This window comes from Larus michahellis, chromosome 5, assembly GCF_964199755.1.
Source record: "Larus michahellis chromosome 5, bLarMic1.1, whole genome shotgun sequence".
Taxonomy (NCBI): Eukaryota; Metazoa; Chordata; class Aves; order Charadriiformes; family Laridae; genus Larus; species Larus michahellis.
This window is the reverse complement of record NC_133900.1, coordinates 6,590,249-6,734,427: the sequence shown is the minus strand read 5'-3', so window position 1 is coordinate 6,734,427 and position 144,179 is coordinate 6,590,249. Positions and strand designations below refer to the sequence as shown.

Below are 144,179 nucleotides of genomic sequence, written 5' to 3'. Positions count from 1 at the left end.
CAAAGAAATCACACGGAATAACCTCATCCTACTCGCACAGCATTGCTGTCTCTCTTCGGTTCTCTCCCCCACCCCAAATATTTCCTTTTGATGTCCCAGGACACAGAAGAATACAAGCTTAGAAAAGCGCTCTGCCCCCTGCAACCATTAGAAGAAACTTACTCCGAAAAGGGAGGGGGGGGAAATACCACCAGGCAGAAAAAAGCTTGTACATAACTTGGCACGCGCAGCAAAATAGGTACTTACCAGTTTCTTGGTGTCCTTGTTTCATACCCAGAGCTGGATGAAGGCGGGCACGTGTCCTGGTTCCAAGTTGTACAGAGGTCTCCTCCTCGTACTCATGGCTGTCCTGAGACCCCGTAACAACAACTTCTTCCTGATAAGCAAACTACTGGTTTGCTTTCCACAAAACATTTCTAACTGCTGCTTTTCCTTATTTGCACGATTGCGAGAAGAGCTAGACTGCTGGGGCTTGGAGGAGACAAGCTCTTTCTCTGCCATACTGAAATACAGAGTATATATATGGGCATTTGACATGACTTTATACAAACTTTACTTTGGAATAATGTGGTGCTGCTGTTCATTTTGTGAACACATGCATTAACCCTGGAAACAGAAAGGTGATTAAAAAAAGAAGTCTTCAGTTGCAGTGTTGATATAAGAATTTGAGGGTCCCAAGTCTGTCTTGAATACCTGGTGGTAACGTCGCCTGTGCGCTACCAGGAAGATGACCAGATGCACAAGTCTGTTTCTCTTTCTGGCAGAGGCCACCAGTGACTTTGAGAGCACAAATTTGAAGTAAAACACTGAGATTAGCCTCAGGTTGAAGAAAAGCCTCAAGAAACAACACAATACTTCTTACACAAGCACATCATCATAAAAATACTATCTTTAGAGTCCACTTAATTTAATTTCTCTTCATTCCCCAGTGGATGACCAGATCTGGCAAGAGAGAAAGAGAGAGGCTCAGAGCTATTTGCAGTAAGAAGGAAATTAGCTATCATTGAACAAATGCCTTATATGCAGGAGGTGACTTATGCCAGTGGCCAGACCGGTACATCCATATGGATAAAACAGAACGTCTGTATGATTTAACTGGATTTCAAGGGACATAGTTTTTCACATAGTATATTTCCTTTTCTGTTAAAAATATTAGGAGTAGAAAACTTAATCGGAAATCAGTAATAACTATGTAGGCAACGGCAGCCATAAGATTTCATCCAGTTTGCAGGAACAAAAAGTCAGACCACTAGAGAACCATAAAAAAAAATAAAACCCGACGGTGTCACATCACGTATCCAAGAGATATTTACCGATGCTTTCTTTCTTTAGAGAAGCATGTAAGAAAACAAACTTCCGAAGACACATTTACTTTCTCTTGTTTAACTGTGATTCGCTTTTTAAGCCTTAGCTACGCTACCATAATCTGTATCTGCCAGCTACAGATTGTTGCTTTAGAAGACAAATGGGGCATTGAAAAGTTATTAGCATACAAACTAAATTACTTTTAGAAACAACTGACTCTTCAGGTGCTGTGTTTTCATATTTATATATAGATACCCATACACATAGTTTTAATTCCTTCGCTCTCTCATTGCTAGCTAACAAAAAAAAAAAAACACTTTTGGATGTTTCTTTCCTTTTGTCTTGGGGGAGTGGGGGGGAACACAACAAAAAAAACCAACACCGAACACCACATTGTTGGTTACTTCCACACTTTAAGCCCCGGCTACTGGATTAGCAATAATTATGAGGGACAAAAGGTCAAATGAGTGGGAGCAGCACCACTAATATCAAGGAACTGTGAATCAGGCAATGAAGCCAGTTTTTGCATCTTTTAGAAACTCTGAATTAATACACAGTCCATTAACGCTGCATACAAAGAGCCAAAACCAGACCTGCACTCCCGATATTTACCCCGAGTACAAACAATGGGAATGGCGTCGTTTTTATTTTCTGATTGAATCCCGTATTAAAACAAAATAATATTATTCAACATCACTAGAGTTTCCCTAGTTGAAAACAACCAGAAGGGAGATCAGAGTCAAATCCAGAATTTACTGGAGAAAAGGGAGAAGACTTGAGAAAAAAAAAAAACAAAACAAAAAAGAAAAAACCTTAAGACCTGTTTTTCCCCTCGAAAACATTGCCAGATCAGACAGTCTCATCAATCCTACAACACAGTCCGATGCGTTAACAGTTAGGAGAACAAGGAGTATAAATTTACTGTCCCTGCACTTTCTCTTGAAACCAGCCGAATTTTATCTATCATTTCCCCTAGGAACTGCATTTTATTCTTAATGAGGGCTTACTTTCCCCTACGTGCTCTCAGAACAAGTGCAAAGCAAATTAGCAAAGAAAAGCAACCTAAAGAATACAAAAAATATACTTAATTCCAATCACTTGAACTATTTCACCGCCCACATAGTCATCTGAAGACCAAATCTTGCGTTGTTATTGGAGGGGAAAAAGTGACAAGATCTGGCCTCAAAAAATATTGAAAAATAACGTGCCGTACCAAACTCTGACGCAAGATCTGCGTGCATACAGTTGTCCGACCTCAAGTCAGCACCATATATAAGCCTGACCCTGTTCTCTGCTCCTGAGTCGTCAAAGTCCTAATTCCCCCAAAGACAGAGATTTTTGTCTCAAAAAAAAAAAAAACAAAACCAAAAAAAGAAGGTAAGTTATTTCAACGGCATTTATGAACTACCAGCAAGCATACACTTAACTGACCTGCTGAATCACGCCAACGCTTAGTCTGAAGTAAAGAAACACTACCTAATTTCCGTTACCATGCGGAAGGCAACATTTACAAAACATTACGTTGATGGCTGATCAGGGGGGGCTTTTCACTGGATACGAGTCTCTGTAGCTCCCTGCAAATCCCTGTGAACAAAAGAGAAATCAGTGGCTGACTATCAAAGTAAAGAAAAATACTTTTCAATTTGAAGAATAAGCTTTTATCTCATCCCTAGCGTAGAAGATGAACTTTTGCGAGGCATCTTGAGAAAACACAGATCGCGCACACCATTTTTATTCAGAGATTCTGTTTTCTGTGGTATTTTCAGTAAAATCACCCCATCTTCCCACTACATATACATAAATCAGACACACACGTCCTTAGTTATTCTAGGGAGTGGCATTATAAATCTCTCCTTTCCCAAGATCTACAACCTCATAAAATTAGAATAACGTGCATCATCTCTCTTGTGGAGCTTCTGGCATGTCGTTTTCACCCTCCTTCCAGCATAATTGAATACTCTGTGGGATATTTGTAGTAATAGTCATCAGTCTCTGTAAGGAAAGCAGCCTGGAAAAAATATGGCAGTTTAATTATCAGATGCTATTTCATAAAAATAAATCCTAATCTTTTCCAAATACGTACGATTTTCTCAATATCACTGAATTTGGCTATGTTGAGGAAAGCATTTGTATATTGGGCCACCAGTACTGAGGCTAAAACTATTTGCGGAAAATAGGTGCAATTTACAGTTATTTTTATGAAATTTCTCTATCACCAAATACCTTAAAGAGAAAACTCTATTTCCCATCAGGCCACTGTCACTCATCTCTCAGAAGAGGGATGATGGAAGGTCTTTAGACCTTGATGATTGCCCTACTGAGTGAAAGCATTTTAGGGCAATACTCCTGCTGGTGACTCAGACAGGCATAGGGGTTAAGTGGCCCAAACAGGGGACATTAGGGAGCAGGACTGCTCTCAGGGGAGTTACCTGTGCCCTTTCTGTTCTTGGGCATGCCCAGAAATAACTGGTTGGGCAAGCAGGCAAGTATAAGCCCTCAGGATCATAGTTCAGATGAGCATTGCCTGAATTTGCTTCAGATGTAAGTGCTGGGAGTGACGACGCGCCCACCCTTCAAATAACCAGAACTAAATGCTATGGGCACAGTTCCAGAAGTCCCCATTTTGCCAGGATCTGATCTCTTCTTCACAGTTTAAAAGGGAGTAAAAGTTGCAGGAGAAATCAGCGGGAAGGTGCTTTGTTTGTCAGCATTCAAGTCACAAATTACTGGGAGTGACATCAGGCAAAACTGGTGCAATTCGGGCAGCCGCGGGCCAAGTCCCCAGCAGCAACACACCCCAGATAACAGACCACGCTTACAGCCAGCGTCAAGGGTCAAACAAAAGGACATGGGCTGACAGATCTGCAGCTTTGAGGAAGAGATCCAGGCTCCTACCACCAACATCAGCTTCCAGGATTATGCAGGTCAGCTCACGAGGTCATATATCAGGAAAAGGATACGCACGGAGACCCTAAACCAAAGGACCTTTGCGCCTCTGCCTGAACTAAAAAAAAAATAAAAATAAAAATAATCAGGCTACGCTACTGCCAGCACCTCACCACCGGCACAGTATTTTATCAGCACGCAGAATATTGACTACTCCGTTAAATCGATATGAGCAGGACCTTGAAAATCAGCTGGTTTTAAAGGAATCTGGTAGCACGCAGGGCCACTCAATGAACCTTTATCAAACTCCTAGATGGGATCTCTTCTTGTGTGCCCAAGGCTCCTACAAGACCTTCTGCAAAAAAAGAAGATACATTTATTATAATCTTCTATCGCAAACGCATTGGACACCGTTCTTTTGTCCACTTATGTTTCCCAGTGCTACCGCTACTCTCATCCTGGCTTTAGAACACAGCCTATTTTAACACAGTAATGATCCTAACTGCAGTGCAGGAGACATGCAAGTGGAGTCTTACTTGTCAACAAATGCTAACAGAAGCCCACAAGAGGCCCATCCGGAGTTTTCAGGGATTTACTGTCTTCTTTTCATCACCCCCACCTGCTTTTTTTAGGGGTTTTTTTATTTGTTTATTTTTAATCTACAGCAAATTTCTCAACTCTTACAGGTATCAGTCACCAGGCAGACTTTATCCACAGTTGAAAAGCTTCAGTCTAATATTGTTTCCTTTCTCCCCATTGCTCTTTTCACGATTCTGCAATTCTATTCTTGTTTCTGAACTTCAGCCATTCTCGCGCACTGATTTATTCGCATCCTTTGCTAACCCATTCAGTTAAGACTTATACCGAGTTTGAAGGCCAAATTCTGTTCTCCTTTTCACGCAACTCCAGTTCTAGAATAAAAACAAAAGGTAATAAGTATTGCCTAATAAACCTACACTGTAAATCAACAGGCACATAAACTCCTAATGCTAGGTGATGTTTTAATTACACGAGCAACTCTACTGATTTAAGTCATATTTAACACGGATAAGAGTAGTATCATGTAGTTTCTGATTAACAAGCATTTTATTGACTTGCGCGTTGCTTTACCGTAATAATTCCAGATGCGTTGTGTTTCAGCTCCATCCGAGAGCTACTATCAGCTCAGTTTAAGTTTCTATTTGAGTACGCACTGCCACTTTTATAGAGTTGTTCCTATTACAGAAACTGTAGAAAAAATGCTATGTACCAAATGTGGTAGAAAGCAATCGAGATAAATCTTGAGCATGAAGACAAACACAGTGTAATATAAGTTTGATCGCAACTGACTGGAGATGTTGCCACATCAGAACTCCTCTAGATTCTGCAGAGTAATTTATCTTTAGCTAAAGAACAAAGAAACACAAGCCCCCCTCCTTCGCATAGTTAATTGACTTTGTAAGGTCAGTTTTAACAACAGTGCTCACTGGGACAGTAAGGTGCCAAAATACCCACGGCTCTGAAGTTTCTAAAACCCAGATCCAAGCCACGCTTTAGAAATACATTGTTAGTAAACCTGTTTCTTTGTATAACTCAGCTTCAATTTCCATCAAAAGCCTTATTATTTTAGAAGCCTCCTTTCTTACTCCTACTTTCACCTGCAGCTACTCATCGTATTCGTTAGCCAGGATATTTGATCGCACAGAACCCCACATTCAGTAGAGGCGCAGTAGAAATTAAGGTAACAGCAAACTCATTCTTCCAAGTTTCTCCATGACAAATACGGTATTCAATAAAATGATTCCACTGCCCGACCTGGAATTTTATGCTCCCTCTGAGCATGACATATTTTGCACCTCTGAAGTCAATCAAATGCCAGTGTTATTTTTTTTCTTTTATTACCCAGGACTGGTAGAGCAGTTTCAGTAAAAATAATTTATACCAACTGTTTCCGGTTAATGGCAATTCAAAGCCTTCAGACAGTGTTTTTTATTTCTGGTGCTTGAATTCGCAGAGAAATAGTGAAGCATAATTGATACCATACGCTTTTTATTGTTTTCCACATGAAAGAATCACGATTTTCAGCGGATCGTCGAATTATGCTGTGGCACTGCACCAAATCATCAAACAAGCAAGGTCACGTGCGGTGAAGGTACGGTTTCAAAACAGGAATAGCATGTATCATATCTTTGAATTGAAGGTTTATTTCAGTTTGGCTGAGTAAACCCGGCCAAGACATTTTTCTGGGGTTTTCCACAGCCTACAAGAGCACCTCCTTGTAAATGGCTGGACCAAGTCCAAGAAAACGTGCAAATATTCATCCCCAAACAACAGGTTGACAACACACTATCATTTCAAAGTGCACGTTACACTAAAGCCGAGCCCGTCGCTTCAACCACTTCAGAAGTGTTAATAACTACCAAACACGAAAATAACTGCACCTACTGTATTTCAGGAATATCGCAGTCATAAAAAAACCAGTCTCTTTCTCCCACAGTCGCGCTCGCTGAAGCATTATGTTCGCTAATTGTTTCCAGTATTAATTTATCTCCTTTACGCATCTGCTTCACAAAATCGCAACTAAAGAAATATTTTTAGAAAATCTTCTCAGCTCTGGGGAAAAAAAAACAAACCAAAAACTTTTCACTTTGCATGCAAGTCTACATCAGATTCGGTAACAGAATCTTTTTATCATTCTTTGACTCATTTTGTGATGCTATTTCACACCTCCGCTTCTGCCCTATCATTTGAAGCTGCAAACTTGCCGGAAGGCGAACATCACCTTCACGACACGCGTCTTACACAACGGAGCAATTCGGCACACAGCCAAGAATTACAATTCCAGCGCGAAAAGTCAAAAACTCTCCAGTTTGCGACTAATTACAGAGTCATTGCAGTGCATCTACTTTGGACAGGGCTTTAATACAGGGGAGACATCTTCCATTCTCAGAAAGCTTGTTCGTCACATCAGCCAAGGAAGAACACGGGGAACGACAAGGCAACAGGAGCATGCCTGGAGTTAGAAAGTCGGAATCCCTTATTGCACATGCATTTCTCGTCATTGCAACAACTTTTCTTTTTAATCTGATATACAATGCTGTTTCTAAAATAACATCCAGAGCACCAAAAGAATTCATCAGAGGCTGATGAATTAAAACTTTCGCTTAACAGTTCATGCTGCAAGTATTACTAAAATGCAGTTGGCATATTTTATCCGATGCTAGGATTATTTATTTTTTTAAGAGAAACAGGAAACAAGGCAGATTTTATCTTTTAGTACTTCTCAGGCAGGAAATTTAATTTTTCGCCTTCTGGAAGGGTTTCAGTTGTGAAGACTTTTGAAGGAACACAACGGCAGTATGACCTAAATTGACGGTTTTAAAGAGAGGAAACGCTAAATTTATGGCAGCGACTATGTTATAATCCAATATCTCAGCCTTTGTTAGAGACAGAACAAACACTGCCCTGGGGTTTGAATGACTTTCGAGATGACCTTAGAATCTTTGTCGCCATGGCTCTTCAAGGTTACAGACAAATTGATGAAAAAATCAACCCTCCCTCAAAACCTGGACAGACAAACAAGACTGAGGAAGACCCTCATTAGCTCTTTCTGTGCACAAAATGGCGATCTTGGCATTTTAAAGTTTTCCCTACTTTTTACCTCTGTGGATACTCTCTCGTTCATAAATAAACTAGCTATGGGAAGAGATTCATTTATATCAGATCAATACCAAAACTCTTAATGGCAGGTTTCTCCGTGGCTTATTAAGCCTCTTTATCTGCCGCTTAGACCAGAGGTAGAAAGCACAAATAACGTGATGAAAAACCAACGACAAAACCGATTTTTGCTGATGTCATCCCACAAGATTTTTGGATTTGATTGTTTGACCTTGAAAACTGGGACAAATTATGATCAATGACCAGCTGCATCCCCATCAGGATAACATCCGATGTCTGCCCAGGCTGGCAATCCTCACTAGAAATGGTGTGAACTATTTTTGGTCCATCTTGAACCAACCCTGGCACACCCTGGGTGTGCTGTTTGAAGTGTTCTGGACACATGGGCACAGGATATCTGCACAGCTGCGCTTCTGGCAGCCCTTCTTCCCTACCTAAACACCCATCCTGCAGCCGTCTGACCTCCAGAGGGAAACGTGGGAGGGCAGGCCACAAGGTTAATTTCTGCAAGCATTTAAGGGAGGTTCTGGGATTTGCTAGCAGAACAGACATAGCTACAGAAGAGAGCAAGGCCCCCAGTGTTTTCCATAACAAAATGAGAACTTACACACCCTAGAAACATTACCCCTTTTCCTTTCACAGGATATTCAAGGCAGGAATGAGAATGCCTCCTTTTTTCTTGAGGGAGCAGAAAAATATCCAAGAATTCTCTTTCTGATGAGAGAATCTGAGATTTATTCATTCGCCATCTCCGTAGAGCAGTATCTGTTGCAAGACAAGATGGAAAAATACCTGTTTTTTTTTTTTTTACAGTATGCATATATGAGGTGCAAACCAAAGGTTTACCCATCAAATATATACAGGTGCAAATCCCTACCCTACTGACTAAGTTTTTACACTCAGAGGACATTTTATATTTGCCTCTAATTTCCCGAACTGGTTACGAATGCAGGATTACCCTTGCAGCTATCTTATTTTTCGTTATGCATTCCTGGGTCTGCCTAAGGCAATTTGGATGTCCTCAAAGAACGGGAAATGCTTGGGTCTGTCTCAGCAAGGGGAAATAAGATGTGTTTTTGCTGGATATTGCTACAGGGGAAAAAAAAGGATTGGGAAGGAATCTGAGGTATTAAAACCCGTGTAAGTCCAACTCCCCGTTGCGAATTCAGCAGCAGTTTACAGCCAGTTTTGATCTGTGCGTCTTGCCCTCATTTTCTGAAATAATTTGCACGTAGTTCAACCTCTAAAAATGTTAAAACCTCTCACAAACGAGCTTCTGTGTAAATACCGTTGGATAAACAATACTCAAAAAAGTCAAGACACTATAGTAAATAATAGGAGATGATGTCTACAGCCAGGAAATGCTTTTGCCAGGGGCGAATAAATTAATACTCTTGCTGTTGTACCGTAGCATTTCTTACGCAAAATCATTGTCTTTAATATTTATTTAGATGTGTGCAATGAGATATGAAGCTATGGTGTCTGTAAAATCCCCTAGAGGAAGCTTGTAGAGCCAACACATCAGGGTTTTCTTTTGATGCTGTGTTCTCTAACACCCTTTATATGTGTTTCCCAGCTCCACATATATAAGATTAGAAGCAAAACAGATCAGTTCTCCCGCAGAAATCTTGCCACGTGGCTTGAGAGGCGGCAAGACCTGCCTCTGTACTGTCACTCCGCATTCCCTGCCTCCTCGAAAATTTTATTTGGAGGGAGGCACCAGCAGTAATGATACGTGACAGTGACGAAGCATCACTTTCAGAGCGCATCCCACTCCTGCAGGTATATTCTGCGCATTTACGGTGAGCGCCTGCGCTAACTGGACTTTCAAGGCACAGGTATGCTCTTTATTTCCCTATATTGGGACATATCCCTTCTCACAAACAGCCCACAGGGCCTATTCCCACTAGGAACACAGAACCCCCACCTGGAAATGCTTCCAATTGCACACAGTTCCTATTTCTTTCTTCAATATATTCAACAACAAAGTGACCAAAACAAACGAGAGGAAGCATAAACTTTTAAACGTAACCAAATAAAGTACAGACAGTCTTTCCCAGATTCGTGCGGCTGGTTCAATCCCAGCTAAGCAGTTGAATTAACAACATTTTTAGCGGACTTTTAAAGGACTCTCTGACTTTTCGTTTACTCCTAAGCACACGATTTAGAGTGGAAAACACTCTCTTGTCAATTCTGCGAAGGGCAGTGCAGCTTCACCTCGTTACTGCCACATATCCACTGCAGTCAGCTATTTTCTTTGCACCGCTTCGCAGCCCGTAACAACTCTGGACTTCGAGACCAAGAGCATGAACGCAATTATCCGACTCCCTTTTTACTTCATGCTCTCCTGAGAGTATTCTGAGCCACCTGTGGTCAGCACCAGTAGGTCTGCAGTCCCTGGAAGTGTGCAAATTAGGTCAGGGTCAAAGAATGCCAAAAAACTCTTTTCCCAAATGTTGGTCACTCTGTTGCCTTGCAAGTCACACTTGTCACAACAATCCCATCCCAAATATGCTTTACGCCCACAACTCATCACGAGAGCCATGACTTGCACGGTTCTAAGATATGAGGATTTTTAATTGAACTTTTTCAAAAGAGTTCTCACAGTGGCTCATTACAAATAACGAGCGAATGTTCTGTTCATTTTTAAAAGGCGTGCGTTTCCTTGCTGAGCTCTGCTTTAGTACTTAATTCGCTTCACCGCGATTAACTGCAAGGAAGAAACAGCCCTCGTGAGCACAACGGCATGATTCCCAGAGACCGCCACCACTGCTAACAGACAGAGCTTTCACCACAACAAGTAAGCTTCGAATCCCAGGTGGGACCCCAGGGACTCCCCAGAGCAAGCCATCCAGGAGACAGGCGACGAGAGAAGATGGAGAACCAGTTCTCCACTTCCCAGCTTAGCCACATTACGGTGAGGACGATCCCGACAGCTTTTGCGTTAAACAGCTCCAGGTTTCAGTCAGATACGACAGGTTTTGGAAACCTAAGCAAGGACCTATAGCTGGGGCTGGAGGTGGTCAGATGTGGATCCCAACCTGTCCCCAACAGAGCTAATATTTTACTGCCATAAAGCCTAATGAAAAAAAAGACCCAGGTGCCAGGGCATGCCTTGTTCACTTTTGTAAGCAGAAGAGCAGTCTGGGACCTGGGAACAACGTCCTCCCCCAAGGACCTTGCATCCCTCCCCAGAAACTCTGCTTAGCTTAGGGAAATGTAGATTGTGTACCAAAAATAAATCAAAACGCCACAGTTCTCTCTGAAATGAGACAGGATTAGAATACTCTACCAGAATACCAATGGGGAAGATCAAATTCAATTTTGGCATCCAGAACCAAACTCTGCAGCATTAGCACATTTTTTCTGGCTCCCTTTTGGCTTATTTAGCCAGTAGCACTGACTCTGCAGTTACATTTTTCATTATTGCAAAGTAGTAATTATCTCTCCCACTTTTATTCGCATTTGTCACAGCGACGTCCAATCAAGTGCAGAAACTTTTTACAAGATAAACGTGACCGAGCAAAGTCTCAAATTCAGCATCACTTCTCCCTCCCTTGCAAGGCAGCAGATAAAGAAAAAAAAAAAGCATTCCTGCAAGAGTAACTTGATTAATAAAAACATCTGTAGACCCAGTGCTGACAAAAGCAAAACTCCTCCCCTTCTCCTTTTACTAGGAAATCTACCTATACAGACTGATATATATCCCATTTTCCTAACAAAATAATAGGAATGAAACAGATGAGATATATATTGTTGCATATATAGAGAGGCTCGGGAAAAAGCCCAGATAAGCTAGAAATGTAATATTGTGTCAAAGAGAAACTGTCACTGACAAATGCTGATGATACCAGAATAGCTGCGGGAGAAATACTTCTATATTGGCACCATCCGAGACAATTTGAAAATTCCTCTGATTACACTAATCCCAAAACAGATAAAACAGGAAGCCATAACCAGGGATTTCCAGCTATAGCTTTCCTAACTAAATTTCAGTTGCGCTGCGCTGATATAACAGATGGATAGAAACCCCGTCCCTTTCAGCAAAACCCGTGTGTGCTTCAAGGACGTCGACGTCCTCTCCTTTTAACTTCTCCTTGGGGACAGGCGCTACTTACGCATAATATACCCACGTTATGTTTTACGCTACGGATAAAACATTGCTAGCGTGATCTTCAGGCAACCAGAACAGCTACCATCAACGTCATAGCTATTACGATGCAACTGAGAGGAAACACAAAAATCCATTTTCCGATCTTTTCTGTACTTTACCTGTTCTAGATGACTTAGGCGGACATCCCCCACCAACGCCCTTTATTCCTGTATTGTGTACGTTTTCAATATTCAATATTTTTCAAACATGCACGATACTCCTTTAAGCATCCCGTGGAATAAGTCATAGCAAAATCTGGGAGGGTTATAATAGGATAATGACAAGAGAAAACTGAAAATCAAGAATACCTGTAGATACGTAAACAAAACAAAGAGTAATTTTAATCTGTTTTTAATCTACGTTCTCAGCATCTGTTCTACTCTTGGTTTCCCTTTTCCCTCCATTCTTGCCCAGCAACAAGAATTGTCAAGCAATCCTTTTGGTCAGCACACACCAGTACCTACATTTCTCAGTGCAGAATTCAGGCACGCCTGTTTTCTCAGCAGCTACTGACAGGCTACGTCTATACCAACGTTTCCTTTCAACTACCCTGCAGCACGCTGTCTAAAAACAATTACGGACTGTGAGATTTTTAAAAAGACTGATTATTATTGTCCAATCTCAACCTTCCGTTACACCCAGGAGAGCCCCCCCCCGATGTCTTCAATAGGAACAGAGTCTGGGCAACAGAGTGCTTTTGAAAATCCCCTCCTCAGCGACAGGGGGGAAGCACGAGCCACCATAACCACATTAAGAGATATCAGAAACGTACAAGCTGTCTGTTACCCAGATCTTTTCAAAAATTAATACCCTCACCCAGCAAAAACGATAGACAGACAGACCTCGGCCCCCAGGCGGAGACGATCACAGGAGCGAGGGCTGCATTTCTAAACGAATCCTTATGCACTCTCCACAAAGATTGCACGAGGCAAGGCAGAGAACAAAAAGGAAGGGCCAGAACAGCAACCGCATTCTTCCAGGAATATATTCTCTTTTGTTTTAAAACATTCAAGTCGTCTTTACCTCCTTGTGACTTGCTCTAAGATCACTAAGAAAACAAGACGCAATTATTCAATTTCCAGATGAACTCCTATTGTAACAATTCGGGTTCATGATAGGAAGACAAAACATTCCCGCTATTGCTTGCTATTCTGCTAATTGTTCCCACTTTGGGGTTTTTTTTCTGGCAAAAAGTAGGATTCACAAGCAGTGGAAACCACCCTCCAAACAGCACGTTATTCCCTTATAAGTGCAAGGCTTCACAAGTGGCGATAACGCACAACAGAGCACGGGAGTCGCCGGTATTCGGTGCTGCTGCGAAAGCGGTTGGGAAAAATGTTTCTTCCCCCTCCGGCAGGGTGGGTGCGTGCCATGAGCTGAACCACCGAGCTTTCGTCGGGAATTCTGCCCACAGGAAAGGCACACGCCACACACAAGAGTCGATAAACCCCCAGTTTTCTGCCAAGAAAACTCGTCGGGAAACTTCCTCTCAACCTTGGCGCAGGGCGCGACGCCTCACTGCGGGTGAGATGCAGTTGCGTAAACATGGGCGTCCAGCGGCGTTTCGGCTGCCTGGGGGCATGTGAAAACGTCTCCACCAGGCTGACAAATGAGACAGGAGCTTGTGCCCTTCTGGGCAAACGCGGGCCCAAGCGAGTTGCCCCAGGGCATCTTCCAGAGCCCGGCAGGGCTTAGGCAACTGCATCCCACCCACGGTGTATGCCTCACCAGTATCAGAGTCTGCACCTTCAGATCTGTTACAATTAATTCAATTTGTTGTTTGTTTGGTGGGTTTTGGTTTTTCGGTATGAAAACAATTTGAAAACGAGAGGGAAAAAAAAAGCTTAGCGAGGCACAGAGAGATGAGAAAAGCTACAGAAAGATGAAGGGGGAAAAATAAACAGTGGAAGAACACGGACTGAAGTGTAGAGTCCCGAGATATCCGGACAGGGATCCCGAGGCAGGAAACCTGACCTGCAAGGCTCCCTTCTTGCAGCAGCCGCTCCCGCCGCTGTCATTCACATTTGCATTTATTTTCTATCTTGCCTCACAAGAGTGGAACAGCATCCGAGTGCTGCACAGCGGTAACAGGTGGTGATAATCCCACGGATTTCCTGGAAGATATTATGGGAAATGAAGTTTTCACTGCCCGGCCCGTGCTACTAATGTAAGAACAGGAGCGAGAGTACAGGGGACAGCCGGGAGGTGAGGATCTGCTTCTCATTAGGGGGGGGAGGAACATTGTCCACTTTGCATAAAGGCTCCAGGACCAGAGATCATTCTACGCCAACGTTGGCATCCCCCTCTGAATTTTAACGTTACTGACTCCTTAGCCACTTAATTCCAGCTGATGTGTTCAGGGACAGCTGACAAGCTCTGCTCTCCAAGCACATATTCCGCACGCGGTGACGCTTAGCCATTTTGGAGGCACTGTGCTCTTCCTTCACTTAAAAAAAAAAAGAAAGAAAGTGACCCCCGTGAACGTAAAGTTATTTCTTTGTTCATCCTGAGCACGGAGAATAACACTGATGCCTTGAAGATATCAAAAGACTTATTTCCTGAGAAATACTTTCTGAGTTACTTCAGAGTGATTTTCTAAGAGACCACCACGGCTGACAGTCAAAATAAATCAAATTACAAACTATACTGTACAAAGGTCCTCAGTTAAACTGCCAATTACATCTGAAGAGACAGGCATAACACATATATATGCTCCTAAAACTGTTCAATTTTAAGCAAGGGCAGAATATTACCGTCTCCATTCACCATTTCTGCCCATACGCGTACAGTGCGCACCGTGACTAGATACTGGGGTACAGGGCAAGGCAGCAAGGATCCCAGTCCACCCACTACCCAGACCGGGCGGCTTTTCCGGGCTGCATGCCAGAGCTTTGGCATTGGAAGCTCTGCTAAGCTCAGATACGTAGGCAGAGCCATAAATACAGAAGCGAAGCACGTAAACCATGGGGCTTACACTCATTTTGCAGCGGTATAAAATAGTTACCATCCAGCACAGGCAAGCAACGAATCAGTCATTCCATGCTGCGTACGCACTCAAACAACGGGACCCATCTCTACAGTCGTTGTAATCTCATTTTATTTCTAGGAGCAGACAATGCTTTGTCCCTCCCTCCAGGGAAATCACAGAGGAGTTTACATTGCAGAAAAGACTGCAAAGCAAACACCCAAAGCTAGGATGCACTGAGCCACCTTCAAACCTGGAATCCACATCCTTGAGACCGCCCAGCCCTTTCCCAAATTAAGCAGACCTGAAAAGTGGGTTTGCTAACCCAGGCCAAGAGCTAGACTCCGCTGCTTCGAGTATCAATGCTAGTTTATCTACAGGGTATTAAGTGGCACCTTACGGCCCCTCCAAAGCAGAGCTAACTTAGAGGCCTTTGCACTCCTTTTCGAGTTATTTTCATCCTAATTACGAGCTCAGGTTTACGGAGAAAACTTACAAGCAGCAAAGGTAAAGGGTTGAACGTCACGAAGCACCAGGCTCAACGGGTACGCGTTCCGCTTCGTTCAAGAAAAAAAAAGATGACAGATTCCTAGCATGCTGATTCGTAGCAGAGTTAACTAACGCAGAACGAGTTTGCGCATTATAGTACAACTGCAGCAAGCATCAGAATTTTTGCATGCGACCTCTCAGCCCATTCAGGAGAAAAAAAAAAAAGAAAAACGTTGAATGGTATTGAATACATGAGATTTCGTTAAACGCATGTTCACCAGATCCGCAACTGTAATAAATTTGATCACAGGCAAGCAAGCAAAATACCCCCAATTATTTGCAACCCTGCCATTAATGCTAAATCTCCTCAAGCCTGAGCACGTTTTAAGAGGCTCAAGTTCAGACCGTGGGAATACAACGCATTCATGTTTGATGCTACAGCCAGAAAGAGAGAGACATTACCAGCTCCATGTCCTTGCCTCAAATGCCTTCCGTCCAGACCTTTGATGTGGATACAGAATACATGCGCTCGATCTCACGTCAGTGTTTCAGTTGACTTTGCTTCTTGCTTTACATGCAACATATGTTCAGTTATTAGAGGTTTTCTGCATATTACATCACTTTTACAAGTGACCTCATGAACTTGCACCACTCATTCAAAAGGATTAGCGACATTTGCTCGACATTTCTTTGAACTTACTTCTCCTAAAGGGTGGGCTGTCGAACAGCAGTTCATCCGACCTGCAAAAATAATAGAAATTAGGCTTCGGTATCTGGTAAAAACATGTGTATCAGCAGGGAATCTCCTGTTACAACAGGGAATTACTTTTGATAACGCACAGAACTTTGATCAAACCCTTATACTCTGTCAAAATACATTCACCCCTATTGTCTTATGCAGTTCCAGTGGCTAAGCTCCTTCAGCTTCAATTACTGCAGCCCGGCTCTGACAGATCCCAGAATAAAGTAGCCACAGTAAGTTATTGAGAGTTCTAGATTACAGCTGTTTCCCCCAGTATTCCTGCTGAACTTGAGGAAATAAGGCATTCGATGGTTCACAGTTCTCAACCAGCATTTTGCACTAAAAATACCTTTTTTAAAAAAAAAGGAATTTTTCGTACTCTAGTGGAAAATCCACCTTTAATAAAGGGGATAAACAAACCATGCAGCCATTTTTTGTTTTAGATTTCTAACGTGTCACTTCCCAGTGTGGCAAACATTTAGAGTTTTGTTTTCTTGCTGAGATTTGCAAATGGAGAAACATGAGGAGAAGGAACTGAGGAGTAGACAAAAAATAAACAAACAGAGCACGGTGCAAAAACAACATGGTTTTTAACTGAAAATAGTCTCTGTCCCATCTGGCTTTTAAGACACAGTCTTTGCTGTAGTGTTAGAGGCAAAGGTTCATAAAGAAACTCAGGGGTCATTCCTTTGCCACTTCGGGATTCAGAGCCTTGGGTCACAAAACCAGTTTTTCCAGGTATAAAGACAGCTGCAAAAGCACCTTTTCAGGACAGTGACACACCTGCCTCCCTCCCTGCTCTAAGTGACACGTCTCAAACTGTAACAAACTCTTCTATTCCAGGCCATTGCTCTGCAAAATAGAAAAACCAGAAGGCAAAACTCAATCTGAGTTTGCCAAGGTCAGCGTGCGCGCGCTCCAGTCACTGAAATACTGGATAAAAGGAACAGACGCCAACTCCTTGGACCCGTTCTAAGCGAAAGTGGCAACCGCTGTTGTGCTGAATGTAGAGCATTCTTCTGTTAGCTGTACTGCCAGGACTCCTCCCAATACGAGCCTTCAAGAGATGCAGGACGTTACGTGCCTAATACGCACACCCTACAGGCTGCAAGAACCAGAGAAAAAGATGGATCTTGTCAAGAGTAAGGTACCTTCGGCAACAAAAGTGTTGAAAGACTTTACTCATCTCTGGAACTGTATTACTAGCAGCTAACATTCTTCCAGGTTTAGGAAGCAATTAAACGGGGCTTCAGTAACCAACACGTTTTGGGCCCACATTGAAGCATGAAAGACCCTTTCATTAGTTAGTATTTTCTAGAAAATCACAGTAAACCTAACAGTTCTTTTTAAAAAAAAATACATGGAATCAAAACAAATCTTCTGCATTTATTCACTTTTTTTTTAACTTTCCCTTTGATTTACAACTTATCTCACAGAGCCGTACCCACATTTTCAATAATTTTTGGATGCACCCATAAGTACGTAGGATGTACATCCTGAACACACGTACAACCAAATAATCTTTAGGATACTTAGTACCCAAATAGTTTTTGACACACACACATTCAATGAGGACTTGCTCAGATTTATATAAGGTCTTTATATCAGGACATGGGTGCAGAAGGAATAAAACTTGAGACACATTTTTGCTTCTTGGCATACTTGAAAAAGACTTGATTTAGAGCTCTTCCCAGCTGCATCGCTGCAAAAGCAACGGCACACCAAAAAAAAAGCCTTTGGCCTGAATGGGGTCAGATTTTCACCGAGGCAAAGTCACACCACCTCCGTTGTCACGTCTGGTTTCCCACTTGAGTTCATGAAACCTTTAATTCACTACATCTTGTTTACTTGATACAGACAGAAGCATTAATGGCAGGAAGAGAGAACTGTAACTCAAGAGAGAAATAAGAAACGAAGCAACGAGAACAGGAAAGTTTTCATGTGTACGTTATAAAGGTAAAAAAACCAGGAAACATACGTTCACAAAGCACACGCCATGCTTTCTGCAACTGTTCTTCACATCCAGCTCTTGTTTCTCCCTTCTTCAATGGCAGGGAAGACTGCTTTTCTTATCCGGTCCGTACAGCGCTTAGCACAACTGTCAAGGACCTCTGGGCTTTACCGAAATAGAGAGGACAAATAGGTCAAGGGAACACACACAGTTTAAACTCAACAATTCTCTAGCTAGACTGTTTTCCCCGAAACAATCAGCCCATTAAAGCAGCATGCATCTTTCACCTATTTGCTGTGTTTCACACAGCTTGCTTTATATACAGAAAAGACAGGGAGGTGGCGTTAAAATTAACCAAGTGTCATATCAGTCCACGAACTTGACACAAAACAATACGATATACTGTTGTCCTATAAATCTAACCCAGGTTGGAAATTAGCCAGCGCTGCGCCATTTGAAATACAGTTTGCATATTGTCACATAGTTTACATACATGGGTAATAATATATATCAAAAGCAGATTTTTTTTTCACAAGGGGAAAATAAAATAAAGGAAAAAATAATTATAAAAACATAGCCAGATTTTAAATTAATCCAAATGCAAAGGATAATCCCCAGGCAGCCATAAATTTTGTGGTGTCCTCACTCAATTGAAAAGCCACTGCTGCATCTGTGGCTTGGGGGGCAGGGACGGGAGAGACGGGAGAGTTCTGTTGAGCACATAAACCACGATCCTTAGCGCACGCTTAACATCGCATAGTTTATTTGAGCAGATAATAGAGGCTGAGAACGGTTACTTTAGCCCCATGGTACACAGCAGTTATATCTATTGTCAAGTGCTTTCCTCATCATCTTAGCCTTAGATCCTGCTGCCAGAAAACACCCCACGCCAGGCAACGTCTGAGAAGACACAGATCCTCCGCACCTCTCACCCACCCGCCGAAGGCTGGCCAAACTAAAGGACATCCCTACTGAAGCTGATACTCACCAGATGGCTGTTAATTTTAACGATAACAAAAGAAACTAGAACAAGCGCGCGCCTTGCAATTCTGTTCAGTACGTAAGAAATTTTAAGTTTACAACTCCCCACTATTTACTAAAATAAGCCAGCAGAGCACCCTCCCCTCAATAAGAGGCAAAATACAATTCACAATCTGCCTGTCCTACGCATTAGTAACTCACACCTAGGTCAGTATCGCTCTGTTGGTCAATGCTGAGCCATCTTTTTGGTCAGTGGTGTCTTGTGTCCCTTCGGCTGGGTCACAGAAACAGATCTCCAGCTACTGAAGAGTCAACAGAAGTCTCCTGCACCCTGTGCGCACGTTAGTTTACACACCACCCACAACAAGAGCTGACAGCTTCATTTTGCAGTTCAGTCTTCTGATTTTTTCCATCCTTAAATTAAATTTTTACTCTTTTTTTTTCCTGGATGCAATTTCCTTCAAAAAGCTTTATAACGAGATAAACTTCCCCAGACTCTAAGTCATGCTAAAGAAATCTCTGATCTGGGAAGTTCGAAAATATCAGGGGAGGACTTTTAAAGCTATTAAAAAAAAGCGTTTCGGACTTGAATGACAAAACGTAGGTTCAGATCCCTGTTTACACACTTGATCCTCATGGGAATTTCACCCTTTGGAAAATGGTAGACCTTACAAGAAATAGCTGCAGAGTTTCTTGATCGACCGCCACCTCCTAAAATCTTGCCGAGTTTTTTTGCAACTTTGCCTTTCTGCAAGTGAGATACAACTGAAGAACAGTAGTTGAGGGAAATGAGCTTGTCTCGAATGTGCCGGCATTGCAAAATATTGAAGTATAGCTAGATAAAAAAATATCAGGCAGGTTCCGCAAATTATTACGTTTCCATGAGTTTATCAGAACATGGGTTTGCCTATCCCAACGCGTGACTTACTGCTTTTACCTTTCAAGACACTAACTGCTAAGCAAATTTCCAAGTTACATGCCCGACTGCGTAAGGAAGATGAATTCTGAATCACCTCCACATCCCGACCACGGAGGACTCCTACCCTTCTCCCACAGGGAACAGAAACGGCGCCCCACGACTTATCTAAAAGTCAACGCTATTTGAATTTCAAGCCATAGATTACCACGCTGAAAAATGCGACCACAAGTAGCAGCACCGGCCAGGCAAAAAAAGAACATATTCAGCCTCATAGATATTCCTTCAGAGGATATATAGGTTCAGTTGCTCAAAAAGCTGTTCACTGTAGACTTTTCATTCGGATCTAGTTAAAACATTAACAACCCTTGAAAACTTAGTTTGTTTTTCCACTTCCTGTGTTATGCAACATACTCGAGTTACACAAGGCTGTTTTTTCAGCTGGATCACAACATGGTAGCATTTGCAGACCAGCCCTGATGTTTCATTAATGATCTCCATAACAAGAAGATCATTGTTTTCTTTTATGTAAATGCTGGCTAAGTTACAATCGCATTAAAATTTACTACATTCTTTTTGGCGGCCCGGTATCAGAGAGAAGGTCACGCTTCCTACCAGTAAGGACACTCCAACAAGTTGTAGGCTATTTTGGGCGAGTGCCTGGTGATTAAAAAAGCCACACAGTTAATGAAGTCTGCCAGCAAACGAGGAAATCTCCGTTGTTCACATCAAAACAAGAAGAGAACTTGGTTTGTTAGGTGACATTCAAACTACTCTGTCTCAAAAAAGAAAAAAAAAAAAAGGTTTTGTACAGCTGAAACTCTCCCCAGTAAAGAAGTACGATCTAATAGCTGACTCAGAATACAGTTTCAAATTCTAGCTTTGCCACAGACTTCAGAGCACAGCCAGGCCAATTCATAATTTCATTCCTCGTTTATCAACCCCAAACCAGAAACAGTATTTTTCTTCCTTTTTGTGAACGATTGATAAACCGTAAGCACTCTACTTAGGAATAACTAACTAGGAAGGGTACAAACCAGTACGAAGTAAAATAGCGTCCCAGGTCAAAGACCATAGCGCACACATCAACTGAAACTGTAATTCTCAGATTAACATTTTCAGTTGGCAGTAAGGTTTCAGTTCACAAATCACTCAAACATCGTTTCCCAAATCAAATCCTTTTAGCACAGTAATGAAATATTATCATATTAAGAAATAAAAAACAATAAAGAAAGAATAATCACGCTGTAGAGTCACACTTAGTTTCAGGTATAAGGTGGCAGGAAAATGCCGACTGTTCACATAACACCAGAACACTATTCCAAGCAGAAAACAAGGTCTTCAGAACAAACATTCTTTTACAGTGTTAGCACCAACTTTACTGAACAGAAAAACACGCACAAAAATACACCCAACGTCCTCCACACATGCAGGCTCTGACCCACACTTAGAAAAGCAGCATTTATGCAAACTGGAGATGCGTTAAGAGAAAAACGAGATATCATGAATAAAATACCTGCAACAAACAAATAAGATCTTAATAAAAATAAACCACAGCATTACTAACAAATGCTTTCAATAAATATGGCATGTTTAACCTTGTAGTTGCCTTTTGCTAGCGTCCTGAGGCGGTAAGTCACGATACGAACACGCTGCCTCTCGCTCACTGCAGGCGACGCCGCGCAATGGGCTCCTCATCCCTCTGGAAGGGGGGCAGCAGAGAAGCACTCCCGGAGGGCACATGGCACCTAAGTATCCAACTGCTTGTCAGCATGATTTTCTGACTTCTTCTCTCAGGAACACTTGTCGTGGGTCTCACTTGGCTTCTTTTGGAAATACCGAAGTGTTAGGTAAGTACAAATGTAGTAAGGAACTAAGTACCTCGGTATCTATGCTCCCACGTAACCACAAGGAGCCAGTCTCAAGCGCTCTTCTGAACGAACCTGACAATGCCGACTGCCTCTATTCGTGCAGCTCTGAAAGCGCTAGAACGCGGTTTAAAAAAAAGAACAGTACTTTAGCAGTTCAGCAAAATAGCTACAGCGTGCAAGAAATAGTGACAGCTACCTTGCATCGAAGTTAAAAATACATTGTAAGGTGTATCACAGAGACCAGAACATAGTTTTCTAGGGACCTTGAACTCTGCGTAATTACTTACATTATAACAAACTCAGATGCAAAGGAAGCATTAACTTTTCTCTACAGAAAAACATTCCTGCTTTTACCACTTGCAGTCACATTTTCCTAGGTCACATCTTATCCTAGTAATCCACAGCAGTGAGAGTCTGAGCAGGGATCAAGATCTGGCAGGTGCCTCTGGAGGAAAGCTGCGAAAGCACTGTGAAAAATTTGGTTCGAGTTGTGAAATCAGCAGGGAATACACCACTCGTTCTGCACTTTTGTTCTTCTGCTTGGAAGGAAAAATAGATGAGTGCATCTTTCCAGATTTCTTGGAGAAAGATCTAAACACAGAGAAAGACAGCCAGGAAAGGAAGGGTCGAGAAGTTGACATGTGTAACAGCAGCAATAACCTGAAGGGAAAAGGCAAAGCGGGGGGGGGGGGGGGGGGGGGGAACAAACAAAGAAACTTAGAGGGAAACAGATTTTGTATCCTATACCTAATCTACTCCAAGGATCCTACTAAAGTAAGAGAAAAGGTTCAGCGGAATTCAGAACACAACAATAAAGTCTTCCAGGGAAACACTTCTGCAACAGCTGAAATTCCAGTTCCCTCTATTTCACATGCAAAACCATCTCAACTTCAGCCATCAAATGATGAGTTCCTTCTGCATCTCATTTACCCTATCCCTAGTCTCTAGGATATGCTCTCATAAATTTACATACAAAGCCTACCCACAGTTCTACCAACGCCTTTCCTGCAGCCTTTCTGCTCGTAGCCTACAGCTTAGAGTCCTTCACCATATACACACGAAGAGGTACTTTTACTAAGAGTAAGCACACCAAATCCAAAATGTCCCCCACAAATCGTGAATTGCTGCTCTTCTCCCTCCAGGAACAACCACGTAAACACTTGAGATCTCTTTGGTACCAGACAGCAAAAGCTGTTTCAATACAGTCAGCAATTTTCAGCAGGTAATGCAGTAACGACAGCAGATGGTGCAAATCACCTGAGCTGCAAGAAGAAAAGTCATTCCGTTATTTTACATGTTTACTTCTACTAACCGCAGTGTAAACTGCGGAGTCAGAAGGATCTTGGTGGCAGACTGCATTAAACTTCATTAAGATGCACTGGAACACCACCGGCCTTTCACTTAAGATAATTTTATAAAGCCATTAAAACGGCTTTAGAGAGTCAAACCGATGAAACGTTACGTACACTTTTACGTGAAGCAAAACCGCACGCAAAGCCACCTCAGAACCTGAGCTACGCAGGTGGAGACGTTTCACTGGATACTTTTTTGGTAGGGCTGCATACCTGTGCCTCTGAAATGAGAAGGCAAGGCAGGACAGACAAGAGAAAAGAAAACCAAAGCCAGTCAGGAAGTCAGAGCAAGAATCTCACATACCTAAAAAAAAAATAAAAAAATCTTTGATGGAAGGAGAGCATTTTATATTGACCACTGCCAAAAAATTCTTGGAACTGGACTAAAAGACTTTTTAGACTTTTTCTGTATTCAGAAAAACGGAGTTTTGTACCTTCCTTGTTTATACGTAAGATTTCACTGAAGATTTCCTTTACATTACCCTCAGTGTCCTCCCTTACTGGAAATTCCCTGCAAATCACTACATTTTTACTATTTCTGCTAGAGAAGAATAACATTCTTGTAGTCTGTTGCTAGAACATTCTTCTCACTAGATATTCTAGCCACAGCACTGCAACATCAGAGCAACAAGAACGATGCGAGGAAAAAATTCAGGCTCCGAAGAGATAAATTTGTCTTCAAAAAACAAATACGGCCAAACTGAAATAAGAAAAAAAAATTGCTGCCAGTCACCAATGCCTACAGCACTTCAAAGCTCTGGAGAGACACAAAAAAGGAAAAATCGTCAAGCTGGAGGGGGGAAGGCAAAAAAAAAAATAAAAAAAATCAAGAGTTGGAGATCTCACAAAAGGCAGTGAGGCATCACTTAGTATTTCCAGAGGAAAAGGCCGGCCGGTGAGTTGCATGGAAAAACAAAGCACGGTTCATTCGCTTTTGTGCTTAGGTGATATGATGCACGCTAAAAAGACGCAATGTCTTCAGAATGCTCTCTGCCAACCTGAAGCTAAATGGAGCAAAGTTGGTAGCGTGCCCAGAAGAGATCACCTGCCTTTCACACACCACCAGCGAGACAGGAATTACCACTGGACAACCCCCACAACGCTGCATTGAACAGCCCTTCTCCCCAGGCCCTCCCAGACGTGCAACTCTGTACATCGCTGCTTTAAATACGGGTTTATTTGTGGGTACGCCGATAGTATAAGCCCACTATTCAACAGAATGAGTTAAGATTTTTTTCAAGGCTGAAAAAGGCCCCCCGTGACTGTGCTCCTTTCTCGAAGCATGCCCCATGCTTCGAAACCCTTCCGACCGGACGCAGATGAGAGTCCTTACGGACCAATGGCGGCGTCAGCCAAAAATCATGAAGTATTTTAAGTCATGGACATTTATTACCAAAATCCTTGTTCTAAAAAGGAGATTGGTGCATCACCTGGGAAGAACTTGTGGGAGGGGCTGAATCTATAGCGTATTTTCACCGATGCTGCCAACTTGTCAAGCATCCAGAAATACCGGCCGCAAACCTGGTGACGAGGATGCAAATGGTCAGGTTGGTGCAGGCAATCTTTCGAGTGCGTGCTCATTTATACCTGCGTGAAGTCTGCATTATGCTCCAACATGTGGCATGGCTCCGGTGAATTAGACTGGAGGTAGGCGCAGCCCCCCCCGACAACACGGGAGCTGCCTTTTCTTTCTGGGTCACTTCACATGCAGGCGACTACGTCTGCATTTCTCAGCTCTGTGCGGCATTTCCACTTCTCTGCGGCTCTTCCTCATCAGTCATTTGTGGCCACAGAGGCCTTGCGGTGTTTGGCTGGGAAGATCTAAATTGCCAGTGCCACTGCAAGAGATTTTAGTGTAAGGAAACCCAGGATGCGTTAGCAGCTTTCCTGTTTTCCCCCCTCCTTACATCTGTGCCTAGACCTCCATTCTGTTCTGTTGATGCATCCCTACAGAAGTTGGGCAAAACCAGACGTAACCAACTTGGTTCACAGAGGTCATAAGTTTCTGCAGCTCTTGTTCCAGCCAATGGAAGATACAAGTGTTTAGAGCATCAGCAAATAGGGCAGTTAACTGCCTTATGCTTCAGTTCCCACATCCGTAAAATGGGAGCGATTATTCCTTTATTTCTAAAGCACCAGTAGAATCTTAGATTAAAACTGCCGAAGAGTTCCCCTTTCCTATAGGCCGCGGTGGTCCGTCATTATACCAGTTCCTTTATCCAGTGTTACCGCCTGACGAGCTGCCCTTCTCTTTAATGAAACCACCAGAGCAACAAGCTGGAAGTCCTCACCGCTCTTTCTTCCTACTTGCCCATCTTCCCACGTAGCTATTTATGCCACCCCTATTTGGCTACCTCTTCCTTTCCCCCGAGCCGGGGACACCTGTTCTGCTGCAGCAGAAGAGAGGTAAGAAGGTAAAAAAGGAAACTGTCGAAGATGTTATTTTCAGGAGTAACAGGGATTTGAATACTATCTTACCCAGCTTGATAATTACAAGGAAACAGCAGCAGATCTAAATAACGACCGGGGTGGGGGGTGGCCCTGCCAACAAATATGATAGTCCTAGCAGGCTCCGTTCAGCAGCTCTTTTGCTGTAAAAATATTATTGCATTGAAGTGAAATATTTTGGCCCTGCTCCATTAACAACCAAGGCAGGCTATTGTTGCTCTGGAAGGAAATTTTGTTCCATGTGATGGAAGCAGCCACTGCCTACCGGAGAGAAAATTCAGCAGAACTCTCTCTTTGTTCTAATATTCCACACTGAGCCTTGATTTCTCCTCCCTCCTGTCAAAAAAAAGGAATACCCTGCAAAGGGGACCTTAGCAGCAGACAGTGGTTCGCATATATGTTGCCTTGGTCTGGCATACTGCCTGCGAAAACAGTTAGACATTTTCTTACAGCCGTAAGACGTTCTGGCTTTACTCTGAGTCACACAAGTTCACCTAAAAGAAAGCACAGTGGGCAAGTCAGATCTAGTCCGAGTGCACGTGTTTTATTGCGGGAATCTACTGGGCATCTTAGAAATCCTGACACTACAGCCTAAGAGTAGAAGATGAATAGAAATAATGAAAAAAAACCCTATCGATAATTAGGCTGTCAAGCAGAAAAACCTAAGGGAACGCATTTAGATGTTGAAATGCATTTTAGGTGCCCGTGCGTCAGCCCTTTGGCAGCCCATATACTGACAAGCGAACATCAATAGCTTGCAGAAACAGAAGGCAGACAAGACTCAGGCAGATAGTGCGCTACCTGCTAGACTCTCTTACTTCCTGACCTGTCACTGACACCGTTACCTTATACAGCAACACCGGGCAGCAATTCAATAGGGCTGTTATTCACTTTGCAAAGGAAAAGAAATGAATGAGCTTCCCCAGGTTGCAGTAGGTTCAGATTGTCTCTCAAAGGGCTGCATCAATTACTGTCACTTATTTGTCAGCAGTGTGCCATGATTAATTGGCAAGATCCGCATTTTTGCGTGCCTTACGTCATAGGCGGCTCCGCTCCCCCATCTGTTTTTATTGGTGTTTAGACCAAAATGTTCCACACCATGTACCTTGTCAAAGCTATATTAATGTCTCACAATGGACCCAAGCTAAAACAACTTAAAAACCCTACAGATTACCTAAATGTGCTGAAAATAAAGACGTAAAGAGAAGCGACTGAAAGATTTAGTGGAATTGAAAGTTGAGATGCAAAAAAAGAGCAGACTTTAGGCTTCCTGCAGCAAAATGAGAACGTTATGTTGGCAGAATAAGGGAATTTGTTGTCAGTACTAAAAACGTGGAAAAGTTTTTATCGCTAATTCAGATTAAGTAGCACTTTACAAACATCCCCCCAAGAAATTTACAAAGTAAATTTTTACTTAGTAAGAAGTATGTCAAAATCAGCCTTAAATTTCAGTTCCTTACACCCTTATGTTCCTATTTAGGACAGTGTTTGAATGCCTCTTCCTTATTTTCTAAACCACATTTATGTCCCATGGACTTTCACAGAAGTCCAACATGCATTTAAATGTTTCCTTCGAGTCCTACTGAACACATACACACATATATGCGCTTGGCAGTGAGTAAAAAAACCCATACGTATGCTTAAGAGCAGCACAGACGGACAACATACGACAACACACAAACTTAACGGTTATAGCTATAGTAAAGGCTTAATTATCAAAACACCATTTAACATTTACGTGGTCATTTTCATGTGCAGAAACAAATATGCCTTGAAAAAAACATAGTAATTAAACATTGTTTCCATTCTAGCCTCAACGGTCATCAGGACTTCTTATATATCTTGTGATACCTGTCATCTTTCTGAGAGCTTTTACTCAGAAATTGGGCCATTTTGAGATTCCAACTTTAGTTCTTTTAAAATACGCTTCTGGAGAAATATCTGAAATCTTCACGTTCAGCCTCCAGAACCCATCCATTTCTAGAATCCACCGCCTTAGAGCCACAAGAGCCAATTCAGAAGATGCTACGAGGGACGGTATTGCACTTACATGGAAATTATGCTTTCCCTTCCCTTCCTTCCTGCCTTTCTGATCATCTGAAGCACTCAGCAAATATTTGCACTGCTGTCATCTTCTGGCTTTTTGGCAGCGTTTGCTTCCATGTTCAGAATCATGAAAACAGTACAGTGGGCAATTAGAAGTCTCGATTATTGGACCATCCATTAGTAACTCCGCAAGGATGGCACTTGTCCATAGTACAATGGGAAACAGCAGCTGGCAAGACCCCCTAAATTTCCATGTTTTCACTCTCAATATATACAAAAAGCAAATGCATTTTTTTTTCTTCATTCAAAGGAACTACATTTTAACACACATTGTTGCTTACCCTTTAGCTAGCAGAAGTGATTTGACATTCCAGGTCAAACGTTAAAACACCTGTATATCCTTCCTTTGGTTTCCCCACTGCTCTGGAACATTCTCTCCTATCTTGAATCAGAGCCCTTTTGAGTGAGCTAGAAGATCAAATACTCCTCTTCTCCTGAAAAGTCTTATTTTCTATTCCTGTGACAAGGAAATAACGCAGGGGGAGAAGGGAAAATGAGATGACCTTTTAGGAAACTGAATATTCCACATCAGGCATTCCCCCAACGATGTTGTCAGGTATTTGAAGTTTCCCACTGGGAGAGCCACTGCTCCATTATGAGCTGGGATAAACAAACTCCTCCCCGTAACAACTCTTCCCTTAACACGCCAGTGCTTTTGTAGAAGCAGAGCCTTCCGATAACCTTCACCTCGTAATTCTGGTGCGAAACAGAGAACAAGCCACGCCTGCAGAGAGGTTACCACAATATCGATGCTGTTAGAACGCTCTGACAGTTACTCATCCCATGCCGTTGTGCAGAACAGAACAAAGCCTGGCTCAGAGAGATCTGTCCTTTATCCAGGGGGGGATTACCGGTCCCAGAAGGCAGCTCCCCACAGCTGCAGAGGTTGGCCGCGTCCCCCGGGTGCCATCAGCACATCTTGGACCGTGTGAGCCTCGGCCCAACGGGTGGCACACGCCGCTGACCCGACACGTGAACCGCACTGCCTCCGTGGTCACCCGCTCACCCCCCGCGACAGCTTAGCGACATCTCTGCTATGACTTTTTTTTGCCCGAATTTTCATGGCTTGTACCAGAAATACGTTGCAGTTTTCCAGCGGACCAGTTTGCGCGCAGCCAGAGGAGAGCAGGACTCCAATAAAATAGTGCAATCAATGCAAGCTCTTGCCAGAGACGGTTTTCCGGTACCACTGGCTGCTGTGCCAGTTGAGCTGCTGACAGCAACAGCAGCAGGAAACTGAAAAAAAAAAAAAAAAAGGCAGGCTCAGACCAGGCTTTTGTCTTTACCTCCATTTTGCTATAAACCCCTTGAGACTGCTCATCCAGACTGCTCCTCCAGAAGGCTCCCTGGTGCTAGAATACCTCCCCCTTCTAGGAAACCAGCAGCCCAGTTCAAATTTCTATCCAAGAATTCCCTTTTCACACTCCTTTTTAAATTCCCAACTTCGTCCCCCTGCTATTTTTTTTTCCTCCTTTCTTGTCCTTGGACTGTCATATCTCACAAGATATAAGCCAAGAGGCTAAATTATTTTGCGTTGACCTTCATATTGCCACAACGATACTGTCTAATAGGTCACTTCACATTAGCTGAGTTTGTCTGGCCCCACCTGCACACTACGAACATAACACGCACCTTTCTCTTAGTTCTGTAGCAAAACTCAAAACTGCATTGGCTTAAAAACCAGAAACGCCATGAAAGTGACAGATAATTTGAATGACTCAGAAAACCACAGAATGTATACATCTTTTTTTTAATATCTGGTCCCGGATTTCCATTTTTATGGAGTATTTACTCTATTCTACCTTGCAGGCTTAGATACGCTAATCCTCCTGGATGTATTCAGCGCAGGGAGTGATCCCTGGCCTCCAGCTTTGAAGCAATTTACTACTACTGCACACACAGCAATATTTTAGACAGAAAGTGCAGGTACCATTGGCAGAGTGTTATGCCGTAGAAGGCTCCGATCCGTTCACCTTAAGACCTCAGAAAAAGTTCTCAAAGCTTTGAATAAATCCATGGTATTTCCTATGCCTTGTCATTATCTTTCAATTCCTTGTTTCCCAAGAAAGTCCAATTTGAAGAGCAGTTGTGCGACAGCGGGAGGATGAGAAACGATAACAACTTGTAAGAGATCTGGCAGCTACGCCAGTTTGACAAACACGGTTTAAAAACAGAACAAAAGAACTTCCCAAACCAGAGGGTAGACAGAACGATTCTTTTAGTCAAACAATGCACTCAGAAGAAATGTGGATCCTAGAACATGTACTCCCGTGTTAAGTTTTTTTTTTTCTAGATAATTACTCCTAGATCATTACAGAGACCTGTAGTCTTAAAACCTGGATAGTAATATAAATCTACACACTACTTAATACATTTAAAATCCACAAGAGGGCAGAAGCATAGGTAAACTGATGAACATAAGAGGCACACACGGACACTAGATAAAAAGAAGCCCAAGACCCTACTGTTCTGCAGTACCTGGGGGTGGAGGGGTGTTGGGTTTTTTTATTTTGGAGTGTTTTTTTTAATAGGACCATTTGACCATTTACTAGGGGAAATTAAATTCATAATTGCCTTTAGAGTCCTGATTGCATTTACTTAAACGTATAACCTTGTCGTATGGTGACAATATGAATCCTATCAACCAGGTTCAGACAATTCCTCGTTTGTACTGAAACTGGCCTGCTTTGGTTCCGCAGATAATCAAAACGACCACAATTTAGTCATTCGTATTTGTTCACTGATTTCAGCTAGAAAGTCGTGAATCCCTGCCAATGATATAGTAACTTCCGAAAACACCCAGAGGAAGCCTGAATCCTCAGCTTGGCAGCGACATGATCAGTTTGCACAACAGCTAGCCCAACTCCAATAGAGCTGCAAATAGAGAGTTTGGCTTCTCACATACAGTATCTCATGCTGCTTGCTGACAGGACAACATTGTCACAAGTTGGAAGTCTACAACCAATTTTCAAAAGACATTGAAGTATTCGGGGCTACAGCCATAAACAGATTTACTCCCAGACGTTCTTTCGCCCAGCAGAATCTACAGGCCCAAAACAGACGCCAAGATCCATCTCATAAAACACGTGGAAAGTATATGAAAACAAAGTGCAAGAGGGAAGCTGTCTCATGTAATCAGTACAAAGTCAGAAGAACGATTGGGCGCTTCATTTCAAAGCAGGTAAGCAACTACCTGATTAGGGATTCTCTGCCCTAAATCCTGTTCTCCATGGTGCTCAGGTAAGGACACAATTAGATATCAGAGAAACCTGCCCACTGCAGCCTCTCTACTACTGTTATAATCATCTAGAAGCCGAAAAACGCGCTTTCAGTTTTCACTCTTCTCCATTAGAGTAAGGACTCCAACGTAGCTATTTTGGGAATCCCAGCCACAGGGTCGATGTAACTTAGATGCGTAACTCACACTTTGGAGAAGTCTGTTCCTACACACGGATGCCTCTGTTGGTCTGTGGACATGGAAATAAACGTCTGAAACACACATCCTGCGTTTCATTAACAGATTGTTCAATGAACCTCATCAATGAAAGGCCTTCGTCAGCATTTCCTCACAGACACAAGACTGTTCTCAGCCTTAGACGCGGAGCAGGTTTTCATCCTTTCCGATATAAAGGTGGACTCGATTTGTCTTGTTCGATCATCATGTGAAACTTGAGTCCTATTCATAACATCCCCTTCCTACCTTTTTGATCTGCGTATGTGCATGCATACATACAGACGTAAACTTTTAAACTTAAGTATATTGCTTGTGCCTGTTGTAACCAGTCGACTTCACAACCATCCACTCGCATACCTATTGACTCCAGCGAATTATTTTTCTTACACCAGAATAAACCAACTTCCCAAGGCACAATTAAGGAAGCACGAGAGGAGAACAACAAAACATTTTCTGTTTTCTCAGACTACACATTGCTAAAATCCGCAGCAGCTGTGGATTCACCTAAGTCTGCAACGGCATACGGACTGAAGGATTCCTCCGCAATCTATTTTGGTTGGTTTCTAGAAAATGTTATTCTTTCTGTCTGGGTCTTCTCAAAACACGTCGGGAGGGATACCGAGCGGAAAAGGAGATGGTAAAAACAGTCGTTTTATCCAGCCAGGATCTGCTTGTAGAAAAAGCAAAGGCAAATACCACAGCCATTTTGAGCACACAGCAAATATGGAGCTCTAAGTTCTTTCAGGGTGTTTTCATAAGTTGTTTTTGTCTTTCTGAAAATATCTTTTGAAGCAAAACATTTAAGTATTTATCCTCTATTGATAAAGAGAGGAACTATGGCTAAAATGAACAACCACCTTGTGGACACGACAGTAGCCCATAACCTGAGCAGACCTTGCTGGACTCTAATTTAGGAAAGAGCCCGATTAACCGTAGGAAACTTGCAGTTACGGAACCGACTACTGACTGGGCTTTTATATTCACAAGGGAAGCTGCCAGCAATTACGAAAGAAGTCTGCTAGCAAACACGTCATAACTTGATCAAGTGACCAGTACTATGCTCAGGGCTAACAATTTACAATCACGATTACAGACTCCACAATTGGACTATTCATTTCCTACTTCTGGAAAAATCTTGCCTGGTAACATTTAACTGGAAACTAGTTGCTTTACTGGCTAGGAGCCGTATTTCTGCTTACTTACGGCATTTTAATATCGATGAAGGGGACACGGTTGAATGGGAAAATACCGTCTTCTACTGTTAGTCTTTTATAAAGAAATTGAGTCATGAGCTCATCCAAAAAGGTAAAGATATACCAATATATATAATGAAGTTTTTATACTAATACGATTCGGAAAACAGACCCTTGTTCACTGCAAGCAATCACATAGCTGGTAGGTACTGGACTGAAATTTAAGTACAATGACTCTTTGTCATACTTGTCAATTTAAAAAAAAAATTAAAAAAAATTAGACAACCTCAGCCGAAAGAGTAGATCTCCGAAATATACAGCAGAAAGGTACGATTCCAGTACAAAGCAAATGCACTGATTTATACCATGGAAAAACAACACTTTTTTTTTATCTTCCTTCTGACAGGCCGTTAATTCTTTAAGTTTAAAAAGAAATCATTAAACTTGCATATCAGTCACAGTAGTTTTTCCATCTGACCGAGAACAGCAAACTCTTAACAAACAGGCAGCCCCTTTGCCATCTCTCCAGTGACTAGCTGAGTGACACTCAGCGTTGCGGTGGCAGAGCAGACCTGCTTTCTACAGGCTGATTCTTAGAATCAGGGAAACAAAAATCAAGTCCAAATCACTAACTTCATAGCTTTCTCCACTCCAATTCGCATTTGAGTTCTGAGGCCACGTTCAAACCTTACTTAACTTACTGTAATTGCCAGGCTGATGAAACGTACCAAAGCAAGGAGAAGAAATCGCTGCTTCCAGCCACCCTTGCTGCACGGTAAAGGAGTGGGCAAAAGAATGGATAGCAGCTTTATTATGCAGGTCAACACAGCTGGCCTCATTCATAGCTCTAGTGGAGGCCTTGTTGATCTTAGGGTCTTTTTCTATACGGAAGAGCACTCGAAGAGCCCTGGCATCCCACACAAACATTCCAGTATAGGAAGAGATTTAACAGAAGGCGTTCTTACACGACGCAAGGCTGCCCAAATCGCAAGAGAGAATATGAAAGCTCAGGCCTTGGCACCCTTTGCCCAGAATAACTGAGTAATTCAACAACCTTTTCTTTCTGGAAAAGCAAAACAGTAGAAAAGATCCTCTAGGTAAGCTGTTAGTGTCATCTGGCAAGATTTAGTTATCATAAACTAAACTCTGTGCTTAAAACCAGGAAGGAAAGGCAGCATGTAGCCCTGGTTAGAAATAGCACGCTGCAATAAACAAACACAAAAAAATGTGTATCTTGTCTTTTTGTAAAGATGACCGTAGTTTTAATTTAATAATTCAACCTCCTCTTGCATTTTCTAGATTGAATTTGATTAAATACATATTTTCAACCTTAGTTCTACTATTCTAAGTTTCTAATCATTTAGCTCTAAGTGATAAAAGAAGAAAATAAAGCAGAAGTGAGATCTGTAATTACGTTTTTTTTTTTTCTTCTGTGCCCAAAGGGCTTTTATTATTTCATCTCAGCAGATTCAAACCCCGGCCTACCTACTATGAAACTGAAGAAACTGCATACAGATGTAGAAGGTAATCTAGAGAAGAATTCTTCTGAGTTTTACCATGGTATAAATAACCTGTTAACTAAGTCAGCACGTACGAGACAAATGGACTTCCACGTTACAGCATTTAGAAAAATGACGACATTTTGTGAAATAATTTTGGTGCTTCTTGACTGGCCGAGAGGATTCGTGATCCACCTTGAATTTGGCAGATAAAGTTTGTGAAAGAATGTTTTAGAAAGACTATTTTAAAGGGTGAGGCATGGCACAGAAAATGACCGCAATATTAGTACCAAAGAGTTAACCCTGGATGATGCCGCGGTGAAGGTCTCTAATCCAGCGCAACGTTACCTGTTGTAGCACTTCCTCCCAGTTTTGTTTGAACAGCTGTTAAACTGAACTTGGGGATTTAAGGGCTTACAACCTTTTCCTTGTAGAAGGATAACCAAAAAAAAAAAAAGAAAAACAAACCAACAAACCCACCCAAAACCCAATAAGCCCCAAACCCAAAGTAACTTTTATTCGTGGTTCCTTTTTGCTGAATGCCTTTCTCCAAGAAAAAGAGAAGTGAAAACAGCCTCTCTTCGATCGTCACTCAGCAAACAACGGGGTTGCTTTGCCATGCAACAAACGGAACGAGAAAGTCGTGAACCAGTTGTTCACAGTTTACTGCTTGCCAGATCTACCCGATACTAGCTGCCGTACACAAACACGCCGAGAGACACTTTCATTACTTCAAGGATTTTATAGCTAAAGGGTACGAACGCAGGACCGATGACGGTTGAAGTATGGCTGTGTAAGTTAACTGTACCGCTCAACGGCTGAAACTCCAAAGTTAACCACGTATTTGCTCCTGATGCAAGACGGGTACGTCTCAGGGGAAATTAATCTTACACAGAACCAACATGATGTAATTAATAAAAGGTTATAATTTTGTCTGATTTATTTGTTTTGTTGTTTGTTGGTTTGGTTGGTTTTCATTTTTGGCTTGTGGGGGTTTTTTGTTGTTTTTTTTGTTTGTGTTTTTTTTTTCTTTACACAAAAGAAATATTGAATTAAAGCTGGGACATTTTCTGGTTATTTGTAGCCACATTAAATTCACAGTCCTCAATGTCCCCATCAGGTCCTACTACCCTGTCAGTAATTATCAAGCAATGCTCCCATTATTAGTATTCCATTCCGTACAGTAACTAAGCAAAGGCAAGCGGCTATATAAGCAGAAGTGAGATATATTGTCTTTAAGATCTCAGGGCTAATCAGGAAGAAAGCAGTGACGAGACAGAACGAGAACAGCAATACAGTAGTTTTTCCAAGCGGCAACAGTTAAGAAGCAGATCCTGGAATATAATACCCGCATGCTTCGGAGTTCCTCAGGCACCTTCTATCCTAGGCCTCATGCTTGTTCCAGAAAGCAAACAGGTCTCAGAAGCCATAGCTCTAGTTAAAGTGTCTTCTCAGCCGAGTGTAATGTGTTCTATTTTTAAAGATAAAGATTTCAATTCTCTTCTCACTTGCACTCAAATCACTCTATTGGCCCAAAGACCAACCATTTCCCATCCAGGCTTGTATTTGGACAGAACTGAGTTTCCTGCTTACAAGGACACCCTGTCAAGAAAGTCCTTTGCATTCAATCAAATTCCAAGTTACTTAAATTCCACTGATTGCCAGGAGCACACAGAGAAACAGGCTTCAGAGCTCTACAAAACTGTGATCTCACCTTTTCAGGCTAGATGTCTTTTATATATCTGCCCTATATAACAGTTTATGCGTACGTGTATGTCTGAAACACTTGTGAGATAACACTGTTTCAAAAACCCAGGTGCCAATTCTTACTACTTTTCTCTTTATTAAAGAGCAATGCCTAACTCCAGGTTCTCTTTGGGATAGTTGTTGGAAGGGCCTCACCGTCTTACAGACTAATACCAGGATGTTTGGTTTTCTTCCTTTGAAAAAAACCTATCTGAGATTTCAGTGGATGTAACAGAAAGATGGTAGGCATCTAAGTCTAAATATATACATATATATCTCTATCTCTATTTTCTTGCCTACCTCAGATGGAGTCCACAGAGACAAAAGGACCATCAAAAGTCTTCTCCTCCACTTGTGAACGGGCCGTTTTTCCCCCCTGGTTTCTTTTGTCACTGGAGGGTGATGACAGTTTTGTGTCACGCTCAGCCTCTGATCACATTCCTGTTATAACACGAAAGGTAGCCGAGGTCAGCAAACTCAAAGACGCATGCTACTTGAACGTGCACCTGTTGGACTGGGTCCAGAGGAGGGCCACAACAACGATCAGAGGGATGGAACGCTTCTCCTATGAAGACAGGCTAGGAGAGTCGGGGTCGTTCAGCCTGGAGAAGAGAAGGCTCCAGGGCGACCACGCAGCGGCCTTCCAGTACATAAAGGGGCATCACAAAGAAGATGGAGACAGACTATTCAGCAGGGCCTGTTGCAATAGGACAAGGGGTAATGGTCTTAAACAAAAAGAGGGTAGATTTAGACTAGATAGAAGGAAGAACTTTTTTTACGGTGAGGGTGGTGAGACACTGGCCCAGGTTGCCCGGAGACGTGGTAGATGCCCCATCCCAGGAAACATTCCAGGTCAGGTTGGACGGGGCTGTGAGCAACCTGAGGGGGGTTGGACTTAGGTGGCCTTTAAAGGTCCCTTCCAACCCAAACTACTCTATGTTCTAGAACCAACAGGGCTCAGTGAAAGTGACACAGCGTGGCAGGAAATGCTTCGCAAACACTGAGCTTGCCAACTTACTGCCTGCCCTTCTTCACAGGAAATTCCGGATTCAGTACCAGCTCACAAGGGAACACGGATGGGAGATAAAATAGACTAAAAAAACCCAGACAATAGCTATTAAATACAATTAAGACTGGCAGTCCCAGGTTGAAATGTTCAACAAATAATTTTCCCGGTCAAGGAAACTGTTCATCTGTGACAACTTTTACAGCTGTTACTGTGCTTCCTTAAACTACTCCATCTCCTTGGTGTGCCACAGGACGTCCAAGAGACAAAAAGAAGCTGTCAGAATTCAAAGGTGGTCAAGAATACAGCTTTACAGCTGTAACTGCTATTGTCTTCTGAGCTAGCACTAGCCTAACAAACCAAATAGGCAGATTTCAAATCTCACTGTGAAGGGAATCCCTATACTTTTGTGCAACGAGTATTTGTGTAACTGAACTCAAAAGGTTTTATTATAACCTGGTAGTACACTCAAAACAGCACACTGAGCTCCTCCACCTCTAAAAATTGTGCTTTAGGAGGATTATTAGGTTATGTCTTTTAAACTGAAAAATTAAAATAAACTATAGTTAGAGTTCTTTGAAGAATCATGGTATTGGTACATATTAACAGAAATGCAGAGCATTAAACGTTGCAATTTAAAACACAGAACAGAAACATATTATTTTCACAACATCACAAATTAACTCGCAGAACATGCAAATTGCTTTGACTACACTACATCCGTACCTTCAAACGTAACAACATAAAAAGTCAGGAACACACGTTCGTTCACATCACTTCCTCCTTTGTCCAACTTCTAACTCGCTAGCGGAAACTAAAGGATGCATCAAGTCCTTCACAATCATATAATACGAAACAGAATTATAAATACCCTTTGCACGTGCTAGTGCTATCCTACTGATGATTTGTCTCAGCTTTTGGCTGTAAACCTGATACGAACGGCAAGCAAAAGCAACAGGTGAGTTTGCGGCTGTTCCTCAAATCAGAGATGGAGTTCTCTCCCAGAGGGGTTAACTGTAACGGAAAAATAAAGAGAAGAAATTGAATGTTACGATCTGCAGAAAATTATACGGCAGGTGGGGGCGGTAGAGAAATAACAGCCTTCTAAAATTTCAGTGACTACACGTTATTTCAGGAATATCTCCAACTTTTCACGTTACTCTGCATGGCACAACTTACCATGGAAAACTCAGTATTTTAACGAACGATGAATTTTGTCAGTTTATCATAGCAGACAGTAGAACAAACCAAACATACTAACACACACACACAAAATAACAATTACCTTTAAACCAACAGGCTTCAATTTCTCATTTCGCAAAGTCAGCTGAAGGGAATGCTCTGTCTTTTCCAGAGGCAATACCAAATGGGAGACTGTCAATGGAAATTTTAACTCAAAGGAGAAGGGCTTGTTGGTTTAGTTTTTCCTCTTTGTTTTTGCGTTGTTTGTTGTATTTATTTTTTAAGAAAGCTATGACCAAACAGAAATATCACATAACGGTAAGTCTGCATTGCATATAAACTCAATCGTACAGTTTACCACCGTGAATTCAGTAATCCGAATCGTATTACCTCCAACTGCCAGCAATTCCAGCACCTCATGGAAAGGGCAGAGAGGTTCTTGCCAGGGCAACACGTGCAGCTGCCAAGCCAGCTGCTGGCTCTGTAGGAGCTCCGGCAGATCTGCGGTCACCTTAGCTCCACCAGGAAAGTTCCTGATGGAGAGGGTGGAAGAGTCCATCACCTGGAGCTGGGCTTCAACCTCCTGCAACTACTTCCTGCAATTCCCATGAAGGTCTTTCACACGCACATTGATCCCGTCTATTCCTTCTTCTGTTGAAGCCATTAACAAGATCAAAGCTTCAGTCAGTTAATTGCTGCTATTGGTTACGTACAGCACGACTGATCTTAATAAGCGTATTTTAATTTATCCAGCAATAATTAAAACCAAAAAAAGTACATTCTCCTCTTCCTGTACTGACTTTCTGCAACTAGCTATTTTTCTCAAATACAGTTATTAATTCTAAACATATAACACAACTCCGCAAAGATCTCTCAAAAATCCTATGCAAAATATGTAATACATATTATCCCTTTTTATTTCCGAAAAAGGATTGTCTTCTTTGTGCCTTAATAGCATTGTCCCTTAAGAACTGCTTAGAAAATCTTCACTTGTGAACGACTGATTGATTTTGCTGCCTGAACACCTAAATTATATTCATTTTTATTTTAACCGTAGCAATAAGTCAAAGTTCTCTGAAACAAGAAATATGCTAGGCTGATAAACTCTCTGACAAAGGCTCTCCAAACAAAGAGAGGAAGTATTCTTCACTCTATTTCATAGTGCGTATTTCTACTACATTTGTCTCACACACGTACAACAAATATATCTGATTTATGTGAACAAGTGACTTGGATGGAGCTGGCAGAGACTCCAAGTTTCACATACCTCTCAGGAAACAAAAAGAGCACGAAGATAATTAGCTTTTACCCATAGGTGGTCGTCACAAACAAGTGAAATACTCATAATTGGACTTCTCCTTCAAGATCTGCAGGAATCCTAAACAGTTTACAAACAATTAAGTATATTCATTTTAACAGGCAAACTGAACGCAATAGAACAGTCAAGTGTTACTGAATAATTGTAATTCATGAAGCATCAACCATGTAGTTTGCCTTCAAAACTAATACTGCGAAAACCTACTAAAAATATAGGAAAATAGGTTCAATATTTAACTAAAATTAAAGAGAGCACAGAGGCTGTTACAAAACCCCATAGAGGTTGTAACGTAACACGTACACGTAGCGATAGGCTTTTTGTCACACACCAGTTAACGCCGAAGTCACTCCGCTCCACACTGAACCGATTCATTAGAGAACATTATCTGAAATGGAGTTCTCCGTATGCAGGTCTTCTCCGGGATCCTATTCCCATGAATTTACATCAGCGTTAACCGCTGTCGTCTATTTTATAGAACTACGTTACGGTCCAGACCATACCTCTATTGCTTTACTATGCTTTATTCTTTCCTCCATTCAGATCGGCCAAGGGGACACTGGATTCCAATTTCAAATCTGCAGGTACAGCTGAAGGTTACCCCTTTGCCTGCAGGCGGTTCATTCAAGCCTAACCAGTCACAGGTAAACCTGAGCCAAGGACCTTTGAAATAAACGCGAAGACATCACTTCAAGTTTTTCTGTAATGCTGAAAACAGCAACAGTTCCTGCTTGTCCCGGTTAGAATTGCTAGCAGTAAGTGACCTGGTTTCGTTAGGAAAGGCAACCTGTAAACTTGAGCGTACAACTTCCTTGTAAATCAGAAGGACACCTGTAAACTTGTCAGGTTGTTGTCATGGAGCATTACAGGCTTCCACAAGAAAAAAAAAAAGGAAGTTGGAGACAAACACTCTCATAACAAAAATGGGGGCTTCCTAAAAAGAACTAATACCCTCCGATACAGAGCCTCGTGATTATAATTACCCCTAGTAGTGGCATGCCTTCTTCAGCTTCTGAGAAAAACCACAAAGCATCTCTTCCGCTTATTTTTTGGAGAAAAGTAATGGCTTTGGAAAAAGATTACTAGTGGGATCCAGTGCTGGGTGGCAAAACTGAACGTGTAAACGTACAGATGTCCGTGCAGAACGGGATCCCAACTATTAGTAGAGAAAGAAGGAAGCGTTCATCGCTAAATATTTCGACATCCTATATTGCTAGCTATTTCCATCACTAGCAACACTACTATTGCTATTTATTTTTTGCTCTTCTGAGTAGAAAATCTACCATGCGATAAAGAGATTTGAGTAGAGATTCTGCTGTGAGATAAAGAATTATGCTGTTCGTTTCAGCATAACTGTCCCCGCAGCAGTTCAGAAAGAAGCTGAATTCCTTTCCCAAGAAAACTAGAAGCAAGATGTCCCAATGCAAGTTCCTTTTACCAAACACTGACAGGTCCAAAATGAATATGAACGGTTTACTAATGACACAGCCTTAATATTAACTGCTGATAGCTCAGGAATTTCACATGCAAGTTACAGTTCTACCGTCCTTGTAGATAAAAATTTCTTGGTTATCTAGCTGTGGTGCAAGAGGGCCTGTGGGAACTCTTTTCAGGAGTCACACCGCAGCGAACAGCTCAACCTGATAACGTGAATAATTTGACTGTTACTTAGTCGTAAAGCGGTATTTTTCCCAGTGCTCATTACTAGAATTAAGACAACAAAGGTAGTTAAGCGGGGTGAAAAAAATCCAGGGCATCCGATTCAGCAGGAAGAAACACTCTGGGAACCAGCTGTTCACCAGGAAATCAAACACACTTTAACCAGCCAACAGTAGCTGCTCACACCACTCTGTTAAGATGTCTTTTCACTTGCCTTGCTAGTCACAACGATGAGCGTGAATATAGTTCTGAAACTAAATGGCTCAAAGTTCTCACTTTAGTCTTGTTTCACATAACCAGAAGAAATACATCCTCCTCAACGCCCATACAGGCATGGTGACAGATTTCCACAGCTTCTGTACCCATACATTTTGGCATCTCAAGAACCAATTCAAGTTAACGAGTTTCATCTAGTAATGAGAAAGCTGTAAATAAAATGAGACAAAAATCATGTTATAACAAAATGGAGAGTTAAGATTGAGTAAAATATGCCTGGATGCAATCAGCAGTCAATCAGAATGACAACATTCTGCACAGTTTCAAATTGAAGAATTTTAATGGAGTCTTGAAGCTTAGATACAGAAATACAGTTGCAGACAGCCGAGGGTTCAGTTCTAAACACCCAGGTAACGCTACCAGTATCTAAGTTTCTGAGGCTGTAACTGAGAATGTGAAGTTTGCATAAAGCTTTCCCCCCACCCCTTTTTTTTTTTTTAATGAGGATAAAATTTTCCCAAAGTTCTTTTATCTTCAACTTCTGTATTTTCAAGCCATGATTTACATTCGGTGAGTGTCCTGCTTTGATTTTTATCCCACTGTAAGATTTTTTTAAAAAAAGTAGGAAAAAGAACACGTGAACACACTACAGTTGTTTCCGCTGACTACGCTTACAAGTCAGGTGAGAAGTCTGGAGTTCGTACACGCACAAAGGGAGCGCACGGGAACGCGAGACCCATTCTCACACAGGCCGTAACTAGCTGTCGGTTTCACCATGGACATTTTCCATGTGCACTTTGAGGTAGTCGTTTCTCGTAAACTTCTTGTGGCAAAGCTGGCATTCTGCCATCGGCCGATTGGGGTTGTGAGTCAGCTTGTGTCGGATCAGCATTTTCTTCAGGCTGAAGGACAGATCGCAAACCTGAGGCAGCGAAGACAAGACAAAGACACAAGAAGTCTTAAAATTTCAAGCATTTATAATGCTCCTTATGTTACACGACTAAGGCCACAGCCACACATACCTGCAATACTTAATAAAAGAGCTGGTCTTTGGAAGAATAACTCCTTCAGAGAGCACCTTAAAGATGATTTTACTCTGTATTCATAATTTCTGTCATACGTTCACAGTGATACCGTGGGCACAGGGACAAAATAAGGGAAAACACACCCCATCTTCAAAGTATCAACACGCTGAGCCTTCCCAGTTACATTGTGTTTTTTCTTTTAAAACCTATTATTCTACCTGGGAGGCAGCAAAAATTATGACAAAACATCACAAGCCTCCGTCAATTCGACCTACAGTGAAATATTTCCTTCCTGACCTCCAGAATGACATCTGCAGGTTCCTAAAAAAAAATCAGTTCAAATTGCTCAGTTAAAAGGAGGGAGGAGTTGCGGGGGGGGGAAGGCTCTGAAGACTGCAAGAAAGTTTAATAATTATTGAGGAGGAAACCTCTTTGTTCCAGTCTTCCTCTGCCTGGCCAAGAAAACAGAAGGCGTCTGCCAAGTGAAGGTGCGATTCCTCTGCTGTATGATGTGGTGCGCTGCCTCCCTTCCTCCACCCTACTCCAAGTGGTCCGGTCCCTTCTGCCATTTGAATAAGCAGGTAGAGGGATGAGGGACTCTGCCAGGCTAAAACCATCACTTCTTATAGAAATTCCTATCCTGAAGTCAAAATGAAAGGTTAAGAACAAGTTCAGCCAAGAGAAGTGAGAATGAAAAGTTAAGAGTCTGTAGGCGAGACATGAAGTCAATTGAAATCGTGCAGATATATTGCCACGTTCGCCTTCCATCCAGGCACATGTTGCACGTGTGCATTTCCCAGAGACAAAAATAAAAGCAAGCATGCTCCTGGATTTGAGAAGAGAACTAGGCGAGAGTCATACGATTAAATAAGAACGAACACCCACAAGAAGCTCGCAATCCTAGAATTCCAGGTTCATTCCAGACAAAGACGTCTTCCCTGCGGAGGAAACTAAGGGAATCCAGCACAATCTCTCTTTAGGAAAATTAAGTTTTAAATTCATTTTGATGTCAAACTAGTAACAAAAATGCTGAATGATTACCGACTCCTTTTGAAACCAAGACAGACAAATAGAGCTGACTATCCGAGTAGATAATCTTGACCTGCCGTATATGTATTTTATGCCAATTAAGGCAAAACCATACAACAACCATAAAAAGGGCAACGGCCAGAGGCAAGTTTTGTACCCAAAATAATTCGTTCCCCAGACAAGAACACCGAACGTCCTGTTGCGATGGAACATTTTTGGATTTAGGACATGACATAATACCAAGAACTTTTACACAGCAACTGTAACTTTCCAACTTCCCCCCCCTCCCCCCAAAATGTATAATTACCTCTTTCAAACCTAAGCAACAGTCACCCTTCTGTTACACGACACTGAACGTCACTTACTGCATCCACCGGTCAGGTTGTAGTATCACTTTTGCCAAGTGCCATTTTCTAGTCCTCTTCCACAGAGCACCACAGAGTGAAGTCCTAACATTTACCTAACCGTAACCACCGTGCTCGCTCACAAGTCTCAAGGTGCTAAAAGTATCATATACTTGTAAACACAACACATTTCTTGGAAGCTGATATATACATGTACAAGATACATACGTGTTCTCTGTATCTTACACACGCCTCCTCATTTTTAAAGTAAACAGCTTATAATACAGTCTTAAAGTATGTTTTTTTCATTTAAAATGCTCGCGTAACAACTGGTGTAATGTCCTGCTGTTCCTTCAAGGATCTAGCATGTTCCACTACCGTACTTCTTCAAAAAGAAGATGGAATGCACAGGATCATTCCTTAAAGATACGATACATCTTGTGCTGTGCTTACACATAAAAGTTTTGGGGAGTTTTTAAGAGTTTGCTTCATATTTCAATTTTATAAGCAAGACAGATCTTTTATAGATTTACAAGCATGCTTGCTAATGTGCACCTGAACTCTCATCAATCTCTTCAAAACGATCAAAGTTTTGATTGATTAGGGAGGATGGAAAAGAGTGACATTTGAAAATAAGCGTAGGGTCAATGAAAGGCAGAGTGGAGGGAAATACTGTACTCGAAAGAAACCAGGACAGACAGTACCTGACCTTCCTGCCCCCAAAGAATAATCTGTTGTCTCCGAGACAACTGACGTTCAATCGGCCTCCCAGTAAAACACGGGCTGCTCTTCAGAGGACAGAAATCTAATCCGCTAGGAAAAAACCACGTCTTGTATTTCCGTATTTCAGTTATTTTCACTTTCCTATGTGATATACACGAGAATTTTCACCTTAGAACGGGAATATTCAATTTGCACTGCTATCAGTAGTTCGTGAGAGCTTTGAGTCATTGACAGCAAGTTCTGAACGCGCTTTTGTTGACTTACAGACACAGAAACAGCCACGTGAATAAACTGTAGCACCTTCATCAAACAGGCTACAAAAGTATTACTTTTATGCGTCGCACAATCCTGTACTGTAATGTCTGTTCCAAATGCCTAAGAGGATGAGAAGACGTGGCTTTTATTTCCGATTCTGGAAAAAATTCTACTTAAAGCAAAAACACAGTTTAAAAAAAAAAATAGGTGGGGAATAGTTTATATCTGACAAGGAAAGGTGCGCTGTCAAGTGAAGCCTGTTCTTGAGCTTTTTTTTTTCCCCCAATAGCCAAAAGTTTTCTGTCTTTAGTTCTTTGGCACTGAAAGCAATTCCTGTTTGTAAATGCTAATGGTACTAAGAAACAAAGATTCTGACAGGAAATATTAATATGTTATTTAGAAGAAAAAGCTGAACAGTTGCTATGACTGCTTCTAATGCCAGGTAGGAAACGAGACCAAACCCCTCAATCCTCTTACGACTTTTGTCTTTCAGTGTGGCTTCAAGTCTGATTATGTTTATGAATATGCTAATCATTGAAAAATGGTTTTCACCTTTAAAGGATTCTTAGTAGGTCTGGGCATTAGACTCACAGACTTTTCCCATGACTTCAATGAGTAAGGGCACACCAATAGTATGCCTTCACCCCCTAAGAACTGGCAACGGAAACGGGGGAGAAAAATACAGAAAACAGTAACAAAACCAATTATGAATATGGGAAGTCGTCATGCAGTGTTGGAAAGAGAAACAATTTCAGAGAAGTTAACTGAGAAGGAACATGGCGCGTGTATAGAAAGCAATGAATGGACTAGCTATTAACACTCTGTTACCAACGGAACTAAAAGACAGTTCTTGAAATCCCATTGCAATAACAACCCGACACTCTCCTCTCCCCAGAATCTCCTTCCACAGTTAAGAATTTGTGGAAGTTGTTGCCATAAATGACCACTCAATGCATTCTAAGAGAAATAACGAGTACATCTACAGCCATCCTTAGCAGGATAAACATTGTAGGTCAGGATATTTTTGTGTGTAAAAAGCATCTTTAGCATTGGGAACAAAACACTAAATGTCTCCCAGAGGTAAACTCTTCTGTTCAGTGTCCACTACTAGTTTTCCTGTAACTTCTGCTGAAACACCTGGTAACAGACAACGTGCGAGACAGCTCTAGAGGCACGGTCTGCTCTCTGTGATGTTTACTATGTCCCCAGCATTGGCAGAAGTGGAGTCTAGATGACGTAAGGAAAGCAAAACTTTCAAAACTCTCCCAAGTGGGCATCTAGAAGCAGACCATGGTAGACACCTGGGCAACAGAAGAGTGACTCAAGTGAACAGTAGAGGCAACTATTGTTTATGTCCAAACCCTGAAGAGTCAGCAATCTCACTGTGCCGCTGGCAAAAGACTAGCACTGAAGAATAATTTTGGTGGAATTATAAAAAAAAATCTCCACATAAAAATTCTCAGAGAAGGACTAAGACTAGACAGAGATTACACCTGTTTTTAGAAGTACTGTGTATTTGGAAAAATGCAGTTCTAACTAATTAACGAGGAAAACTGAAGGAGGAAAGTAGGTTTTCATACAGCTCCTCTTTTCAAGTAAAGAAAAGAAAAAAGTATAACCACCACCCCAAATAGGTCTGAAAAAGCAGACTGCAAATCCAAGACCAGCGAATCTTGGATGCACAGTGTGGGAAAAATCGCATTTACGCTGCAAGCTAGCCAACAGCTGATGACCAATAGAGCAATCCGAAAGCTGAAAGAGTTCTTGACAACGATTTGGAATGAGAGAAATCCTCAAGGTACTATCTACAGCCAGGCTGAGATTATCCCAACAGTATACAGCAAATCTCCTGACTTGTAGCTATCAGCAAAATGTTGAGGCTGATTTTTTTTCCCCACTAAGTTATTACATTTTATTGTCGATGAAGTGTCACCAGATTATTTATTAAAAGCCGGGTCAATTAACAGACCCTTGCAACTATCACGCCAAGCGGTTATTCTAATTTCGCATCTAATTTTAGAAGTTTGTGAACAAATTTACAACTGTTCGGACCGAGCCACCTAGGATATAACGGAAAGCTAGCGGCTCCCTTGTGACTAGTTCATTAAGAGCTAGTACCACAAAACAAAGCACTTACGCTAATCCTATACCCTCTTCTGATGCCCCTCCTAAATCATTGAGCAACAACTTAAATTCTGAAAGCCATTATTTTCCAACAGTTTCTGCACATTCAGCTTCCCCCCCCACCTTCCAAAAGCTGTGAGATACATTGTATGCAGGATAGGGTAAACTGACTGCAAGGTATTTGACGGCGATCTACGAACTGTAAGATGATGCGCTGCATTTCAGCCCTGCGAGCATACAAAGCATACGCGATTTCTTCGTTGAACGATAAAAAACCCCAACTATGAGCAGATGTTGAAAATATCAGACCAAATTTCACCAAACAGAAATTGGAGATTCTGAATTCTTATTTGCGTCATTCAACGACATCGGAAGCATTCAGATCCCATGTAATGAATTAAATGCCTTTTCCTGTATCCCAAACAGCATGAATTTGTAACTTGCAACATCCAAATTGCATTAATAATGGTGAAAATAACTCTTAAGGGATCCAAAAATCATAAAATAAAAGGGCGAGCAATGCTTTTGGCAACTGAAGAGGGTACACGAAATTCCCTGGACGGTCTTTTCATTAGTTTGGCAATCAAAGACCACATGAAGCGTAACTTTATACCGCAGCCAATAGGTGCGAGGCCGTAGTCTCGCTGCGATTACGTCCTGCTGCCACACTGAGAAGTCAAGACGACAAAGGGACAGATCAACTCACATCACACTGAAACGGCTTCTCTCCGGTGTGGGTTCTCATGTGCTCATCCAGGCCTCGCTTTTGACTGAAAGCCTTGTTACACTCTGAACATTGGTACGGCTTTTCCTGTATGGAATGACAACAGTGAGTGAAAGTGAGTGAAAGTGAGCCAACGCAGAGCCCCGGTCATTAAAGGAGTGGAATTCCATGCTGGATGGTGCAAGTTTTATATTCTCTCTAAGGGATTACAGTCAGTGAAAACAACAGAAAACGACTTTCAAATGATTAAGTGAAAGCTGGGAAAGCTGTGTCCTGACAGTTTCCACTTCAACACCCACTTATGAATTAATTATCTGTTCCAGTCTTTCAATCCCAGCCATTTTGGGAGTCTGGTTTTCGTAATGTGAAAGGTACAGAAACATAAAATTCCAATGTACTTTCCTTTATGCTCCACAAAAGTTTAAAGCATAAAGACAAGTAAGATGTCTGTAAAAAACCTCAGGTTTGCTAGCAGGTTTCCAAGCAGAGGCGAGGGGAGGAAGTCGAGTACAAGAAAAGCTTGTGGTAGAAAGAACCCTTCTTTTGAGAAGCGGTGACAGCAGGTTAATCACATATTCATCGCAGAATCTCAAAAGAGGTGCGGATGGCAACCAAGCCATCTGTGTTTTTATTAAAACTATCGATTAGCAGCTACTGTAACACATGATGTTATAAAAGCTGCAAGCTGACATCAAATAAATAATTAGGTATATGTACGGAAAACCACTTCGATAAAGAATTTCTTCTTTGAAGTTCTCCCTTAATACAGGAACTGTTATATAAGGCGTTCCACTAAAGTTACAAAAGCACTGTATGGAAAAAAACCATTTAAATAAATTAATTAAATGTATTATGACATTACATATTACCTCACTAAAAATTTGATGCTATAGAGGCACCTTCATTTTGAATCAAATAATTACACTTATTTCGCTCTTATCCCACTTTTTACTACAGTCCCAAATTCCGTATTGCTTAAGTTCTAAAGATGGGTGTTTTAGGCAACAAAGTAAACATTTTTTACTAAATTAAATTGAAAACAAAGACTGAAAATCAACAGGCAATAAAAATGCTAAGTCCATAAGTTAACAAATAATAGGCAATAATCTTAACGGTCTTTTGGGAAATAACGTGGGATCCAAGGGTAAGTGAGAGGGAACAATGCGGGTTAAGTGTCGAAGCTACAAAGCGAAGAAATTCTCTGGTTATCGAATTCCTGTTCTGAGTACGTAGGGGACGATCAGGTCTCCATATATCGCTGAATCCTGCCAGGTCCTCAGCATAAACCAGACAAGTCGTACAAGGGACCACGTCAGGCTTGTGCTGGGTAAGTCCCAAGCTCCCTCTTTGCAGGGACAGAGATCTTGGCGGGGGCGAAGGACGGACTGGGTTTTTCATTTTGCTCGAGTTGTGACGGACTCGCCTCCCCTGAGGTCTCCTCGAAAGGCAGCGTCATAGACAGAAACATCTCAGCTTTTAACGGCACGAATCCTCTAGCTCACCATAAACGGGTCATAAGCCGCATACACGGGGAAAAGCCCTTCAATTTCAGACACGAGTAAATCATGAGATAAATCAAGCACGTTTCAGTATGGTGCAAGACAAATCTTCCTACTGACACAGGCTGAGTACATGGTGCCCAGCTGCATCTAATTAAACCGGCCTAAAGGGAAGTCACTAATGAGCATTTTTGCCCGCAAGATTCTCCTTACATGTTTATCATTTGTGGTTTTTCGTCGTTATCTTAATTTCGTAATGTCCATGGTTCTTCAGTATAGAGGAAAACAGAACAAGTTACCTAAAAAAGATCTGAGCTGATCTTAAAAAAAAATTAAAAATAAAAATCATTACTTAGACTAAAAACTTCACAGGGAATTTTGCTAGACTGACTAAAGACTTCATGAAGCAGGTCTGTAATTTTTAAAGAAATGTACGAATAAGCCATATGAAAAGCAGGTTTCTGCAATGCCCCCTTAATTGGTTTTGCATTGCGGTTAACATAAACCACATTTGCTGCGAGTTCTCTGAAAACGGCCTTTCTCTGCATAGGTTGTTCCGCAGAAAGCGCAAAGTAAAGTATCTGACACGTACATCTTCAACACCTATGAAAACATTCCTTATTGCAAACTATTCCAGGTGCACTTGCTCCCTTTTTATCATCTTGTTCTTCAGGTATCTGAAGAGTTAACTCGGTTACGATTATCTTTCTCATTTCAGAGCTAAAAGGACTTCAGGATACCATTTTTGAGAAAGAGCCGTTATAAACTCTGGGAAGCTGAAGTCACAAACGTGGGCTGTAATATCTTCCCCAGGGTTATGTTTGGCTATTTGTATTATTCTCTATGGCAAAAAAGGGTATATCTAACCATTCCCTTGGCATTTGCATTCAAATTCACATATGTAGTGCATGAAACACATCCAAAGCTGTCTTTGATCTAATTTTAGATTCCTTACATCTGTATATTCCAGTGACTTCAGCAGATGCAATTCTGCTTCACACCAGCCCCCTCTCCCCGCTAAGCCAAGCTGCCCCTTGTTCACGTTTGAGTCTGTTTCCGTAAAATCAGTGGTGGTGTCCAGAGCCAAACTTGGCCCCAAGTTTCTCTCCAGAGAAAGACTTGTTTGTCGGTTTCGAAGACGACATCATTCTCAGAGACCAATTTCTTCAAAACAAAACACACTGTGCTTTTCTTTTCTCTCTCTCTCTCCCCCTTCTTCCCCTCGTATCAAATTTCCACTGCACAGTTCTTGGAGAAGGCAACACATTTAGAACATGGAAAAGATGATGGTGACTTGTCATAACCACCACGGCTCTAAACGTGAACAGGAAAAAAAAGATAGATAGAAAGCACAGCAGTAAGTCTGAAAGACGGTTAACGCCACCACAAAAGGACAACAGGGACCAACGACGAGACTGGAAAAGAGCTGGACAAATTTAAATCACCAAGCAAAAGGGAAAAAACCTGCTAACTGTCAACAAAACAGGAGGTCAGTGGGAAGATCACATAAGTCTGACTTCAGAGGAGTCAGCAACTGCTAGTACTGTAAATCTACCCTCTGTTCAAAAAGCATCTGCCAGGCCACGACTATGGTGCCAGCAAAGCCAAAGGATTCCACGTGTTTTCTTTTATTGCTGATATAAATGAGGAAGGGAGGAGGAAGAGTGAGAGAGACAGGATGTAGCTGATACTGCAGTGATTTAATATTACATTTTAAAGTATACCAGGTATAAACAGAAATACGTAGATCAGGATTTATAACCTTCCTGCCTCTAAACAAAGAAAAGGCCAAGGAGGGCCCAAATGGGACTTGGTATTCTGCAAGGTGCTTCCCTGTAAGACTGAAACTCCCATCTCTGGTGATTTTCACTTCCCTATGGTAAAACTGAGAGGAATTCAACATTTTAACAACTATGACAAACAAAACAGAGCCTGCAATACACATGTCACCTGTCTGTGGCTAGCCAGATCATAAACGACTACCTTGGATTCTACGCAAGTTGTGCTTTGCGTTAGGAAAGCCATCGGAACACAACCAATTCTCAAGGCCATTGGACAGATTTGATAGAACATGTGTACAGAGTATCCCGCAACCGCCACAGATGGAAATACTTAAGCGCAGAATATCTGAACTCCTAACTGCTGCTGTAGTTGACTGTATCTCCCTTAAGAAATATAAATATATTATGTATATTAGTGCACATGGTTGTTTCTGTAAACCCGGTCACATCGATCACACAGGTAAAACAGCAGTGACTTTGATATGAATATCTCCAAATAACTTTTAAAATCTGAATTTAGAACTATTTCATGAGCTCAACAGCAAGACAGACATAATCTAGACATTACTGTATTCAAATAAATCATAGCTCATGATTCAAATAAATGAGAGTTAAGAACATTTCTAGTAACTCTTTCCAAGGTGGCACAAGCAAGTTAAACCTGGGCTGAATCCACACTCAGGAGACCTTATTCTTCACTTTTTTGTTTAAATTAATTTACTGAAGTGATTGCAGAATATACTTTAGTTCATCTAACTTTCTATTTTCTTGTTTTTAATTGCTTTCATTATTCTAAAACAAAGAGCTTTCCTTTGCTCCCAAAAAGAAAGTCTTACAATGTCTATGCAAGATGTAGAAACAGTAACATTATCTCCATTCAAACCTTTTGTGGAGAATTTGAAAATATTTGTATTACTCAATAGATATGATTGGCTGCTACGTGTATTTGCATTATCACTTCAACACAGGGTAAGTAAAAAAAAAATTGTTGTGAAAAAAAAATCAGCAAGAATAGAAATATGTGGCCTAGAAGGAACAAACATGACCAGCCAGACATTAAAATATCCCAGTCGGGCTTACAGCTACCAAGAGCTCAAACAGAATCCTGAAAATCCTATAGCTTTGCCAACCTGAAAACGCAGAAGACAGTGGTGTTATCGCAAGAGGACAGGGACAAATACAGACTTCAGGAAGCATTATCTAAAGGGTACCTTAGGCGTGGAGGGAAGGGCATTGAGTTTAAGACACCTACATATTTCACACAACCTCTTTGCTCTGTGTGTTTTAAGCCTTGCCCTAACACCAGTAACACTTTGTTTCAATTATTACTAGTTATTAATGTTGACATGTCCCTCAAACCACACTCAAGAGCTCTTCAGGTAGTTGCACACGGCATGTATCAAAGATGGTGACCAGAAGAGGTATCAGCCTGTCAAAACCCCCACCTGAATGTGCCATGAAGGTTCAGGGCTACAACAGCCTGAAAAGCACGACCTCAGCCTCAGGAGACTGGAAAAGATTCCACCCTAACCCAGGGTTCACGACGCATGCCCACAAGCAACCCGCAACCTACCTCGCGGCCTCACTAACAGCAAACTTCTACCAAAAGCTAAGCAGAAGAGCGATGAATGAATAACAGAAGTCCTAGAGAATCGGACAGATTCTTTCTGCTCGGTGTAGAAACCCCCCACAGAGAGTGTCAGACCACGCTGAGGGCCAGGCCAAGCGAGTCGTTCTTTACAAGAAAACCTGTTACGAGAACAGCTGTGGTAATAGACCTTTGAGCCTCAGCAAATTCCAGTGTCAATGCACAGCGTTTTTTCTATGTTTAAGAAGAGTGATGGGTGGTTTCCACTGTCAATGAAGTGGTGACATGCAATGTATTGCTCAATTCTTTTTAAAAGACCAGCTTTCATCTTAATCAAAGGGCTGGGGATTGAGGTACAATGAAGTAAGAAAGACAGTAGAGTGTCTACTGAAACAAGGGGGGCTTATGTAGCTGATGTTTAGCTACATTTCAGCCCCCCCAAAAAAAAGACTAAGCTGATTAATGTCAGGAAAAAACCATCACAGTGATACTTTCTGCTAGGTCATCGCCACTAGCAACACATCCCCCGTCGAGAAGAGGGGCTGAGGCTCTTAAGAACACAGATGGTGAGAGTTAACGGAGTCCAGTTCTGAATTTAAGTGTGAAAAATGTGCAAGAACTAACGAGATGCTCTCTTAGTAACTGGAAGGTTTTGGAAACTATAGCAAGTGGCTCACCCACAGACAGAGGCCTACTTGAACTATCAGACTTGCATTAAATTACTCAAGTAATGTTGAGACAGGAAGACAAAGGCCGATGAGAATTTACAACTGTACAGAAGTAGTAAGGATTTTAATCTCATAGTGATTAAAACTCAATAAACAATCACTTAACAAGTACACGTTTCCTCAGTTGAGATGTAAAATCCTTAAAAAAATACTTCCAATAACTAGAGCAGGCACAGAAAATTTCCTCTTGAAACAACTGCGAAGGGATTTTGGCAAATTTAAACTAAAGCAGTCCTTTTTATTAGAAGTGACTGATGTTTTGTTCGAGAAGTTCTCAATTCAGTTTTGGGGGTTTTGAAAAAAAAAATCTGAAATTCTTGCAATAAAGTTTGTCATGAAAATAAAAACAGGCATCTTCACTGAAATGTCTGCCAAAGAAAAAAAAGGTATATCTACTCAAAAACTTTAGTATATGAAATTAGTCAGACTTTACCATTAACTAACCACTTTCCAGAGTAGTTCTGCCTATTTGCTACCTACAGTCTGTAAGGTTTGTGTTTCTTTGTTGTTTGTTTTTGTGGGTTTTTTTTTGTTTGGGTTTTTTTTTTTTTTTTGAACTGCTGAAGTCATTTTCTGCCCCTAAGATTTAGTGAAGGAGGGTTCATTTAATCATCCACGATGAAAATTCAATAGATGTTGATCTGCTCTTGGAAAAAGAACAGTATCAATATAAAAATGCACATTTTCACTCTACGAGGAAACGATGATAATCAGTCAACATTACATAAAAAAAAGAGCGTGAAACTATAGGTGCAGTGGGATTCAAACCTTCTAGATCGTGTATACAAACACGGATTCCACAGGCAAGGAGACCACAGCACTGGCAAAGTCATCATGCTCAGACAGATGTTTGGGAACTCACTCATGTCTCACCAAGAGGGAAATATAGAGAAAATCTAATATTGAAAAAAACCTCAAAATTCAATCAACACCTCATTATTTCATTACACACTGTCATGTGCATAGAAGACTATATTTAGTACCCAATGCAATATTTTAATTGTTTTTGGCAATGCAAGATATGCTGTTTCTAGAATTCATGGCTGCTTTTTTTTAGAACTTTAAGCCCAAATACTTCCTAAGAAACAAAGAACAAGTGGCATTATGTCACAATTGTCAATTTGTTCTTGCATTTCATATTTTTTTAAAAAGTTATTTTACTTTAATATTCTTCTGAGTTACAAAAAAAGCATAGAGGAGGTTGTGTAAAAGTAAAGTTCCAAACGAATGCTTTGGAAAGACTGTTTAACTCAGGGCCTGGATGAGGACAGTTTTCTTCTTCTGCTGTTCCAGCAGCAAGCTGAAACACTAACTTGAAAAGAAAACCTCAACAGGAGGCTGTCTAGCTTCCATACTTACAATGGTCTACACCTATTCCCATGAAATTAATGAATAAAACTCAAAATTAACTCAAGGTTGGCTAACCGTGTCAAGCCCCGAGTCCTTAGCTTCTACTGATATCATTACACTGATGTCACTCACGTGACCGCAACCCACGCAGATGTATTCGTAAGAGCTTCAGACGAATACCCTCAGCCACCACCACCCAAATTAACCATGAGATTAAGGAGTTCAAGAGTTGACTTCAAAACATACCCAATGCTCAGGCCACTTGATCCCACCAATCCTTGCAATTTTGAGGCTACGCTGCTAACAGCATCCAAGCTGCCCAGCTTCAAAAGAACACGGAAGGCAGGAGACAAAGATTCCTCGACAGTATGGTGAGTACCAACAGCTTAAACGTCCAGAAGCTACGTAACATCAACGCCAATCTATTGGCCAGTTCCATGCAACCTGTATATATACGTTACGTATATGTGCGTATACACATATCTATATTTAAAAAAAAGCAAACCACACTGGCCAAGTATTTCAAATGCGGACAAGTGAAGTCACTTGCAGAGTTACAAAAATATGCTTATCACTTAATTTTCTCCATTTCTTACAACATAATCTCTGAACACCAGATGCTTTTTTAAACGTACTTAAAGATTAATGCATTTTTAAATAGTAGCTACTTACGCATGAAACAAAGAAATGTACCTACCTAGCATACCTACCACTATAATTTCTCTAATTTTTAAGTATTACCTCAGAAACGTACAATTTGAGCACTAGAGCGAGCAGCCTTCCAGCCATCAGAAATCAGATTTTTAAACAAGCTATAAAAGTGACATGTATCTGTTATACCTTCAAAGTATAAACATGAAATAGTCAAACCAAGTGATGAAAGAGCATCTGCAAATGGCTTCTACTCTTTTCTGTTTTCCATCACTGCCTTGTATTTAACCGAAACAAACTGTAATAGAACTACCATTTTCAGAAGTAAGGAAACCATCAATTTGACATGACAGTAACTCTGAGCACCTATCAATGACCGTTTTTCCAAACTTTAACAATTATATTGCAGTAACATACAATAATTTTTCTACGTGTTTAAGCTCCAACTATGTAGTATTATGCCAGGCACTGCATAAAGCCTCAGGAAAGAGCTGACGTTTACTGCGCTGCAAAGGTGGGAAGCGCGCGTGTATTTCCTCAGAGCTGACATGGTCTGTAAATTCATTTCATCATCAAGGACTTCAATGAGCTCCTCATTTATGTTTTCTTAGGCTGTTCTATTTCTTCTTCTTAAGGTAAAAAAAAAAACAAAACCCCAAAAGACCAAAACCATACACCAAACGCTTTCACTTTCATAGAAACAAATCAGTACTCGGGTGACATTTTAATATGAGGTCGTTGGTATTCTCCTTACATTGTCAGTAGGGGTTTTGGCTTACCTTCTCTGTTTACTCCAGAGTTCGAGCTGACACCTGTGGCCACCCAGGTTGTACTCAGTTTAGCAGCTGCCAGACCTTAATCAACTTCCTACAATGATTTTTCCAGCAGCCTTCCCTGATCCGCAGGATCAGGTTTGGCATTTAATCCCACTGGTAAAATATATCTAGGCTTAATATCCACAACGACACTTTCCTTGTTGAATGTCATATTATTACTTTTAAGCCACTTCACAATTTTTCAGGCCAAAAGACCAGATTCTTTTTTTCAACATATTAACAAGGTTAGCCTTTGAGGAAGGGTGCTATGATTATGTTTATTTCCACCTTGCTAGGCTTAGCTGATACAAAAACGCCTTTTGGATTTACACACCTTGTTATTTATGCTTTGAATAATTCTTTTGCATGCAAGAATAAATTTCAAAATACCATGTATGTGTAGGAAAGGGTAAGAAGATGAATAGCCAACATCCCCACAATCATTTGTCTTGAGAAGTCAACACATGGCATGCCTGAAGAGAGAAGTTTCACGCGTGACTTCCTGGCTTCTCTTGTTCTTAGAACTGACGGAAATGAACACCGGCCAACACACTACATTTTTTATTTCCTAATCTTTAGTTTTGTCTTTGTTTAAATGGCCTACAATCGCAGAACAAGTTATAGTGAATTTCTATCGTGCTATCACGCTGAGGAGTTTCAAGCTATTTCTGCCCAGGTATAATCCTTCACTGGAAGAGTTCTTACACAGTACACAGAATACATCTCCTTCAGTGTTTATCCGCGCTTTTGAAGCACGCTTCCCAAATGGCCCCCGTTACTGGGCTTTGGTGCACAATTCCAAACTGTTTTGGACTGCACGACCTGGATTCCTTTTGGAAAAAAAATTAAACCAGAAGGTTTTAACGCGTTCCAGGGAGCGCTATTGTGCATTCAGTCCATAGGACCGGACTCCACATAATCTGCAATAAAATCCCTGAAACACATGCTAGATAAACGTCAGAGTCCCTGCACCAAGTGTTTCACTTTACATACCTACTACGGCATTGCACTACTTGGCAATACACACATAGTCTCCGGGCTTCCAGAATGAAGAATTAGACCACAACTACCCTGAGCGCCAGAGAGGTGCTACAATGGGATTACGTGCATTCACCTCAAAAAATACTTACACGCCAATAGCGCAGAATCTTCAGCTTAGCTTATACTGCTCTTGGTTAAAGATCTGCAATTCTCAAAGCTAGAAATTCAACTATCACTGCTACATACAAACATATTAGGCTATCAACCTCAAAGTGAACCATCTTAATATCCCTAACACTTAACCACCTCTACAACACAGAGTGAAGAGAGAATCTGATGAAGTGAGCCAGAGTACAGGAGAATTTCACCCCTTCTTCTCCAGCAAGCAGCATGTACCTACTTGAGAGTGAAACAGTAGAGAAGGGGAAAAGAGAGAACGCCCCAGGCAGTAAGGACAGACCTGCCTGGTCTTAATGTACGTGGCAGAAACTGTCAGTAGTTCTGCATCTCAGACAGCGCACAGCTTACAGCATTGCTAGCATCCCTCTGTTCAGAGAGACCTCAAGGCAGACGATCTTGATACCACAGAACTATTATAGATAACCTACATATTCAAGAGCTGTTCTCTACTGAAGGGGTTCTTCTGTTGTTTCCCAGATAATATTTTTCTAGATTCCCCCCCCGCCCATCACACTGCTAAGTTAAAAATCAGGCATAAACACCACCAAACACACAAGGATCAATTATTTCAGTTTTCCAGTGTCTCATAATGAGACCCTCAATATCAACCACTCCATTCCTGACAAGCATCAACCTACTACAAACATCAAATAACTCTTCATCTTCTTACCAAACACACAAGTGCTCTTGTAAATAGTGGCTTCTTTTCAATTTACCTCTCAGTATTTTCACTCTCCCTCTTCCTTCTTATTACTTCCAAATACCCAAACCCCCTTCAACCGCTCTGTTCTCTTTCACTTACGTCTGAATCGCACCACCTAAAATACGTATTTATTCCTCTATACCTGTACTCATGTTTACGCACCTGAACAACTGAACTACAGCTTATTATCCTGCAGTACTCCATGGATAACGTTCTCCAGAAGCACAGACTCAGCATAACCACTCCTCCTGACTTGAAAACCTGGGAGAGCTCACAATAAGCTTTGCTTTCTGTTCTGTTGTTTTTATTAGTACTGCTAGTCAACTTGCTTTTCCTCCTAAGGCTTCAAAATTTTTAGCTATCCAGTTCTCTTTAGATATTGAATAAAGCGTTGAAGTCTGAGGAAGAGGGAAACTTGAGAGAAGCGACGTCATGGTAACAGACTTCAGTTTTCAAAAGTGAGCTAGTAATGTTAACGTTATCAATATTGATTCTTATTATCTCAAAGTAAAAAAAAAATATTTGAGGATAAATGAATGTATAATGCCATTCATACAGGAACGAGCTTCACTGCGAAGCTTCAGAATAGGAATAGCATATAGACAGCAAAAAGAATCAAAACCCCAAACCAGGACGAAATAAATCACGCTGTTGCCTGCATATTTTAATCCTCTAGTCTAACTGTAAAGATTTCCAGTAGTCTGCTTAGCACACTTACACGCCAAAGAGAAAAACGGAAACACGACCTGTTCAGATCTAGATTATCATGACTTCTCAAGTATTAGGGAAACACTCGTATCGCATTTGGTGTGAACTGAGTTCGTTCTTTCTGTAAGGATGGTGGTTCGACTACGTGATACAGCAGAACATTTTCTGAGACATTTTAAATCAAATTTCGTTATGTTCTTAGTACAATACAAAGTCTAATTACGACGTCTACATATAGTAAAAAGAAATCGCCACTCTAAAATCTGTTTTCCTAACTCCTCCCTTTCCTATTAGCTAAGTAACAAACAATGGTTGAATTGTTTTATGTCATTCATAAGCAGTGTTTAAATTATTTTCTTTTTCCTCCTGTTTCAACATTAATGTAAAAGTCCTCAGTATGTCTTTCATTATAATTTTATAGAAGCATTTTGGAGCCAGCCTGCAAGTTTCAAAGATTTTTTTTTTATATATACACGCAAGCAACAAGCTACGTAGAAGAGGTAGTAGCAAGCAGCCAAACAATAAAAGAGCAAATTCTCTACTACGGTGCATAATTACGTTTCAGAGCAAAGCTAACAGCAAGAAACATCCCAAAAAACGTACACTCAGCTGAAGAGCAACTATCAGTTTTCCATCCAGTGCAATTAAAAAGATCTCTACTTCAGAGTGACTTTTTCTTAATTGTTAACATAATACGTTTGAGTGCTTTATTGTCTGCACTGTGCGGTGATCAGGACTGATGTATACAACTATCAAAAAAATATACAGTTATCAAAAAAAATGCACAGCTTTCTAGCCTGTAGGATATGCAATCCTGCTGTGAATAACCGCTATCAGTTAATTTACAGCTTTTAAGCTATGAAGATAATGTTTGTAAAGCTCTCTAGCCTCACTCATGAGCACACATTTTGGAAGAAATCGTCACTTGGTGTAGTAAAGCACTACAGTCAACGGAGATACATCATTACAGGCTCTAAAGGCCTTTTCTTATTTTTATTTCTTATTTTTTTTTCCTACAGAGGCTGGGGAGTTTTTACTCAGACTGTATGACAAATCAGGAAAAAATTAAAATTGGCGCTATTTCAGAGCTGGTCCTGTTTACTGCTCCTCCCCCTCACAGCCATGTAGAACATATATGGTAACAAAATTTCTCCTGGTGCAAAACCAGTAAAATGGGACACTAATAACAGAAAAGATTTTATAGCACTTCTTGAAGTGATTTAACAGCTGCAAAGAAAGAAACAATTAACAACATGGGACTAGCCTGCTTCCAATGAACCACCAGGAAGCATTGCACAAACTACTGATAACTTTTAAGCTAAAGTTTGGGGCACACAAGCTAAAACTTGATCTAGAACCTCCAGTTAATACCCCCAAGACCTAGGTAGAATGGTAGAAAGTTAAACAAACAGGATTGCTCTTATCTTTACTTATTTAGAAAGTTATCCTGCGCGCACATTCGCCTACGGAAACTACTTGCTTAACTATCACCCTCCCTACTTCCTAATAAAGAACCTTCTCAGTTTGGCCTCAAGGCTGCCTTGACTTCTGTAAGCAGTGAGAGCTCCTGAGGAATTACTAGTAAAACCTACAGATTACTTTTTGTTTATTTTCTTATGGTGGATGGGAAGGCCAGAGGCAGGTAGCACAGCAAACGCTAGACCAGCCTAAGTTCACCTGGAGACCTCCCTTCACTAAGGGGATTCACACCTGGCTGTCTGAAGACAGCTCTCCACCTCTGGGTGGCTGAGCAGGGCCCAAGGTCTCACCTTTGTCACCTAGTAAATATACATACACGACAAGACTTTTCCCTAAAACGGGGAACTCTGTGTTAACTCAGAGTAAAGGTTCAAAAATAATCCAGATGACATCTGCAATTTACCTTTTATTTTGCCTTCATTTAAATAAAAGTTAAATAAAGTCATTTTGCTGCTAATGGACAACAATAAGTCAAGTGCAGCATCCACAAAAGCTCACAGTGACTGTATTTTAAGGAGACAGTGTGAATCAAAGCACTGGATATTGAAGTCTTTGCAGAATTGTTTACTCAGTAAATAATCACAAACATTAATTTTTATCTATAAATAACCACAGATTAAAGGAAGAAATTGGTACTGCTATTATTTCAACATGTAAGAAATTAACACAGAAAAAACAGAAGGTCAGTAAGGGAGTCACAATTAGAATTTAACAGTTAATGACATAAATCTTTGCCTCTTGTTTTGGTAAGTATAAAATATCTTGGTTGGTATAGCCTAATCTCTACACAAAAAGCAATTATTTACATTCTGCCACACACGATTCATAGACAATTCTCAAGGGCCCATAAAAACTACGCTACACTTACCCTTGTGTGGGTGCGAATATGCATCTTCAATCCATCATTCTTGCTGAAAGCTTTGTCACAGTAAGGACACTGGTAAGGACGCTCACCTGAAAACAAGAAAAACATTAAAATCCATAAATATGGCCTCAGTACATGAAGACCTTGCAGCACACAGTTCTCAAATGGAGCTACTTTTTTCTGGACTTGTCTTCACACTCATTTCAACCAAAAGAGACCTAAGCATTTGAAATATTACAAATAAAGGTCCACCCAAGCAGGTTGCAGGGCTGGATCAAAACATTCCTCTTTGCTCCTCTAGCACTATAGGAATACAGACTGAAAGCCTTGGCGGGGGGGGAAGGGGGTAAGAAAGGAAAAAAAAAAAGACACCTACTGCCCTTGCTCAAACCACATTCTACAGTGACTTACACACGGTCACTTTTATGGTTAGGCATTAACTACTCCAAAATATTTCTTCCATTTCACATCTGGTCATTATTAGAGCCCTCTAGGTATCAGAACCCCAATGAAATATAAAATCCAGTCTTTTTTAATGCTGTATCTGAACTAACTGCATTAGAAGCCAATTAAAAAAAAGTTTTGGCAATTTTTGTGTCACAATTTATGATTGAAACGGAATCAAAAGGATCTCAGCATCTCCCGTGCAGCATCCCATACCTTGAAGGTATTTAGTTTAATGCTCCATTAAACTGGCGTCATTTAGCATCGATTTTCCCAAACTCACATTAGTGTCATGTGGATACTGAGCTATTCAGAATCAGAGACTGAAGAGTTTCTAAGCTAGCTCCGTAATTTGGAAGAAGCGATAAAGCTTTATAATTCCCCAAGGGCATTTTAATTTAACTCTTCAGGCAATGCACTGGAATACGAATCCACGGCCTTCCTGTACACAACCCTTTAATAGCAAATACCTGGTTTTGTACTAGAAACAGTCTAAGTTCAACAAATTAAGACACAAATATTTTTCTATTAACAAAATGGCATTTGTTCTACGCAATCATAATGCTAAAGGCGTAACAAGCCTTTATTTGAAAATACAAGTTAAGCAAAGCTAAGTCAACACACAGCCTTCCACTCATGAAAGAAATCTGTGCACGTGTAGAGAGATTTAATGTAGTCCAAACGTCAAACACGTATTAACGCTCATACTCAATCCTGGAAAATAGGTAAGTAAGATTAACTACATTTTACAGTTAAAAAAAACCCCAACCAGACATATTTCACTGACGTGCCAAAGATCAGAGTGCAAGAGAGCAGCAGTAACAGAGATAAGCATTTAATGCTCCGCAGTCCCTAATAACAGGGATATTCATCTTGACCAGGAGAAAGGAACCTCATCCCTCATCTTTTCTCTGCGTGAGTGTTCCTCCGTGATTGCTCAGAGGGAAGATACTGGATGTTTTCTTTCTTGGGAACAAGACGTCACGGGATCACAGAAAGTATGTAACAGGGACAGCTTACAGTTGGCAGAAACAGCTCTTCAGAAGGACTGACTGTGAATACAGTACAGCTGATCAACTGACAGTCACTGCTGTTGTAGCTCCATTAGTCACAGGTGGCGTAGAGATTTGAGGGCAGCTGAGATTAGATGATTACTTAAGTAAGGGGATAAAATAAAAACAACTGTTTAGCAGATAATCTGTTCTGTTCTTTGCTGTCTTTTGTTGCTGTTTAGATAACTGTTAATGACACCGGTAAAAAAAATTGCATAGCAAAGTACTTGTGAAATACAAATAATTGTCTCTTGTATTCTGCCACCTCTCTCAAAGCACAGTTGTGTGAATTTGGCATTAGTTTTCGGATGATGACAACGATCACTGTGTTATAGCTGTGTTTTCATGGAGCAGTTTGAAATATGATACTCTCTCTCATGACCCTCAACATCTTTAATCCATGCCTCCGAAATTCAAACACTCCAACGGTTGTCAGTACTCAAATATTTAATTAATTCAGCCGACATTTTTATGTCTTTGGGCTTTTGAATGTAGAAGTTAAAGCTTTCAGCAGTTTGCAGGCAGATGAGTGTTGACAGGTAGGAGTTGTACCCCTCCTCCCTCTCTCCCCCGACCCTCGAGTATCCTTAAAGAGAAAGACTTCTGCTTTCAAAGGATGCTTTTGAGCTTGTCTGAAATGGATTAACAGTGTCCTTCAGAAATTAACCACGGAGACCACGGTACCTGATGAATACGGGTAAGAGCTTTCAGCAGATGCCAGTAGAGGGCAACAGTACGACTTCAGATCAACATGACACACCTGAAAAGGGCTGGCTTTGAGCAGCCGCTATGTCCTGTGAAGTCCCAAAAAATCTCCGCTGTTCCAAAAATCGAGTTTCCTACATACCACAGACTGCGAGCTCTAACTTGACATTGCTGCTTGATGACATGCTATTTTTCTGAATTATATAAACAACTTCTCACGCACTCGTGCCACCAATAGTTGTCAGGAAGACAACCTAAGAGATGAGCCCAAGTAATTTTACTGCTGCTCTTACATTATTTTCTTTTACCTAATCTTTGTAGCCTGTACACCCAAAATACATACAAGTGCCCTTGTCCTCACATAAGCAACTGTTTCCCCTGTGCAGACACATCCTTTAGATACGTAACTTATCTTCCACCACAAAGAATTTTAGGACTTTACAAAACTAACTGTGGGCCACTTAAAACAAGTGTGCTTGCAACAGCCATGTTTCTTAGAATAAAGTTCTTAGTCTTTCTGTAACCAGCGCAAAGACGAGTTTGTGCCACTGTGTAAGACATATACGGATACAAAAGTTACTTCTATTTTAAGATGATTTGATCTGTGAGCAAGAGTAAGATTCCCCTCATTTTACATCAGCCATGTGAAAATGTGATGTCTAATTTTAACTAGTTGTTCTGAATCTTGATAAAACTAAGGATAAAGGAAAACTAGGATGAATCGCTCTCCAGAACGGGCCTGACTGGTGCCTGTCTCAGAACTGAACGAGCTGCCCTCTGTCAATGCATATTTTTCTCCATTTATTGTTTCAGGAGCGTAGGCAACTAATTCACATTAGATGTCTGAACTTACGGACAGCAGGTTTGGGCAGGATTATTAGAGTCCTACTTACTACCTTCTCTAACTCCGATAAAAATTAACTTCCCTCCGTGCTTTAGAACTAGACTGGGCAAACATCATTCACGCTACCAGTCAGTTGCTTGTAAGAATGATCCCAATAACAGATTCGTCAACGAGACCATATTTTTCCTACAATGCCTTTTCTTTGCAGTGCTTAGTAGAGTAAGTTTTCAAAGGTGCTATTTCACAAAGTGAGGGTGGTTGTTGGTGGGTTTTTTAAGTGTGATTTATATAAAAAAAATATGGATAATGTGGGGGCAAAATATTTTAACTTCCAAATACTCTACAAAGATTTAACCCTAACGCTTCGCATTTGGAAAACATCTGAAAAAAGGCCTGACCTTCTGTGTTATTGTTTGCAACTCTGCCATTAAACCACAACCGAGACTATGATCTGCCCCTTTCGCTAAAGCATTTCACCAGGCTTTCTACTCCAGTACAGTACCAAAATCCAGTAGGCATATTAAATACATCTTCATATGACAGCTCGTCCAGTCAACATGCCCAGAAGTAACGCTGTGAATGCAACAAGAGCTAAGAATAACTGCTATCACTAAAATAGCAAGAGATTCAAGTAAGACAGACGTCATAAATGCTACGTTTAACCTCAAGTTACAGCTGACTGTCATGCCCCTGCTGTCCAAGAGCAAACCGCTCAACACGTTAATGGCACTTCTGTACAAATAACCTCAAATAAATAATCCGGGGATAAAACGCAGTGGATTTAATGTAATTCAGAGTCTAGACATTCTACTTCCAGATTTTGTATGAACAAAACCAAAGCTTTTAACATAATAAAAATAAATTTAACCCTAATACAAGGATTACAAAAAAACCAATACCATGCTTGAAAACCATATGGGATTTTGATCTGAAAATGTGTAATGACAGAATTGATATCTTTTTTTCCCCCCCTCAAGTGTGTGCATCTATAGCTTGAGATCACAATACCTATTAGACCTCAATATAGCACAAAAAGTTCAACACCAGACTCTTTCACCCCAGTTCAACTCAGGATGGATAGTTTCCTGAGACATTTGCAATCAAAGGTGCTGTAAGGCAATATTTACAGTGAGTTTCCCAAACTCTGATACCCCTGGGAGCCAAACAATTAAGAAACCAAACCAAATACATATCAGTTCTTCAAGACTTCAGTGGTGAGAGCTCGACATCTGATAAAGACTTTGAGACACGATAATTCAAACTAATCTCGTGTGTTGCTATTTTCACACTGTATTTTGCATTCCCTCTAGTCAGTTTAGCCACAAAAAAGCTAATTACAGAGTCAGGCAGAAACCTGATATGAACACCAATGCTGGCGATTACTTTGTAACAGTGACCTCTAGTAAGATCAAATATGTACTTTACAGGTGACAAATATATTCCCAACAAATGAGACAAACGAAACAGGCAACAGAGAAATATGCCCAATGTGAAGAGATTAACAAAGGTGTCTGAAGAGACCAGCAAACCAAGAGAGAAACAGAGGCAAAGAGAAGATGGCCAACAGCATGCTAAAGCATGCATTCAGTTTTGGAAGCAGTCTCTCAGAGCTCTTTCAAACTATGTACAAGCGCTACTTCCCTCCCATTCTGTTAAATCTGGAGCCACATTTACTGTCCCCATTCCCACGTAGCTTGCTTGGTCACTTGTACACAGTTGTCAGGTATGTAATGTTAGCCGTCGTGTACAAATTCCCTGGCTTTCTGTCTTTATTGGAACTAAACTGCTGCATTAAGACATTAAGAATTTGAATTATGCAGCAAAGTTAAAGGTTTTTTTCTATACTTTTTACTGTATCTATGCTTGGTCAGTTGTGGTATTCAGCGCCATTGGTCTAGGTCAACACTCCCAAACGTCAGAGAAAGACTTATGACAGACCACACCAAACATCAGATCATGTGCAGTGTACGTAACTCAAAAGGAATTGTTTTATTCTGTTTTCTTTAAAAAAAAAAATAATCATGGCAACGTGGTCCCTCAGAATCTTCCACAGACCACTTACCACCTTCTAAATATAGCTCCTTTTCAGATGGTGAAATACTTATTATAAGGATTAGAAGACTATTTCTTAAAATATATATATGCGAGAGTATTATTTCAAAGTGACGATTTTGAGAACAATTATGGTGAAGTGTAATCCTTTTTAAAGGCCTAACTTCAGACTGGGGTAGGGGAGAGGGGAAGGGAGACTCCACCATCACCCAACTGCAGTGGAAAAAAGGCAGCTCACCTGGGGAGGAATTTGGAGGCAAGGGGGCCATCTGGATCACACACACAACACTCCGTACCAGGTGATCAACAGGGCAGCCCGGAATGGGAATTGCAAGGAGGCTGTTTTAGTCAGAGATAACATGGGGTGATGACAGCATTCAACAGCAAGTAAGGATGGGCAAAAGGTTAACAGATACGACAAACTTATAATCTGTGACATATGCTTTAGGAACGTTACCTGATCATAGAAAGCACATGACAGCTTTACACATTTATCCTCTGCTGCTGTTGCTCTGTACACGGTGTTCCCATGGAATTAAAAAGGGAGTGTGTGTCCTCAACCGTACAGAATTCAGTTACTGCACTACTGAAATACCTACTCACACACAAAGAAACCTACGTACACAGAACTGAATTTCTCCCACACGAGAAGAACTTCATTAGAAATTAAGGTTAAGCTAAATAGGAACTCAAGGAACCAAGTGATACCAACAGAACTTAACTGAAAAAAGGCCAGAACACCAATTATTGAATGAAGATTAAATATGCACACTTTAAGAAAATATTCAGCAAATTTCACCAGCTTGGTGCTGTACAGCATGTCAAATGGCCCTTGAGAAGGCAATCTCCTCTTCGACATTTCCTCTTGTGTGTAGGTGTGGCAGTTCTCTAGATACCAAGTAGCATTTTCAAAAGCATTTAATACCTTAGGTCTCAAGCATTTCTATAATTTTGACCAGAAATTCTAGGAAGGGAAAGTAACAGCAGAGTAACCAAGAAACTTGGCCAGCTGCTCTTTACAACACCTGGACTGGTCTTAATCTGGACTAGACAATAAAAACAGTTATCCAACATATACAAAACTCTGACCTGCCTGATTTTCAGCCATGAAACACTCAAAATTCAGCACTTTAGAAGGTACAAAAGTATACCCACACAGAAGGAGCTGTGTGCCAAGAACATGCCAAGAACTAAACAGCTTTGTGATGTGAAAGATAAAATACACACGGGCATCAGCTGAGACAAGACCCAGAAACATCAAATCTATGTGTAATTCCAGACTCCTAGTGGGCCAGATAAAAGAAGGGATAGCTTTTTGACCGCTCTGAGAGCAATCCTGTTGCTGAGAGAAATGGAAAGCCAGGACTAAGGTATGGGTCAATTAGGCACATTTCTTACGCGTTCCTCATTTCAACCAACGTTCAAACTCGGCAGATTCTGAAGATGAGAGGTTAAATATTATGCAGTTATGCATTTCCCATTCACTAAAAACAGACATATTTCATAAGAAAAAAAACCTCAAACGCTATTCTTCTCAAAATAAGGGAAAACCAAATCGCTTTAACCATTATTTCATTCCTAAGTACTTAGCCATGCCCTATTCTTTGAGGCGCAGAAGCGGTATTTTCATAGCTGAGGTTTGTTTTCTGAAGAGTTTTGGGTTTATTTGGAGAATTCAGATGACCTGTAGTTGAGACCAATAGTCAAAACGTTTGTCCTATCTGGTCCATAAAAATTATCATGATGTAACTGAGGGTTTAGCTCCTTGTAACTAAATGAATTATAAAAACTAGTAAAGGACCCTACAAAACAAGGCGGCTATCTGAATCTGTACAGTAAAGCCTGAACTACCATTATTAATTACTTACAGGCTTTCATCAGTTCCACGGTGGTATTAAGATTTTAGTCACAAACGAAAACCCAACACACTCACTTTACAGAATAGACCAGCTTCGTTCTTTGCATCTCTTAGTGGAATTAAGCAGTTTGCTTTCCCTATGAATGGAGCATTAACATCTATGACTTCAGTGAACCCAACGGTCAACCAAATCTTTTAAAGTATACACATCAATCAATCAGTAATTCATCTGATCTAAAGATGTCGTTAGAATTCAAATAATCTACCCCTCAGAAGACCATTTCTTCATTGGTGGAAGCAGCCAACAAGAAGCTGACAGCTGCATGAAACTTTACAGGTGCTTTTAACGATTTAACTGTTGTCTGGAGATAAATAGGACTATGATGTATAAACTGAAAGGTTTAGAAATGCAGAATGCTTACCTTTGAGGCCTTCTGCAAGCTCCTTTAAATGCGGTAGATAAAAGAGAGATCGTTTATAAGTTATTGAATAGAAACAACCTATCTGTAGACATTTGCAAGCTGTTCACTGACTTGATACAGATACATTTTTTCACATACTTCATTGTGATATAAGAGGAAGTTCCTTCAAGCTTCCCTTTTATTTTTTTTTTCTAATGTAGGAAAATATAAATTACTTATAAGGTAATTTGCCAGATGATTTGCTAGAACGAGGATCCTGGCTGTACATTATTTCTAATGTACATGAACAAACAGTTGCCTGTTTAGCTGTTAAAACTTTAGAGACATATTTTACACAGTAATAAACAGCAGTTACACTCTACTTCGACTCACTACTTCCTTCAACTACTCTGAAGTTTTTTGTGTTCATAGATGACTGAACTACTGTTAATAACCAAAGACTTTTGTTATAACCCTACAACTAACATTTTTTTTTGGTTTCTCAGGAATTTTTACATGGAAGTGCAAAACGTGAACCTAGATTTTTACACAGTTGGACCTTAAATACGATTTTAAATATGCTCAAAGGCCTAGTCAATCAAATTGTAGAAGTGTGACTACAACGGCAAGGTAGGACCATAGGATCAGGCTCTCAATGCAGGGACATCTCAAAAAGGCAATCAGCACCTGAAGTTATAAGGGACAAGTATGATGAAATGTTTTCATGAGCTTATTACACAGTCTTTAATTATGGAAATGGAAATTGAAAAGGTAAGCTTAACTGTGTTGACACAAAGGATATGGAAGTCCACAGTCTGAATGCTTTTTGCTGTTTTAATGCAATCTCTTGGTATTATGTTTGACTCGTGTATACGGAAAAGAACCTTCTCAGCTCACACGTATAAAATAAAGTGGCTTTTTCCACCTACCAGAGAATATAACATATAAGAATGCCACATTAAGTCACAGCTCTTAAGTGGCACGGGAATAGAAACATTCATCTTCTCAGAAAAGATTTAGGACAGATCATAGAATGTGTTGGGCTGGAAGGGACATTTAAAGGCCATCTAAGTCCAACCCCCCTGCAACGAGCAGGGACATCTTCAACTAGGTCAGGTTGCCCAGAGCCCCGTCCAACCTCACCTTGAATGTTTCCAGGGATGGGGCATCTACCACCTCTCTGGGCAACCTGTAAAGTCATGCATCTGAGCAAGATGTAGAGTCACAGTTATCTTACTGGCTTTTTATCAGGACTTTGACTATCTGTGATGGAAAAGTAAAAGGTTACGTTTTAACCTGCATTTGAATGTGTAAGTATTTTCTGGAAGGCACGTATGGTCGCTAGTTGTCCCTCACCAGTCCCTATGTAACGGAGTACAATTAGAACACTTTAGTCCCTCAACTCAAAAACAAATTTACCTACAAATACAAAATACCTCACAACAACTTTCATTGTTGCACAACTTGATGTGCTACATCCCAACGATGGAAGGGATTACGATACAACTAATCAGGAAAGCAACAGTATAACTATCAGACTGACCAAATGCATGTGCATGTATGTATATTCCGTAGGCACACACAAACACACACACACCAGACCACAATTAACAGATTTAAACAGCTACATCTAAGGCAACTGCAAAGCTACACAAACCGCAGCCAGTAACTGTTAACACTGAAACTCGCTTGAAACTTTAGGGAAGTAATTAACCTCCTGGCCCCGGTTTTCAAGCCCAAGAAGCAGCCCATAGAGCTTCTTTTACAATTTATGAACGAGCCAAGGAATTTATATCGCAGTCAGAGGATTCTTTTGATGAATTAACCTCAGCTCCCTCTGACCCTAAGAAGCCATAAACCAACAGGATACAGCAGAGGGAGAATGTGCTATAGTGTTTCAGCTGACCTACAGAGCGCTGTCTCTGTCATGCCAAGGCTGGAAACCCGGATGATGAATTACAGAGCAAAACACTACGTTCAGATGCAAACATCAACCCCTTCCCTCCATACGTGCACACGCAGACGTGTTCACTCGCCCCAAGCCAGCTCAGTTTCTGCAAAAGGCCAAGTACTGTTAGGGCTCATTTACAGAGTCTTACTCTTAAGATAAAAGAGGGGAGAAAACTACTGACTGAGGAAGCATGCATACAGCTGTGAGAAACAATATCTAAGAACACATGCTGTGTATTAAATAAAAGCCAAAACCCCATTGAGCTTCTCTTTTTGTCCATGGATTATTAAGCATATCAAAAGTACAATCCCAAAGCAGAACCAGGGGAGTAACCAAGAATCTCAGCTTTTATAAAGAACAGATTTATAAATAAAAAATAAATTGATACGCAACTCTTTTGAAAGAGCTCTGCCCGGCTTTATTTTGTAAATACAGAACAAAGCCTCTTATTCGAAGTAGCTAATCAATGTCTAGCTGACCACGTGCACGGAAAATGGGATAACTCAAACGTCTGCACCAGGACCTCAAGCCTAATCAACCGTAATGACTAAGACAGGAAGGTCTTCGCAATATTTACTCTTATGGCATACTGCGTGGTGGCACCAAAAGCTTAGCCCCAGCTGAAGGCTTATTCACAAAGAGGAATCATCTCTTGAAAACAAACAGAGGCTGGTTGTTTCAATTCTAGCTCAACATGAAAAAGGGTACTTCGAGGTCTGACACCCCCCCCAAAAAAAGGAGGGCAGCTTCAAATTGACTAATTCCAAAACAACAGAATTTAATATATGCCGAGAGCATCAAGCATTCAACACTGCGATGTTTAGAAACCAAACACCCACCACCAGAATCAGAGAAGTTTGCGGCTCCGCTGTTTGATGAGCTGAAAATTTCTTACTGCTCAAAAAAATCCCAGAAAAGTTGTCAAGGATTTTCACGATGCAATGAACTTTACTACTAACAAGCCATCAAATGAGCAATCACGGTTTGCAGACGATACAGATTCCCTTTCACCAACTACCCTCATTTTCTTTGGAAATGACACAACCTGTTCCTCAGAAGGCCACCCTTCCTCAGGCCCACTGAATATCGGACACCGATTTCTTCTTGATTAGTCTGCAAGTATTACAATCGTGAACAGCCTGGCTGAAGCCATCAGGTACAGCACATGTCAAAGCCACCTCTCCGGAAGTACATGAATCGAAATCTGGCATTTTCTCACTAAACCTCACATAAGGCATTTTGACATATAATTTACAGATTTTTTTTTTTTTGTTTCCAAACCACAAGTCACAACTTAGCAGCAACTCCCCCCCTCTCCTCTTCCCTCCCCCCCCCCCCCCCCAAATTTCATCAGGATAATCAGGAAATGGTCAGGAATCATAACAGAACATCAAAAACAACCGTGAAAACGCATTTCAGTTGATTCTCACAATGAAAGATGCAAATCACAAAATTCTCCACCAAATATGTGGTTGACATCACAATAGCAGATAGACTGGAAGAAGCAAGGATCAGAGTTTGTTTACCACAGGTTATTATAAATGAATCTACAAAGACATTTTTCCTGAATTAGTAACTCTCTTCAAAATGAGTGCTTCTAGCTTTTTAGATAAAGAAAGAGGCCTTGAAAGTTTCCCTCCTTCTGCAGTGTTATTCTTTCCTAAGTTGTTTTCACACCGCATGTTCCCCAAATTCCCCAAATTCCCCCTAAAATGTGTATCATCTCCTGGCAAGGTGGTTTCTCCCATCGTATTTAATTTACAAATGTACTGGAAATCTTCAGTGCCCTCCTACTTCAAGTTAAGTTCAAAATGTCATAGTTTACTGCTTCTCATATAGTAGCGGCCATGAGTTTTGCAAGGCTCTATAGTCAAAGTTAGAGGTCTCCGGTGCGTGGTTTCATGAAACTCACCTTAGCCTAACTCCTAAATTTAGGAACGCCTGCTTGAGAGCGCCAAAACATTAAATGTAACTGGTAGCAGCACATGTGCAAAAAGCATTTTCACTCAGACAGCTATAAAGCATTTTCCCCAAGAGCTATCTGCACTATCAACTCAAAAAACTAGGGCCTTTCTATTCTGTGCAAACTGATGCATAATCGCTCATAGTACACAGAAAACATACCTAAAGTTTAAAGGAAAAGGCCTGTGAAACAAGGAAAACCAAGCTAGGACACTAGTAATGGCAATGAAGCAGACTTGCCTGCAAAAAACACTGGAATGGAAATCTGCAGATTTTAATGAAGGATCAGAGTAACAGTTTGATATTCCATTAAGCATTAAAAAAATAGCAGTCCTAATTTTCATGAAAGTCTAGTAAGCCAAAATACCAGAAAATTAAAGCGTAATGTAGTCCCTCATGGGATGGCATGGTGAAGGCAAAGAAATATCCATACTCAAAACAGCAAAATAACTTCATGAAAAAAGTTAGCACAGATTAGAAATCAAGACAGTCATATTCCTGGAAGACTAGACTGATGGGCCACGTGACTAATTAACAATACTATTGAATTGCTTCCTTTTACTCCTGTCTACCTCATCCATTAAAGTACAGCCCAGGTGGGCAAGTGATTTGTCCTTCCAAAAGGCACAGTCCCTAAGTGTTATCTAAATCCTCATACCACATGCTCCGTAAGTGTTGGCTTGCTTGGTTTTTTTTTCTTCCTCTTCTCTGCATCTTCAGGAAGTCAAAAAAAGGAAGAGAAACCCAACAGCTTACAGGACAGAAGACTGAAGAGAAAAACAGAACAGGTGAGATTTGTCAGGAAGGACTTTAAAAGGAGTTGACAAGCTCAGGTTGTAGAAGAACAAGAACAAAGAGGAGGAATGGACAGAACTGCTGCACTGCAATTCTGCGTCTTGCCAGCTTTGACCTTCAGTGTCTTTTGTGTCTAGGATTATACAGTATACACGAAACACCTGAGCAGAACACAAACGCTGACTTATATGTATCTATTTTTATACAGCTGCTATGAGGGATAAATGTTCCAAACATGGAATTTAGTAAAGAATAAGAGCTAAAGGTAAAAGTCAATTATAGCCTTTTATCCTGACCCCAGGACCAGGATAAAAGTTTGCTAGTGTCTATAGCAGTCAAGTCCAAAAATCACCATATATCAAAAACTAGTAAAACCTGTAATCTTAACAGGTGGTCTTGACAGATTGAAGTGATTAAGACTTTTCCAAACATCGTAGAAAGCCAAATGATTAAACACACCAATTCTGTCATCTCCCTGCAAGCCAAATTTGCTTATGCGAAGTGAATGGAATACCATAGGAAGGCTATTTGTCAACCGATGCTTTGACTGCCAAAGGCAAATCTATACCATTGTTTGTTGGAAACAAGTTATCACAAAGAAACCCCCCTTCAGTTGCCTGCTGCTTATTTGAAATGAAAACATAAACTCACAAAATGAAGCCTACCAACATGACGAGACAACTAATGTACTCTCAGCATTTCCAGAAGCACATCTGTAACATGATAGGGAAGTGGTAATGCAATCTGGGCGGCCATATGAAAAAGTTACATTAACTCAGACCCAGGCATATTTGGGAGATCAACGCAATGAGTCAGATGTTACAACAGAATATAAATTTTGAGTTAAAGCCTACCCAAGGTAGAACATTCTAATTTGGGTAACACCGAGATTGTGATAAGGTCAGAAGTTACAACAGGAAATCAGAGTTTCAAAACACCATAGAAGCAGCAGAGATGAATGATACATACAAATATTCATATATACACATTCATGCATAACTACAGTTGAGAACAGAATCCAGTGTTACACATTAAGCGGGTAAAATGAAAAAGCTGCTGTTAGGCCTACTTGTAAGTTTGCGCTGTTCTTTGTAGACAGACAAGTTGTGGACTAACTTACAGATACCTTGGTCACACGTTTAGAAAGTCCTCTCTCTCCATTACAATAAACACCACTGTACCTGTATGGCTTCGAATATGAACTCTCAGCGTTCCATTGCTTGCAAACTTCTGTCCGCAATATGGGCAAATCTTCTCCTTTTCTCCCGTGTGAGTCTACATGTGGTGGGAAGGACAAGAATGAAAGCTTCAGCATAGCTTTAAAGCAAGTGAAATACGGACTATTTTAACTGTATTGACATTGACCACTATTATCTCCATTATATATTTTATACCATCACAGCAAGCAGAGATTCTAAGGAATTAGCTATAGGCATTCTTTCAATTTTCTTTTAAAATTTCTAAACAAATTTCATTGTTAATGGCAAAACAAACTGGTTTTTCAGTTCCTAAGTTTACTATTTCCTAAACAGTCACTATTTAAAATGCCCAATTCACCTTTGTGTACTTTCATAATTGCAGAAATAGGACACCTGTCCTTCAGCTTGATCTCTGCGATAGCAGTTTCTTAAGCAGAAAACAGCCATTCGCTTAGCAATAAAGTTATTCTTCATAAGTGGGCCTTATTTTTAAAAGCATATAATTGCACAGAATTCTTACACAATGAAGTGTAGTGAAAAGCATTTACCTAACCTAGAATAACTCTCCCTGTTGAAAACTTGAACTGGAGTTTTAAAAGGTTTCTACGGAGATTTGTGCATATGATTTCTGACTGTTTCGTATGAATGGAACACAGCCACCCGCTCATCTGAAGTATGACAGACAGCGATCCTTCAAAGTGCCAGCTGTCAGTGATTTCAGTCAACACAAATCATGTACCGGATCCTACCTCGTTTGTAGTAAATGCTAGAATCAGGTTGCATTTAGAGAATGGATCACAACAAGTATATTGTAACTGTCACCAACACTAAATCATACGCTGAGCTCGTCTTTTGAAATCAAGCTTTTAAGGCTAGAGCGCCTTGCTGATACAAGAATTGTTTCAAAACGGAAAAAAAAACCCAAATAATCACAAACTCTCCCATCTGACCTGTGCGGTCAACGGCCAGACCACCTTGAAGTAAGGTACATACGTGGGTTCTGATCATTTTTCGCACTGTACTTTCAACACCCGATTCTGAAGATTCATCAGCCTATTGAATAACTTTATCTGTGACTGCTCTTTTAGTGGAGAATTTGCGATTACTTCATTTGTAAGTGTTAATTTAAATGGGATGGGAAAGATAACATTAAATTATTTGGACAGCCGGCTATTTGGGTTTCAAGCTTTGCACGTGACTCTTCAGATAGGGAAGTTCTTATTTTCATGAAAGACATTGAAGTGATATAGAATTCTTCATGACATCATAAAAACCTTATCTCACATAGTACATGTTATGTTGCAGCTGCAGAAGAGTAAATGAGATCATTTCAATACCAGACGGACTTGCATAGTTTTTGTTCCCTGACATTATCGATATGAATGCTAAATCCCTCTTGATCTAGAACCCTAGAATTCTTTAGAAATCACCTATATCTCCAACAGCAACGTTGGGGGATACCAGACAGCTATTAATTCATTCCAAACAACCAAGAAACCAGAGGATTTCCGGGATACATTACAAGGCTCACAAACATACAGCGAGTCCCAGCCTGACAGCAGCACAAAGCAACAGTAATTACAATTCAGAAGGAATGCCAAGGAAAGAATAGGGATAAACAATAAACGGTAGCTGCTTCCCATTAAAATGCAAACGCATATATGTGTATGGCCACTTTTAACATGAAATAGTTCACTCATACTGAATTTTTTAGAAAGGAATCTGAGGAAGCAAAGTTTAAAAGTTTATGCAGAGCTCATCAATGATTCCAGGTAATATTTTTGATTTGTAGATCTGATGATCCATCTTGGCAAGGTCCTTCACAAAAAAGTTAATCTGAAATCAACGTATGGGTATTATAGGCTAGGTCTGTTACTCAGGTGATTAAGAACAAGTACACAAGGATGAAAAGGACTGTGTGTCTGAAAAGCAGTCTGTTTTTTTCCTAAAAAAAAAATCAATTTTTCTAATGAAAGATACTATATGCCTTCCCTAAAGCCTTGCTCCACAAGAACACAAGCAGAAAGAAATTGCAAGTTTATTTTCTATACCCTTTGAGTTCCTCAGACCAATATATTTGGGCTTAGAAAACAAGTGTGCTTTTATACTCCTTATTCTAAAAGTAATAGAAGAGAGGGAGAGTATCATATCATATAAAGTTCTCTCTTTATTACAGCAAAACTCAACTGATTTCACAGGCCAAACAACAACTGATGAACCAGGTTATTTGAATCTCAATCATCTCACTGAAGTCTACAGACAAGGCAACCCCATTTCACTCTAGTTCTAACCTACAGGTGAAAAATCTTCCACTTACATCTATCTGGGAGAAATACACTTTGGTTACACAGTTCTGTCACTCAACCACAGGCAACTTTATTTTCCAGCAACTATAATTACTGAGTAACTTAACGCATATTAAATCTGAGATAAGCAGCATTTAAAACAGACTGCAGACAGACTGCAAACGCATTAACATACACTTAATGGAAGATCAAGACCTTTAAAAGACCACAAAAGGAAACAAAGAGACTTTGTTCCTAGTTGGTTCCATTAATTTTTTGCAATCTGTAAACATGTTAAAAAGCAAACACACATTAAAGAGGCAGTGCTGTGCATCACATTAGAGAATCCAACAGTCTGCTACCTGCCAATAACTTGATTTAGGCCCCAAAGATTGTGCTAGTTCCCACACCTGTAAGACAGAGGCGTCAGCAAGTTGGAGAGACAATGAAAGACTGCTACGTTTTTTTCCTCAATTTTAAATACAGATTCATGATCTAACACACAGTACTCACCACGATCACGTGCTGAAAATATTGTACCAAGTAACTCAGTTACACTCAATTTTGTTATTACAATTTTACATGCATATGTGAAGTGCATACTACATGGCAAATATATGCATGATGTTTTACAAACTCTCACAATTTGCATTTGGGGGCAACACCTGAGCTGATTTTCCTCAGCAGATTTGTTCTTGATTCAATTATTTTCTTCACATTTCTTCCCTGCAACGTAAATCTTACCTCAGGCCAAACTAGCGAGCCAAGCTTTCTTCTAAAGTTCACCCCAATTCCACTGCAGAGATCGGTGGAAAGGAGCACAGCGAGAGCAGCGCAGCAAGTCCCATCCTCCTACACACCTGATGCTGGAGCACCTACACCCAATTCATACATATTGCACCCGCTGCAGATCCTGCGCGCCACCAGCAACCCCATTGTTGCAATAAGCATTTTAGAACATTAAGCACCGTCACAGCTTTCTACCGAAAAGCCAGAAATGCAGAAGCATCTGAGGTTTTTTTTCCATTAGTCACAACCTTAAGGGCACAGAAGGAATCAGTACAATACAACCGTTCTACTCACTTTTTTATGACTCTTCAGGACTGAGGGCGTCACAAAAGCTTTGTCACAGAGGTCACACTTGTATTTCTTATGTCCATCGTGTACAACTTGAATATGAACATTTAATGTGTCCTTTCTTTTGAAAGTAGCATCACAGTGGTCACACTTGAAGGTCCTCTCACCTTATAAAGAGAAAAACAAGGATTAAAGATACCAGATTTTTTCTGGAAATACACTAATGCTTATTGTTTCAGAAAAACGAATAAAAGCAACAAAGACAAATGAAAAGCTGGGTCCTGGGAACAGAAAAAAAAAAAAGAATTATCACATCAGGTAAAAATGTAATTGAGAAATGAAGAAAGCAGTCATCACAACACCATGGCCAGAAATGTGAGATTAAACTCTATAGCCAAGGATGAAATGGCAACCCGTGGAAACAGCTTCCAGAGAAACCAAGCACAGGTTTTATCAGCGCCCCAGTAACAGACTCACTTCATAGTAACAAGCTGAAACAGACCTCGTCTTTCAGAACTTAAGTGGTAAAAGACATCTTTCTGAATTTAAAAGAATTCTCAAAACAATGAATATTTGATTCAAGTAACCTATCTCATTCACATCAAGAGAGGCAAACTCATATGAAAGAGATGAAATAACTTTTAAGGATTGTAGCAGTATTACTATTCAAACTGCGGTGACATGGTTGAAGGTTACGGCAGAGGCCAGGTTAATATTGCTAATAGTTTTAAAATTCAATGAATTACCTAAGAGATGGGAAGAGACATTGTAATTCTGAAAATCCGCATGCCTTTTAGAGAGAGAAAGAGAAGGAAAAAAAAAAGACATTTGATTCTTCAGAGAAGTCATTCCAACAAACCTTCTCCTTATCACTACTGTGAATGCAAAAGAGAATATTCTCTTCTTTGGTTAACGTCTTGATTGAAGTTGCAAGTTAATCATCTGCAGCATGGCATTCATTCAGAAATCCACAGTCGAAACTGGAAATCAGGTGCCCATACCCCAAGAAACTTTCCAGGCATTTGTATCATAAAGAAAGATCACCATAATCTAAGAACTATCCTCCATTGCTTATTTTTCAGGGCAGAGCCTCCTGGTCCATACAAAGAAGATATAGACTTGAATAAGCACAAGCTACTTTTTCCAGTAGCATCAATGGACATGTAGAGGTACGCTTACTTCCTTGTTATAGCTTGTTAAAGGATAAAACCATCCCAGCCCTGGTCCCGGTGCAAAGGCCAAGATGAATGGAAATTGATTTCAGTACCCTGCACGTTAAAGCCCATTTGATGCTACGTATTGAGGCACAAACTTTTTTATTATATATTATACACGTAATACATAAAAGTGCAGCTTATCACTACAGCGGTGCCTCAAGTATCCACAGACATTCCAAAGCCTGGATAACCCATTTCTCTCCCCCATAAACGAACCATAAGTGCTCCCCTACGCCAAACCTCTCATTCTCTGTTGGTTTGGAAGCAAAAGCGGTTTTGTCTTGGTCGAAGAATACGCTAAGGAGTATTAGAGTCCAAGTTGTCTTATCCTAAAACACTTTCAGTGTAGCTATTCAGAAAAATTTTCAAGGTCAACAGGGATGCAGTTTAACATGCTCTTATGGGGAGGTTTAACACTGGTACTGCTTCTCGCTGTTCAGTGAATACTCCAGCCCTCTTCTTGGGAACATGAGATCATACTGCTAACAAAGCAAAGTCACTGCTATTTTTACTAAAGTAACATGCAGTTTTCTACTGCTTCAACAAAGGAAAAATATTCAAGTGATTTCTTTTAAAAGTTACTTCTTATAAGAACTTCTAGGCTTCAAGGATTTTTTTTTTTTTAGGTTGTCATTTAACATTAACATGTCTCTTAATAACTTTGCTCCAAGTCTGAAAATAAATCGGAAAAAAACGAAGCAATACAAGACATAATTTGAACACATTGCCATGTCTTCTGAAGTAAGAAATATTTGTATGATTTCCATAAATTTACATGATATCGTTATGGTTTAAGACACGATTCGACATTTGTTGAGTTTCAGGAGGATTAGTCCTTTTTATCCTAAAGTTTTGTTCAATCATTCCTATAATTTTCAGTATTGCATTTCTATTATGATTTGGGAAAATGACTTCCAGATAACAACAACAACAAAAAAAATAAGGTAGTAAAAGATCAACAGTTTTCAAATAAAAAAAACCTCCAAAGTCGGGGAATTTCAGAACTAACATACTGTTCAACCACATCTCCTCTGCGTGAACACATTATAATACTCTTCAACTAAAAGCACTTGCAACACCAACTACGCATTTAGCCAAGTCCTGGCTTCGATTTAGCAAAAGTTTTCAACACGCAAAGTAATGGGAAGCCTAGAATTGAGGTATTTTCCCCCAAGGTAATGAAAATAAGGGCTACTTGTGCTTTATTTGAAATGATCAATCTTCAGCACCCACTTCAGCCGACCCCTGTAGAACGAGCTACTTCTCTTACTAACAAACATTCTGCATGTCGATTATTACTTGGGAAAGGCTTAGGGATTTGGGTCTCTTCAGTCTGGAAAAAAGACGGCTGAGGGGTGACCTTATCAACGCTTATAAATACTTAAAGGGTGGGTGTCAGGAGGATGGGGCCAGGCTCTTTTCAGTGGTGCCCGGGGACAGGACAAGAGGCAATGGGCACAAACTTGAACATAGGAAGTTCCACCTAAACATGAGGAGGAACTTCCTTACCCTGAGGGTGGCAGAGCACTGGAACAGGCTGCCCAGAGAGGTGGTGGAGTCTCCAACTCTGGAGACATTCAAAACCCACCTGGACGTGTTCCTGTGTAACCTGCTCTAGGTGACCCTGCTCTGGCAGGGGGGTTGGACTAGATGATCTCCAGAGGTCCCTTCCAACCCTATGATTCTATGAAAGCAAATATACAAAGAGGATGATGTCCATCTCAACCAACGCAATCCTGTTCAATGCACGTCTCCACAATCCTAGACAACTGAACAATCCAAACTAAAATGCTTAGGATGACTCATTCTCATCAGCCAGGTCTTTTACAGCCTCACGAGCGAGTGTTAGCCAAGTACGAGCTACCAAACACTTACGTACCATAAATCCTTCCTAAACACCACAGCTGAGACTAAAGGGTTACCTCCACCGTGACATAATGGGAACACAGATACTAAAAGTATTATCAGCAGCATGCCTAAGAGAAAAAGCTCATCTTACTCTCAGAAGACAAGTTACATTTACACAGCTAGAACCTACGCGGAAAAAAAAAAGAGTTTGGATTTTATTTTTTATTATTTTTTGCTAGGTAGACATATTTGAACTTGAATTTTGAAAGCTACATCAATGACACCTTTTCCAATTTCAAGAGAAGAACGCCTGAGGACTGGGTTTATGAAATACAATTTTTTCCAGTAAATTAAGTTTGTAAACTAAATTTTAAGTCATTCTACACTATTCTGCAGAGCACCTGCTTGTAAAATGAGAAGAGGACGCTGAATTTAAAAGAATATACGACGTAGGCTGAACTTCAATTTTTCCTAGAAGTTTAAAGCTTCACTAACAATTTTTCTTTTCCTACAGCACAGAAGAGTAAAGCCAGCCAAACACATCTAGAGATTCTGGTTTGTTTCTCTCCTTTCTTTATAGCAAGAGGTATATTTTAGTACTGTGAGAGGGACTACTATCCAGCTGTAGCAGGACAACGCCTATAATTCCGAGTTATTTCAAATATGAGAAACTCATTACCGTGGCAGCACATCTTGTCGGTCTCCGAGTTAGGACACGAGGGGAAGAGCTCAACATTTCTTCGCTGTGAACCCAAGCTCTGCTCAGACAACAGCAGGGCCCCTTGTTTTAATCACAGCCTTGAACTGAAAACTGTTTATTGTTCAGTTCATCCTAGTAATGACTTTCACTTTGCTATTGGTCTGTCAACACTCCTTTCATAGAACTACAGACAAGAGAGATGCAGCATGACTATAAAAGCCTTGCTTGTATTCACTGTATTAAGGCCTCCTTGTTAAGTTGGTCACTTGTTGGGTATTTTTTCCAAAGTAAGAAAAAAGGTTTAAAAATCGTCCCCGTGATTAATAAAAATACCAAAACATAATTGGTTTAAGGCTTTGACTCATTTTGGAGAGTTTTAGCTAAGATGGCAGAAGTTACCACCTTCAAACACCTACCATGTCCCTCAGCAAGACGCATCTCCTTTAGCACCAAGGAAGACTGACTAGACGCGTCTGTGCCACCACAGTTCAGTCTCATATATTTAATATTTACTTAAATAGCGGTGGGTTCAGGAACAGCTAAACCTGCCACAAATCACAAGCCTAACTCAAATTTCCTGAGCTCCCATCCTCTCGGAGAGAAAACAAAAAAAAGTCACAGTATATGCAGTATTTTAGAGACAGCTTTACCAAGGCCTACGGTTCTGCATACTGGGAATTACTGCTTTTGGACACCCTGCAAATACTTGCTTCATTAGAATACACATTACCGCACAGGTTCTTAACTTTTTCCTCCCATCATTTTTCACATTTAACATCGGAAAAAGATTTTACAAAATTCAATGCTTCGTGAAATTGCAGAAGCTTTTGAAAGATAATTGTAAAAGAACAAACTAAACACACCGGTCTAATAATTCATCTAACAGAAACGCTGTTACACTGGATTAAAAAAAAAAGAAAGATTTGTGGTTTTTTTAAGTTTACCAATATAAATATTCCCCAAATCAAAGCACTGTCTAAGCTACAAGGATTTCAGACCATGAATATTTCCTGAAATCTAAATTGCTGACATTCACATGGTTGAACGGTAGCCTAGGGTTCTCTGTAAATATTAAAGATGGAGAAAATACCACCAAAAATAAATCTTTACACAGACGGTTAAAAAACAGGACAGAACGCCAAGAACAAGTTACTCATGAGGGAAACTGGCCACAGCATTCCTCTGGGCTGCTTCTTCTATGCCAGAGGCAGGAAACTTCAGCCTGGACTGCCACAGGAGACGGAATCTCAATTTCAAGCTCTAAACGGGCTTACCTACAAAAGCTGAGTAAGCCACCGAGTTAACTCTGCATCCCTCTCTCCTTTCTTAAAATGGAGGTAGCGCTATCACACTTACCGCAGAAAGAAAACTCTTGTCATCAGGCCTCAAAAAATCATTGCTAGATTTTCTACAGCAGATTTGGATTTGCATTTAAGGGCAAGGTTTGAATTTGGCTCTGAATTTTCTAACTCCCTGGGGTTAGAGTTGAATCTTAATACGCATTTAACACAGCAAGTTGCATACTGGAGCAAGGTGCCATATGTCTGTTTTTCTCAGTCAAATGTGAGAACTGAAGAAGTTCTTTTTCCTTTCTGACTTAGCACTTACTGTTATGGATTAACAGATGTCTCTGTAGAGAGAACGGGGTTCGGAACAAAGCTTTGCATTCCTCACACTGGAACGGTCTCTCTTCAGAATGGGTCTGCAGATGAAAGACAACATGTCAGAGGAAAGGCTCGAGAAATCAATTAGCTGTCATTACAGTAATTATAGCTAATTTTCTAGACTGCATTCAGGAGGGGATATCGTAGCAATTTGAAACATCAGGGGATGACGAATTAAAACAATCACTCTGCCATTATCCAGAATCCGGAAAGCCAGCACAGCAGCTACTGAGTAAGCGTACCTTCCCAGTCCTCAGAATTCTTACATGAGGCATGCACGCACACAGAAACAAAACCACAGAAGAACCAGGAGAAAACCTACAAGCTCACTTGCATTGCTTCACCAGTACTAACACTGGCCTTAAGCATTTACTAACGCGAATAAACGCTTTAAAATCAAACACACATACACAGACCCCTTTTTCTAACTTAAGTTGGAAGGTAAAACTAGTCTAATTATCTCAAGATAGTATGTAAAGTTTGGCAAAGAAAATTTCTCAAATCCTGAGACTAGTCTTCTAACATTGTTGTCTCAGGTTCTTGCATGGGGCAAAACAGGCATAGAAGCACCAGTACCAACGTTTTTGCTTGCTGTAGAAGAATTCGTCATAGCTGAGAAATAGCCGCAAAGCCACAAATAAAATGAAAGGCTGAGCTTGGGTGAGTCTCTCAAACTACAGAGCTGCTGAAGCAGATTTCTTTTCTGGAGCTTTAGAAACATTCAACTTCTGTAAATTTCAAAGCACTTTCCCTGTTTCCTAGCATTGTTAAGCACTGCCCCACTGCAGAGAGGAAATTAATCCGTACAATTTATTAGATACCCAATTTCGTACTATTTTTGCAAAGGAAAGCAAGTTTCTAAAGCATCAGCGTCTAAACACTGTATTAGCTCACAAGGACTTCGAGTAGAAGCCGCAGTGCCAAGAGGAAAAGGGCGTGGACAGTAAGTGTTTTATAATACACACAAAATTAGGTAAACCAATTATTTTTGTAGGCCAAGGGTAAATATTACCATAGTACATATTTATATAACCTATTTCTGCCATTTGTAATACAACACTTATAGCTATCCCTTTAAATTAGGGAGAAAAAAGGGACTGCGGGGAGTCAGCATAATATTTAGATATAGACTGAGGACCTTGAACCTAGATTGATTTTAACAAAAATGTCTTCTTACATGCACAACAGCACCAAAGCATTACAGTACTTGCAATGGTATACAGAGGCCTTAAATTCAAGGCCAATTCCTTGACCTCGGCCTATGTCACTTAAAGCAAAAAGGCAACTGGAGCACTATCGAACGCGCGGAATACATCGCACGTTACATAAAATCTGCTGAACAGTGCAGTCCAGCTTCTACAGGTTTGCATCGCAGTTTGCGTTAGCTGACACCCTGCTTGGCAGTCTCAGCAGCCAGGCCAAGGATTGACAGGACATAAAGAGACTGAACTGCCTTCTCACCTCAACAGGTGGTTCCTCCAGAACAGGGCTGAGACATATTGACGAGACACTGGGGGGAAGCTCGCAGTGCTGCTGTCTGTGCTGTACCTGTTCTGTGGATAAATAGAAGGGTTCAGTCTCTAGGGCTGTCAATCTGGCACCTTTCACGAGCGCAAAATTCATTATGCTTATTTAAAAAAAAAATGCCCTGTTTTAGAACACTCACCACATGAGTGAGGGCTCTGAAGAGCACAGTGATTTGTACAGAATTCCTTCTTAGGATCTCCTTGACAGTTCTCCTAGTCTTTTGATCAAAATACAAGTATTCTTCTGCTCATCTTAACTTCACAACAAAGGAAACCACCTAACTAGGCATACCCACACGCAAGGGTATGCAGATCACCTGCCTCTTTTGTGAATGGTCCAGAAACAAGCTAGGTCTAGTACAAAACGCCATGCAAACATTAACGAGGAGAGCTATCCCCCCAAAAACACGTATTAGTTCTAATACTGTCCTTTTTTGTCCTCCTAACAGGTTCCAGATCCGAGATGGCTTCCGTTCAGTCAGAGCAGGGGATAGCCATATGATCAAAGCAACTAAGGATGGGCTCTTATGGAATATTTCATGGCAGCCATTCCTACCATAGCATTTGTGGAGCCCAGCCCAAGGCTACTTATTCCCAATAGAGAATCTGAGGGAATACAGTTGCTTCAATTCATTACGCTCCCCAGGACCACATAACCCTGGATTAATCATAAACCCTTCAAAATTCTGTGTCTGCTGACCTATTTCTGCTCACTGTGATATCCTGATACTTTAGTCTCTGAATTCATCCTCTATACACAGGAACAAAGGAGCAGATGGAACAAAACCTTTGCTTCCTCCTTTATGGAAGCCATCTGGATTATATGGCACAGAACACGCACCTTCATCCAGTCTAACCTGGACAAAAGAAAGGTGACTACTTTTATCCGTAGCACAATCCAATGCTACATTGGCCTCTTCATTTCAGATGCCATTCTCTTCCCTCGTTACAAAACTGGAACCGCATTCTTCACATGACCACTTAAGCGATGTAGTCTGCGCTTTGCAAAAAGACACCTGAGCCAGTTCCACATCACGTAAACGCTTCTCGGTGCTGACATCTCCAAGCGAGTGACAAAGCAAGCTTGCGCAGGCAGCTCCAGAGAGCGGCACGGTACTCATGCAGAAGCAGTACTTTAGGGGTACCTCAGGAAGACTAACAGTTCCCACCCCTCGGATCTGTAGCCGTAAGGGTGTAATGAGTGCTAAATTAGGGTGCACATCACAACGCCCCACTGAACAGAGCAGATATGCTCTTAGCAACTCCACTGTCCACCTCTCAGTGAAATGGGGGGGGGAAACTAATCTCTTTCTGCACCTTTGAAATGACCCAACATTCACTCACCCACAGCTGAAAGCTGTTTAAAAGCACATGTTGTGGGAGCCATTTTTATTCCAACACAAAAATCGGATTAAATAACCCCCGTAAAAGAATCACAGAACAAGGAACAAGCAGTTTCCATCTAAAACACAAAATAAGAATTCAAAGGCACAAAATGTATATGTATCCTGTTTCTTATTGTAAATAAGAAGTATGTAGCTCTGCTGTAAAACCCAAAGAGCTTTTTCAAGCATGTTGCTATCAACCTTGAAGGCATATGTTCTGTTAAATGCTGGTGATTTCAGTGTTTTTTAACTACTATACCCATCGTTCCCACTGCAGGTTTCTAAACTCCCTGCTACTAGCACAGTAACTGCATCCTGGAACTCCAAAAAGCACTGTGAAATTATTCAGAGGCCAACTTTTCTTCCACCAAAAGAAAATTAAACCTAGGTGGGCGTCTTAAAGGAATACACACCTAAAGAACCATAAAAACCAGAGCTGAACAAATACACAGAAGCGCAATACACAACAAAGGTTTAAATTTCCACTGTTGGTGGATTGACATTCTTGTGAACAAGCAAAAAGAACTATTGTCCCCTATTTTTGGTAGGACAATTCCCCAAAATCATCGCTGTTAAAACTATTTTGGCATCCCAAACTACCACATCCTTGACTTACACCTTACAATTGGGTTTGCGTATACACATCTATACTCCTCTCTGCTATCTACTGCCTCTCCTTGTTTACATTTTTTTTCCTCAATGGAGAGAGGCATGTCTAAAAAAAAAAGCACAATTCAGGACATCTGTGTCAGTCTCCTGTCCCTCACGCTCATCTCTTCATTTAGCAAGTGAAATTAGAGACCTAAGTGTTGGATGTGTGAATATTCACAACTCTTACGTAAAGACAGGAATAAGTTTATTTCGTTATAGGACAGGGTGGATTTACAGCCAGGACTATGTGCAAACAGGTTTAGGAAATAAGCATGCCAACATGCTTTAAGGAATTCTGATAAAATTATGTACTCACTAAACCTGTCTAAATTTTAATATTTTTCCATTAAGTGGAGCCTCTAATCCTTGCTTATGTTAGTGCTGCTGCTGCTTAAAACACAGAATTGGGTCAAAGTGTTTACTCATTCATACTTAATCCCGAATTCTGTTTTCAGCCCAAACTCCCTACCAGTCATGAAGTGCAAATTCACATTAGGAAACACACAAAAGTTATTCATTTGAGATATAGAAGTATCTTTTCAGATAGCGTTTTATACATTTTCCTTAGAATATATCCAATTTGTGAGATTCTGCCCCGTTTTCTCAATAAAGTCTAAAACATAAGATAGAGCCACAGCGTACACGGGAGCTAATCTCGTCCTTCAGCAGGCTGCCGCATGCTTTCTGGTTTAGACAGTCGTCACCATTTCATCCTACGAGAGGCATTACTATTACTCTTACATGATTTATGGCTCAAAGTGCAAGAGATGGTGCAAAGATCCTGTGCCAAATTCCCAGATGGCATATAACATGAGCCAAACTGCAAAAAAAACTTGTAAGTATGAGCGTATCAGTTTCATCAAAAAGGGGGGAAGAAAGGGGAAGTATTTTAAAAATGTAAAGGGAAAAAAAAAGCAAAGGGTTCCAAAATACTAGGCACAAAACCAGACAGGTAATTTATTTTTTCTTTCTTTTTTAGAGTCTTGCAATTCTGAAACAACAGTCATGGATATAGCCTTGCCATTAAAAAAAAAATGTAACCCCCAGGCCAAAATAATGACAGGCATTATAGAAATTAGGCCAAGCAGATTTCAGCTTAAATCAAAAGAAGCGGAGCATCCCTTCATGAGCTTGTTTTGCAGGTAACCTTTCTTCTGATGTTGTTTTAATGTGTGAACACTAACCCAGGGCAAATCCAGTAGAGTTTGAAAGCATCTGCCACTAAGCCCAACAATGACTGCAACAGGACTACACTTTGTTTTATTCAAATATGGTATCTTTTAAAAACAAAAAAAATTGTTGACATTTTAGACAATTTACATCTTTATCTTGATAACCTAATACTAAAAAAGAAAACGAGCAAACAAAAAAGTCAAAGTGGGGATTTATTTGATGTTTTTAACCAAATAACTGTGATTTCCTTCTACTTATTTCACTTTTTTTTTACTAGAATTCATTTAGTGTTTTGAGATTTTGGATATAACAAAGAACACTAAAAAAATACATCCTCCAATACTTTAATCCCATGTTTATAAGCATGCCAGAGCTTAATGATGAACCACTTAGAAGAAAAAAAAATCTGCAAATCTGAGGCTGGCAGACCTGTAAACAACAACAGCAGAGTGCTTTACCTTCTTGTGATTCTTGTAAACATTTCTGTGGGCAAATCCCTTTCCACAAAGCTTGCATTTATAAGGTTTATCTTCACTGTGTATTATTTTGTGTGCAGTCACTTGATCAAGTCGTTTGAAGGACTTATTGCAAACCTCGCAGGTGTAGGGGCGTTTTTCTGCAGAAAATGAGTGGGGGACATTTAATCTCCTGTTTATACAGGGGGAGAAGATGAAAGGCAGAGACAGTCATCTCCTCAGAGAGATTTTTGCAATTAAGTCAACCCAATTCAGATTAAACCAATTAGAAAGACATCTAATGCCCTTTATGTTAGACAGTTAAGTCACTTCACAAAAGATGAGCCATGGTGCATCTCAAGAAATTGGCACATTCTTTGCAATAATCATTGCTAAAACTAAATTCTGATTAATTAGCTTAAATCAAAAGAGAATGACTTCAAAGAGGAAAACGCTGTTTCCAGATTACAAATGTGAACGAGGGCATGACAGTTTAAATGTTTTAAAACTTAATTAACAATATACATATTAACTTCCAAAATCCTAAGTTCCTTAAGTTCCTATGCAAAAAGCCTTTATGCTTCAACCGGTGACTGCAACTTAACTACATTAATGCTCATCCAGAGTGTCAAAAGAAAGCTAGGAGCCTCTGAGATATAGATTATGTTACAAGAAATGAGCTTTTGGTGCGGACCGATACCAAGAAAATAGCTCAATTATAAGCCTGTGCTGCTGTAAGAACCTGTATTTAATTTTTTTTAAATGCTAATGTATTTGACAGAACAACGTTGTGTTTCCATTATGTTGGCTGGTGTTTCTGATCACTGTTGAAAGACAGAGGCATTACATTGCCATGATCAGAAATCCTGGCAAGCCAATTTGTGTCATACTGCCAAAGCTACAGACAGGCCACTCCCCACTCACAGCAACCTGTTCTGGCAAAGGACAAGCACGACAAAAACATTTGTGTGTGGTCTACAAAACAGCGTGGAGTGCAAGCTGCTTCCTCTGACTGGAAACTACATGCACATGAGTCCACTAAGACAGAGGTAGATATATATATCCATGAATTAGTCTTTCCCTTTTTAATCACGGATCCCTACCAGGACGCCACAGTTCCCATCCTTTTCTCTTCAACATGAAATTTCAACCACTGGTTCTTCACCGCCCCTATAAGCCAAGTAGCTACGTTTCGCCCCATCCCAGCTAACTAATCATCTACCCCAGCTAGCACAGAAATAATAGCATGACAAAGCAGCAGTAGGAAGACGGCTATAGCACTACACTCGGATTTTTGAAAGGCTTAGAAAGGGTAGCTTAGGTGATTTCCTTGTAACCTGAGATTTGCTTGAAGAGCTCAGGACAACACAGAATTCATCAAGCCTTCTATAAGAAACTAATTCAGGTAAAATTCAATAGACATCAAATACATACACACATATAGGTTTGGGTTATTATACATTACCTGAGTGAGTTATCATATGGCGTTTTAGCTGGTTAGCCGAAATAAATTTCTTGTCACATTCCTGACACTCAAAGATCTCATGGACCTGCAAAATGAGTGTTTCATGATAGTTAAATACGCGTCTCAAACAAGATCACACACCTTACGTATACAAAAATTCTCTAACAGACCGTAATTATTTCTTAGCCAGTAGCTATACTAATAGTCCTTCATATGCTGCGATTTCCCCTTGCTAGTCCCTCGGTGAACAAGAGCACCTCTCAAAAAATAATTATCACCAAGAAAAAAATTATCACTAAAACTATATGTAGAAACACAGGTTATGCAAATCTGCAATACCAGATCCATTTAAAATACCATTCTTATGAAAGCATCAAAAAAACCAGATGCATAATACCTTTTCAGAACATTTCTTTCTAGTCAATAAGATAAGTAAAAATAACACCGTAACTACTTCCTAACTACTACTGTAAGAATCTTAAAAAACAAGTAGTATCAAACTTTCAAAAGTACCACCAAAGCCTTTAGAGGCAAGATAGCAGAGGGGCAGCAGTGCCTCTTAAAACTCTAAATGCAGTAAGCATTAGCAGGATTTTCAAAAATCACAGCACATAATGTCATCAAGGACTGAACGATGGAAAAATAAAAGAGGCAGTTCAGAGCTGCAACTTCTAACACATCATAAAAAAAATAATCCTGTGTTATTTATTATTCCCCATTACCATTCACCTTCTGCGCTGTGTTACATTTGCCATCAGCAGCCTCCTCTCAACCTAGTCACAGCACAACTGAACAGAGATTTCAGCTTTTTGCAACCGCAGCCTTAGACAGCAGAACTTCTGGGCAGAGATCACGTTTCAGAAAGCCTTTTTGGAGAACTCTATAGACTTTCTGTAGGAGAATCTAGCAGCTAAAAATAACAAATATCAAAGGTTCAGAATACTCTAAATGAGAAACATTTGTGGACAGCACAGAAAAGAAGCTCAACTAAGACCTCCATGCTTAAAACAAACAAAAAAACCCAACCAAAAAGAGTCTCCGTCAGTATTCTGCCTCACCATGTTTTTATGCTGCTACTCACAAACTAACTTTAGAGCAAATTAAATGTTTTAATAAACTAAAATGGGTTATGCCATTTCCTACAATCTCTGCAAATTTGCACACTTTGGACAGTGACGCTTAACGAAATGCTCAGGCCGAATCAGGTGGTAAGCTCAAACGAAGATCATTCATTCCAAATATCCTGTTCACCCAGCCAAATTTCAGATTAATTTCTCTTATTGCACACACAATCTACTACTCAACCCTTTCCCAAAAGATCTAAATTTTTACTTCGATTGTTGACTGACATTAACATAATGCTGCAACCAAGTGCTATCAGAATCCCTCTGCCCTGACACAATTATTTGAAATAACTTGTAAGGTATTCTTAAAGGTAATATTTAATACATCAGAACCCAGACTGTGCTTTAACACTATAGAAATGTCTGATTTTAACTTAGGAGCATTGCTTAATAAACAGTCTCATTGAATACATTTGCATTAGAAGAGAGACTTGCATGCATGTGCATTAAAAAGCTACAGCTATCAAATATGTATTCTACGGTGGGTACTCTTCAATCAATTCTTTAGAGAAGAATCAGACACAGACTAGTGTGCATGTGCATTAAATAGCTGTAGCTGTCAAGCGTATATTCTATAGCTGGCACGCTCTAATCAGTTCTCCAGAAAAGCGTACAGTTACATGGTAAAGCAACAGTAATAAAATAGAGAAAATATTTTTTAGGAATAATGATATTCAAACACTTTCATTTTAAGAAAACTTGTTGAGCAACACGCTCGATGAGTACACAGGCTGTAACACCACAAACAAGGGCTCCTGCAATGATTTTTTTCATGTAGCAAAATTAGTCTCATTGGGGGCTGTAATAGCTATCAACATAAGCCTCTGTAACATTAAAGTCAGGACACACTTAAAATTATTTTGTAGGCATTAGATGTTAGCTGAAGGTGTAGCTCTTCAAAGTGCTATACAAAACAGCAAGCATTTTAACAAGATTAACATATGCTCAGGTAAATATACTTCACTTACAGGACTGACAATCTTAAAATTTTCATTAAGTCTACCGAAAAGCAAAAGGTCATTCAGAAGAGTTTTGGGGGTGAAACTGAGCTAACACTTTGAAGATACCACGACCAGCTTTTCCAAAAGCTAAATCTGAATTTCAATCCACCCCTCCCAGTACTGGATGAGACACTGCCTGTCGGAAGGCAGTGCTGTAAGAGACCAAGGATATCAGAATATTGCATCCAATTGAAATGATTAAGTTATTATTGAAAATTTTAAGGTGATGTTCAAAACTTGGTTTCTTCTACCTTTCCATGGCTTTCATAGCAATCGCGAAAAAGAGATTGCACAGTAGAACAAAACATGTCCCAGCGTTGAACAAAAAGGGCAGAGACACTTGGAACTGGCAGGTGAAAGAAGGTGGGGGGAGAGGGGGGGAAAAAAATCACAGAGGGTGTTTAAGAGTGACTCCTCACCATCACTTTGCAGGAAGTCCAGCTCTACAACAAAGAAAGTTAAGAAGGAATCAAGGATTTTTCATAAACAATAAAACACCCTCAAATCTCTTAAACAATGAATAGGATTCCTTCTCGGTTCTGTCATTCTCTCTCCAGCAGCCTGTGCTACAGCACGCCTCTTAATGGAATCTTACAGATTCACGTAAGAAATCTGCTAAACAAATCCACAAAGGCAACAGCACAAACTAGTCTCACCAGCACAGCACAAACCTACATTTCATACAGGCATTCGTTTATAACCTTTTCCAAAGTCAAGCTTTACTGCTTTAGGCTCAAAGGTGTCCTTAATCTTCTTTCTTAACAGCAATTTATCTACTTGACCATTAAAAACACCCGCCTACAACAAGAGTCAGAAACTCATTCCACCACAGCACAACCAGAAAGAGACACATCCCCCCCAAATCCACCTACAGGTACTGATAGTGTAGCACCATCCATTCTGACTGCATCAGCCTGGGAAAAGAAACTAGCAACGCTGGGATTTGTTTGAATTCTTCTTCCCTTTCCACTTACAGAACAGTAGAGCCTCGGTGGAGAGGCCAGCAGCCTGTGCTATTCCCATGTATATGCTCACTTAAGTTTAAGTTCCTGTGAGCAGTTTAAATCCAAAACACAAGACACCTCTATTGAAATGTACAAAAGGAGCCCTTCAGCAAGAATCTGCACCAATGAAGACAACGCTCCCCTCCTTCGCTTGCTCACTATGATCACTGTTCAATGACTGAATTTTGCATTTTACTTAAACTTCCGAACTTAGAATATAATTCAGATGGTGTTTCATTTGCTTTGGCAGTAGGCATCACAAACCTGCAGAAAAGAGATTTTACAACAAACCTTTTCATTCTATTACCCAGTTTTCTGCAAGCTCCTGTACAGCATTCTGAGTTGCGTTTGCTGGGAATTTATTTATTTTTTTTTTATACTCCCATACCACTTAGCAGCCCAAATCATGAACTACTATAAAGATCAGATAGAAGGATGTCACTTGACAATTGGAGAAGATAGGACAAAATACGACAGGTGGATATAGACAGAATGGAAAACAAAAAGATACTGATCACCACAAAGAGTAGTAATATCAGTGGGTCAGGATCAAATATAAATAATGTAGATGAGACTATTCTGGGTAGGACTGTAATCATTAAGGAAGACAAAATCAGAATTCTACATTCTACTCTCAATGAGTGTAGAATGTAGAAAAACACACAATATTTAGGAACATTTATATCTATTTTTATATATATATTTAGGAAGGAGAAATCAAATGCAGAAATGTTACGTGATGACCAAAGTTTACATAGCACCACTACAGAAAACATTAATGAATTCCAAACAAAGTGTGAATAATGAGAATGATGCTGCTGTTAGAAAGCCCTGTCATTCCGAGATATATTATTAGATGTATTCTCTGTATTAATAAACTCAGGACATTGGTTCCACTATACTTGGCACTTCCAGGGGCTCAAGTAAGCATCATGGCTCTTCTTATTTGGGCAGCTGACTTCAAGCAGCAAATAGGTGAAAAAGAGAGAATCCACCGGAAGAAAAAGCTTACGAAATTAAAGGCTAGTTTGTAAAAACAGATGCATGAAGAAAGGTTGCGATAACTGTGTTTGTACAGCCTAGGAATTGCAAACGGACTTCGTAACGACTGTGCAATATGCCAGCTGCTATAAAGAAGACTGGTGAGTTTTTCCTGGCTTTCTGTCAGATGAGACAAAGAGCAATTAATTCCCTTTGCAGAAAAGACGACTTAAGCAGGACATCAGAAAAAACAAATGCTGGACTAATGAACACATTCAAAAAAGTTGATGGCACTAAAGCTGGAAGTCAGAATACAAAGAGACATCTATGGAGGTGGTAGATTTTTTTTTTAATGGAACTTTTCAGGAGATGAGACAGTGAGTATCTAGGACGATTTAGGTACATGCTTACTCCCCTCTGTAAAATAGAACGGGATAGAAAGTCTCCTGAAGTCTCTTCCAGCCCTCTATTTCCTTGAGCATACTGAGATAAACTAAAAAATAAACAAAAAACCCCAGTGACACCAAAAATTAGCACAATACAAGCAATAGCCTGGAAAATAAGAGGGTGAGACTAAGGGGTATAAGACAATGACAGCGAAGTTAAGTTGTGCACGGCTAAGAAAGGGCTTATCTTTAGATATTTAAGGCACAAACAATCCACACAATGCAAAGCTAAAAATGGGTTTAAATCGAAGAGGACACAAAAGCTACAGATCTGAATGACCATGTCCTCAGACAGTAAACAGATCTCTCAATCACCCCTATAGCCACCCTCTTTACCTTCTTTCTCTGCATTTGTCAGATTTCTTTCTGTTGTTTGGGCTTATTTTCTATTATCTCCTATACTTTACCTTCCTATTCGTTATTTTTAATTGCTTACATTGACCGGAAACAGGTGGAAAAAAATCTCTCCTTCCTTCCCATTTCACCTGTTATTTTCTTACTGTTTTTATTGCCTGCCCAAATATTTTGGGGATTATTGGTGATGGATCCTGCCCTGCTTCCCACAAAAGCAAAGCAATTCAAAGAAACAGAAGGCATGATCCCTACACGCCATCTCCTTCACTATTTCTTGTAGGCTGTGAATCTGGAGTATTTTTCTGGATGTCTTAAAAGAGGCACTTTTAAGCCAATCAAGAAGAGGAAATAAAGTTTTATGTACAAAATCTTCATGGTGATTTTTACAATGAGTAAGTGCTCAACTAATCTACCATCTATGCTAATTAAAAAGCTTGTTAGTGTGTGTCAGTGTCTGCACAGAAATACAACTACTGAAACTTAACGAACATTTTAATAAAATGGACACACTAACCATGACATTTGGGATTTTTCAGCCACCATAAGGCGCACTGTCGTGTAAAAATTGTAATTACATGTGGCAAGGCATACCACAATTTGGTCAGAGGAGTAACTAAATACAGCCCTCTTAGACAAGAGATGACGGGCATATTAATACGTGCAAGGAGAAAAAACACAGTTAAAAGGAGGGGCCCCACCACTTTCTTTGCAACAACATATTTTAATTGATATCCTCTATATCCTCAATGGATTCAGGTTATAACCAGGGCATTATTAAAGACTTACAGTTAATCTGATAAACAGTACAATGTAGCTTTTTGTAAAAACAGAATCTCTTGGGTTTTACTGATTTATCAAATTAATCTTGCTGGGACTTCCTTTGGGTATAATGGATACAGAATCTCACGTTCATAGTCCATCTGTATTCCTGTATGAACCCCCTTATTTCCAATAGATGCTTTTTGAACTGTTAACCCCTCCTGTTCCAGTTATAAAAGACTACACGCATAAACAAAGAGACATTAAAATTTTGGTTTTGAGGAAGAATTTTTTTTTAACTACTGCCTAACTAAATTACAAATAAACACCCTTACTGGTATGTCACAGAGTAATAAGAAAGATTGACTGTATTTTGTACAACAACTGAAGACTCCTGAAGCTATTTTCATGGTCTGTATGTATCAAATCATTACATAACATACTTTTACATTCAGCTTTAGCGTTTAAAGAATGCTGAAAAACAGCAGGCAACTTTGACTTAACACTGGATAAACGATACAAGCACAAACATTTTCGTATTTGGTAAAGATGCATTAAAACTTTAGGAAGATCTTTGGTTTAACCAATTGCGATTACAAAAATAAATGCCCACAATAAAATACATAGGGTTTGTAACCATGAAAGAGATTACCCAGAGGTTTGCATTACAGCAGCTTTCAAGTGACCTAAGCACCACAGCCTCACATCTGAGTGGAGTCAGAGCCTGCTGTGGGTTAGCCTTCATCTTACCGACCTTTCGATGCTCTTGGAGATTTGTTGCTGAAGAACATTTCTTATTGCACACTGAACACATCAGCTTCTTCCTAGAATTTCCTGAAACAGAAACAAAATACCACCAACATCTTAAAAAGGAAGTACTAAGAAAGAACCTAAATATTTCCACTGAGTTTGTGACTTTCACAGGTCATTTGACTGACATAAGATTTTTACATTTGTATCCCATCTTCAAAGTGTCCCATATCAGGAGTTCTCTGTGGGTGTCCAACAAACCAGTTACTGATGGAATGTAAATCAAGGAAACCAGAACAATAAAGGAAAAAAACCCCTTGTGATGTTATCACACATCACCAATCCAATATGAAGAGCACAGTTCACGACTAAGAACAACTCGCTTTATAAGGGACCAGTCGATTTCTTCCAGAAGTCAATGCAATTGATATCTTCAAAACCTTTATACTAGAGCTTTAACAGAAACATTCCTGAACAGAGTTAATGCAGCAATGACAAAAAGAGATCCCAAACTGAAGTCAAAGCCACCATTTTGCATTTTTCTTTATTAGGAAAGCATTACGCATTCTGCTATGTAAAATAATATATCTTTAGTTGTCTTTAAGTGAACAAGACAGGGAATTTGTATTAGCACCAGATCACCAATTGAAATCTCATCTAAAACGTAAGCTACAAAACAAGCTACAGGTCAGCTACCAGATGTATTTTCCTTCCCTTTTCACAGTTGCTTTAAAAAGTGACAGAGCATTTAATTGGGTTTCTCTCTTATTTACCTTTTGAAATTCATTTTAATAACCCACAAAGCGATTTTATTACAAGGCAAAGCCACCACAAACCTAATTCTTTGTTTATAATTACATGTCTGTGCGAGACATTTCCTTATGTGAAAAATGTTCATATAACATTGAATACTCAAAAGAACAAAAGAGGAGGCGAAGTCACACTTAGCCAAGCACAGAGGAAGTCTGGATCATAAGCTAACTCATTAGATGGCTTCCAGCTCAGTTCTTCAGACTCTCAGCATCCTATATTTTTCCTGTTCTTGCTGTCCTAAAGAATTCAGATCACGTTGATTCTTCTGACTACAATGTACCCTGTCAACTGATTGGTTCAATACTTAAATTTGTAGTCTATGAAAGCACTTAATCTCACATATGCTTTTGCTGTTATAAAACTCATAAGTATTTATATTTTCTGATATACAGATAAATACAGAAATACACTTAGTACTTCAACTTACAAGAACATTAGTGAGACCTTTTCAGAGGAGAGAAAGGTGATAGTGAATATCTGTTCATAGCTTTGTATAACTGGCAACACGTGACAATCCTTTCTACTTTCCTTTGCCTTCGGGTAACACAAGACAGGAAGGAATTCTAGAGGTGTCCCTCAACAGCAGTACATTATTTTCCTTCCTGCACTGACACCGGTTCCGATTTCTATGACTCCCAAGTGGTAAAATAAAAGCTCTGCTCATTGTACAGGTAGAGCAAAAATATCCTTCAGGCATCTGCTCTCAGTCATGCCTGGAGTGATCATTCAAGAGATTTGTGTGAATTTGTACACCACTGCATAACTGACCAAAGCTAAGCCTGAACGTAACAACGCTCACGTATGAAAAAAATTCTTACAGATACTGAAAAAGAGATAATCTTTTATAAAAATGGTTGTGGAAGGGTTTCTGTACGCTGTAAGAGTTTGGCACAAGAAAAAGATTTCGCGTAATGAAAATCTTACAAAGTATCTCAGTGCTGTCACCATAAACTAAAGACTATTTTCTTTGCACTCTGGTATTCTGCTGTCTCCACACATACTGATCTTCCATTGACATTGAGAGGGGACATGCAGAGAGAGCAGAATGCCAGAACTGAGATCTGCATTGTGGACCTGAGAGCAGCATTTTGCCCTTTCATGAAAACAGAGCGAAGTTTGATTGAAAGCTATTGATTCACAGTGCACAGATATAAAAACACTACGGCCTAATGGGACTAGTGGATTGTCTGCTCTGGCTTCCTGCACAACAGAGGCTATACAGTTTTGTGCAATACCCTCAATCAAGCCTAATCATTTGTGAAGCATGTCTTCCAGAAAGACATCCCATTGTGTCCTGAAAATACCAAAAAGATCAAGAACTCACCACTTCCTGTAGCAGTTTGTGCCAGCGGTTGCTTTTCCTCACTACCGAAATGTTTTGCTTTATCTATTATTTGCCTAGTTTAAACTTCTGCAGATTCCTATTACATTTTTCTGCAGTAGACTGATGATTCATCTGGTATGCAGTAATTTCTCCTTGGGGAAGGAGGAATAGTTAACTCTTGCAATTAGTTACTTCTTAATTTTCTTTTTGATACAAACAAATCCATTAAAAATGAAACCAAAGACAATGTTTACTCCGATTTGCAAATTTAAGGCTAGGAACATGTTAGAGGGCTTTTATCCAAAGAAACATTAAACTCTCTTACCACTGTGAACATTTTCTTTATGTTTTTTCAGGGCATCCTTACTCTTGAACCTCTTCCCGCAGCTATCTGCCTTGCATATGAATCTGGCATCCCCTCTGCATGCCTCCTTGTGCTGTTCATAACTACACGGGATAACCAATAAAAAAACAAAAACAAAGCAACACATAGAGCAGTATCTACAGAAACCAGACACGTAGCAAGTACTCTGAGCTTGACACATGCTGCACTGCAGAGTTCCAAGGCCACCTCATGCATTACTTACAGCAAATAGGAATGAAAGCATTTGACTTCTTGCACTGTTAGGAGTCACATAAACTAACAAGCTTGAGAGCTAACATGCAAAGGGAGGCCAGCAATGATACGACAGCAGTCCAGTAACTCAGACACAAAACCTCGATTCTGAGCTGAAGGAAGTATTGCAAACAGAGCACTGAAAACTCCTCGAAGAGTCTCCTGGGCTGACATTCTCTGAGCACTGAAGTACACTGAAGAAAAAAAAAATAAAAAATTAAGGAGAATATTCTACACCTTACACAGGTCTGCAGTAGCTAAAAAGATATTTACAGCTCTACAAATCCTTAAGTAGGTGAGTAATCTATTTCATATGTGAAGTCTCCTGGAATTCAGTGAGACTAATCAAATGCATAAACAGCAAGAGTCGGGATCATACTGCTGTATCCTCACACAGATTAATCTCACACTTTGCCCTATGTAAAAATTTACTTAACTACCCATACAGCACAAATCCAACTGCCACTGTAGAGTAGAAGGAACAAGTCTAAGTTCAAGAGGAAATACTTGTCTCCACCAAATATTTCTTTGCTATGTAATTTTATTTATTCCCATGAAAGAACAGAGCTCATACAGAGCTGCCAGTTCTACACATGTTCACATTATCCATATGTAAGAGAGATCAATTTATTAAAAGAGCAGCCTTAAGTGTATTCTATGCAGTATGAATCTGTTTCTTTCCCATACGAGAGAGTTAGATTAAGTGTACTATCTATAGTCATCTTAGGCATCTAATGTACTATCTGTAATTAAATGTATAATAAGTAATATATCCATTTAATTGCAAGCAAAAAATATATAAACAACAAAAGACAAAAACAGTTATGTTTTTGTACAAAAGTATAATTGTAAAGTATATGACTTTAGTAAAAAAACTGCATATTTACATATCAAGGACAGTAAAGATGTGCTCTTAAGTCTCAGGTCTTTCATGTTTCTACTTGGGTTTTTTTTTCCCCATCACCCAAATATTTAATTAAGCAAATGTGAAGCATTGTTTTTCCTTTTCTTTCATCCTCCTAGATCACCATCTTCTAATTATTACTTCAGTTCTGTAACAACATCTGCAATTTAAAAAATTACATCTCCTAAACTACAAAATAGTCCACTGATGGAGGCCAATGGTTTTCCACCAAATAGCAGCTCTGATCTGGTCTACAGTGTACAATTTTAAAACAAAAATCAGCAACATTTTTGCAATTCAAATTGAAGTCTTCAAATACAAGAAATTAACATTAAGCTTTTTTATGCTTATGTATTTGTACCCTTAGCCTTTACATTAATCTTTTAAATTGTTATTAAACCAAAAGAAAGACATGATTGAATGAAATTGATTTAAATGATCTCTGAAAAAACACTCCCGCTCCTACTCACTGTCTTTGTAGAGCTTGTTTAACAGGGAATTTCTTTCCACAGTTTCGGCACTTAAATTCCTTTTCCTCACTGGGTTTTTGGTGCAAAGTCTGAAGATGTTCAGCTAGAATCTCCTGGCTGGCAAAACTGGATTCACAGTTTGGGCATGCGTGGTCCTCTTTACAGGTGAGGGGATCTGCATGATCGGAGGCAATAAACAGATAAGGAATAGTTTTCAGGGAATATTTTGGTTACATTAGGAGAAACTCACTGCCAGAAACAGATTATGCAAAGTGGTATGACAAAATTCACAAAAGACATTGTCTCTGAATGGGTTATAGGCTGCCTATCTTGAGTAAGTTACCAACAGCATTATTGAAAAGGGATGCAAAGTATTAAGTTGGGTGTGACTTCAGCTGTTAGCCTACATTAGTCATCCAGGTTTATCTCTACTTTGATAAAGATGCTGAGAATTCACCAGGCAGCTCAAATCACCCTCCTTTCCTTAGACACCTTACCTTAGGATTCGCTGAACAGTTTTATGAAAACGTTTATTTCTATCCCATTTAAGTAAGAGGAAAACTACCCCTCTTAGAGCAAAAACTTAGCTTTCATAAGACTATGTGTCAGCTGAAATGAACTCTACCTTTAGTTCAAAAACTAATGGCAACTTCTAATGAAATCTAGGCTCACTCCTTCACTCAGTAATTCACAGGACTTATTAGGCAAAGAAAAGAACCTCAACCAAACCAAAACACAAGTAAAAAAACATATAAGAGCCCAGTCTAAACCCAGAGAGCCTTCCAGTTTCCCAATCCTGTGCGGTTAATGTTCTCTTCCTTCTTTGTTACTGCATTTCATCTCTCAAGTTATCCTATTTTTTACATATTGCTCACCCGCAGTTTTTTCGCCAGCTGCTTGCACTTCTTTATTGTTGCCACTGTCTTCATCTTCCTGGATAACAGTTACTTCTTCCTCCTCCTCCTCCTCTTCTTCCATGTCACTGTCCAAGTACCCAATCAGAAGTTCTGTGTCTGTTTCAATATCTTCCACAGCCAGATAGAAAATATTTTCCCCTTCCTGTTGCAAACAGTAAGCAGAAGCCATAAATAATTATGTCAGAAAAAGACCCTGAACTAACATTAGCCCTCAACTGTGGAAGGGCTGGCTCCATTCCTCAGGGAGCACAATGCTAGAACAGCCTTTCCGAGACTTCTTTCCCAGCGTGGCTGCATGGATAAAGTGCCCTTGTATTCTGGTATTCTGGAAGTGTTCCCCGCCTCACCTGTGAGGCTTTTCCCTTGTGCATTGTAGCCTAGACCAAGGTGAAGGTGATGTAAGAGTCCTTTTCTGCCACACTCTGCCTGACAAGAACTTCAGAGTTCAAAAACGAAACAGTTGAGTGTTAGGAAAACAACAAAATTTAAATAACCAATACAGCTTTAGCTCTGTCCCCCATAGGCTGCATGAATTATAAACCAGCTTTCAGTAGCATGTTTATATAGTGTTATTTTCTTTCTCTCTCCCCTTAAGATCCCAGCCTTCTTCATGAACAGGCTTTCAACCCTGGTCAGTCATCTTCACCATCAAGTTGGCAGGCGCATCTCTAACACACTTTAAACTAATAGATCAAAACCCTCCACTGGTTTAAATCAGCATAGATACACAGATCCACAGAAGGCCAAAGATCCATCCCCAGATGCCGCATGAGAGGACAAACTGCATAATACTAAGCTTCAAAACCTTCTCCACAATGAATGAACAAGCTTCCACATAGCTACGTAAGCTAACAACTTTTGTCCTTGACAAAATCAAAGTTACCAGGGTTGGCACAGGGGGCAGGGGAGACCTATAGCAAAACCAGCTGTCTCCTGAACTGATATACAGAGCTGCCTTTTTTTTGCCATATGTGAACCAACTGCTTCAGGTACTACTCGAAGCACCAAAGGAGACCCATTTTTATGCAATGAAGACTTCCAAGTTCTATCATAAATCTTAAAGCTTATCTGATTAACATCCAGAAAAGTTAATTGAAGCTTCTTTACATCTAGCCATGTATTTTGTAACAAGCTTCATCGCACAAGGACAAGATAATGATTTTTAATTTTTTTTAATATACTAAGATTGATTTAAACTGTCAACAGGGATATAGTATTCCTCAAGCTTTAGAAGGTCTGTTATATATTACACAAGATATTGTCACACAAGAGCAAAACCTATTTAATTCAATAGACTTGATACAGCTGCTGCTTTCAAGGACACACCACTTTTCTGTTCTTATCTCAACAGCAGCATTTGAAAACAAAACAAGTTATGCATTTATTATTTTTTTTCAAGATACATTCTGCAGTCCAGATATGGTCAGCATGCCACCCTAATTTTTGCATACATCTAGGAGACGCTGTTTTTCATGCCTCTGTCAAGGTGCAGACACCTTTAATTTACTGCAGTCTAAACTTAAACCACGTACCGAAACTCTTGACATGAGGAAAAGTAAAAGGTCTTTCTACAGTTTCCACTTGAACAGAATAAAAACCACTGGGGTAAACCTCCAATACATCACTGTTTAGGACAACTTTATTTTCAAAGCAAGACAACATTATAAATGGAAACACATACCTATTACTGGCTTGCCAAAAAAAAAAAAAAAAAAAAAACAGAAAAGAGGAAAAAGAAAAAGCCATGTATCCTAGGCAAAAATAAAGTCCCAAACTTATTTATTAAAGAACCAAATAGCACACGTGTCAATTAGATCATACATGACACATGTTACACCAGACAGTAAATCTGGCAGAACAGCAACCAGAACTAATTATTCAGGTTAACCCAGACCAAGTGAATGAGTCCCAACAACCAAGCTCTTCGCAATACTGCTGCATCCTCGCCATGTCTGCACTTCCCTCACGTGCATCTGGGGCTTATTTTATAGCCATTTGTGCCTGAAAAACCCCTGGTTCTTTCCTGTTGGTGTACTTTTGGTTAATAAAAAGATTAATGGAACAAGTACTACAGACACTCAACGCTTGAGTGATTTGTTTGCATTGAAAAGAAATTAGCTTTGGTGCCAACCCAAATTAAAGCACAGCTCAAACTCTTTCCTCCTCCAAAGCTAATTTGTTTGGCTTTTCCAGCCAAACAAATGTTAATAGTCAGGTATTCCGAGCACTAATTAATTCAGATATACCCACATTGTAGCAGCTCCTCAGCATTTTCACTGGAAAGCAATGGAAGTTCTCCAGAACCACAAAGGAATTTGAGTCTCTACCTCCACCAGCAGCATCTGCATGAAGCACATTTGTCTACATGCACAGAGGCACAGACACAGTGAATGTAGGAAGAAATCTTCCCCAGTAATTTTAATAGTCCTCCCATATACTAAGAACACATCTGCAGTTGTTCCACCTGCCAATCTGCTTAGGCCATGCCAGTTGTTTTAACAACGTTCCTCTGCAGCAGGCCACAACTGGAGAAAATTCCAAGCGCTGGTCATGGTGTCATCACAACCTCCCTTCACACTACTTCTGGTTTATTATTCCACTTTGCTTCTCATCCTCTGCCTTGCCTTTCGTCTTTTAAGTTATGGGCCGCGCTGACCTGACCGATACCATTTTCCTGTTCCAACAGCTCATGCTGTCCCATTTTTGCACCACAACAGGCACCTCTCCCATTCAGACTCTTGGCTTTTCCATCCAGTTACACCCCTTCATATGTGCTTTGTAGGAGGGGAGGCTGACAGGGAACATGGGCCAAGAAGCACTGACAGCCCACCACACTTTCATCCAAAAGCATAAGACAGACACATGTCATCACCCCTGACAGCTGAAAACACAGGAGGAGGAGGAAGCAGATAGTCTTGTGGTACCTGAGGGAGCATAGGGCTCTTCCAGGCTCCAGAGCTTGACCAGCTGGCTCCAGCCCAGCTGTCCTAATCCTTACCAATTTTCCCCCCTGTGCCCAAAAGCTCTCCTCCTAAAGCACTGTCTTCCCTCTAAACCCAATTTCCTGGCAGCAAGACAGCTCTTTGGCCTACCTGTTCTGCCAGTTCTCCCTTGCTCACTCACCAAACAAGCACACTCCCTTTTCCTGATCTTTGCCTGCAGCTCCAGGGTGTCGCGTTTGCCAGAGTAAAACCAATCTTGGCAAAGCCTGAGAGGGCAGAACCCCCAATCCAGGACGTGTACAGATGATTTCTTGGGGGCTGCAGGAGGAGAAGACAAAGCCACAAGCTCAGGCACAGGAAAGGTCAAAGAGGGCATGTGGTGCCAGGAAAGATGGTATCAGAATAACAATGCCTTCCCAAGAGGGAGAGCAGATCCCTGGGGAAGAGGGTGAATCAAGCCAGCCTTACACAGGTGCTGCTGGGGACCAAGAGACCCTTGCCCCTCTCAAGCAAGGAAGAAGAAATGGATGACAAAGAGACTGGGGGATCCCAGGGAGACTTCTGTTCCAAAAAAAAAAAAACCAAAACCCACAAAAAACCAAGAAAACAAAAAAACAAAAAACCCACCCCATCTTTAACACACACAGGTAACAGAGACGTTCAGGAACTCAGACTATACCTAACTGAAAGTATAGCACCTGAACAACACATGAAGGAGACACAGAAGCCTCAGCTCTGTCTACTGATCTATTCCTATTGTGCCGTATTGCAAGGTAAGGTAGGCAACCTTTGAGATATGATTATTCTTCTTACTGAAAGCTTTTGTTGTAAAAAGTAAAACAGTAAAGCACTTAAGTGACAGCAAAACTTAGGAAGAGAGGCCCTTAGAAATCCATGGAGCGGTAAGAAAAGTAAATCTTTTTGAACCTTAATATTACCACTCTATGCACCAGCTCAGTATTAAGCAAGCCTAAAATCAGAAATGAGTTACATTTAAATTTACAAAAAGATTCTGTAACCTCAGAGATGAAAAGGGTCTAAATGATTTTCCTGCTCACGGTTGTTTGGTATTACACAGAACCTGGTATGCAGCAGGTTCCTACTGCAAAAATCAAAAGTGTAATGGGTATATAGTTCAAGGAATTCCATGGAGAAAACCACTTATTTCATTCATCAGAAACTTATCTCAAATTCTTCAATAACAGAATACCTGAACAGCACTAGTATGTATTCAACAAATGTACACGAGCTTGAAATTAAAAAAAAAATCTCCCTTCTCCTGCAAAAACTTCAAGAATTGAACACATTTTTAGTTCTCCCCTCTGAGCATGCAGGAAGCCAACTGCTATGTTCACATTCTTCTTACATTGCATAATAAATTTATCTTTCCTTGGTAGCACTCAAGCCACCGGTAAGTTTCAATTAGTCACAAAACTGTCCTGTAATAGGTAAGTTTGTTAAGCAGCCTAACACAATTTGTCCTTCCTCTCCTTGCGTCTTCCCCTCTTCTCTTGCTTTTAGACAGTCCAGTTTTACTACAGCGCTGTCTCTCACATGCTAATCTTCCTCTGAAGACATTTACTGTTACTGAACAGCGGGGTTTTCACCTCGATCAACCAGGACATCACTTAATTATGCCACACTAACAAACACACATTTGCGAAATATGACTTTAAACCACTCTACCACCTCCCAATAAATATCCTCCTTCACATTAATTTTTGCTGGTCATTATTCTAACTCTCATTTTTCTAAGCTACAGCAGACCATTCTCAGAGTCTACTTGCTGATGAAAAAAATATTTGAATTTAAAGCTCTATCTGGCTGCATTTCTGTTTATAAAACAGTTCCGATGCTAACAACAGGATCTGTTTTGCATAGCAACCTCCAGCAGAGAGTGTTTACTAAAATTACTACTGACAAACAGATAAATTTATCCATTCTGGATAAAGGAATGCTGGAAAAGATAATACTCTACCAGTCTAAAAAAATGAAAACAACAAAGTGTGGCATTTTTGATAGGAGCCATTTCCTCTTGATTATCATAATTACAATGCATTTTTGCTACATATCAGAAGTCATATTTATAAGTAAATAGCTAGGAATAGCCCATGGCAAAAGAGATTACAATTCACATGGTTTCTGTTAGTGTAAAAGTTGTAATTTTAAAGCTACTTTAAATAGAGTAGAGGATTAACTCATTCAGTTACTACCTGAAATGCTACAGAAGCCTCCAGCAATTCAGCTCTGCAAAAACCTCAGAAAAGGAGTTGGTACATACGCAGGTACCCTTCAACCTTTCTGTCCTTCTCTAGCAGCCACACAGTGACATTACTCACGGCATAGCTGTTAAAAATACTTCCCCTGCCTTCCCAGTCAAAGACAACCCAAACATCGCATTTTCCTCCAGGAGCGAAGGCAAAACTCAACCGCCAGAACGCTCCCCACAACACCACCAAGAGCTCCCACCAGAACTAGTGTTTTTCAAAATACATAGCATTACAGGAAGAAATAGGAAAAAAAAAAATAAAGACCAACCACACACCCTCCAACCCCCCAAAAAATCCAAACAAAAAACCTGACCGAGTTTACTTAAAAAAACAAAATCCCATGCCGAGGCACTTTTTCACCACAGGAAGCATTTTGTACAAGGTCTAAACATGATCATTGGGTACAATTAACACTATGATGATCTAATCATATTTTGCAGTCAACCCAGAACAGGGTCTAATTTACTTGTATACAGGGAGATACGCATTCACTTCATCTTCTTTTAAACTGAATACCGAGTGCTACACAGCAAGTGATTACCAACCACTTTAGCAGGGATAAAAGTTATAATCTTTTATCTAAAATAGAGCAATGCCATCAGGATTTGAAATGTTCTCAGAGTAGATCAAAAAGCTCACACTGGAGTATTTGGAGACTGGCAAGAAAACTAGTGGGCAAGATAACTAGCGGAAATTAGCTTTAGTGGGTATAAACAAGGAAATCATTTACTTTCTGTTCACATTTTTTGTTAGTGCGTACACAGTCTCCTAGAAAATCACAGAGGGGCAGCTGTGAAGCACACAACCAGCGTTCTTAAGCATTCACAGAAAAGACTTAGGACAAGCAAGCGAAGCCCCTGCTCTACCACTGTGGTTTATTTTCACATTTTATAGGCTAGTATCATTAATGTTGGTCATATATTCTCAATGAATCAATTTTAGCTTGTGAGAATCACTGCTAAAGACTCACTTTAAAGAGTACACAGTACGACCAAGAGTGAAAAATCAAATACTTGTTTAAAAATTCAGCCAAGCCCACAAAAATCTTCATAAAATACAAGTGTCTGGAGAAAATCTACATTTCACAAGGGTAATTATAATGTGCTAGTTAGAACAAAGTCTCTAACCATTCTGTTTTCTCCTCTTAGTTAGCTAATTAGCCCTTTCTATAACTATGCAGACATATTCTACTTTATTATATAATATGTAATCATCCAGTTGGTTTAAGATTAGGGATTTTTTTTTTGATGTCATAATCTGTATTTTTTTTAAAATTAATTTAGGTACTTGTTCAGCAATGCAAACTTTTTTCCACGTTAACTGGAGTAACGATAACGAAGCTAAACCAACTTTACTAACGTAATTGATGACTTTTTCCCCTTTGTAAAACATCATTTCATCATCTTTGGTGGCAAGCAGGCAACTCCCAGTTCACATTAAAGGGTATCATTAGTGGAAACATTCCACCCATGTTTTGCCCACTGATTTCATCAAACAAAGTGCTACTGCACCAAGTGGCCTTAAATCTGCTTAACATTAAAGGCAAAAATTGTGTAATTAAAATCCTGAAGGATTTGTGGGCTGTCTTGTTGGGGTTTTCCCCCCCCCCCCTTAAAGGAATAGCAGACCTTTGGGATTTGAATCTCCATCTACTGAAGTGAGATCAAACCCTGCAAAGAAATGCATATTCAGCTTTTTTCAACACAAATAGTACCTATTCACATTATGTGCAATTAAATACTTCTATATACATATCTCTCTATATATACAGCTTCAACATCACTCACATGGAACACACAAGTTACTTTGGCAGCTGATTATTGATGGTGCTAAAAGAAAACTACAACAATTTAGTAAATTTTTGTTTGTTTTCTTAAGTTTGCCTTTCCTATACTTTTCATCATTTTGTACATGCTGATCATGTTTACTCTGTTCTTCCCTGTAACTTTTCCAAATGTTTTTCTGTGGAAACTTTTACAGGACTAACATTCTTGCCACTCTTTTTCTTCTTAAACCATCCTTTTAGCTCTGATACAATCCTTTAAAAAAAGGACATGCGAAAAGCACTAAGCACACTCTAAGCAAGGCATAATGCAACACAGTATAACAGTTTCTTTCCATTTCTTTATTTAAATAATCATTTTCATTACCAAAAAACCCACTAGGCACACACTGGATATTCCATTAAAACTTCTATTCAGAATTTCAGGTCATTTTACCAAGCATTTTATTTAAAATTTAATAGTGAACACTAATTGTTCACACTGCTCCCTCTTGTGAGCCTTACTTTGCATTTGCTAACATTGACTGTAATTTGCCATCACACTGCCTACGCACTGATGACATGCTAATCACTGATTAACACCTAGGACTCCTCATGTATGAGGACCCTTCATATTTGGTACCGTAAGCAGGACAACAAATCTTTTGATAGCTCCTGGTATAACTGAGAGACAAAGAGAGAAGGAAAACATACGGATATAATTGCACAGGCAGTTGGTCATACTAAATTAACCATTGGCTTGTCATAGACAGCAGGGAAAGCGTAATAAAGCAGTCATTCAGTGAGTGCTGACAAGAGTTTCTGCCATGAGTGGTGAACACTTTCTTGTCTATTACTCAAAAATTCAATTGTAGCCTGGATGTTAAGACCTAAAGAGGTCTAAACAAAAGACGACAACCTGGAGTAGAGGCCCAGAGGAAAAGCAGATGAGGCTGTCCACAGTAAACTAAACCAGGAACAGCAACAAGGTTCAAGGAAACAACATCACCAGCAAAACTGCAGTCACGTTCAGACAGCAATGTGTGATGGAATGCCACAGACCGACATTCAGTAAAGCCAAAGTTTGGGAAGGCAGGAGGCACAAATCAACCAAAGGCTGCCAAAGAACCTGTTAGGTTTCCCAACGCAGTACGCTGCTAATAGTAGCGTTCAACTACTGTGATAAAGGAAGAAAAGCCAAGCAGAAGAAATGCGGTAAGAGATACAACGGCGGAACGGAAATCACAGAAAAGCTCACAACAGGGATAGGAAGAGGGAGGTTGATACCAGGTCTGTGGGTGAACTGGAGGCAGCAATCTCACTGCGCACTGTCTGCTTAAGACCCAAATAACCAAACCGTCCCTCTGGCAAGTAAAAGATTTGAGTTGGGCAGGTCATCAACACAGAAACTGAAGTTACTACAGGGGAGTGCCACTGACTCTGAATAGAAGGGAAGGGGCAGGGGGGGAACCGCAATAATGCATCTTTCACAGAACTGCGTGCTAGGGCTTTACCAGTATTCCTTTTCTACTTCGCAGTTTTAAAATATTTTTTCCCCTGTTTTATTTCATCAGAAATGAATTTTGTTTTCTTGGCAAGGAAAAATAAATTTATTTTCATTTGGCCTCAAAATACGTTTTTTAATTCTTTTGTCAACGATATGCAGGCAAATCCTAGGAAAAAAGTAATCTCATGATGAAAAAGCAGAATAATAATTTCAAGAAATACTGATAAATAATTCTCCTTTTCATTAGTCCTGACTCAGCCAGATATATAGTTACCTAATCATCTTTTGTGTGCACTAGCAGCCCAGAAAGCCAATCGTATCCTGGGCTGCATCAGGAGAAGCGTGGCCAGCAGGTCGAGGGAGGCGATTCTCCCCCTCTACTCCACTCTCGTGAGACCCCACCTGGAGTACTGCGTCCAATTCTGGAGCCCCTGCTACAAGAAAGATATGAATGTGCTGGAACATGTCCAGAGAAGAGCCACAAGGATGATCAGAGGGCTGGAACACTTCTCCTATGAGGACAGACAGAGAGTTGGGGTTGTTCAGTCTGGAGAAAAGAAGGCTCCGAGGAGACCTTACAGTGGCCTACCAGTATCTTAAGGGGGCTACTACAAGAAAGCTGGTGAGGGACTTTTTAGGATGTCAGGTAACAGTAGGACTAGAGGGAATGGATTAAAACTAGAGATGGGACAATTCAGACTGGACGTTAGGAAGAAGTTCTTCACCATGAGGGTGGTGAGACACTGGAACAGGTTGCCCAGAGAGGTGGTGAAAGCCCCATCCCTAGAAGTTTTTAAGGCCAGGCTGGATGGGGCTCTGAGCAACCTCATCTAGTAGGAGGTGTCCCTGCCCATGGCAGGGGGGTTGGAAGGGACCTTAAAGATCATCTAACAAGAGAATCTAACAATTCTATGATTCTATGATCATCCTATCGGACAATTAGATCCTTCAATTCTCTGTTGTTTTCTACTGGAATATTTTAAGCACCATGCTTGCTTTCAAACATGTCACACTTACATTAAATTTTAAACTACAAAGCAAACACACAATTCTGCTTTCCACACACTTAAGACCACACCTGAGTTTATCATGAAACACAACTAGGCCTTGAAATCATTCGTCCTGACTCAGCCAGATATACAGTTACCTATTCATTTCTACAGTGACAAAACCAGCCGTATTCAGGCAAAAGCTTAACTTGACTAAATAAGGCTGTAGTAAGATAATTAAACTGTTGTTACAGTAGTGAGTTAACTACTCTGGAAATTGATATTTTATTTTTTTTAATGTAAAATGTTCACTTTAAGCCAGGAGAAATAGTTCATGTAAGTGATTCAGTGCAATTCCATCACAGTGGATTCAAAGAATATCAGATTCTAACCAAGAACCTCTTTGGTCTTTCATCCTATCAATCTTATTTATATTATATTTAAGCACAAGAGTTCACTTCTAAAAGGAAAGGTAGGAAAAGGAAAGCAGTTTGCTACTTTTCTCAGATCTTGCAATTTTACTAAAGACCAGAGTGGAGATCAAATTAGTAAATCAGTAACGGGAAGCAAATGGTAGGAATCCACCAAATCTACCTGGATGGCTGCCAGGTTCTTCTGTTCCTGTGATGGAGCCTCATGGACAAAACGCAGCCAATTAGAATGGCGTGGATTGCTTGCATCCAGGATATACAGGACTTCACCTTTACTCCCACGAACCTGAAATATTAAAGAAAAAAATCAAGCCAAATTAAAATTGTTTACCAAACACAAACACGTAAAACACTAAGGCATGCTTGTGCTCAGCAGGTGAATCTTCCATTCAACGGGTACTCACAGCTGTGGTGCACATTCACCTTTTTCTATAAGCGTATTTATTCACCTAAGAATAGGGAGGCAACTCAAAGCCAGCTGGCATCAGCCTCCTTTATTGAGCTCCCCCTCTCTTTTCTTAGCCTTTCCTTTACTAAACAAGTATTACAACTGACTCCTGGGTCTCCTTGATCTGACAGTGTGGTCACCAGTGCTCATGTTCTTTCCTCTCTTTGTTCCTTTGAGTCCTTCTTCTTTATGATCTTGCCAGAAACCAATACAACCCTAGAGGTCCTTTCCCAACTCCAACCCTAACGTGCCTTTTCCAGTTTTCCTGAGTTCTCCTCCTTCCCATGTTCCAATGCATTTTGCTCCTACAGTCTACCTAATTCTTCTCATATCTTCCTGTCTTTTGTCACTCAGTATGCATCTCATCACTTTCCCCAGGTTAAGGTTGGAAGCTCTCCTGACTCCAATTCCTTTTCCTTTCCCCACAACTCACTGCTATTGTCCTATCTTTCTTCTCCAAAATACCGTCCAAGAGTGGACCATTTTCTTCCATAACCTATACATGTCCTCTAACTCACTTTGCAGCATTTCTCTTCTGCTAACAGTACAGAGAAGGCCTAGAGTAATTTTCCTCTGGACTAAAGCACATCCTCTAATCTTGTGCTATTCCAACCACCATTTGGTTCCAACACCAATGAGTTCAGGCTTTTGTTCATGAGTCTCCGTACCCCTGCAACCACCCACGTCCATTCAGTGATCTTCAGCTTGATAGTTCTTCACCTTTCACTTTCTTTTTCATATTTGATACTCTTCTAGACTCACTTGTCCTTGGCTCATTATGTTCTAGCAGATCCCGTTCACCCTCTATGGCCAATTCCTAAATCCACCTATTTCTGCCTACTTTCGTATTTCCAGAAGCATCTCAACCTTAACTGGCAACCATTACAAACCAAACACATCCACATCTGAATTCAACTTTTCCACTACCTTTGCTATTTCCCTCTTCTGTAATCTTACCAGTTGCTCAACCAACTTCCAACCTGAATTCATCCTCCACTCCCATCCCACTACTCCATCCTCTTTTTGCTTCTTTATCACCAAATACAAAGCTTTTCTTCTTCATACACATTCCAAATTCAGTAGATATGCCTTCACTAGTGTTAACTCTTACTGCCCCACACCAATCCTAAGTATTGCAGAAACTCAGAAAACACTTATTGAAAAATCATATTCCTCATTTCCCTTTCAAGTCTTCTATAAGTTTGGTTTTTTGGTTTTGTTCTGTTTTTTGTTTTGGTTTTTTTTTTTTCCCTCCTTTAGCAAGGGCAAAAACCATTTTGCCCTTTGCATGTAGATCTATCTTCAGATCACGGACCAATATAATTGCATTTATTTACTCCATCTATCTTATTTTACAGCTCACTTGAACACCTTTTATATATGCCTCTTCAAAGGAAATTTAAATATGTAGTCTCAATGAATAGCAGTCAGTCAAAATATATGCTTGGCTGAAGTTTTATCAGAATATGAGATTATTTCAGCAAACAAGTTAGTATATTATGTAGGTAAGGGCTGTAAATTACTTAGTAGAAGAAACAAACATGTTCAGGTTTTGTTCACTAAATGAAGAAGCCACTTTAAAAAAAGAATTGGACACGCAAGATAAGTCATAACCTATCAGGAGCCTTCGGATATCATTACATATCCATAGAATTTCTATGACTGTGACAAAATCCCATCTTACATTGAAAAAAATAAAGATAGAAACTTAGTATTAACCAAGTCATTCTTCCCACTTGAAACAAAAACACACTGCTAAAGAAATACAGCGCCACTTTGTCACATAAGAAAATGAATCTTGAACCTCCACTGACAGAGAAGTTAGAGCGCCATGCAAGAAGGTCATACAGACACATTATCCTTCCATGTGATTTATTTCTATAATGAACATATTTTCTTTTTCATCTGTCAACAAGAAGTATCCAAAGCAGGTATTTCCTAAGAGCTAGGGAATTCATCTATGTAAGATCAAAATTAGATTGTCTTCATGGCTTTCTATTTAAATTGCTCACATACTTGCTATATTTGTTTCCAATAGATGCTATATCTTATTTCTTAAATATGACTGCTTAAATTACCTAAATATTTAGGATATCATTAGAAAGAAAAAAAGTATTCCATTACAATAATAGCTGGTGACAGCATGTTTTTCTCAGATTAAGACAAGAAAACCTACTGTAGTTCTGCAAACAAATAAAAGCCTTCAAAATTTATTACTGTTCTTCCAAAGGAAGTCATATCTTAAGAAGGATGCATCGTGAAAAAGTGCCAATATTTCAAACTTTAAAAGCTGTTTTACTTTCAAACACACAGACTAACCACAGTGAAGAGGGTCAAACCTACATACTTAAATGCACCTGGAAACAATATTATCTGACACTAAGCATTGCAATGGGTTTCCCAGAGAGGTTGTGTAGTCTCCATCCTCAAAAATGTAGATACTCAAAATCTGTCCTGGGCAGCTGGCACTAGGTGGCCCTACACGAGCAGGAGGGTTGGACCAAATGACCTCCAGAGGTCCCTTCCAACCTTGGCCATTCTGTGACTATTCACCTTGGGAAGTAATGCCTGCTCATTACTAGAACCATTGTTTTCATTAGGAACATGGGCAGAATGAGTACAATCAAACCATAAGAGCAAGCTCCAAATTTACACAAAAATACATGTTAATGTTGTTTTCACCTCCTGAAACGCCACACACCACACAGAAGCACTGCATTGATTATACCGTAACAATCATCCACTTCTAAATAGGTAATCCACAAAGCAGAGCCTCACTTTGAGTGAAAATGGTTAACATTGCAGATTCACATCTTTGAGCAATTCAAATCAAGCTAATGGCTTTGTGATTTAGCTACCAAAGCATGCGTTGTAGAAGCCCACCATGTAGGTCCTATAAAGGTTTACATCAGCTCTTAACTTGAGTTGGGGAGAGAAGCAATCGAGATCCTATTATAAAAACCATACATTACACTATCTGCCTTTTCATCCATTATTCTTCATTTGTTTGATCCTTAAATTATATAATTTATATTCACTTCAATGATACATGATCATCTCAGTTGTGCTTTCTCAGTCTCCACCAATATATGAAGATATCAAACAAAGTAAACACTTAACACATAAGGAAACTATTGATAAAAGAATACGATAAATCCCTTAAAGACGTGCTATATTTTCTATTGCTTTTTTCACCTCGTAAAGAAATAATACTGCATCAAGTACACAGCTGTGAGGAAGAAAAGTCAAGAAAAAACAGCCAAAACCCTGTACTTACCACTCCTTTTCTCATTGGTTGCACGGATAATGAGTTTCCTAAATGAACAACTGATCATTGAGCACTGTGGCACTAAATCTCAAACTTGAACAACATTTAAAACAAACAAACAAAAAGACCAGCTCTTGCTTTGCAAACATATTTCTCAAAGCCAGTATAAACTAATCCTAGTAGTTAAATGAAATAAACATTTTCTGTTTAAAATAAGTGCACCTAAATATCATCCATAATGAACTATTAACGAATCAAAATGAATATTGGAATATGTCCCAAAGGGTACTCCCCTCAATAACAGTCCACTAAAGTCCTCGGTCATCTTCTTTGATGTGATCACCAAACAAGAAAATCAGTTTAATTAGAAGATATATCAATAAATAGAAGCTAAAATGCTTACACCTGGGTCTGCCCTTCAATCTGTTCTGATATCCAAGGAGGCAGGATCAGAGATGGCTGTCACTAAGACAGATGCTGGACTGTAGGCCCACACAATTCTGCTAACCACAAGTCCTCAAGCAAGCTAAATATACTGCAATTTACTTCTCTCACCACAGAGCTAGGACTGGGCATGTACAGTTCTGGAGCACTCCTCATAGCGAATAAGGTTTCTTGGCTTTCTTTATCTCTGAGAACCTTCTTTTACAAAAGTTCCCCACACATATCCTTACTGCTTACTCCATACAAGACCTGGAGAACTGAACAGGATTCATTCTGCAGCAGAGCTCCCACACCACTCCCAGGGGGCCCCTTTCCAATCACCCAGCCACTCCCAGAATCTTCAGGACAACATGCCTACCGCAACTATTGCTGGCAGGAAATTGTTGGAAAACCGAGGATGCTTTTGGGGAGAGGAAATGAGAAATACTTTTGTATATCACAAACTAAAGTAGAAAATTCTTTAAGGAAGATTTTCTTAATGTAGCTGCAAGCAAATTACTGCACTTGCCCCACATCTGAACTGTTACAATCGTTTATAGTTATAAGGTACTTAAAACAGAGGCAAAAGATTTTTACAGGACTGAGATTCCCTGATAGTTTTATGAAGTAGTATCAGTTTCACAATGCTAGTGAAGATATTTTATTTAAAAGTTGTGACATTTGAACCTGTCACCCATCTACACAACTAATTCCACATTTGAATGTTATTTTCCCAGTTTCTGTATAGTTCATATTACCTGAACTAAACAAAATCATCCAGTTAGAGGTAGAATTCCTTAAGATCTTCAAGCTACAGTGGCTAGCCCAGAAAGGATTTTAAAAACTATTTTAATAGCACCCGAACTCAAGTCCAAAAGTATTCTGAGAGGGTGAGGCCCTTTCAGCACTGAGACCAAGATGTTCCTGTATTTTCTGTAACCAGTGGAGATAACTTGGAGTTTCTATTACCAGCAAGTGATGAGACTAGACACGCAGTCACCTCTGATTTCTCAGGCTAAATAACTAAGTAGCAAGTAGTCTCATATTTAAGTATAGGTAGACTTTGGCATAAGCCTAGAACAAGGCTAATTCAAATTCATGCCCGATAACCCACAGTGAGATCTCTTTCTATTTTACTACAACACCCTCTATTTGGTCACTCACTATGATCAAACACCTAAAATCCATACACATATCCAAAGCGTGCACCAGACAATTGAATTATGAAGAATTAGCTCCTTGAGAATCAACAGAAAAGGTGTCACTGAACTAATTTAGTTAAATTTCTTCACAGTAAGATGAAATACCTGACATTCACTATTACCACACAGAGGGTTTTACCTCAAGATAGATCAGGACATCACTGAATTATGCCACATTAACAAACATCATGTCACTATACAAGTATCCAGAAAATAAAGTGCCCCTAGTCATTGCATAAGCTACCATATGAAATCCTACACAGGCCTAAATAGTGTCTACACTGCTTGTAATGCCCATCAACAACATGCACGACTCCATCTGCTAGCCTTTTATGCTGCAATGAAATTACCTCCAGATTTTCAAAATACATCCAAAGTTGTCATATATGCTACTTCAAAATGCTCATGAGTGCAGTTGCAAATGCTCTACCATGCACACCTGGCAAGAGAAGAAGAAAAAAAAACTTCACTGAAAATAAGCAGATGGTTATCCTTGCTGAAGGCAGTAAACACACTGCCTGCTTTCTGGAAACCATTTTCTAAACATTTCTAAATCTAAAAAAAATCTATGTTCATTCAAACAATCGTGTAAAGAAAACTACTGTTTTCTGCGCTGCATTTTTTTGATTAGCTGAAAACATGATTTTTATTGTTAATAGTATAAAACAGCTAGATGCAATACTTCTGCGTCCTCAGTTTCAGACCTCCATCACAGAGCTCACTGCAGAGTAGAAACCAGTATTTTAACATTGCTGTAGAAAGTATTAAAATAACACTTGCAAAGGAAACCTGAGGCAGCAACTGTTGATTTGCTTACTCACTAAGAACTAATGGGACATAGACAGCATGGGACATTTTTCTTCAGCCAAATTATACAGCAACAGTTTTTCCATGTTAATGAAGCTTCTTCCAGTGCATGACATTAATTGACCCTGTCAGAGACAGAACGGTTCAGACAGCTCATGCCTAGACTTCTGCTAACAATTTGTGGAGATTTCAGAAGAAGGGTTGAACTTCACACTCACTGGAAGAATACCCAAATCTCCTTAAACAAATTGGGTGTGATCATCTACAACACGTTCAGATTAGAATACCAGCCCCTCGACCTGTCCACATGTGCTTTCTAACATCTTAAATAAAACACATAACTGAAGACACGAGGCTAACATTCTCAGTCACTTCTGGGAGCACATTCTTCTCATCACCAAAACCAGAAGGATCATTAAAGGTGCCTGTTCCAAAAGTCACTGAAATGACTACAAAGTTATACACTAAGGCTTGATTTAGTCATCTTTATTCATGTTAAAAGGTGATTAATGAAATTTAGCTAAATAAACTGGTAAGAATATTAATAACTACTTTGGATGCTAGTCTATCCCACTGGGGATTACTTTAACAAAACTGAAAATCTCGGACACAAACTTGCAACTGAGATAGGGCACCAATGTCTGACTTACATGTGGCAAAAGTTATTTTAAATGCAACTTGCATAAAAAATGTATCCAGATGCATTTGTCTAAGAAATGAGAAAAACAATAACAATTCTGAAAATTAAACAAAGATTCACACAAAAACATTAAAAGCAAACAGTTTTAAATGTAAATACTATCTGAGGAGTAATGACTGGGAAGGCAGTCTTCATAGAGAAAAACCAAAGACTACATTGCTAGGAATTAGATTTCAAATATTACATTCATCTTGCAAGCAAACACAGCTTTCTTCAAATCAAGATTTATTTTAACATGAACCTCGGGACATAATTCAACTTAATGCCTTGTAAGCAAAAGCCTTCCTATGCCAGAACCACATTTTAAAGGCAAGGTATCAGAGAAAAAAAAGGAGGGCGGTGAAAAGGAACCCCTCGCACACATACACACACCATCATTAGCTTAAAGTGCTTGACTTCTCATACCTAAACTAAAGCTCTGATCCAAAGTTGGTTGTAGCCAATAACAGGTTTTCAGGCAGGCTTATTTAACTAAAAACAATTGTCACTGCAAAAGTGATGAGAGAGTTAAGTAGTAGAAACATAAGTTCATTTAATTTTCTCATATAAGTTAAAACAAACATTAGCTTCCATTGTAAGACTGATTTCCAGCATGTTTCTGTTCTTCTTGGTTTTAACATAACAATGAAGAAAATATAATCTTGGCAGATAGACAGAAACCAAACCTGAAACATGTAACATTCAGCATTACATGCTGCATTATATGCCATCCAATCCTGACCAACGTTTCTTCATGGTATGTCAGAGTATTTGAAGAAGGACTAAGTCTTTGCAGCCCTCCCTGTTTTAAGATTTACCAAAGTCATCACCAAAAGTATATATGCTTGCCACACCACAATCCAATAGTAGTGAAATGAACACCATTTTCTTGATTAAGCACAATAAAGGAAAGAAAATGAACAGATACCTTCTCTTTGCAAAGGGAACTTCTGTGAACATCGATCCCTAAAGATTATTCTGTTCTTGCCTTAAAGCATTTGCTCTTCCAGTATATACACGTAATTTAAAATTGCTATGCTAAGTATACTGATACAGACCAACAAAGCAGTATTTAATCAAGGTGTTAGTGGTATGCTAAGAATAAGAACAAAACTCTCAATTCATCACCAGCAACCAGCTGCGTACTTAATTAGCACAACATGAAATTCAGTCTCAGAGACAACAGCATAGAGGTTGAGGGATAAAGGGGAGGTGGTTTTTTGACAGAAAGAAAGAAGAGGCACAAAGCCATTTGGACATTTTCTTGGCTTTTTATTATTACTCCTAACTATATAGTTACCACAGGTTGGGGTTTTTTCCCTTTCAGATCACTTGTAAATAAAACATTTCAGCATGTAGCTCTTCATAAAAATAACAGCAATATCAAGGATGCTTCCCTGCCCAGTCCTCTGGAATCTGTTGCATGAGCAAGCGTAAACCTTTCACATCTTCAGATCTATGCAAGTTACAGGCAGACTAATGGCATTCTGCTATATTTAAGTTAAACACAAACTCCAGCATCCTCAGAACTTAAACAAAATCACTGGACCAAATGAATTTTTTGGGTTCCATGTTTTTCTTAAGACCAAAAGAAAACATGACATGTACAATTCTGTCTCAGCATGATGTCTTAAAGATGCCAACTCACAATGTTGGTCTCGAAGAAAAAGGAGTAACTTGATCAAAACAGACCACATCACAGACCACATCTCCACACAACTAGAAATGCATGTGGTAAACTTCCTCACAGAAAACTATTCCACAAAATTGAAGCTCTGCTCCCAGGCATCACATACCAGGAAAAGAAATGTTCCACTAATGTTGATTTTTACTCTACTTACAAAAAGCCTCCACTACATAGCCTTCTTTCTAAAGGTGTCCTCTCTGAAAATGCATTTTTTTTTTTTATTTCCATCAGACTGTGAGGTCAGGCTTTACTGTGCCTTCATCCAACAGTCCTCAAATTAATTACTTTTAATATCGTTGGTACGGTTGACTATGCACAAACACGGTTAGTTGCTGTGACTGTCTCCCACAGCCTCTGGAACAACCGCCTACTTGGACGGTTCAACTTTTCATTTTCTGCATTCCTGGTCTCGATTTTCAACTTAAGACTACTCTCACAGCATGATTTAAATTACATTATAAAGCTCACGTTCAGATCAACTTCAGTAAACATGAACAACTTGGGTTCAAACATTCAGGAAGTCATAAAATTTGGTATGCAGGAATCTTTTCAAGGCTCTCAAAACTAGGTTACAATAAGATATTATGAAATGATTTCAGAAGAGCTCATAAAAAACTCATTTTCTTATTTGCTGTCGATGGGGTCATATTAGTGTCATCAGTAAATACATTATTTGCCTTTTATTTTCTCTTTTACAGAAACAGATAAATCTCATTTAATCATCAGCAACGAGGCATGTGGAAAATCATATAGCTTTCCAACAAACTTAAATTAAAGACCTTCTCATTGCTATAATCCACCCACCATCCCTTCTGAAATCCTTGTTCTAGACTCAAGTATTTTATTGATTTAAAATAACCTGCAGAAACACCATGAAAAGGCAAGTGAGCCAGGACACATTAACATGTAGTGTATTCAGCAAACATTTGTAATAAAAGTACATTGTATTGTATTGTTTTGTTTTCAGCTGTGAACAAAGACGAAACCAGTTGCTCTGAGTATGTAACTAAAGGAGAGGGGAACAAATTGTCCACACCGCCTCTCTGGGAAAGAATATTTTGGGCACACCCCTAGATTAAAAGAGAAAGAAAGAAAAGGGAAGGGGGAAAGACAAAGACAGAGGGTTGCATGGACTTGAGTAAACATTTCATCTAGGAATATTTTGCCGCTCACTGGATTTACACTGAGTTTGGGTTTAATGAGATGGGCTTTTAGCATTCTCTCAGTCATTGTTCCAGTGTGCAGAACCTATTTATAGTTAAGACTGTATCAATACTACCCACGCTTTATAAGCTGCTCAGCGATGCTAATCCTAGAGGGTTTTTTCCAAACAAACATTTATTTTGTAATAAATGCACAGATAGTGCTTTAAGCCAAATGTCAAACATAAGCTTTTTTTGTACCGTGCAACAAAAATAACAGTCATCCTTCCAGCTCTAGCCATAGAAAGGTGAAAAAGTAGGAAGTTAGTCCCCTTCTCAGTGTAAAACAGGACTAAATATGCATTTAATAGAAACTGCTTGTCTGGGGGGAAAAAAAAAGAGGAAAGGAATTCTGCTCAAAGAACTATAGCAGAAAAGAAAGATTACAAAGACAGAACAGAAGCACTGAAAAGCAGGTGTTTGTAACAGGTTGAAAATGTTGTTATTGCAAGTATTTATCAGTTAGTGTAATCTCCTCAACTGGTAAACTCGATAAATTTTTGCTACAGGCAAACACAGTTATGACAGGAACTAGGACGGGTTCAGGACCCGATTACAAGATCTAGTGTATAAACTACTCTTGCTGCCTGATATATATGAAAAAGTTTAGAAGAGCCCTGAAACTCATTATGCCTTCATCTGCCCACCGCACCAGGTTTTTATTTCACTAAAGATCTCACAACTACACATTGCATTACAAAGCTGCTACAATTTGAAAACTTCACTCATACAATTGCCAAACCCTAGCACAAGTATCACAGAAGGAAATGTTTTGTATTACAGCTGGAGGACGCTATGAGCTGACACCTGCTGATCAGCATAAATCAGTATCTCAGTAACTTACAATCATCTTCCTATATTCAAGTTTTCATTTTTTTTTCACATTTTTCAATAATTTTTCACAATGGTGTTATATTTTTGTGTTTTTCTTGACTTGATATTTTTCACACTTCATTGATTAGAAACCATCATTTGCTCTTTCTTTATCTTTTTAAAGAAGTCAATCCCCCTCCACCCAAAAAGCATATTTTTAAAGGATCACTAAGTCCAAAATCTCACTAAAGTATCTTTAAGCTAGGGAAAAAAGAAAATTTAAAAAAGGATTTGTTAACAGTATAAACTTAATTCTGAGATCAAATTTTGCTAGGTGTGATGATGTCACTCTAGACTACTCACTTCCCACATGAGCCTGCAGTCTGTGTTCTCATCCAGTTCCTGCGGCATTCGCTTCTCCCCTGCAAAGGGGCCAAATTTTTCACCCTGAGGAGCAAGAGAAAAAGTATTAGTGAAAAAGGAAAAAAAAAAAACAAGCAAATTGCCAAACTCCAGCAGAGGTATCGTTTTTAGCTTCAAATGGAAAAGGACAGTTTCTCTTTGTCATCCTCCGATATGCCAAAAAGGTGCATATCCTTGAGGTCCATATCCTTCAACTTCAAGCTCATCCCCATTCTTTTCACAGCTTGGAGAAGCTCTTAAACCCTGCATGCTTATTTCCCCTTTGGGAAACAGCACTTTATTTTAACTAAGGCTGAAATTTACAATTCAGATTTCTTATATTTCTTATATAAGATTTTCAGGAAGCACCTTGCAATAGACATCCAACTAAAATGTAAAGTATTTTTGGCAAGCGCAAAGTTTTCATTAGATTTATTTGCAAGATTATTTGCAACACTACTTTTTGAAGTGCCACAGACCAAAACACTGAATAACCGAGGTTTTGATCATACAGAGAGATTCGTTTAAAAACACAGGGAGTATGCACATGTCTATGAATTAATTCAAGCCGTCATAAACATTAAAGTGTTATACCACCTGCTAGTCATAACACATGCTGTGAAAGCATCCATTGATATGTTCTTCCAAAAGTATTGGATATCAGTGGTTTTTTCCTTCACAGGCATCACACTAGCAGCAGGGTAAATTACTTAAATAGGACTTTCTTCTTACACAGGCCTAACTTTCCACACACGCCCCCTCCCCAGCCTTGTCCTCATTTGCAATGACAAGCCCTACAAACCAGAATGCTATGTTCCTTCAGGCACTATTCAGATCTAAAAGCTCTATATACTTTTAAGCATTACAGATCATAACTGTATAATGAAAAGCAACTTTGGTGTTTCTTTACAAGTAACAGTATTTTGGCTAATAGAAGTATTGATCTTTGTCCATGTGTCCCTTCCCCCAGGCACATTCCATGGTCCCAGAAACAGCCTGCTACACATTTTCCCTCTTGCGTAGTTTTTACAGACTGCCTACAGGTAGAGTGTACCTGTGGAATGGAAAGTGGAATGGAAAACTTGCAGGATCATTCCTCTTGGAAACAACCAACCAAGTAAAAAAAAACCTTGGATTTACAATTAAACCTGAAGAGGTAATAAACAAAGGAAAAGAAAACTGGCATTGCATAAGGCAACAGAACTGAAAGCCAATATTTTTAAATGTGCACAAAGAAAATTTCTTTAGAAAGAACAGCAAAGCAGAAGGTTAAGAGATAAGAACAGCATAAGACAACAACTGGAGCACAGAGCAGTAATGGAGACACAGATATGGGCAGTGACAACAAAAACTGGCACTGTGGGGCTTCATCTCCTTCACTTCTCACTGATCTCCATACCACCCTTCATTGCTTGCTCACTGTTGAGGTCAAAGCTCCTCCCTGCCAACTTTACAAATCCTGGGATTTAATACTCAAAATGAAATTTACTTCTTTTACCTCATCAGCAATGAAGGTGAAAATAGGTCAACACACTTAGGCATGTACAACCATCAACATTCTCATGCTGAGTGCTACCCCAGCAAGCTTGCTGCTGTCCAATAGCGGACACATAGGTATTACATGGGGGGTGGTTTGCTTAGATAAAGGAGGAGGAAGAGCCAAGATGGTGGCAGAGGAAATCTGCTCTGGAAATGCATTGTCCTACCTAGCTCAGTAAAGATAAGGTAGGCCCTTGCGGGAGCAGACACCTCCTGGCAGGCTGAACTGGCTTTCCCCATTCACTTAGAAAGCAAAATGCAGTTTTGGTGCAACAAGGAAAGCAGCTCACTACAATTGCTGAGCTCCGAGAGAGGGTGTAATTATACCTGCAGAATCTCCCATTACTCATAGCAATTATCAAGATGAAGATAAGCTTATTGGGCTATAATCTAGATTAGTTCTATAGAAAGAAGAAAAGACTCCATAATTTTAATAGAGAAATTATTTGAAGATGTAAAGAATAAGGAACCTGAAAAAGCTAGTCTCCCAAACTCACTTCAGCAGCAGAATAACACTTTTTAAGACAGCATAAAGAGATTAATTTCATCCTTAAGCACTTTGGAGGCTTCAACAACCCTCACCTCAGTAATACTTTCATCCTTGCAGTCCAAAGGATCCCTAGATACCTTAAAAAGCATCTATAGTGTTAATTTTACCCATCACTGAAGCACACATCACCTCTGGGATGAAGCACAGCAAGAGCATAATACTGCATACTGACTGAAAACAAGAAACACCATACATCATTCTTATCTCAGCTACTCCAAACCAATAAACCTCTACTGCAATATGTTTAAGACCTTCTAGAAGCTCAAAACAACAGCAAAAATAAAAGGCAAGATGTCCACCTCTGAATATAAAGTAAATGTAACATGAACAGTAGGTGGTTCAGACTTTTAAGCACTTTTTACAGTTTCTCAAATTTGGAGAGAAAGCAGAAATTAGAGACAGCAAAACCTCATGTCTTGGAACACAAAGGTGCATTAAGGTAAGTGTAATTATTCATTTAGCCTTTCAGAGCATTTTCTTCATATATATATATGTCCCAGTTAATAAACATGCTGTCATGTGCCAATATATATCCATCAAAAGCATACCAAGACTTCAGCTTCCTCTATGATCAATAAAAGCAAGGCATACAACACAGTCTAAAGTCAACCACAGCAGTGATTCAACATATGAAAGGCACACCATTCAAATGTTAAAAACGCTATTTTCAACAACTGCTTTCAAGAAAGCAGCAGCAACTAATCTTCCAGATGCAGCAAAACACTGAGAAATGTAGTGGCTGTCTGATGATTATACCAAGGGCCTTGTGATACTGGTGCTGTAACCAGAAGCCAGCTGTTGGAGAACACAAAGAGAACCAAACACAAGAGAACCAAAACACTTTTGTTACTGTAACAAAAGAAAAAAGTTCCACCTTTAATGATTACAGACAAAAACTTGAAAACAAGAGCATAATGCCTGGAGGTGCAAAAGCAGGTGGCAGACAGCAGCAGTTCAAAATGTATTATTACCAAAAACCTTTGCTAATAGCAGAATTTTCAGAGGCCTACTTCGTGATTACTTAGCACTTGGAGGGTTGGTACTGAAATTACTGATTATAAGATCATCTGAAACATGTTTTACTTTCAGATAAGACAACCACAGCTGTGTGATATAGTAACAGAGAGAAAATGGTGCCATACTTCCTACTCACCAACACAGACCTTACTTCACAATTAAGTGTCATATGCAACACCTCCCAACCCCAAAGCCCCAAGGAATTAATTTAACAGCTATTAGCTACTCTGTATCATAGCCCTGAAGTACTGCTGCCTCATTACTACACAGGAGAATATGTGGAGAGCACTTCAGATGTGATTTTTCTTTCCATCGAAAAGAGCAACGCACAGTCTGGCTATATCTAACATATCATCTGTGTTACTTACACATCCACCCTTCTCCGAACAGCCACAGCAACACACAGTTCTTAGGTCTCCAACCATTTTTAGGAATACCTGTTTCAAACACTGCCCACAGAGCAACTCAAGAGCTGGTTCCTCACCCTGTCAAAAAGCAAAGACTGCCTGTCAGGCACATACTTCTGCTCAGGGCTTTGCATAGCACAACTGTCTGTGCTACCAGCACAGAGGATTCACCGCTAAAGGACAAGTCAGCAAACACCGTGACCAGATGCTCCTAATACAAATAGATCTTACTACAGGTGTCTCTGCCTTTACCTTTTGCATTCCACATGCAATTCGTGTCACACCCGCAACACTTCAGTTTTGCGAGGATGTCCTGTACGATGTGCTCACCTGGCAGAGCTGTGCAGGCTGACAGCATATACTTTGCCACTATAAAAAAAAAGTTCAAAGTAACATGGAGTAACTCAGGCAAGAAAATGCTCTTTTTTTCCTAGCATGCAGCTCCAAGGGTTCCATTCACAACTCTGTAAAGGAAGGGTGCTCAGACCCTGAACTCTGAACTGACATTCAGAATTAATATTGATATACAGGTGATGATTTCCACAAGCTTCACTCTAGAGCTCACTCTGTTTCAAAATCCAGGAATTAATACACACTGGTAGTGTACAACCTTCCTTTGCTGTGTGAACTCCCAAAGCTTTCAAATGAAAGTTCAGAACCTCAGTGGAAAAAATTTAAGCCGAGTGATACAAAATTCTTGCCCTCCCACCCTCCCATTAACACTCAGGGACACCTTAAAAATGAGAGATCTCTGCCCCATGGTGCCTAAGCCTTGTTGATGAAACCACTGAAAAATCAGGCAGCCCTCCTAGCCTGCTCAGAGCCAAAACTAGGACAAAAATGGAAAGCAAAATATACAACAGAGAGGTGTATACTGACGCAGCGTTCATAACTTCAGGTATGCCTTTATCTGTTCTAACAAGCCACCCAGAGAGTTGTAGTTGGGGTTTCAGATAACTCAGAGACTTAATTCAATCGTGAGGTGTTCTGGTTGGGGTATGAGAGACCCGCAGTTCAGCCGAATCCCATCTTTCACGTCTTTTCGGCTTTATCGTCCCAAAACTGCGAATTAAACCCTCCACCCCACCCAGCCCTGAGAGGAGGGCGGCGGCAGGGGCGGGCGGTACCTCAGAGAGGGCATGGCGGCCTGAGGCAGGCCCTGACCCAGGCGGCAGCCCTGGCGGGAGAGGCTCTGCCCTCAGAACGCTGCCAGAAACACAAACCAAGTTAAAAGAAACGAGGAAAACAAACAAAAAAGAAACACACCACAGAGAAAACCCTTTCGCCGTCCCCGCCGCCGGCTTAGCCAGCGGCCCGGCCCCCGCGCCCCTTCCCCGCCCCGGGAAGCTCCCTTTTCCCGGAGGAGGGGAGCGGGCGGGAGGTGCCTCCCCTGAGGAGAGGCAGCGCGGGCGGCGTGAAGCGGAGGCAGCGCCGACAGAGCGGGGCTGAGGTGAAGCCGGAGCGCGGCCGGCGGCGGCGAGGGGCGGGGGGCCGCCCCGCTCTCCTGTGAGACGTGGCAGCCGCTCCCCGCCGGGCCGGGCCAGGCCGTTAGCCCGCTTGCCCGGCCATCACCCACCTTTTTGACTTTGCGGGCCGTGTAGAGCCCCATCCCGTCCTGCACTTTTGACGACTTCAGGGCAAACCTATCCGGCACGTACATGCCCAGCATTTTGGCACCGGACTCGCCCCGCCGCTTGCTACCGGGGAGGAGGAGGAGGATTACCGGTGACTTCCATCCCACCGGGAAAGAGAGGAGAGAGACCGGGGGAGGGGGCAGGAAGAGGGGCTGGTTGCGGGGCTTCCCCGGCTCCTGAGGAAGAGGGGAGGAGCCAGGCCGCCGGCGAGGCCCCCGCCGGGCAGCGGCGGGACGGGACGGGGCGGAGCAGCGGCGGGACGATCCCCGGCTGCCCGCGCTCGGGGCCTTCGCGCCGTCGAGGGGTTCGTTTAATCGCGTCGTGTGAATATCGTAACAGAAAATACGAGGCCTTTGGCTTTGCGACACCCCCGGCTCGGGAGGCCTGGCCCCAGCGACACGCTCCGGCACAGGGCCACAGCGCTGGCGGCCTCCTGGCGCGTCGCCGTGGGCCAACGCATGAGCGGCCTGCTCTGCAAATACAGCGAATTCCTCGCCCGTCGGATGGCTTTCGTTTCCAGAGAAAATGGCTTTTCATGGACCAGTCACGGCCTCCCGGTCCGGCAGGGTTCCGGCCATGGGCCTTCGCCAGCAGGCTGGCAACGTAACCCGCACACAGGCATGAGGGGAGAGGGGCACCCAGAGCAACGACAGGGGCTGTCCCGCACCGAGGGGAGGAGGGAGAGAGAGAGACTTATGAGTTTAGAGAAAAACTGAACTAGTTGAATTAAACATTAATAATAAAATAGAAAGAAAATAATGAAATGCATATCAAACCTTATCAAGCTCCCAGGATGGCAATCACATCACCATCGTGGAAAATCCCAGACCGGGCTCAGCAACGGATGCGAACTGGATTCCAGATCTCGGTTCAGGAACGCATGGATGGGGATCAAAGGCAGACAAACAGAGTCCCCCCCCCCCCCCCCAGACACCAGCCACTGAAGACAGAGGAGTGACCCTTTGATCCCTCAGCTTTTATACTGAACAGATGCAGGTGGGATGGAATACGCCATTAGTCACCTTTGGATCACCTGTGCTGCCCACTCCTCCCCACAGGTGCAACCACTTACACTCTTCTGCTTCGGACCCTCCAACATGGCACACAGCTGACCATGGTTGTGATAGCAATAAGTGTAAGCAAGAGCCTCTCTGCATACCATCCCTTGGCATAAATTACAAATAATCAGGTCTTAGCACTCTGAGAACAAAGCGTTTCCACAATGCTGTATTTATAGACATTTTTAAATTGTGCTGCTAATACTAATAGTTAGAACACTGGAGTGTAACAACCTCCTTCAGTATTCTGTCAGAGTCGTTAACAGATGCATAAATAGTAGGACTTCAGTATTAAAAGCTTCTATATCCCACCAGAGCATTAGAAAAATTTTGCGTTAGTGCCAAAAAATGTCCAGAATTTTAGTTACAACATGACAGTGAACAGATTATCATAAAAGTATGCGTATTGTTTTGGATCAGTTGGATTTCTGCCAGTCCATAGGCAGACAGCTGGGGAAAAATAAAATAAAAAAACCCCGAAACAGGGCTAGCTGAACACGAGACTACCTTTGACTACTTCCTAGTGCCCTTACATGTTACACACAACGATGCCATTTTGTGTTTAGTATCTAGAGAGTCATACGGCAGATATCATAAAGCTTTAAAAAAAAAATCTTAACAAAGGTAATGTATATTCTCACCAACACACACGTATATACACAAATATGTATATAGTGCTGCATGATGTCATTCCATATATAAGCAACTGCTCCGGTAAGTTAGATGAGACAAGAAAAACAAAAGGAAGAGAGAATCCAACAACATGGGTGGAAGAATGACTTTGGTAATGAAAACAATCAGACACACAGGTTTTACACCTGGATGTAAAGTGTCTGGTCAGCCTGGACGCTGGCTGTTAATTTAGCAAAAACTAAAAAGAATGAAAATTGAGTATTTCAATCTATGTAAGTAAGAATTCTAACACCTCAAAAACAAATGCAATGAGCAGAGAGGAATTAAGTTACCTGGGGCTACTGCTTCAGTTTTAAGAGTAAGAGCCAAATTTAACTGTTCTTTTAATTAAGAGCCAGCTCCAAAGCTTCCATATGTATAATTGAACATAATATTTTCATAGACTAGAATACTTCCTTGAATGGAGGCCAATCTGTCTTAATATATATCAGATTAAAATGTTAGCATCATTTTCCCTGTCTGTGACCTTTTCCAAGGGCTATGGATATTTTAAAATCATTTTCCACTTTATGAAGGCCCCAATATTTTTGTCTTCAAAACAAAGAACTTGGGGGTGCTTCATTTTGAACTTTAAAACATTACATTTAACTTCACATAAAATAAGTAAAACAGCATAATTTGCAATGCATTTGCATGTTTTGTTTTTAAGCTCTTGAAGTACTCAAGACTAATTATTTTCATTTATAAACTTCATCCATTATTATTCCAAGGTGAAATGCAGTTACCTGTATCTCATTCAGTTTAAATAAAATAGGAAAGATGCTATAGCATTGGACGAAACAGATGCCAGTCTCTCCTTTTGTAGCTTCATGGGTGTTGTGACATTAATTGGATAGTCACAACTGCCTGGCCACCTGTACCGGTATTATTTATTTTTTAAATATAAATTCATCAGCCATTGACTGTAAGATCTTATAAATGGGCTTCATGCACTGTTGGTGTTGGTATTTGTCCTTTGGTTTCTATAAGGGCGGCTGGGGCGAGTAAAGTCAGTCTCGTTGAACGTAAAGCTGACAACTGCTGCTCGAGCAGACACGTATGTTACAGCTCTGTCCTGTTTTGTCCTAGCTGCAGTTGCAAGGAGGGTGAGGTCTGAAAGGTCCAAATGAAACAAATTGGACAGAGCAAAGATGAAGGACATCACGTCATGCTGAATGTATGCTGATCACTAGTGACCGGCAAGAGTGGAGCCCCGTAAGTTTCAACATAACTCCGTTTTGTATTTGGTACATATATAGCAGAGGTGCGTATAGCCTCTTGTTTGTCATGAGCAAAACTGATTGCAGAACACACCTATGCCGGCATCACCTTCAGCTGAAGGTGCAGCATACACCAGTGAAAGGAATTTTCTTGCTGACATAGCTAAATCTTCTCTAAAGTGACCAACTGAACCAGTGAATACACACAATTGTGGTAGATACACCAGGGGTTGCTGGCGTAGCCGGCAGCAACTTGGGAGCGTGAAGAAGTCAACCGTGCAACACAGCTGTACTGACAGAACTTCTTAGTGCTGACGGAGTCTCACTCAGACTCATGAACCGTGAACCCCTAGGACCCAGGCACAAAGCAGCACTTCCAGGACTCCCTAAACACACACAGGCAGCCACCGGATAGCATAGAACAGGTGAGTAGCTTTCTACTGTCCTAATAGAGGCTCTGTTGAAAAAAACGTGGAAAAATGTCTGTCAGCCCAGAGACTGAGAAGTGTGCTTTGGTGTGCACCTTCCAAAAGCACTCTTACCGGCAGGTTTTTAGTCTCTGTGTCGTGATCCACATTGACCCATCGATTTCTTCTCAGGAGGTCACTGCCAAACAAAGAGTAACTGCACTAAATATTTCAGCAGGTAGTATCTATCCTGTACAGTTAAACCACGACCCTTCCTACACTTGCTGGCTTTCTTTTTTCAAGTTCCCCGCTCCTAAGCAACAGAAACACCTGCCCAGGTAGTTTTCTTTGTTCTCTTTTCAAGTATTCTTTTCTTGGCACTTGCACTAAAACAGGTGCAATTGAGGGGAGGGTGACAAATCAATCCAGGAATGTTTGTGCTCACAGAAACAACCGACTTCATTGCCAAAATGCTGTCTAGGTGGCTTAACTGAACTGAGGGGTGGCACTTGTGCTCTAAAACAATGTCTGAGAATCTGGGCTGTGTGCACAACTTGGACAAAAGATTGCATGCAGAAACCACGCTCACCCAGAGAAAACACAAATGACTTGTCTGAGAGTCCTTAGCCCAGATTAATGACAACGCCGTCACTATTCAGCGGAGTTGGTCTACCGCAGCCAGGCTAAACAGCAGTAGATGTTGTTCCAAAAATAGGAGGAAAGTAGCTTTGATACGTACACAAGTTAGTTATGAGTTCCTATAATTAAGAATAGACATACTCAATAAGGTCCTGCAAGATTTTAAATATCCATTTTCTCTTTAACCAGAGTCCTGGAAAATGGACTGTAAAGTGTGGAACAGATTCTTAATATGAAAACACATCCAGGTTTTACCATGTGTTGCAAACTGGAATTAATCCAGAGTAGTAAAAAAAAACCCAAACACTGTTGACATTATGAAATTATATGGAAAGGATGAAATCTTAAAAACAACCCAGATATGCGAAATCTTTCCTTTTCCTGAGCGAGTCCTTTCCTCTTCCTGAGGGAACATTGAGTTTGTGAGGAAATGTAAAAACGGACAAGATCCATGTTTTCAGTTCTACTGCACATAATGCACTTGATTCTTATCATAAAAGCACACTGGCATGTACACGAGCATATTCACCATTTGAGATCCATAAAATACATTTCAATTAACACAACTAGGAATTTTAAAGGTAGAATAAAGGCCTTTTCAAACTAGACACCAGTCACCGAACAAGCCTCAAACACGGAAGTTATTTTTTTTTTTCTTTTTTTCAGCGGGTGGGGGTGTTTGGTTTGGTTTTTTGATTCCCTCTTTAAGCTAAAAGTTGCTTGGAGCATGCCGGCATAAGGCTTTAGGAAAAGTCTTAGGGGTAAGTTTCGTCATTCTTTCCCAGTTGCTACTATAATTTGCAGAGTTTCTGCTTTACCTTCTTCATTGCAGTTTTAATTATTTCATGTACACAATCGTGATGTTTTGTTTCCTAGTGTTATTAAGGTAACCTCATCACTTCTGTTTTGCATTCTTAACTCTTTGCACTTACTTCAGATGCTATTTACAAAATAGCAAAAAATATGGAAAGAACCATAGGGACAAGTGGGTTCCATTTTTATTGGCATAATGCTTTTAAGAAAAATGCTTTGATCGTTTTAGCATTCATTTCAACCGAAGCAGTTGGATGAGTTGTTGGGGATCAAAAAAATCTGAGGAATATACCTCAAGTGAAATAATTCATTCTGAAGTAATGCATTAAATAGAAACCACATTTTGTTGGTAACCTTAACCAAATAACACAGTAGATAAACAATAATGAAGCACAAGTAACAATGAAAATTATGAGGCATAACATAGTGTTGTAACTTAACACAGAGAAAGTCTGATATTCTTAATTCCTTCTTTCATCATCTTCTTAAATAAAGGTACCTTTAGTATTTATATAGTAGGTCATATACATGTTATCTTGCAAACTACCTCCAACTGACTTAACAGAGGATGCCCTTCATACATATTGCTTTCCTGTAGTTCTGCTTTTTACTTTCTTGATGGCTTGGTCGTACATTGAGTTAGTTATGCTTAAACTGATAGGGAGCTCTAACGCTTTCTACAGCCTATCCTAGGGCATATTCAAAGCCTGCACAATGCCAAGCAGCTGAAAAATCTCATCCCTCCTCAAAGAGCAAACATTGAGCTATAATTAATTTGCAGGCTAGCACAGAGAAACCGAACGTGTTGACCCACTGTTTCTATGTTGCTCCCTAGAGGCTTGTTTATAACTACATGGAACGCTAAGGAGAAACACAAGGGCATCCAGCAGCCTTCCCATTTGAAGCCTAATGGTGTCAGGAACTATTTACATGACTTCCTTGGAAAGAGAAAGAGGTATTTTCAGAAGAAAGCTCTTATGTAGTCATGGAAGCTGCTGTGCACCAAATTAAATTCCATGGCAGGAATCCACGCGTGGTAACAAACAAAATAATTACAAGGGTTGCTTGTCTGGAGTTACAATACTTGTTGCAACATCATACCAGAAGCAGGATATGATACTCCCTCCACCCGAGGAACAGTTAATTAGGGGTGATACTTAATTAAGTTGACATGTCACATTCTAAGAAACAAAAAGATTTAAGACAAAAATAGTCTGCAAGATTCCAGAAGCAAACATGCCAGCCACTGAAGTATCCAGCAGCTTAGAAGGAAAAAGCGTTCTCCAGAAGAAAGGATGGTTTTTCATAGCTTTTCGTTTTGCTAAGATGGTGTGGTATCATCCCTAAAGGTTTTCAGGGACTTCGCATTTCTTTCCTCCCTCCTCCTGCCCCTCAGGCAGTTGGACTGAAATGAGAGAGGCACATGGGGTTTTTTATCCTTTTAAGAGTTCCTTGCAGCCTTAAGTATTAGAGTAGTAGCTTTTGCAGCATCCATAGCAATACCAGAATTTCATTCTGGCAGCTGACAGATGAGAAGGGGTTTTGTTCATGATAATGGCTCCCCCTTCCCAGCTTGTACATTCACTGGTCCACAAAATGTTTCTGCACTGCAGATTAATCAAGTTTGCAGCTACTGTTTTGAAAACTTCCTGGACCTACATATCTCCTTTCCAACCCCCATCCACTTCCTCTTAACCTGGTAAGATCAGGAGCAGCAATTTAAAAACAATCTTTGGCTTAGCTGGATTGTACCCCATTCTCAGGACACTTAGAATATTGTCAGACTATTTCCTTTTTGTTCATGTATATCTGCGTGTTTTCAGTGTGCAAATAACATTTAGCTTTGACCAGGTATGCAAAGGTTTCAGTCAGAACTTTCCCTGGGATTTGCCAAGCCCGTTTCTCTGACTAGGTACAAGGTCATTAACTTTGCGTGGGATCGTTGTTCTTTTTTTCATTGTAAATGACTTCCCAGACCTTCTAAACTACAGCATCTGGACCAGGATGGAAAAAGAGCTTTGCACTGTCTCGTTTTGTATTGACGTTTTTGGGAAGCAAAGGTTTCAGCTTGTCTAATGACAGAATCTGAGGGGAAGATGTGAAGAGGAATAGCATACAGATTTTTTGTTCTTTTCTCAGTTGTACAGAGTTCAGCCTACAAATTTTTTTTTTTTTTTTTGCTATTCCATTCCCCAAAGAAACCAACTAATATATAGGGGAAAAATCTTCCCCTTCTTTAAAGCCAATAGCAGCAACTATGGTATACAATGCTGACAAGCTGAATACGAAACCATATTGCTGTACTCCGTGCAACATGCCAGCACACGCCGACACAATGACTCTTCTGTTGCTTCTGAAAACAAATCCAAGAAGTGTAATACACTCAGATGAAAGCTTTAGAAACAGAAGCCGCAAATTAACTAGCAGAGCTTAGTAAGAGCTGCATATATGCCTTTAAAGTCTGCCCTGCTTTGGGGACAATGGCACCCTTGCTACTAGTAATCACCAGGCACAGTGACTCTAAGTACCTGGAACAAATTGTGTTGACATGGAGTCAACTTAAACCGCATGTTATACTACCAACTAAAACTCAGTCTCTTAGATCTAAGACAATCTGCTTTCCTAGACAATTAAATGTGCCTTTTGTAAATATGACAATAAGCCCCATCTACTCAGTGTCTCAGGGTTTTTTTCCAGTTCTAACAGTGTTTGTTTTGTCTGTATTTTCTAGTGATCTGAAAAACTAAGTTATTCTTTCCCTAATGCACTTTGATTTGCTGAGAAAAATTCCTTTCAGAGCTATTTTTAAGGACTGCTTCCTTTTTTTGTGGCTTCTTGGTTTTTTCCTACACTGATTCTTTAAGAGCTTTCTGAATTCAGTAAACATTTCAACCTAAAGAATTGTTGCCCCACCAAATCTCTTCTAATCTATGCACAGTTGGCTTTTTGTTTTTCTGGAAACCGATACAGACTTCTTGTGTTGTGATACTCAAGGAGTAAATGGCAAGATTAGTTTTTAACTTATGTCTCTTTCTTTGCTTACATGTACAGAGTAGTTCCTGACAAAGTTTCTTTCTCAGATATTTGAAGTTCTGGAAGTTAGCTCCAGGATTTCACAATTAAGAATTTTCTCCTTCCCCTTTTAAAATATTAAACTGCATACATGTGTTTGCATTTCCATTCCCGAGCTGATTGCATATTAATTGTTCACTCCTGTTGTTTCGGCAGTTTTTAAACTAGGGTTTAAAAAAATTCTTAAGACAAAATTTTAAGCGATTAAGTACCAGGTTAAGCTAGTAATTCAGATTTTGTAGTGATGTATTGAGTAATGACCACTTAAATAATCTACATCATATGGACTTAAGCACAATATAATTTGACTGGAGTAGATTTTTACTGCTATCTCAGATGATAAACTCACATAAGCAATACAGGAAGGAAGTCTAAAGAGCTAGTGGTTAAAAATACCGAGTAGCAGTAACTCACCTTTTAGAATAGCAAGCTCTGCCCTGAGCCCTGTAGTATTTTATCTTGGCAAATTGAAGGTGTGATCTGATAAAAGAGGTTGCAGTTCAATAGTGAAAAGATCTCATAGCTACAAAACATGAGCAAAAGGGAGTGAGAATACAATTAGCATCGGTAGCAACTCTTTAGAAAAAGTACTGGAAGCAATAGTGGGTCTTCAGCTGAACTTGAGTCAAAGTTCTTATGCTGGTGAGAAAATGTAATATATACTCTTATTTATACATCCCAGCCTGAAAGACTGCAGGATAAAATCACCTTCGGTGTTGGTTCAGCCTCAGCTGGAGAACTGGATTCATTTTGAGGCATCAAATGTCTAGGAAAAAGTGGAACAGCAGACAAAGTTCTAGCATGTTTTTGTGAGGAAAAATCATGTCAAGTATATCTTATTTCTTTCTATAGCAGTTATAGGCTTTATAGACGAAGGAGAAGTGAAGTCCAGATGATTGCCGTAGACATTGATCAAAATCCTAGTAGACAGGGCCTCAGAAGAAGGACTGAAGACATTCAAGTGTTTTGTCCAGAGAACAGAAAACTTCTGGATATGTAATAGTAGTCTTCAAATGCATTAAAACTACTTTAAAGAAAAAAACTTTTTTCTTTTAGTGACCACTAAAATTGAAAATACTCTCTAAATTGAAAATTTACATTTTGACATTGAAGATACTTTCTAAATGAGTAAAGTACTTGCGCAGACTGCCTAGCGAGGTCACTGGGCTTTCATCAACAGGGGTCTTTGAGAATAGGCCAGGTAAGCATATGAAGTGACACAGGCACAGCCGGTACTTGACATAGCCCTACAGCAGATGATTTCCTGAGGGAACATTTCCTGAGGGTTATTACATTCATAGAAGCTGTTTCTAGCTAAGAAAGTCTCCGGTCTCAAATACTTGGAGGCTAGAGAAGTACCCAGGGGCAACACCACGCGCACCTGACCCAGTCATATAATTTCTCCTAGATAGCTGCTATTGGACACTGCCATGGAGTGACCTCTGGTATACTCACGTGTTATTGGTCTGATATAAAAGAGCCCAGACAAACATGAACTTAAGGAGTCTTGGAAATTCAGAAATTTGAGCACAAAAATTCCAAAATAGTTATTTTAAAACATTTCGTGTAAGCCATTTTCATTATTTTCTTCAGTGACAGGAACTGACAGAATCACTTTATGCAGTAGCAGATGAACGCCTGGGCTACATCCTTACGCATTCTGAAAGTGTCTTCCTCAGCTCGGTGATAGCCTATTTCAGCTCAAGAGGAACTTCCTAAACTGATCTCATCCACCCTGCTTTTCCTGTCAGCCTCTTTTTTTTTTTTTTTCCTTCATTAATGGAAAGGGACTTTCCAGATCCAGCATCTCCCTGGTGAGCTAGTTCCTTCAACCCTAACCATTCACATACATGCAGAAAGGTCATACCTTCTCAGCCCCCGTTTCCCATTAGGCCTTGCATTGAGTTGATCATACGCTCCTCCTGGGACCATGATTCCTGGTCTTAATCCTGGGACACTGTTTCCCACAGCATTCTCCTGGAGAAACTGGCTGCTCATGGCCTGGACAGGTGTACTCTTCGCTGGGTGAAAAACTGGCTGGATGGCCGTGCCCAGAGAGTGGTGGTAAATGGAGTTAAATCCAGTTGGTGTCCAGTCACAAGTGGTGTCCCCCGGGGTTCGGTGCTGGGGCCGGTTCTCTTTAATATCTTTATCAACGATATTGTGTGGTTGGACTGTCAAATACGATGAGTTAAATGATAGGAGGTTTAGATTAGATATTAGGAGACATTTTTTCACTGAAAGGGTTATTAAACATTGGAATAGGCTGCCCAGGGAGGTGGTGGATTCACCATCCCTGGAGGTGTTTAAAAGAAGGGTAGATGGGGCACTTAGGGACATGGTTTAGAAGTGGCTCTTGTCAGGGTAGGCTAAAGGTTGGACTCGATGATCTTAAAGGTCCCTTCCAACCTCAACGATTCTATGATTCTATGATTAAGTCTTAAACTTACCTACTTCCAACCTAATCTTGAGAGGGCTCTTCATGTAACGCGAGCTTTGACACCAAGCTGATTCCGACTCTGTGCAACTATTTTTATTTATTGAAAAAACTTAGAAATTAGGCTCCTTTTCAGTACCTGCTCTGTACCTATCATTTAACTCATCGTATTTGACAGTCCAACCACACAATAAATTCTTCATAAAACCTTGAAAGAGCTTTAATGCTGTGAAGTATTTTTCCACCATTCCTGAACAGGACATAGAAGCTGGAACACCGTGTTGCGTTTTCCTGTAGCAGGAAGACAGCTGACTACTGTACTATGAACTTACGGTGGTTTGTTAATATTATTATAGCAAATGGATGACAACTCTCATAACTGACCTCTGCCTTTCATGTCTGCTACGTGGTGTTGGATATTCATATTTTCACTTCTCCATGAACCTTTAGCACTCCACTACGTAGGGCATCATAAAGCTGCTACACAGAATGTTTTTAAATCCTCAGAGAACGGCTACATACCTGCAGAAGATATTTCTCAGAACTGCCAGCTATGGAAAAATCATTTTGGCATTCTAAGCACATTTTCAAAACCTGTCCGGTCCTTTGCTCAGAGACTTCTCTTAGGTCATCTTTCACTTAATTATTATGCTCTTTGGCCTCACTGTCTTCCTCCCATTCTCAGAAAAGCAGCACTTGAGTTACCCTCTTTTCAACAGCATGAACGTCCGCTACCTTCTACCTTTCGGTATTGTGTGTCTGAACCCCCAGTGGAGGGCTTAAACCCCCCCGATTACCCAGACTAGATAATTTTTTCTTCCTGAACTGTGAGCTAGAGCAATTTAATTCCCCTAGTCAGGAAACCTGGTCACAGAAGAGAACAGTTTGCTCTAAGGCCTATAGGAAATGGAAAAACAAACAGATCTACAACACTTAGTTGGGGAGCTAGGCCTAATTCCAGGGTCCGTCTAAGAAGCAATACTTATATAGCTTTAATCATCTTAGACCAGATCCCATGTTCACGTATTACCTTCTTGTGCTGCAGCCTGCGTACCTACTCTACTACTTTCCCTTCTGACCTCTTTCCAGCCCCTTTACTCACATCTTGTCTTCATTCCTGCTTCATTTTGGCATTTCTAGTATTCCTTTCTACTGGAGAAGCACCCTCCAGTTTTAGCCGCCAAAGACTTCCTCCCACCCCGCTTCAAAGAATTTAAAACTCTTTTTCGATGAATCCTCCTCAGTGCACCACTGGTGTCACCATCAGCACCACTTCAGTCTGTCTTGTAGACTTTGAATTCGAAGAGATCACGTGTTTCAAGGACCGGCACGTGCCTCCAGTATTTACAGACCCTGACTGTTTTTTTCTCCCTTTTACAAAGTGTTGAATTCACAGCTATCAATGGTATTTGACCTAAGATATCAGACAAAAACCCAGGTGGCCGAACCATTGGGGGTGGAGGCAGTAAATTTGAAACGCAAGGAGAATTCTCATTGACTTCAGGGGTCTAGTACGTGGGAGTATCATTTAGAAGGCTGTTGGACTTATTTTTTTCTGGGTTTTGGTTATTTTTAGAACAGCTGAAATCAGCACACCGCGTAATTTGAGGTGTATCTTATAAGAGGCAATACAACATTCAGCCCCCTAAATGGAATGTTGTTTCTTTTGGGGTTTGAGCCCTATGCACGGTACAATTTTGCAAGGAGGACTATGTGCTGTGACTACTTCTGTGAAGTAGAACTCTTCTGTATTGAGCTCTACTTTGATGCTAAGCCGAAATACATTCCTATACCGTTCCTTAGTTATTCCGTAATTGTTTTTAAATTATGTTCGATGTCTGGTAATTCTGTGCCATCTCTGAATTGCAGGGGTATAATAAGAGATTATTATAAGAAAAAGTTGCATCAACGTGGCAAAGAATCTATCTTCCAGTCAATTTTAAAAATGCAGATTTTTTTTTTTCCCCTTGACAGACAAACAAACTATGTGGGTTTTTTTAAAATCCAAATATAAAAATTAAACATTATTATAAACCTTCTTTGGAAGTGTTATGTGAACTCTTCAAAAAATATTTCCTTAGAGCACACACCAAAATGAGAGCTACTGACTTACGGGCAGGACTATCCTAAATGCTTCTTAGTGCTTTCCTTGGTCTCCTCCCTGCCTGTTCTCCCCTAAAGTCACTTTCTCAGTTGACGACACGTTCCCCAGGAAATACTTATTTCTCAGTGCTGTAACAAATTCCTCTGGAAGAATGAGACATTCTTACTACTTTAACAGTCTCTAGGACAGAGACTTGAATTCTTCTGTAGATCTTTGCTTCACTCCATCCAAATGCATGTTGTATTCTGAAAGAGGAGCCAGAAGCCAGTCCTGCATATAAAAATTTAGATTTGAGAGTTTTCCACCTACAGGCCTCAGCAGAACCAGCTTCACCAACACCCATGGTCGTGAGCTGCTTTATATGGCTTAAGGACTTGCATAACCAGGGGTACCATGCGCATCTGTGTTTCGAATGAACTGAGCCTAACAAAAAACAACCGAACTAACCAACAAACCAAACCACCACCATCTGTCAGGAGTTCGGTTTTCATTAAACCATGCAGGATGAATATTTGAAAATGGCTTTTCTTTTTGAATGCATCCCTTTGAATGCCATTTGAATGCAAAACTCTGATCCTCATTATATTCCACCTGACACCGCAGGTACTCAGCAACAGACACTCAGAATTCAAAGTCAAGTCAGCTGAACATGTAGGATCAGAGACAGAGCTGCAAGTCGCCTGTTGGTGTGTGCTGTGTATACTTGTGGGGTTTGTTTTGTTTTTAAAGCAGCACATCCAGCCATATAGCCTATAGTTTTGCAGAACTTCAAATAAACAGAAAAGAGTCATGCCAAAAACTGAGATTGTGTTTTGGCAATATGTAAGAAACAAATGTCATAACATCTGAAGAACTGATTTCAGTACCAATTGTTACTGAAACAATTTATGACCACCCACTGAATCGCATCATTTTCTGTAAAATTAATCTTTGTAAATAACACTTATTTTTTAGATTGCAACTGTCTAAAATTTCACTGTCCGTCAGACAAATAAAAATATTTTTTTGATGCCATAATTTCTGGCTACTGCACTTCTCAGGGCACTGTGTTTTTTGTTAACATTGTTTAACTGGGGTTCCGTGAGATAGATACAAGATTGTGAAATGCACTGTTTTGGAAGTTGTACTCCCCTACCCCCTGGATACACTCATAGTATCAAATAAGAAAACTACAAATGTAGTACTTTTGTTGTTATTAAAAAGAAAAGTTACACAAGCTAGTCTTTCACAATACTTGCTAGGATAATTTATTGAACTGTAGGAGTCTTATTTCCAAGCCTGTATTATACAGGATGTCAGACTAGACTCTAAAAAATGTAAAAAGGAGCAATCATCAAGTAGACAACTCTGGCTCAAATAATTTTTGGATATGGTTGCCAAGGCCTATACGGATCAACTGTAAAATGACATAGATACATTAGAAAAACAAGCAAACAATAAAAGCAAAATGAAGAAAACCAATAGCTATTTCAAAGATTAAGTTGGGTTATTACAAATATTTTGTGCAGCTTAAGATTGCTTAGCGAAGTTACTCGGTTTTGAAAGCACCAGGAAGATTAAAGACAAGAATATAATATTTCTTTTTATTCCCTTGCTTATTTTTATGTTTTCAAAATTGAGACAGAAATAAGAAATATGTTCTTCCTTATAGACAATGGTAGAATGATTCAAACAAGCTCAGCCTTTCAGCCAAAGCCTTCTGTTTAAACTTTACAGGTCTACTTAGCTTCACAAAGCAGAGATGTCTAGAGACTTAAATAGCTGGGTGAAAGGATCTCACATGGCACCCTGTCAGGAGCTACTTTCACTGTCCACCAAAACCAGAAGCTGATAGAAAAGATTGATACAAGCCTGTTAAACGCACGCTTTGGTCCAGAAGTTGATTTTTGAGAGCAGATTGAAGACAGCAAGGAGTTCTGCAACTCCCTGGAATTGGTAGAGAAAGAGGGACCAATGGAAAAGTGTATGTGTATCTATGTACAGATTCATCTAATGATTAATAAGAGGACAAGCGTACTTTGAAAAGCATGCTTTTCAAAGAAAAGTAATACCTACAGAGAGACATTTTAAAGATGCCTGCCACTATGCTGCTTCCTTTCTGAGGTATTCATCCTTGGTTAAGGAGACCAACAAATCCCACCACTCCGTCTAAAGCTGTAGCTGGTTCTGTTTTACCATGTGCGAAGCCTGCCTATATAAATGCTTTCTCTTCGCTCCAGTGTGTTCTCCTCTCTGACATTTTGGAGAAAACAGTAGCACCCCTCTGGGTCAGGCCTGCAGAGAGTTTGGGTTTGATATTGTTTGTGGGACGCTGTTCTATTTATCACACAATAGGGTTTCTGTTTCTCCATCAGTTCTATTGTGTTAAATCACACTGCTTTTTTTAAAGTTAGGTTTTAAGTTATAGCCTGTCAGGCGCCCTAAGGCATCTAGACACTGGGTGCCCCATAAATTTAAAGTTATTACTGCTCAGTATTGCCGTAAATGAGTTAGTCATCTTTTCTCATAAAGCAGCAAGGGAATGGACTGAAAATACAATGCAGCTGCATCTTATTTAAAAGTGTGTCTTTCAAGAGGTACAAGACATTAACATGCCCTTTCCGAAACTATATGAAAGTCTGCCCAAACTATAATAATTCATCACAGAAAGGCTGAATAAAGCCCTGTCTGCACTCGAGAAGTAGCCATAGTTAGCCCTTGTACAACATGGCTGTGGCCAACCCACACGCTGAACTCGTTTCATTGTTCTGGTAGTGTGGATGAAAAGCATTCACCTGCGCAGTCACCAGATACAACACAACTAGCATGGCTTTGCCTGATCTGTGCCTAAGCGAGGTTATTCTTACAGCATGAAGGGAGCCTCAGAGAGAAGCGGGCGAGACGGAAGCACAGTGGCTGCAGAGCACTCGATATGCCGCTGCTGCTACAGTCCTGCCTGTCTAGCCACTGGAGTGTTGAACCCACCCAACCTGCTCCTCACATCTATACACACAGAGCCCCCAGCAAAGAGCAACAGAAGCAGAGTCCCCATTTCCCTTCTCATGCTTTCTTAGAAAGAAACCATATTTTTCCTATTTGGAGTTGCTGAATTTTATCATTTTTGCAATAGTTTCGACACTGCATTACTTCCATTTAGTTTACAAACTGCGATAAGAGTTACTGGGTTATATACCATGCATTTAAAATCTGATAAAACACCATCAAGTGAGAATGGCAGGAGTTTATTTTCATCCCATGTGTTTTGCATCTTTACAGACTTGCAAGCAGTAGGCATAACCATTATTGCTAATAAAATTTTGAAGGTTGGAGAATGTTTATAGTAACTTAACATCGAACTATGGTGAAAGACACGGGAAAAAACTAGAACAACCCAAAAGGTTGGGAGCAAAACATTAAATAGGCGTAGGTGAAGCTTTTGTCCATCGCAGGGATTTTAACTCTTAATAGTCTACACTTCCTTGAACGCAATCAATCTCTAATGCTCTTGAGTTGGCTTTTTAAAATTTGTTATTAATAGATATTTTTATGACAGATTAAAGTCACATATAAGTGTGACAGATTAAAGTCACAATAACCCCCTGATGTAAGAACCAGATGGTTATTTGACCTGATAGATCCCATTGATGAAAGCTGTTAGCAAGAAGTGAGAATTAAGAAGGTTTCAATAAACTGAAAAATAAATCTGAAGTACTTTCTTCATAAGAAATCTACCACTTTGAGAAGTCTAGGAAGGGACAGCTACTGATTTTTGTATCATCCCACATGGTATTTTTCCCCTCTCTCCAGTTTACAGGATCTGCCTAATGGGACAAAGCAACCAAAAACCCCATCATCATATAAATCAAGACATTTATCCCATTTCAAATGCAATATGACGTTGCTGAGTGCTACAGCAGCCGAACATCACTAGGAACTAGAGCTGTCTTGGACTAAATTCAAGACAAGTCATTTTTAGTAGACTCTAAGAATACCTTTTATGAAAGATCATTTACTAATCCCTTTCTCCCCCTCACTTCCCTCCCATAAAAACAAGGATGAAGAAAACATCAAATGGGAAACATTCACATTCAAGAACTGAATTGAACAGAGAGGACGCTAGTCAGGAGCATGGATTCCCTGCAGGTCTGAGTAACCTGCAAAGCTTTCACTTGCTCGTTCAGCCATCAAAGAGCACATACCCACAGGCCTCATCCAAGGGATAGACATTTGGACTGCATTAAGCTTCCAGGGGGGTATGTGTGCAAAACTCCAGTATGAAACCATTATTAAAAAGGCTGCGTGTTTGCTATTTCTGTGGTTTGTCAGAAAGGTCATTGTTTAAGATGTTTTCGTTTAATGAAAATGTGCCTCTATTCTTCTTACTGTTGTTTGGTTGTTTCTTTCGTGTACGTTCCTCCTCCTCAGTATCATTGTTTGTCAACGTATCGTGAAGTATCTCGCTGTTCTTCTAGTTGTCATGGAACTGGTTAGATGTTATAGGTTTGTATAACTTTTCATTACACTAGTGGTTAATTTACAGACGGATATGCTTCTGCTGTAATGAGTTTGGAGAAGTCATTAGGAAGTTTTGGACTGGAGTAGGATAAAAGCAACCATATTCATTGTGCAGAGTAGTGTGGGAGCTGCTTTCCTTTAGCAGACAAAGACTTGTTATACTCCTCAGGAACTCCTCATCAGATCACTACCCACCAGATCTTTCCTCTTAATCTGATGTAATCACCTAAACCGAGCAGACACCTACACCGAGCAGACACCTACACTTGCATTCACACAGGTGGTCTACTAAAACAGTACCAAACGTAAGCAAAATTATTCATCCCATGCAGAAAAAACACCAAATACTGAGCCTCCACTCTTCATTATGAGGACGTCTGCGGAACTAGCAGAAATTAGCAGCCTAGACAACAAAACCACAGCAATTAAGGACTCGAAAGCACGAATTCCAGCTGAGGTACAAGGTGG

At 40.2% G+C, this 144,179-nt stretch overlaps 1 protein-coding gene across 4 annotated transcripts; it reads right to left on the bottom strand.

Annotated features, from left to right (window-relative positions):
* Positions 1 to 41,407: 41,407 nt before the first annotated feature.
* Positions 41,408 to 127,287, bottom strand: PRDM5 (PR/SET domain 5). Of its 4 annotated transcripts, none has more exons than XM_074588998.1 (16): positions 126,738 to 127,287; positions 121,610 to 121,693; positions 110,881 to 111,003; positions 100,775 to 100,958; positions 99,900 to 100,074; positions 98,627 to 98,719; positions 98,235 to 98,356; positions 95,777 to 95,856; positions 89,354 to 89,438; positions 84,160 to 84,251; positions 82,643 to 82,736; positions 77,276 to 77,436; positions 73,890 to 73,983; positions 60,648 to 60,733; positions 47,299 to 47,403; positions 41,408 to 42,014 (listed from the first exon to the last, which is right to left on the bottom strand). In XM_074588998.1, the coding sequence occupies exons 1-16, from the start codon at positions 126,828 to 126,830 to the stop codon at positions 41,850 to 41,852; spliced, it is 1,836 nt and encodes a 611-aa protein (XP_074445099.1). In that variant the 5' UTR covers positions 126,831 to 127,287; the 3' UTR covers positions 41,408 to 41,849. The 4 variants fall into 4 exon arrangements, with proteins under 4 accessions (XP_074445099.1, XP_074445095.1, XP_074445098.1 ...); XM_074588994.1 differs by lacking the exon at positions 84,160 to 84,251 and adding an exon at positions 87,892 to 88,049 and having other exon boundaries at positions 126,738 to 126,960; XM_074588997.1 differs by lacking the exon at positions 47,299 to 47,403 and having other exon boundaries at positions 126,738 to 127,016.
* Between the last annotated feature and the right edge of the window lie 16,892 nt (positions 127,288 to 144,179).

Bases quoted from the DNA above. Each gene is read 5' to 3' on its own strand.
- PRDM5 (XM_074588994.1), bottom strand. From the start codon at position 126,830: ATGCTGGGCATGTACGTGCCGGATAGGTTTGCCCTGAAGTCGTCAAAA. The intron at 100,075-100,774 runs GTGAGCAATATG...CCGATCATGCAG, and splicing joins AGCTGGCGAAAAAACTGCGG to ATCCCCTCACCTGTAAAGAG. The intron at 47,404-60,647 runs GTAAGTGTAGCG...CATTCCATACAG, and splicing joins ATATTCGCACCCACACAAGG to GAAAAGCCGTACCAATGTTC.